This window comes from Pseudophryne corroboree, chromosome 4 (assembly GCF_028390025.1).
Source record: "Pseudophryne corroboree isolate aPseCor3 chromosome 4, aPseCor3.hap2, whole genome shotgun sequence".
Taxonomy (NCBI): Eukaryota; Metazoa; Chordata; class Amphibia; order Anura; family Myobatrachidae; genus Pseudophryne; species Pseudophryne corroboree.
The window spans coordinates 41,591,615-41,735,793 of NC_086447.1; the positions used below are offsets into that span (position 1 = coordinate 41,591,615).

The window sequence follows — 144,179 nt, forward strand, 5'->3', positions numbered from 1 at the left end:
CAGAGGCTGCACAGGTGGATACACAGTAATGTGTAGTGCAGGAGATGTAGCAGAGGCTGCACAGCGTGTTACACAGTAATGTGTAGTGCAGGAGATGTAGCAGAGGCTGCACATGGTGTTACACAGTAATGTGTAGTGCAGGAGATGTAGCAGAGGCTGCACAGGTGGATACATAGTGCAGGAGCTGTAGCAGAGGCTGCACAGGTGGATACACAGTAATGTGTAGTGCAGGAGATATAGCAGAGGCTGCACAGGTGGACACACAGTAATGTGTAGTGCAGGTGATGTAGCAGAGGCTGCACAGGTGGATACACAATATTGTGTAGTGCAGGAGATATAGCAGAAGCTGCACAGGTGGATACACAGTAATGTGTAGCGCAGGAGATGTAGCAGAGGCTGCACAGGTGGATACACAGTAATGTGTAGTGCAGGAGGTGTAGCAGAGGCTGCACAGGTGGATACACAATATTGTGTAGTGCAGGAGATATAGCAGAAGCTGCACAGGTGGATACACAGTAATGTGTAGCGCAGGAGATGTAGCAGAGGCTGCACAGGTGGATACACAGTAATGTGTAGTGCAGGAGGTGTAGCAGAGACTGCACAGGTGGATACACAGTAATGTGTAGTGCAGGAGATGTAGCAGAGGCTGCACAGGTGGATACACAGTAATGTGTGGTGCAGGAGATGTAGCAGAGGATGCACAGGTGGATACACAGTAATGTGTAGTGCAGGAGATATAGCAGAGGATGCGCAGGAGATGTAGTAGAGGCTGCACAGGTGGATACACACTAATGTGTAGTGCAGGAGATGTAGCAGAGGTTGCACAGGAGATGTAGCAGAGGGTGAACAGGGTGATACCCAGTAAAGTGTAGTGTAGGAGATATAGCAGAGGATGCACAGGTGGATACACAGTAATGTGTGGTGCAGGAGATGTAGCAGAGGTTGCACAGGTGGATACACAGTAATGTGTAGTGCAGGAGCTGTAGCAGAGGATGCACAGGTGGATACACAATAATGTGTAGTGCAGGAGATGTAGCAGAGGCTGCACAGGGTGATACACAGTAATGTGTAGTGCAGGAGATGTAGCAGAGGCTGCACAGGGTGATACACAGTAATATGTAGTGCAGGAGATGTAGCAGAGGCTGCACAGGAGATGTAGCAGAGGCTGAACAGGGTGATACCCAGTAAAGTGTAGTGTAGGAGATATAGCAGAGGCTGCACAGGTGGATACACAGTAATGTGTGGTGCAGGAGATGTAGCAGAGGCTGCACAGGAGGATACACAGTACTGTGTAGTGCAGGAGATATAGCAGAGGCTGTGCAGGAGGATACACAGTAATGTGTAGTGCAGGAGATATAGCAGAGGCTGCACAGGTGGATACACAGTAATGTGTGGTGCAGGAGATGTAGCAGAGGATGCACAGGTGGATACACAGTAATGTGTAGTGCAGGAGATATAGCAGAGGCTGCACAGGTGGATACACAGTAATGTGTGGTGCAGGAGATGTAGCAGAGGATGCACAGGTGGATACACAGTAATGTGTAGTGCAGGAGATATAGCAGAGGCTGCACAGGTGGATACACAGTAATGTGTAGTGCAGGAGGTGTAGCAGAGGATGCACAGGTGGATACACAGTAATGTGTAGTGCAGGAGGTGTAGCAGAGGCTGGACAGGTGGATACACAGTAATGTGTAGTGCAGGAGATATAGCAGAAGCTGCACAGGTGGATACACAGTAATGTGTAGTACAGGAGATATAGCAAAGGCTGCACAGGTGGCTGGCTACACAGTAAATTGTAGTGCAGGAGATGTAGCAGAGGATACACAGGAGATGTAGCAGAGGCTGCACAGGTGGATACACAGTACTGTGTAGTGCAGGAGATGTAGCAGAGGCTGCACAGGTGGATACACAGTAATGTGTAGTGCAGGAGATATAGCAGAGGCTGCACAGGTGGCTACACAGTAATGTGTAGTGCAGGAGATGTTGCAGAGGATGCACAGGTGGATACACAGTAATGTGTAGTGCAGGAGATATAGCAGAGGCTGCACAGGTGGATACACAGTAATGTGTAGTGCAGGAGATGTAGCAGAGGCTGCACAGGGTGATACACAGTAATGTGTAGTGCAGGAGATGTAGCAGAGGATGCACAGGTGGATACACAGTGATGTGTAGTGCAGGAGATGTAGCAGAGGATGCACAGGTGGATACACAGTAATGTGTAGTGTAGGAGATATAGCAGAGGCTGCACAGGTGGATACACAGTAATGTGTAGTGCAGGAGATATAGCAGAGGTTGGACAGGTGGATACACAGTAATGTGTAGTGCAGGAGATATGGCAGAGGCTGCACAGGTGGCTACACAGTAATGTGTAGTGCAGGAGATGTAGCAGAGGATGCACAGGTGGATACACAGTGATGTGTAGTGCAGGAGATGTAGCAGAGGATACACAGGTGGATACACAGTAATATGTAGTGCAGGAGATATAGCAGAGGCTGCACAGGTGGATACACAGTAATGTGTAGTGCAGGAGATATAGTAGAGGCTGGACAGGTGGATACACAGTAATGTGTAGTGCAGGAGATATAGCAGAGGCTGCACAGGTGGCTACACAGTAATGTGTAGTGCAGGAGATATAGCAGAGGCTGAACAGGTGGCTACACAGTAAATTTTAGTGCAGGAGATGTAGAAGAGGCTGCACAGGTGGATACACAGTACTGTGTAGTGCAGGAGATGTAGCAGAGGCTGTACAGGTGGATACACAGTAATGTGTAGTGCAGGAGATGTAGCAAAGGCTGCACTGGTGGATACACAGTAATGTGTAGTGCGGGAGATATAGCAGAGGCTGCACAGGTGGATACACAGAAATGTGTAGTACAGGAGATGTAGCAGAGGCTGCACAGGTGGATACACAGTAATGGGGGTCATTCCGAGTTGTTAGCTCGTTATTTTTTTCTCACAACGGAGCGATTAGTCGCTAATGCGCATGCGCAGTGTCCGCAGTGCGACTGCGCCAAGTAAATTGGCTATGCAGTTTGGTTTTTTACTCACGGCATTACGAGGATTTTTCTTCGTTCTGGTGATCGTAATGTAATTGACAGGAAGTGGGTGTTTCTGGGCGGAAACTGGCCGTTTTATGGGTGTGTGCGAAAAAACGCTACCGTTTCTGGGAAAAACGCGGGAGTGGCTGGAGAAACGGAGGAGTGTCTGGGCGAACGCTGGGTGTGTTTGTGACGTCAAACCAGGAACGACAAGCACTGAACTGATCGCACTGGAAGAGTAAGTCTCGAGCTACTCAGAAACTGCACAGAGAAGTCTTTTCGCAATATTGCGAATCTTTCGTTCGCAATTTTGATAAGCTAAGATTCACTCCCAGTAGGCGGCGGCTTAGCGTGTGCAAAGCTGCTAAAAGCAGCTTGCGAGCGAACAACTCGGAATGACCCCCAATGTGTAGTACAGGAGATGTAGCAGAGGCTGCACAGGTGGATATACAGTAATGTGTAGTGCAGGAGATATAGCAGAGGCTGCACAGGTGGATATACAGTAATGTGTAGTGCAGGAGATGTAGCAGAGGATGCACAGGTGGATACACAGTAATGAGTAGTGCAGGAGATATAGCAGAGGCTGCACAGGTGGATACACAGTAATGGCCCTCATTCTGAGTTGTTCGCAGCGGATCATCGCATCGCAAACGGCAAGAAAACCTCAAACTGCGCAAGTGCAAAAGCGGAAATACGCATGCGCAAAGATAGCGATACGACACTTGTGCAGAATTACTATAAGAAAAGCTGCTCGTAATACACAAACGAAAACGGGGAGTGACGGAGGCGTGGCAGAGGCACGGCTTCGCAATCCTACGAAATGGGCGTGAAAGTGGGCGGCTAGTGTGGGAGTATGCATCCAGCAGTAGGCGTGTTTTTGGCAAAAATGCGTATCCTATGTTAAAAGTACATAACAAATGTTCGCTATCTTGACGCAGCCGAAGAGTGAGTCTGCAGCTACTCAGCACTTGCGAAGTACTGTTACAAGTGTGTGTCTGCTCTAATTAGCAATTAATTAGCAACTGAATTCACCTGTTGAGCATTTACTCGCAAAACACTGCTCTTACAAAATAATACAAACAGCAATTATATGGCCACTTCATATTTGTATTGTTAGCACAAACAAATCTGACACACTCACAAATAATGCACTGTATTTTTTGTACAAATAAAAATTAACTGATGTTAAATGCATGTTTTAATTATTTGTTGAATAATCTCAAATGTGACTAAACAAACTTATAAACTACATCAGCTAAATCTTCTCGACAGACATATTCCTTTGTACATACCAAATAACATGAGCACCATAATGCAGCCTACATTTAATGTGACTTAATCTGTTTGTTTGTTTTTTGGGGGGGGGAATATGTGTCCATATCTAATACTATGGCATGTTGCCCCTAGTAACCCAAGTTTTTTTTTTTTTTTATATGGTAAATTAAGTGTTGTGCAAGGCATACAGATTTAAAATTACACTATGCAATGTTTGTCTTAATATTCTGATTGTTCCCTTGTTCCACAAATGTCAAAATGCCATGTTCAAGTTTACAGGGCACAGTTTTCATGAGTGCATAACCTTTAATAAAACACACAAACAATTGTAAAGTAATTTTTTTTTACTTCAAAAACAATTCAAAATCAACAACACAACATGGCTACAAATGAGCATCACATACAGAGATGGACATAGCAGCAAGCAGATGGCATTGGGCAAATACACATAGCAGAACCCAGTACTACGGTAACCCCTTCTTCTGACAAAATATGATGTTTTCAATTAAGTAAGTGAACCCCAGCCAGACTAAACTTTTAGGGGAACTGAGGTAGATTCCGGAAAAACACACAAACACAAACATACACAGCACGCTAGGAAGAGGAAGATGGCTCAGGTGTAGGCACAAATAACTCACAGGCTACAATTTAAAGAAAACCTTTCACTTTGAGGGAGTTCTACATTCTGGCCACGCAAGCCAAAATAAAAAAATACATCGAGGCAACATGTAAAACATGGGTGCTGCCCATCTGGAGAGACATCACTTTCTCTTTTTTTCCCCGCCTGATGATGTTCTTCTTGGCTTGGTCTGCGGAGCGACCTTCGAGTGCCCTGCCCAGTGGGATGTTCTTCCTGGGCAGGGTGAGGGGAGGGAGCCGATGTGGCTGGCTCTCTGCCACTGTGGGCAAGGGAGACAGCGATGTCCTGGAGCCCTTGCCGAATGGAATTGGCAAGTTCATGGAAGGAGGAGGCGAGTTGATCTTGTCCCTGCCTGATCTCTGCCAGACCTTGGAAGAGTTGAGCTACACCTTGCTCCACACTGGTTCTGTGCTCAGTGAGCCGGACAGGTATCTGGTTTACCTCCCGGAGCATCCTGTCCTGAAAATCATTCAGGCTCTCACCATACCTGGCTATTTCAGTCAGGATTTCCGGGATAGCAGAGGGTTGGGTGGGGGGCCAGTTGGAATCTGGATGGGTGGGATTTGTGGTCCCACACTGCCAGACACACTAGGTCCCTCAGCCTCAGCCACATAACCCTCCTGTGACTCTACCTGCTCACCCCCCTGTGCTGTGTTATGTGCAAAGCAAATAGAAGAACGAGTGGAAAAAGAGAAGATAAAAACAATATGAGACTTTTGTATCCAAAAAAATTTTTAATTAAAAAATATGTGTGTAAACTTACCTGGCAAGTCATGAGCATGGAGTATTTAAGGCAGGTCCGTGTCCATATAAGACACCCCAACCCCCTCCTCGTAGCTCACACAGTCCATCGCTATCTCCTCCAGATCTGTGTATTCCACAGTGGCAGCTGGTCCTCCCCCTGTTGCCCTCGAGGCATTCCACTCCGCAGACCTCTTGCCCTTCAGGCGGGATTTGAAGTCGGCCCAACTACATATGTGGGGAAAAATAGGGGCAAGGTAGTGTTAAATTTTGAAAACATGCTTTAATATATAGTACACATGCTATGCATTTGGTTACTATAGGCAACATCACATCTAAGTTACTTTTTAATAATACTTGGCACAGAAAATGGACTGGCAAGATACACTTACCGTCTTCGAACTTCCTGCGAGGTGCGGACTATTGAGCCGACTTCATTAATAGAATTAGTGATGTCCCTCCAAATTCTGTCTTTGGTTGCAGCACCCATGTTTTTGGGTCCTCGATGTATTTTTTGCATGGCCTGTGTGACCAAAATCCGTAACTCCCTCTTAGTGAAGGCGGGCTGTCTTTTCTTTTTTTGGCAGTAGCCTGTGAGCTATCATCCTGACCTTCATCACCATCTTCCTCTTCACTAGCTGCTTGTGTAGTTTGTGTTTGAGCTGCTAGTCCAGAATCACCCTCAGTTTCCCCACTAGCTATGTCTGGCAGGGGATTCACTCTTAACTCCTGGGTAGCAGAAGAAGGAGTTTGTATAGTACTGGGTCCTGATATTTCAGAGTCAGCATTGGCAAACTCAAGCATCTGCCTCCGCAGTGTTAAGCTTCTGTGTGCTAAAGCTGCCATCTGCTTCTGCACCTCGTCCATCTCTGCTGCCGTCTGCTCACGAGTAGCCATGTTGCTGGTAGCATGTGTGTATGCACGAGTGTTCAGCTATTTATAGCTGCTTGCGTTTTCTGGTGCGGAATTCCGCGCAGGTGTATATTCTGCTAATTGGTCCAGTAATTGCTGCACTGGCTATATGAACGCGCTGCATGCAGCCTGTGCGTGGGTGTATGCGGAAAATTACTGAAGCAAGGTGGACATTTCTGAGTGAGCACATTTCTGAGTGAGTTTTGAGAGTATTTTATATTGTTTCAGGACATTTTTATTATGTAATATTCTCCTTTTCATGTATGTTGTGTAAGATTGTTGTATCCAATGGTTATTTAAAAAAAAAATGTTTTTATTTTATATATATGTGAAGACTAATATGTTTATGATTTTAAGCCATATTGGAATGATATGTGTGTGTTTGTGTGTGTGTGTGTGTGTGTGTGTGTGTCCGCGGGTGCGAATCACCGCCCATGAGAACTAAACATACCGTCCTGCACATCAATGTACACATATCAATAAAGTTTATTACAGATGACACCATACATTTTCAACCAATCACATGCAACCACAAACTATAAATATAAGCCCATATATGGAAAACGCCATTGCCATGATGCGCGCAGCTGCATTCACGCGCTGCGAGCTGTGCGTCCTGGTGGCAGTGATGGACCGCCGCGTAGGCCGCACAGGGCCCTTTGTCCCAAAAAGGGTAAAGCGCGAGGCCTACGCGGAGGTACGCCACTTATTGAGGACCCGCGTCCGCAGCAGGCGGACCATCATACAGCTGGAGAGACGGTGGAGCGACCTCCGCAGGCGTACGCCGGACCTGTTGGCGGAGCTCCGCCAACAAATCCGTAAACTACGTAGGCGCAGTAAGTAAAATATTACAGCACATAACAGATTTTTGCCATAAACTTTGCCTACTTTCACTAAGTGAGAGTGTGAAAATTAGCACACTTACAATAAACTATTGTAGAATACACATGACAGTGTGTGTGGGTAGGGCAAGCAGTACTGACTGTGTATCAAGGTGCTTCTGCAAAAGTGAATGCTGTTGTGCATAATTGCTACACAGGCTGACAACTGAACCCAATAGCTTGCTCAGTGGGTTTATTCTTATAATGTGGGTGGTTTTTTGAACTGGTGATGTTGGCTATATCAAACAATCAGATTATATATATTATCTGATAGAAGCATCTTAATAAAGTTTACGTATAATCTGATTAATAGGAATATGCTGATGTTAAAAATGTATATGCTAAAACCTAAATATTACATATGTCATTCTAGGGCGAACACAACGGCAAGCTGCTGCTGCTGGGAGCCCACACCAGGCCCCTTCTCAGGCCCCCTCCCCTTCTCCAGCCCACTCCCCCTCTCCAGCCCACTCCCCCTCTCCAGCCCACACCCCCTCTCCAGCCCACACCCCCTCTCTAGCCACCTCTCCCTCTCCGGCCCACCCCCCTCTCCAGCCACCTCACCCTCTCCGGCCCACACCCCCTCTCCGCCCACCTCACCCTCTACGGCCCAATCCCACTCTCTTTCCCAATCCCCCTCTCCAGCCGAATCCCACTCTCTTTCCCAATCCCCCTCTCCAGTCCAATCCCACTCTCTCTCCCAATCCCCCTCTCCAGCCCAATCCCACTCTCCCGACCAATCCCCCTCTCCAGCCCAATCCCACTCTCCTGACCAATCCCCCTCTCCAGCCCAATCCCACTCTCCGGACCAATCACCCTCTCCATCCCAATCCCACTCTCTTTCCCAATTCCCCTCTCTGCCCCCTCCCCCTCTGTGTCCCAAAAAACCACTCCACCACCCTCACCCTATCATTCCCAAACCCCCTCTGTAAGGTCCTCCCCCTTCCATACTCTTACACAATTAGTCCCTCCTTCCCCCATCCTGCCTCCTTCCCCCATCCAGCCAACCTCACCCATCCAGCCACCTTTGCCACCATGTGAATGGGCAGCAGAAGCCCCAGAGCCACTTGAGGGAGGTGGGCAAGTGGCAGAGGAGAGTAAGTTCACACACATTCCTTAATTTTTTTTTTGTAAAAAAAACCACACATTCAAATAAATGCAGTGTTGTACTGTGGCCAATCTTTTGTCAAGGTTAAATGCTTGTCTTCTTCATCATGGTATGGATGATGCATTTACATTTGTGTAAGGAACATTATATGTACAGTGTCTACATCTGCAATGTTGAGGATGGCCACTCTGGGTCGCCAATCACTATGTCGACAGGTTTGGCTGCACAACAGGGTTTGTATGTGATACATTATATGCAAAACATTTATCCTTAAAACAGCCATGATGTAGTCACTTTGCCATTAAAGCGGGCCTGTCCAAACTGCGGCCCTCCAGCTGTTGAGAAACTACACATCCCAGCATGCCCTGACACAGCTTTTGCATTCTCTGATCCCAAAACTGTGTCAAGGCATGCTGGTATATGTAGTTTCACAACAGCTGGAGGCCCACAGTTTGGACATGGCTGCATTATAGTGTGCTTTGTGCCTTAATTGTATAATATGTAATGTGAGTAAGTTAGTAATGTTTTCTTTGCATCTTCATTTCAGATGTGGCAGTTGGAGATCCCAGCAGTTTGCCGGAGATTGTTTGCCGCCTTAAAGGCAATCTGAGGGCCGTCATAGCGGACATAGAACTTTTTGAATCATTTTTATAATTTTTTTTTATTTAAAAATATTTACATTAGTTTAAAAAATAACAAAAAAAATGTTTTTGAAGTTAAGCGGGTGTTGTGTTTATTAATGCTATTTTGGCAAAAAAGATTTGCATGCATAAATTGGTGAGCTAAAACACGTCACATATCTTATTTCTAAATATTTAATTAAAACATTTTTAAAAAAATTAGAAGCTTATTGTTTACAAAAACATGTTAACACATTTATTCACACTCTACACCTCTACAACAACAACAACAAAAAAACCAGGCACATTTACCACATCTATATTTTTTTTTACTTCTTTTAAATGTTGATGTCCAATTATGCCTACAAAGTGTTATTAAGGGATTCTTTGAAGACTTAATTGGTCATGACCATTATCATTCATTACACTAATTGGATTCGTAATTGAGGAAGGTTTGTGGAGTTTAAACTGAAATGTGTTATTTAACTTTAAAGGAAAAAAACCCATTGCTGTGCGTTTTTTAGCTAAAGCGTGTGCAATTTTAACAGGAATGTGTAAATCAACGATAAGTTAGGATTTTTACGATGAGGTTTGTGGTAATGCGATGGGTTCGCATTAGTGCGATGTCATTTGGCATACGCCTACTTTATGTAATACTGCTTATGAAACAGCAAAAACACGTTGAGGGCGGATATTCGCTATTTTGCAACATGTTCGCAATTTTGCTCATACCTTGTGCGAACGAAAAAAATAGCGAACAACTCGGAATGAGGGCCAATGTGTAGTGCAGAAGATATAGCAGAGGCTGCACAGGTGGATATACAGTAATGTGTAGTGCAGGAGATGTAGCAAAGGATGCACAGGTGGATACACAGTAATGTGTAGTGCAGGAGATGTAGCAGAGGCTGCACAAGTGGATACACAGTAATGTGTAGTGCAGGAGATATAGCAGAGGCTGCACAGGTGGATACACAGTAATGTGTAGTGCAGGAGATGTAGCAGAAGCTGCACAGGTGGATACACAGTAATGTGTAGTGCAGGAGAAATAGCAGAGGATGCACAGGGTGAGACACAGTAATATGTAGTGCAGGAGATATAGCAGAGGCTGCACAGGTGGATACACAGTAATGTGTAGTGCAGGAGATGTAACAGAGGCAGCACAGGTGGATACACATTAATGTGTAGTGCAGGAGATGTTGCAGAGGCTGCACAGGCGGATACACAGTAATGTGTTGTGTAGGAGATGTAGCAGAGGCTGCATAGGTGGATACACAGTGATGTGTAGTGCAGGAGATGTAGTAGGGGCTGCACAGGTGGATACACATTAATGTGTAGTGCAGGAGATGTTGCAGAGGCTGCACAGGTGGATACACAGTAATGTGTAGTACAGGAGATATAGCAGAGGCTGCACAGGTGGATACACAGTGATGTGTAGTGCAGGAGATGTAGCAGGGGCTGCACAGGGTGATACACAGTAATGTGTAGTGCAGGAGATGTAGCAGAGGCTGCACAGGGTGATACACAGTAATGTGTAGTGCAGGAGATATAGCAGAGGCTGCACAGGTGGATACACAGTAATGTGTAGTACAGGAGATGTAGCAGAGGCTGCACAGGTGGATACACAGTAATGTGTAGTACAGGAGATATAGTAGAGGCTGCACAGATGGATACACAGTAATGTGTAGTACAGGAGATGTAGCAGAGGCTGCACAGGTGGATACACATTAATGTGTAGTGCAGGAGATGTTGCAGAGGCTGCACAGGTGGATACACAGTAATGTGTAGTGTAGGAGATGTAGTAGAGGCTGCATAGGTGGATACATAGTAATGTGTAGTACAGGAGATATAGCAGAGGCTGCACAGGTGGATACACAGTGATGTGTAGTGCAGGAGATGTAGCAGGGGCTGCACAGGGTGATACACAGTAATGTGTAGTGCAGGAGATGTAGCAGAGGCTGCACAGGGTGATACACAGTAATGTGTAGTGCAGGAGATATAGCAGAGGCTGCACAGGTGGATACACAGTAATGTGTAGTGCAGGAGATGTAGCAGAGGATGCACAGGTGGATACACAGTATTGTGTAGTGCAGGAGATGTAGCAGAGGATGCACAGGTGGATACACAGTGATGTGTAGTGCAGGAGATGTAGCAGAGGATGCACAGGGTGATACACAGTAATGTGTAGTGCAGGAGATGTAGAAGAGGCTGCATAGGTTGATACACAGTAATGTGTAGTGCAGGAGATATAGCAGAGGCTGCACAGGTGGATACACAGTAATGTGTAGTGCAGGAGATATAGCAGAGGCTGCACAGGTGGATACTAGAGATGAGCGCCTGAAATTTTTCGGGTTTTGTGTTTTGGTTTTGGGTTCGGTTCCGCGGCCGTGTTTTGGGTTCGACCGCGTTTTGGCAAAACCTCACCGAATTTTTTTTGTCGGATTCGGGTGTGTTTTGGATTCGGGTGTTTTTTTTAAAAAACACTAAAAAACAGCTTAAATCATAGAATTTGGGGGTCATTTTGATCCCATATTATTATTAACCTCAAAAACCATAATTTCCACTCATTTTCAGTCTATTCTGAATACCTCACACCTCACAATATTATTTTTAGTCCTAAAATTTGCACTAAGGTCGCTGGATGACTAAGCTAAGCGACACTAGTGGCCGACACAAACACCTGGCCCATCTAGGAGTGGCACTGCAGTGTCACGCAGGATGTCCCTTCCAAAAAACCCTCCCCAATCAGCACATGACGCAAAGAAAAAAAGAGGCGCAATGAGGTAGCTGACTGTGTGAGTAAGATAAGCGACCCTAGTGGCCGACACAAACACCGGGCCCATTTAGGAGTGGCACTACAGTGTCACGCAGGATGTCCCTTCCAAAAAACCCTCCCCAATCAGCACATGACGCAAAGAAAAAAAGAGGCGCAATGAGGTAGCTGACTGTGTGAGTAAGATTAGCGACCCTAGTGGCCGACACAAACACCGGGCCCATTTAGGAGTGGCACTGCAGTGTCACGCAGGATGTCCCTTCCAAAAAACCCTCCCCAATCAGCACATGACGCAAAGAAAAAAAGAGGCGCAATGAGGTAGCTGACTGTGTGAGTAAGATTAGCGACCCTAGTGGCCGACACAAACACCGGGCCCATTTAGGAGTGGCACTGCAGTGTCACGCAGGATGTCCCTTCCAAAAAACCCTCCCCAATCAGCACATGACGCAAAGAAAAAAAGAGGCGCAATGAGGTAGCTGACTGTGTGAGTAAGATTAGCGACCCTAGTGGCCGACACAAACACCGGGCCCATTTAGGAGTGGCACTGCAGTGTCACGCAGGATGTCCCTTCCAAAAAACCCTCCCCAATCAGCACATGACGCAAAGAAAAAAAGAGGCGCAATGAGGTAGCTGACTGTGTGAGTAAGATTAGCGACCCTAGTGGCCGACACAAACACCGGGCCCATTTAGGAGTGGCACTGCAGTGTCACGCAGGATGTCCCTTCCAAAAAACCCTCCCCAATCAGCACATGACGCAAAGAAAAAAAGAGGCGCAATGAGGTAGCTGACTGTGTGAGTAAGATTAGCGACCCTAGTGGCCGACACAAACACCGGGCCCATTTAGGAGTGGCACTGCAGTGTCACGCAGGATGTCCCTTCCAAAAAACCCTCCCCAATCAGCACATGACGCAAAGAAAAAAAGAGGCGCAATGAGGTAGCTGACTGTGTGAGTAAGATTAGCGACCCTAGTGGCCGACACAAACACCGGGGCCCATTTAGGAGTGGCACTGCAGTGTCACGCAGGATGTCCCTTCCAAAAAACCCTCCCCAATCAGCACATGACGCAAAGAAAAAAAGAGGCGCAATGAGGTAGCTGACTGTGTGAGTAAGATTAGCGACCCTAGTGGCCGACACAAACACCGGGCCCATTTAGGAGTGGCACTGCAGTGTCACGAAGGATGTCCCTTCCAAAAAACCCTCCCCAATCAGCACATGACGCAAAGAAAAAAAGAGGCGCAATGAGGTAGCTGACTGTGTGAGTAAGATTAGCGACCCTAGTGGCCGACACAAACACCGGGCCCATTTAGGAGTGGCACTGCAGTGTCACGCAGGATGTCCCTTCCAAAAAACCCTCCCCAATCAGCACATGACGCAAAGAAAAAAAGAGGCGCAATGAGGTAGCTGACTGTGTGAGTAAGATTAGCGACCCTAGTGGCCGACACAAACACCGGGCCCATTTAGGAGTGGCACTGCAGTGTCACGCAGGATGTCCCTTCCAAAAAACCCTCCCCAATCAGCACATGACGCAAAGAAAAAAAGAGGCGCAATGAGGTAGCTGACTGTGTGAGTAAGATTAGCGACCCTAGTGGCCGACACAAACACCGGGCCCATTTAGGAGTGGCACTGCAGTGTCACGCAGGATGTCCCTTCCAAAAAACCCTCCCCAATCAGCACATGACGCAAAGAAAAAAAGAGGCGCAATGAGGTAGCTGACTGTGTGAGTAAGATTAGCGACCCTAGTGGCCGACACAAACACCGGGCCCATTTAGGAGTGGCACTGCAGTGTCACGCAGGATGTCCCTTCCAAAAAACCCTCCCCAAACAGCACATGACGCAAAGAAAAATAAAAGAAAAAAGAGGTGCAAGATGGAATTGTCCTTGGGCCCTCCCACCCACCCTTATGTTGTATAAACAAAACAGGACATGCACACTTTAACCAACCCATCATTTCAGTGACAGGGTCTGCCACACGACTGTGACTGATATGACGGGTTGGTTTGGACCCCCCCCAAAAAAGAAGCAATTAATCTCTCCTTGCACAAACTGGCTCTACAGAGGCAAGATGTCCACCTCATCATCACCCTCCGATATATCACCGTGTACATCCCCCTCCTCACAGATTATCAATTCGTCCCCACTGGAATCCACCATCTCAGCTCCCTGTGTACTTTGTGGAGGCAATTGCTGCTGGTCAATGTCTCCGCGGAGGAATTGATTATAATTCATTTTAATGAACATCATCTTCTCCACATTTTCTGGATGTAACCTCGTACGCCGATTGCTGACAAGGTGAGCGGCGGCACTAAACACTCTTTCGGAGTACACACTTGTGGGAGGGCAACTTAGGTAGAATAAAGCCAGTTTGTGCAATGGCCTCCAAATTGCCTCTTTTTCCTGCCAGTATAAGTATGGACTGTGTGACGTGCCTACTTGGATGCGGTCACTCATATAATCCTCCACCATTCTTTCAATGGTGAGAGAATCATATGCAGTGACAGTAGACGACATGTCCGTAATCGTTGTCAGGTCCTTCAGTCCGGACCAGATGTCAGCATCAGCAGTCGCTCCAGACTGCCCTGCATCACCGCCAGCGGGTGGGCTCGGAATTCTGAGCCTTTTCCTCGCACCCCCAGTTGCGGGAGAATGTGAAGGAGGAGATGTTGACAGGTCGCATTCCGCTTGACTTGACAATTTTCTCACCAGCAGGTCTTTCAACCCCAGCAGACTTGTGTCTGCCGGAAAGAGAGATCCAAGGTAGGCTTTAAATCTAGGATCGAGCCCGGTGGCCAAAATGTAGTGCTCTGATTTCAACAGATTGACCACCCGTGAATCCTTGTTAAGCGAATTAAGGGCTCCATCCACAAGTCCCACATGCCTAGCGGAATCGCTCCGTGTTAGCTCCTCCTTCAATGTCTCCAGCTTCTTCTGCAAAAGCCTGATGAGGGGAATGACCTGACTCAGGCTGGCAGTGTCTGAACTGACTTCACGTGTGGCAAGTTCAAAGGGCATCAGAACCTTGCACAACGTTGAAATCATTCTCCACTGCGCTTGAGACAGGTGCATTCCACCTCCTATATCGTGCTCAATTGTATAGGCTTGAATGGCCTTTTGCTGCTCCTCCAACCTCTGAAGCATATAGAGGGTTGAATTCCACCTCGTTACCACTTCTTGCTTCAGATGATGGCAGGGCAGGTTCAGTAGTTTTTGGTGGTGCTCCAGTCTTCTGTACGTGGTGCCTGTACGCCGAAAGTGTCCCGCAATTTTTCTGGCCACCGACAGCATCTCTTGCACGCCCCTGTCGTTTTTTAAATAATTCTGCACCACCAAATTCAAGGTATGTGCAAAACATGGGACGTGCTGGAATTTGCCCATATTTAATGCACACACAATATTGCTGGCGTTGTCCGATGCCACAAATCCACAGGAGAGTCCAATTGGGGTAAGCCATTCCGCGATGATCTTCCTCAGTTGCCGTAAGAGGTTTTCAGCTGTGTGCGTATTCTGGAAACCGGTGATACAAAGCGTAGCCTGCCTAGGAAAGAGTTGGCGTTTGCGAGATGCTGCTACTGGTGCCGCCGCTGCTGTTCTTGCGGCGGGAGTCCATACATCTACCCAGTGGGCTGTCACAGTCATATAGTCCTGACCCTGCCCTGCTCCACTTGTCCACATGTCCGTGGTTAAGTGGACATTGGGTACAACTGCATTTTTTAGGACACTGGTGAGTCTTTTTCTGACGTCCGTGTACATTCTCGGTATCGCCTGCCTAGAGAAGTGGAACCTAGATGGTATTTGGTAACGGGGGCACACTGCCTCAATAAATTGTCTAGTTCCCTGTGAACTAACGGCGGATACCGGACGCACGTCTAACACCAACATAGTTGTCAAGGCCTCAGTTATCCGCTTTGCAGCAGGATGACTGCTGTGATATTTCATCTTCCTCGCAAAGGACTGTTGAACAGTCAATTGCTTACTGGAAGTAGTACAAGTGGGCTTACGACTTCCCCTCTGGGATGACCATCGACTCCCAGCAGCAACAACAGCAGCGCCAGCAGCAGTAGGCGTTACACGCAAGGATGCATCGGAGGAATCCCAGGCAGGAGAGGACTCGTCAGAATTGCCAGTGACATTGCCTGCAGGACTATTGGCATTCCTGGGGAAGGAGGAAATTGACACTGAGGGAGTTGGTGGGGTGGTTTGCGTGAGCTTGGTTACAAGAGGAAGGGATTTACTGGTCAGTGGACTGCTTCCGCTGTCACCCAAAGTTTTTGAACTTGTCACTGACTTATTATGAATGCGCTGCAGGTGACGTATAAGGGAGGATGTTCCGAGGTGGTTAACGTCCTTACCCCTACTTATTACAGCTTGACAAAGGGAACACACGGCTTGACACCTGTTGTCCGCATTTCTGTTGAAATAGTTCCACACCGAAGAGCTGATTTTTTTGGTATTTTCACCAGGCATGTCAACGGCCATATTCCTCCCACGGACAACAGGTGTCTCCCCGGGTGCCTGACTTAAACAAACCACCTCACCATCAGAATCCTCCTGGTCAATTTCCTCCCCAGCGCCAGCAACACCCATATCCTCCTCATCCTGGTGTACTTCAACACTGACATCTTCAATCTGACTATCAGGAACTGGACTGCGGGTGCTCCTTCCAGCACTTGCAGGGGGCGTGCAAATGGTGGAAGGCGCATGCTCTTCACGTCCAGTGTTGGGAAGGTCAGGCATCGCAACCGACACAATTGGACTCTCCTTGTGGATTTGGGATTTCGAAGAACGCACAGTTCTTTGCGGTGCTACTGCTTTTGCCAGCTTGAGTCTTTTCATTTTTCTAGCGAGAGGCTGAGTGCCTCCATCCTCATGTGAAGCTGAACCACTAGCCATGAACATAGGCCAGGGCCTCAGCCGTTCCTTGCCACTCCGTGTGGTAAATGGCATATTGGCAAGTTTACGCTTCTCCTCCGACAATTTTATTTTAGGTTTTGGAGTCCTTTTTTTACTGATATTTGGTGTTTTGGATTTGACATGCTCTGTACTATGACATTGGGCATCGGCCTTGGCAGACGACGTTGCTGGCATTTCATCGTCTCGGCCATGACTAGTGGCAGCAGCTTCAGCACGAGGTGGAAGTGGATCTTGATCTTTCCCTAATTTTGGAACCTCAACATTTTTGTTCTCCATATTTTAATAGGCACAACTAAAAGGCACCTCAGGTAAACAATGGAGATGGATGGATACTAGTATACAATTATGGACGGACTGCCGAGTGCCGACACAGAGGTAGCTACAGCCGTGAACTACCGTACTGTGTCTGCTGCTAATATAGACTGGTTGATAAAGAGATGTCGTAGTATGTATGTATGAAGAAGAAAGAAAAAAAAACCACGGTTAGGTGGTATACAATTATGGACGGACTGCCGAGTGCCGACACAGAGGTAGCCACAGCCGTGAACTACCGTACTGTACTGTGTCTGCTGCTAATATAGACTGGTTGATAAAGAGATGTCGTAGTATGTATGTATGAAGAAGAAAGAAAAAAAAAACACGGGTAGGTGGTATACAATTATGGACGGACTGCCGAGTGCCGACACAGAGGTAGCCACAGCCGTGAACTACCGTACTGTACTGTGTCTGCTGCTAATATAGACTGGTTGATAAAGAGATGTCGTAGTATGTATGTATAAAGAAGAAAGAAAAAAAAAACACGGGTAGGTGGTATACAATTATGGACGGACTGCCGAGTGCCGACACAGAGGTAGCCACAGCCGTGAACTACCGTACTGTACTGTGTCTGCTGCTAATATAGACTGGTTGATAAAGAGATGTCGTAGTATGTATGTATGAAGAAGAAAGAAAAAAAAACCACGGTTAGGTGGTATACAATTATGGACGGACTGCCGAGTGCCGACACAGAGGTAGCCACAGCCGTGAACTACCGTACTGTACTGTGTCTGCTGCTAATATAGACTGGTTGATAAAGAGATGTCGTAGTATGTATGTATAAAGAAGAAAGAAAAAAAAACCACGGTTAGGTGGTATACAATTATGGACGGACTGCCGAGTGCCGACACAGAGGTAGCCACAGCCGTGAACTACCGTACTGTACTGTGTCTGCTGCTAATATAGACTGGTTGATAAAGAGATGTCGTAGTATGTATGTATGAAGAAGAAAGAAAAAAAAAACACGGTTAGGTGGTATACAATTATGGACGGACTGCCGAGTGCCGACACAGAGGTAGCCACAGCCGTGAACTACCGTACTGTACTGTGTCTGCTGCTAATATAGACTGGTTGATAAAGAGATGTCGTAGTATGTATGTATAAAGAAGAAAGAAAAAAAAAACCACGGTTAGGTGGTATACAATTATGGACGGACTGCCGAGTGCCGACACAGAGGTAGCCACAGCCGTGAACTACCGTACTGTACTGTGTCTGCTGCTAATATAGACTGGTTGATAAAGAGATGTAGTAGTATGTATGTATAAAGAAGAAAGAAAAAAAAACCACGGGTAGGTGGTATACAATTATGGATGGACTGCCGAGTGCCGACACAGAGGTAGCTACAGCCGTGAACTACCGTACTGTGTCTGCTGCGACTGGATGATAAATAATGATATAAAAAATATATATATATCACTACTGCAGCCGGACAGGTATATATATTATATAATGACGGACCTGCTGGACACTGTCAGCAGAATGAGTTTTTTATAGAATAAAAAAAAAAACACCACACAAGTGAAGTCACACGACGAGTGTTTAACTTTTTCAGGCAATCACAATATAGTATACTACTAACTATACTGGTGGTCAGGTCACTGGTCAGTCACACTGGCAGTGGCACTCCTGCAGCAAAAGTGTGCACTGTTTAATTTTAATATAATATGTACTCCTGGCTCCTGCTATAACCTATAACTGGCACTGCAGTGCTCCCCAGTCTCCCCCACAATTATAAGCTGTGTGAGCTGAGCACAGTCAGATATATAATATATACATAGATGATGCAGCACACTGGGCTGAGCAGTGCACACAGATATGGTATGTGACTGTCTTGTACTCCTGGCTCCTGCTATAACCTATAACTGGCACTGCAGTGCTCCCCAGTCTCCCCCACAATTATAAGCTGTGTGAGCTGAGCACAGTCAGATATATAATATATACATAGATGATGCAGCACACTGGGCTGAGCAGTGCACACAGATATGGTATGTGACTGTCTTGTACTCCTGGCTCCTGCTATAACCTATAACTGGCACTGCAGTGCTCCCCAGTCTCCCCCACAATTATAAGCTGTGTGAGCTGAGCACAGTCAGATATATAATATATACATAGATGATGCAGGCATGCAGCACACTGGGTTGAGCAGTGCACACAGATATGGTATGTGACTGAGTCACTGTGTGTACCGTTTTTTTCAGGCAGAGAACGGATATATTAAATAAAACAACTGCACTGCTGGTGGTCACTGTGGTCAGTCACTAAACTCTGCACTCTCTTCTACAGTGTCAGCCTCAGGTCAATCTCTCTCTCTCTCTCCTAATCTAAATGGAGAGGACGCCAGCCACGTCCTCTCCCTATCAATCTCAATGCACGTGTGAAAATGGCGGCGACGCGCGGCTCCTTATATAGAATCCGAGTCTCGCGAGAATCCGACAGCGTCATGATGACGTTCGGGCGCGCTCGGGTTAACCGAGCAAGGCGGGAAGATCCGAGTCGCTCGGACCCGTGAAAAAAAACATGAAGTTCGTGCGGGTTCGGATTCAGAGAAACCGAACCCGCTCATCTCTAGTGGATACACAGTAATGTGTAGTGCAGGAGATATAGCAGAGGATGCACAGGTGGATACACAGTAATGTGTAGTACAGGAGATATAGCAGAGGCTGCACAGGGTGATACACAGTGATGTGTAGTGCAGGAGATGTAGCAGAGGCTGCACAGGTGGATACACAGTAATGTGTAGTACAGGAGATGTAGCAAAGGCTGCACAGGGTGATACACAGTAATGTGTAGTGCAGGAGATGTAGAAGAGGCTGCATAGGGTGATACACAGTAATGTGTAGTGCAGGAGATATAGCAGAGGCTGCACAGGTGGATACACAGTAATGTGTAGTGCAGGAGATATAGCAGAGGCTGCACAGGTGGATACACAGTAATGTGTAGTGCAGGAGATATAGCAGAGGATGCACAGGTGGATACACAGTAATGTGTAGTACAGGAGATATAGCAGAGGCAGCACTGGTGGCTACACAGTAATGTATGGTGCAGGAGATATAGCAGAGGCTGTGCAGGAGATGTAGTAGAGGCAACACAGGTGGATACACAGTAATGTGTAGTGCAGGAGATGTTGCAGAGGCTGCACAGGGTGATACACAGTAATGTGTAGTGCAGGAGATGTAGAAGAGGCTGCATAGGGTGATACACAGTAATGTGTAGTGCAGGAGATATAGCAGAGGCTGCACAGGTGGATACACAGTAATGTGTAGTGCAGGAGATGTAGCAGAGGATGCACAGGGTGATACACAGTAATGTGTAGTGCAGGAGATGTAGAAGAGGCTGCATAGGGTGATACACAGTAATGTGTAGTGCAGGAGATATAGCAGAGGCTGCACAGGTGGATACACAGTAATGTGTAGTGCAGGAGATATAGCAGAGGCTGCACAGGTGGATACACAGTAATGTGTAGTGCAGGAGATATAGCAGAGGATGCACAGGTGGATACACAGTAATGTGTAGTACAGGAGATATAGCAGAGGCTGCACAGGGTGATACACAGTGATGTGTAGTGCAGGAGATGTAGCAGAGGCTGCACAGAGTGAGACACAGTAATGTGTAGTGCAGGAGATATAGCAGAGGCTGCACAGGTGGATACACAGTAATGTGTAGTACAGGAGATGTAGCAGAGGCTGCACAGAGTGAGACACAGTAATGTGTAGTGCAGGAGATATAGCAGAGGCTGCACAGGTGGATACACAGTAATGTGTAGTGCAGGAGATGTAGCAGGGACTGCACATGTGGATACACAGTAATGTGTAGTGCAGGAGAAATAGCAGAGGATGCACAGGGTGAGACACAGTAATATGTAGTGCAGGAGATATAGCAGAGGCTGCACAGGTGGATACACAGTAATGTGTAGTGCAGGAGATGTAACAGAGGCAGCACTGGTGGCTACACAGTAATGTGTAGTGCAGGAGATATAGCAGAAGCTGTGCAGGAGATGTAGCAGAGGTTGCACAGGTGGATACACAGTAATGTGTAGTGCAGGAGATGTAGCAGAGGCAACACAGGTGGATACACAGTAATGTGTAGTGCAGGAGATGTTGCAGAGGCTGCACAGGTGGATACACAGTAATGTGTAGTGTAGGAGATGTAGCAGAGGCTGCATAGGTGGATACACAGTAATGTGTAGCACAGGAGATATAGCAGAGGCTGCACAGGTGGATACACAGTGATGTGTAGTGCAGGAGATGTAGCAGGGGCTGCACAGGGTGACACACAGTAATTTGTAGTGCAGGAGATGTAGCAGAGGCTGCACAGGGTGATACACAGTAATGTGTAGTGCAGAAGATATAGCAGAGGCTGCACAGGTGGATACACAGTAATGTGTAGTGCAGGAGATATAGCAGAGGCTGCACAGGTGGATACACAGTGATGTGTAGTGCAGGAGATGTAGCAGGGGCTGCACAGGGTGATACACAGTAATGTGTAATGCAGGAGATGTAGCAGAGGCTGCACAGGGTGATACACAGTAATGTGTAGTGCAGGAGATATAGCAGAGGCTGCACAGGTGGATACACAGTAATGTGTAGTGCAGGAGATATAGCAGAGGCTGCACAGGGTGATACACAGTAATGTGTAGTGCAGGAGATGTAGCAGAGGCTGCACAGGTGGATACACAGTAATGTTTAGTGCAGGAGATATAGCAGAGGATGCACAGGTGGATACACAGTAATGTGTAGTACAGGAGATGTAGCAGAGGCTGCACAGGTGGATACACAGTAATGTGTAGTACAGGAGATGTAGCAGAGGCTGCACAGGGTGAGACACAGTAATGTGTAGTGCAGGAGATGTAGCAGAGGCTGCACAGGGTGATACACAGTAATGTGTAGTGCAGGAGATGTAGCAGAGGCTGCACAGGAGGATACACAGTAATGTGTAGTGCAGGAGATATAGCAACGCCTGCACAGAGTGAGACACAGTAATGTGTAGTGCAGGAGGTGTTGCAGAGTATGCACAGGGTGATATACAGTAATGTGTAGTGCAGGAGATGTAGCAGAGGCTGCACAGGAGGATACACAGTAATGTGTAGTGCAGGAAATATAGCAGAGCCTGCACAGAGTGAGACACAGTAATGTGTAGTGCATGAGGTGTTGCAGAGTATGCACAGGGTGATATACAGTAATGTGTAGTGCAGGAGATGTTGCAGAGGCTGCACAGAGTGATACACAGTAATGTGTAGTGCAGGAGATGTAGCAGAGGCTGCACAGGGTGATACACAGTAATGTGTAGTGCAGGAGATGTAGCAGAGGCTGCACAGGTGGATACACAGTAATGTGTAGTGTAGGAGATATAGCAGAGGATGCACAGGTGGATACACAGTAATGTGTAGTACAGGAGATATAGCAGAGGCTGCACAGGGTGATACACAGTGATGTGTAGTGCAGGAGATGTAGCAGAGGCTGCACAGGTGGATACACAGTAATGTATAGTACAGGACATGTAGCAGAGGCTGCACAGGGTGATACACAGTAATGTGTAGTGCAGGAGATGTAGAAGAGGCTGCATAGGGTGATACACAGTAATGTGTAGTGCAGGAGATATGGCAGAGGCTGCACAGGTGGATACACAGTAATGTGTAGTGCAGGAGATATAGCAGAGGCTGCACAGGTGGATACACAGTAATGTGTAGTGCAGGAGATATAGCAGAGGATGCACAGGTGGATACACAGTAATGTGTAGTACAGGAGATATAGCAGAGGCAGCACTGGTGGCTACACAGTAATGTATGGTGCAGGAGATATAGCAGAGGCTGTGCAGGAGATGTAGTAGAGGCAACACAGGTGGATACACAGTAATGTGTAGTGCAGGAGATGTTGCAGAGGCTGCACAGGGTGATACACAGTAATGTGTAGTGCAGGAGATGTAGAAGAGGCTGCATAGGGTGATACACAGTAATGTGTAGTGCAGGAGATATAGCAGAAGCTGCACAGGTGGATACACAGTAATGTGTAGTGCAGGAGATGTAGCAGAGGATGCACAGGGTGATACACAGTAATGTGTAGTGCAGGAGATGTAGAAGAGGCTGCATAGGGTGATACACAGTAATGTGTAGTGCAGGAGATATAGCAGAGGCTGCACAGGTGGATACACAGTAATGTGTAGTGCAGGAGATATAGCAGAGGATGCACAGGTGGATACACAGTAATGTGTAGTACAGGAGATATAGCAGAGGCTGCACAGGGTGATACACAGTGATGTGTAGTGCAGGAGATGTAGCAGAGGCTGCACAGGATGATACACAGTAATGTGTAGTACAGGAGATGTAGCAGAGGCTGCACAGAGTGAGACACAGTAATGTGTAGTGCAGGAGATATAGCAGAGGCTGCACAGGTGGATACACAGTAATGTGTAGTACAGGAGATGTAGCAGAGGCTGCACAGAGTGAGACACAGTAATGTGTAGTGCAGGAGATATAGCAGAGGCTGCACAGGTGGATACACAGTAATGTGTAGTGCAGGAGATGTAGCAGGGACTGCACATGTGGATACACAGTAATGTGTAGTGCAGGAGAAATAGCAGAGGATGCACAGGGTGAGACACAGTAATATGTAGTGCAGGAGATATAGCAGAGGCTGCACAGGTGGATACACAGTAATGTGTAGTGCAGGAGATGTAACAGAGGCAGCACTGGTGGCTACACAGTAATGTGTAGTGCAGGAGATATAGCAGAAGCTGTGCAGGAGATGTAGCAGAGGTTGCACAGGTGGATACACAGTAATGTGTAGTGCAGGAGATGTAGCAGAGGCAACACAGGTGGATACACAGTAATGTGTAGTGCAGGAGATGTTGCAGAGGCTGCACAGGTGGATACACAGTAATGTGTAGTGTAGGAGATGTAGCAGAGGCTGCATAGGTGGATACACAGTAATGTGTAGCACAGGAGATATAGCAGAGGCTGCACAGGTGGATACACAGTGATGTGTAGTGCAGGAGATGTAGCAGGGGCTGCACAGGGTGACACACAGTAATATGTAGTGCAGGAGATGTAACAGAGGCTGCACAGGGTGATACACAGTAATGTGTAGTGCAGAAGATATAGCAGAGGCTGCACAGGTGGATACACAGTAATGAGTAGTGCAGGAGATATAGCAGAGGCTGCACAGGTGGATACACAGTGATGTGTAGTGCAGGAGATGTAGCAGGGGCTGCACAGGGTGATACACAGTAATGTGTAATGCAGGAGATGTAGCAGAGGCTGCACAGGGTGATACACAGTAATGTGTAGTGCAGGAGATATAGCAGAGGCTGCACAGGTGGATACACAGTAATGTGTAGTGCAGGAGATATAGCAGAGGCTGCACAGGGTGATACACAGTAATGTGTAGTGCAGGAGATGTAGCAGAGGCTGCACAGGTGGATACACAGTAATGTTTAGTGCAGGAGATATAGCAGAGGATGCACAGGTGGATACACAGTAATGTGTAGTACAGGAGATGTAGCAGAGGCTGCACAGGTGGATACACAGTAATGTGTAGTACAGGAGATGTAGCAGAGGCTGCACAGGGTGAGACACAGTAATGTGTAGTGCAGGAGATGTAGCAGAGGCTGCACAGGGTGATACACAGTAATGTGTAGTGCAGGAGATGTAGCAGAGGCTGCACAGGAGGATACACAGTAATGTGTAGTGCAGGAGATATAGCAACGCCTGCACAGAGTGAGACACAGTAATGTGTAGTGCCGGAGGTGTTGCAGAGTATGCACAGGGTGATATACAGTAATGTGTAGTGCAGGAGATGTAGCAGAGGCTGCACAGGAGGATACACAGTAATGTGTAGTGCAGGAAATATAGCAGAGCCTGCACAGAGTGAGACACAGTAATGTGTAGTGCAGGAGGTGTTGCAGAGTATGCACAGGGTGATATACAGTAATGTGTAGTGCAGGAGATGTAGCAGAGGCTGCACAGAGTGATACACAGTAATGTGTAGTGCAGGAGATGTAGCAGAGGCTGCACAGGGTGATACACAGTAATGTGTAGTGCAGGAGATGTAGCAGAGGCTGCACAGGTGGATACACAGTAATGTGTAGTGTAGGAGATGTAGCAGAGGCTGCACAGGTGGATACACAGTAATGTGTAGTGTAGGAGATGTAGCAGAGGTTGCACAGGGCGATACACAGTAATGTGTAGTGCAGGAGATGTAGCAGAGGCTGCACAGGTGGATACACAGTAATGTGTAGTACAGGAGATGTAGCAGAGGCTGCACAGGTGGATACACAGTAATGTGTAGTGCAGGAGATGTAGCAGAGGCTGCACAGGGTGATACACAGTAATGTGTGGTGCAGAAGATGTAGCAGAGGCTGCACAGGTGGATACACAGTAATGTGTAGTGTAGGAAATGTAGCTGAGAATGCACAGGTGGATACACAGTAATGTGTAGTGTAGGAGATGTAGCAATGGCTGCACAGGTGGATACACAGTAAAGTGTAGTGCAGGAGATGTAGCAGAGGGTGCACAGGTGGATACACAGTAATGTGTAGTACAGGAGATGTAGCAGAGGCTGCACAGGTGGATACACAGTAATGTGTAGTGCAGGAGATATAGCAGAGGCTGCACAGGTGGATACACAGTAATGTGTAGTGCAGGAGATGTAACAGAGGCAGCACTGGTGGCTACACAGTAATGTGTGGTGCAGGAGATATAGCAGAGGCTGTGCAGGAGATGTAGTAGAGGCAACACAGGTGGATACACAGTAATGTGTAGTGCAGGAGATGTTGCAGAGGCTGCACAGGGTGATACACAGTAATGTGTAGTGTAGGAGATGTAGCAGAGGCTGCATAGGTGGATACACAGTAATGTGTAGTACAGGAGATATAGCAGAGGCTGCACAGGTGGATACACAGTAATGTGTAGTGCAGGAGATATAGCAGAGGCTGCACAGGTGGATACACAGTGATGTGTAGTGCAGGAGATGTAGCAGGGGCTGCACAGGGTGAGACACAGTAATGTGTAGTGCAGGAGATATAGCAGAGGCTGCACAGGTGGATACACAGTAATGTGTAGTGCAGGAGATATAGCAGAGGCTGCACAGGTGGATACACAGTGATGTGTAGTGCAGGAGATGTAGCAGGGGCTGCACAGGGTGATACACAGTAATGTGTAGTGCAGGAGATGTAGCAGAGGCTGCACAGGTGGATACACAGTAATGTGTAGTGCAGGAGATATAGCAGAGGCTGCACAGGTGGATACACAGTAATGTGTAGTGCAGGAGATATAGCAGAGGATGCACAGGTGGATACACAGTAATGTGTAGTACAGTAGATGTAGCAGAGGCTGCACAGGGTGAGACACAGTAATGTGTAGTGCAGGAGATATAGCAGAGCCTGCACAGAGTGAGACACAGTAATGTGTAGTGCAGGAGATATAGCAGAGGCTGCACAGGTGGATACACAGTAATGTGTAGTGCAGGAGAAATAGTAGAGGATGCACAGGGTGAGACACAGTAATATGTAGTGCAGGAGATATAGCAGAGGCTGCACAGGTGGATACACAGTAATATGTAGTGCAGGAGATATAGCAGAGGCTGCACGGGTGGATACACAGTAATGTGTAGTGCAGGAGATGTAACAGAGGCAGCACTGATGGCTACACAGTAATGTGTAGTGCAGGAGATATAGCAGAAGCTGTGCAGGAGATGTAGCAGAGGCAACACAGGTGGATACACAGTAATGTGTAGTGCAGGAGATGTAACAGAGGCAGCACTGGTGGCTACACAGTAATGTGTAGTGCAGGAGATATAGCAGAAGCTGTGCAGGAGATGTAGCAGAGGCAACACAGGTGGATACACAGTAATGTGTAGTGCAGGAGATGTTGCAGAGGATGCACAGGGTGATACACAGTACTGTAGTGTAACAGTGAGAGTGCTGTTGCTCTGTGACAGTGTTGTGGCTGTACAGGAGGTGTAGCAGAGGCTGCACAGGGTGATACACAGTAGTGTGTAGTGTGACAGTGAGAGTGCTGTTGCTCGGTGACATTGTTGTGTTGTGGCTGTGTGGCATACTGGAATGTTAGGAGACAAGAGATATTGGAAAGTTCCAAAAGCCACTTAAGTCTAATCAGTGAGTGGGGGAGTTTTATGGCCCCAAAACCAGTTCTGGCAGACCCTGCCACATCTAGGGGGTTAGGACAGGAAGTGCAGGGGGATTTTAGAAAAAGGAACAAAGCACAGGGCAGTGCAGTGTGAGCTGAGGACTGAGATGGAGGGCACAGGCTAGTGTCCAGAAGAAACGCAGTCTGGGGACTGTGGAACAAGCATCTATAACTCCACAGTCCCTGGCATTATGGAACAGCATGTAGGTGCTGCTAGGAAGAGCAAAAGATATCCAGATTTGCAGTGTGAGAGAAGTTACAGCATGAACAATCAGTGGAAGAAATAAAGGGGATCTTCACCTTCAGGGGTACCCCAAAAGCAGGATGGGAGGTGTGAGTCTGCGGGAGAGGACGAGCTGGGTGAGTGATAGGAAATCACGTGTGGCGGAAGGCCCCCAGTAACGTGTCCATGAGAGATCCCGTTTAGATAGAGCCCCTAGCGAATGGGGGAGAGCACACTGAAATGAATCTCAGTTTGCGGAAGCCGCACAACTGATTCCCAGAGACTGCGCTGGTATGTACTGTACTGTAATGCTGCCACATCACTGTTAATGCTGTTATTGCCAGTGAAGCAAATGAAAGGAGGTGTAACCTGATGTAACCCATATGAATATTGTGCTGGAGAGAAGAAAAAGAAGTTAAATGTTACTGTCGTGATAACCCTGTCTGAACTGTGAATAAACTGCTTGCTTATGTGATCAAACGGCCTGGTGTGCAATGCTTTTTAATATGACTGATGGACCGGCCGCTGCCCGGCTATCACAACTTGGCGTCACGAACAGGATCGGTACCGAAGATTTATTTGACAATTTGGGGAAAACTTTATTGGGAGGGGCCCATGAAAGCCACCTACCTCTTTTGACCCAGCGAACTGGGGAAGAAAGGGCCGGCATGGGCAGGTTCTAAGTGTTTGGCACAATTGCCAGAAGATGTTAGAACATTCATGATCATCTGTGACCCAGGACTGTAATTCAGAGGAAAAAGGCAGCAGTATATGTGATTTGTGTTTCATGTGATGTTTTGCATGCCATGTTTTTCTGCTCATGTAATTGTTATATTGTGTGTTTGCATGCCATGTTTTTCTGCTCATGTGATTGTTATACTGTGTGTGATATATACTGCAATTATGCTTTTTAATATGACTGATGGACCGGCTGCTGCCCGGCTATCACAGCTGTACAGGAGATGTAGCAGTGGCTGTACAGGAGGTGTAGCAGAGGCTGCACAGGGTGATACACAGTAGTGTGACAGTGAGAGTGCTGTTGCTCGGTGACAGTGTTGGATTGTGGCTGTACAGGAGATGTAGCAGAGGCTGTACAGGAGGTGTAGCAGAGGCTGCACAGGGTGATACACAGTAGTGTGTAGTGTGACAGTGAGAGTGCTGTAGCTCGGTGACGGTGTTGTGGCTGTACAGGAGGTGTAGCAGAGGCTGCACAGGGTGATACACAGTAGTGGGTAGTGTGACAGTGATAGTGCTGTTGCTCGGTGACGGTGTTGTGTTGTGGCTATACAGGATGTGTAGTAGAGGTTGCACAGGGTGATATACAGTAGTGTGACAGAGAGAGTGCTGTTGCTCGGTGACGGTGTTGTGGCTGTACAGGAGGTGTACCAGAGGCTGTACAGGAGGTGTGGCAGAGGATGCACTGGGTGAGACACAATAGTGTGTAGTGTGATAGTGTTGTTGCTCGTGACAGTGTTATGTTGTGGCTGTACAGGAGGTGTAGTAGAGGGTGTACAGGAGGTGTAGCAGAGGCTGCACAGGGTGATACACAATAGTGTAGGGTACAGTGAGAGTGCTGTTGCTCAGTGACAGTGTTGTGGCTGTACAGGAGGTGTAGCAGAGGCTGTACAGGAGGTGTACAGGAGATGTAGCAGAGGATGCACAGGGTGATACACAGTAGTGTGTAGTGTGACAGTGAGAGTGCTGTTGCTCGGTGACGGTGTTGTGGCTGTACAGGAGGTGTAGCAGAGACTGCACAGGGTGATACACAGTAGTGTGTAGTGTGACAGTGAGAGTGCTGTTGCTCGGTGACATTGTTGTGTTGTGGCTGTGTGGCATACTGGAATGTTAGGAGACAAGAGATATTGGAAAGTTCCAAAAGCCACTTAAGTCTAATCAGTGAGTGGGGGAGTTTTATGGCCCCAAAACCAGTTCTGGCAGACCCTGCCACATCTAGGGGGTTAGGACAGGAAGTGCAGGGGGATTTTAGAAAAAGGAACAAAGCACAGGGCAGTGCAGTGTGAGCTGAGGACTGAGATGGAGGGCACAGGCTAGTGTCCAGAAGAAACGCAGTCTGGGGACTGTGGAACAAGCATCTATAACTCCACAGTCCCTGGCATTATGGAACAGCATGTAGGTGCTGCTAGGAAGAGCAAAAGATATCCAGATTTGCAGTGTGAGAGAAGTTACAGCATGAACAATCAGTGGAAGAAATAAAGGGGATCTTCACCTTCAGGGGTACCCCAGAAGCAGGATGGGAGGTGTGAGTCTGCGGGAGAGGACGAGCTGGGTGAGTGATAGGAAATCACGTGTGGCGGAAGGCCCCCAGTAACGTGTCCATGAGAGATCCCGTTTAGATAGAGCCCCTAGCGAATGGGGGAGAGCACACTGAAATGAATCTCAGTTTGCGGAAGCCGCACAACTGATTCCCAGAGACTGCGCTGGTATGTACTGTACTGTAATGCTGCCACATCACTGTTAATGCTGTTATTGCCAGTGAAGCAAATGAAAGGAGATGTAACCTGATGTAACCCATATGAATATTGTGCTGGAGAGAAGAAAAAGAAGTTAAATGTTACTGTCGTGATAACCCTGTCTGAACTGTGAATAAACTGCTTGCTTATGTGATCAAACGGCCTGGTGTGCAATGCTTTTTAATATGACTGATGGACCGGCCGCTGCCCGGCTATCACAACTTGGCGTCACGAACAGGATCGGTACCGAAGATTTATTTGACAATTTGGGGAAAACTTTATTGGGAGGGGCCCATGAAAGCCACCTACCTCTTTTGACCCAGCGAACTGGGGAAGAAAGGGCCGGCATGGGCAGGTTCTAAGTGTTTGGCACAATTGCCAGAAGATGTTAGAACATTCATGATCATCTGTGACCCAGGACTGTAATTCAGAGGAAAAAGGCAGCAGTATATGTGATTTGTGTTTCATGTGATGTTTTGCATGCCATGTTTTTCTGCTCATGTAATTGTTATATTGTGTGTTTGCATGCCATGTTTTTCTGCTCATGTGATTGTTATACTGTGTGTGATATATACTGCAATTATGCTTTTTAATATGACTGATGGACCGGCTGCTGCCCGGCTATCACAGCTGTACAGGAGATGTAGCAGTGGCTGTACAGGAGGTGTAGCAGAGGCTGCACAGGGTGATACACAGTAGTGTGACAGTGAGAGTGCTGTTGCTCGGTGACAGTGTTGGATTGTGGCTGTACAGGAGATGTAGCAGAGGCTGTACAGGAGGTGTAGCAGAGGCTGCACAGGGTGATACACAGTAGTGTGTAGTGTGACAGTGAGAGTGCTGTAGCTCGGTGACGGTGTTGTGGCTGTACAGGAGGTGTAGCAGAGGCTGCACAGGGTGATACACAGTAGTGGGTAGTGTGACAGTGATAGTGCTGTTGCTCGGTGACGGTGTTGTGTTGTGGCTATACAGGATGTGTAGTAGAGGTTGCACAGGGTGATATACAGTAGTGTGACAGAGAGAGTGCTGTTGCTCGGTGACGGTGTTGTGGCTGTACAGGAGGTGTACCAGAGGCTGTACAGGAGGTGTGGCAGAGGATGCACTGGGTGAGACACAATAGTGTGTAGTGTGATAGTGTTGTTGCTCGTGACAGTGTTATGTTGTGGCTGTACAGGAGGTGTAGTAGAGGGTGTACAGGAGGTGTAGCAGAGGCTGCACAGGGTGATACACAATAGTATAGGGTACAGTGAGAGTGCTGTTGCTCAGTGACAGTGTTGTGGCTGTACAGGAGGTGTAGCAGAGGCTGTACAGGAGGTGTACAGGAGATGTAGCAGAGGATGCACAGGGTGATACACAGTAGTGTGTAGTGTGACAGTGAGAGTGCTGTTGCTCGGTGACGGTGTTGTGGCTGTACAGGAGGTGTAGCAGAGACTGCACAGGGTGATACACAGTAGTGTGTAGTGTGACAGTGAGAGTGCTGTTGCTCGGTGACGGTGTTGTGGCTGTACAGGAGGTGTAGTAGAGGTTGCACAGGGTGATATACAGTAGTGTGACAGAGAGAGTGCTGTAGCTCGGTGACAGTGTTGTGGCTGTACAGGAGGTGTAGCAGAGACTGCACAGGGTGATACACAGTAGTGTGTAGTGTGACAGTGAGAGTGCTGTTGCTCGGTGACGGTGTTGTGGCTGTACAGGAGGTGTAGCAGAGGCTGTACAGGAGGTGTAGCAGAGGCTGCACAGGGTGATACACAGTAGTGTGTAGTGTGACAGTGAGAGTGCTGTTGCTCGGTGACATTGTTGTGTTGTGGCTGTGTGGCATACTGGAATGTTAGGAGACAAGAGATATTGGAAAGTTCCAAAAGCCACTTAAGTCTAATCAGTGAGTGGGGGAGTTTTATGGCCCCAAAACCAGTTCTGGCAGACCCTGCCACATCTAGGGGGTTAGGACAGGAAGTGCAGGGGGATTTTAGAAAAAGGAACAAAGCACAGGGCAGTGCAGTGTGAGCTGAGGACTGAGATGGAGGGCACAGGCTAGTGTCCAGAAGAAACGCAGTCTGGGGACTGTGGAACAAGCATCTATAACTCCACAGTCCCTGGCATTATGGAACAGCATGTAGGTGCTGCTAGGAAGAGCAAGAGATATCCAGATTTGCAGTGTGAGAGAAGTTACAGCATGAACAATCAGTGGAAGAAATAAAGGGGATCTTCACCTTCAGGGGTACCCCAGAAGCAGGATGGGAGGTGTGAGTCTGTGGGAGAGGACGAGCTGGGTGAGTGATAGGAAATCACGTGTGGCGGAAGGCCCCCAGTAACGTGTCCATGAGAGATCCCGTTTAGATAGAGCCCCTAGCGAATGGGGGAGAGCACACTGAAATGAATCTCAGTTTGCGGAAGCCGCACAACTGATTCCCAGAGACTGCGCTGGTATGTACTGTACTGTAATGCTGCCACATCACTGTTAATGCTGTTATTGCCAGTGAAGCAAATGAAAGGAGATGTAACCTGATGTAACCCATATGAATATTGTGCTGGAGAGAAGAAAAAATAAGAATTTACTTACCGATAATTCTATTTCTCGTAGTCCGTAGTGGATGCTGGGGACTCCGTCAGGACCATGGGGAATAGCGGCTCCGCAGGAGACAGGGCACAAAAGTAAAAGCTTTAGGATCAGGTGGTGTGCACTGGCTCCTCCCCCTATGACCCTCCTCCAAGCCTCAGTTAGGATACTGTGCCCGGACGAGCGTACACAATAAGGAAGGATTTTGAATCCCGGGTAAGACTCATACCAGCCACACCAATCACACTGTACAACCTGTGATCTGAACCCAGTTAACAGCATGATAACAGCGGAGCCTCTGAAAAGATGGCTCACAACAATAATAACCCGATTTTTGTAACAATAACTATGGCCCTCATTCCGAGTTGTTCGCTCGGTATTTTTCATCGCATCGCAGTGAAAATCCGCTTAGTGCGCATGCGCAATGTTCGCACTGCGACTGCGCCAAGTAACTTTACTATGAAGAAAGTATTTTTACTCACGGCTTTTTCTTCGCTCCGGCGATCGTAATGTGATTGACAGGAAATGGGTGTTACTGGGCGGAAACACGGCGTTTCAGGGGCGTGTGGCTGTAAACGCTACCGTTTCCGGAAAAAACGCAGGAGTGGCCGGAGAAACGGTGGGAGTGCCTGGGCGAACGCTGGGTGTGTTTGTGACGTCAACCAGGAACGACAAGCACTGAAATGATCGCACAGGCAGAGTAAGTCTGGAGCTACTCTGAAACTGCTAAGTAGTTAGTAATCGCAATATTGCGAATACATCGGTCGCAATTTTAAGAAGCTAAGATTCACTCCCAGTAGGCGGCGGCTTAGCGTGTGTAACTCTGCTAAATTCGCCTTGCGACCGATCAACTCGGAATGAGGGCCTATGTACAAGTATTGCAGACAATCCGCACTTGGGATGGGCGCCCAGCATCCACTACGGACTACGAGAAATAGAATTATCGGTAAGTAAATTCTTATTTTCTCTGACGTCCTAAGTGGATGCTGGGGACTCCGTCAGGACCATGGGGATTATACCAAAGCTCCCAAACGGGCGGGAGAGTGCGGATGACTCTGCAGCACCGAGTGAGAGAACTCCAGGTCCTCCTCAGCCAGGGTGTGCCCCTGACCAAGTAGCAGCTCGGCAAAGTTGTAAAGCCGAGACCCCTCGGGCAGCCGCCCAAGATGAGCCCCCTTCCTTGTGGAATGGGCATTTACATATTTTGGCTGTGGCAGGCCTGCCACAGAATGTGCAAGCTGAATTGTACTACACATCCAACTAGCAATCGTCTGCTTAGAAGCAAGAGCACCCAGTTTGTTGGGTGCATACAGGATAACAGCAAGTCAGTTTTCCTGACTTCAGCCGTCCTGGAAACCTATATTTTCAGGGCCCTGACAACATCTAGCAACTTGGAGTCCTCCAAGTCCCTAGTAGCCGCAGGTACCACAATAAGCTGGTTCAGGTGAAACGCTGACACCACCTTAAGGAGAAACTGGGGACGAGTCCGCAGCTCTGCCCTGTCCGAATGGACAATCAGATATGGGCTTTTGTGAGACAAAGCCGCCAATTCTGACACTCGCCTGGCCGAGGCCAGGGCCAACATCATGGTCACTTTCCATGTGAGATATTTCAAATCCACAGATTTGAGCGGTTTAAACCAATGTGATTTGAGGAATCCCAGAACTACGTTGAGATCCCACAGTGCCACTGGAGGCACAAAAGGGGGTTGTATATGCAGCACTCCCTTGACAAACTTCTGGACTTCAGGAACTGAAGCCAATTCTTTCTGGAAGAAAATCGACAGGGCCGAAATTTGAACCTTAATGGACCCCAATTTTAGGCCCATAGACACTCCTGTTTGCAGGAAATGCAGGAATCGACCGAGTTGAAATTTCTTCGTGGGGCCTTCCTGGCCTCACACCACGCAACATATTTTCGCCACATGTGGTGATAATGTTGTGCGGTCACCTCCTTCCTGGCTTTGACCAGGGTAGGAATGACCTCTTCCGGAATGCCTTTTTCCCTTAGGATCCGGCGTTCAACCGCCATGCCGTCAAACGCAGCCGCGGTAAGTCTTGGAACAGACATGGTACTTGCTGAAGCAAGTCCCTTCTTAGCGGCAGAGGCCATGAGTCCTCTGTGAGCATCTCTTGAAGTTCCGGGTACCAAGTCCTTCTTGGCCAATCCGGAGCCACGAGTATAGTTCTTACTCCTCTACGTCTTATAATTCTCAGTACCTTAGGTATGAGAAGCAGAGGAGGGAACACATACACCGACTGGTACACCCACGGTGTTACCAGAACGTCCACAGCTATTGCCTGAGGGTCTCTTGACCTGGCGCAATACCTGTCCAGTTTTTGTTCAGGCGGGACGCCATCATGTCCACCTTTGGTCTTTCCCAACGGTTCACAATCATGTGGAAGACTTCCCGATGAAGTCCCCACTCTCCCGGGTGGAGGTCGTGCTGAGGAAGTCTGCTTCCCAGTTGTCCACTCCCGGAATGAACACTGCTGACAGTGCTATCACATGATTTTCCGCCCAGCGAAGAATCCTTGCAGTTTCTGCCATTGCCCTCCTGCTTCTTGTGCCGCCCTGTCTGTTTACGTGGGCGACTGCCGTGATGTTGTCCCACTGGATCAATACCGGCTGACCTTGAAGCAGAGGTCTTGCTAAGCTTAGAGCATTGTAAATTGCTCTTAGCTCCAGTATATTTATGTGGAGAGAAGTCTCCAGACTTGATCACACTCCCTGGAAATTTTTTCCTTGTGTGACTGCTCCCCAGCCTTTCAGGCTGGCATCCGTGGTCACCAGGACCCAGTCCTGAATGCCGAATCTGTGGCCCTTTAGTAGATGAGCACTCTGCAGCCACCACAGAAGAGACACCCTTGTCCTTGGAGACAGGGTTATCCGCTGATGCATCTGAAGATGCGATCCGGACCATTTTTCCAGCAGATCCCACTGAAAAGTTCTTGCGTGAAATCTGCCGAATGGAATCGCTTCGTAAGAAGCCACCATTTTTCCCAGGACCCTTGTGCAATGATGCACTGACACTTTTCCTGGTTTTAGGAGGTTCCTGACTAGCTCGGATAACTCCCTGGCTTTCTCCTCCGGGAGAAACACCTTTTTCTGGACTGTGTCCAGAATCATCCCTAGGAACAGGAGACGTGTCGTCGGAGACAGCTGCGATTTTGGAATATTTAGAATCCACCCGTGCTGTCGTAGAACTACTTGAGATAGTGCTACTCCGACCTCCAACTGTTCTCTGGACCTTGCCCTTATCAGGAGATCGTCCAAGTAAGGGATAATTAAGACGCCTTTTCTTTGAAGAAGAATCATCATTTCGGCCATTACCTTGGTAAAGACCCGGGGTGCCGTGGACAATCCAAACGGCAGCGTCTGAAACTGATAGTGACAGTTTTGTACCACGAACCTGAGGTACCCTTGGTGAGAAGGGCAAATTGGGACATGGAGGTAAGCATCCTTGATGTCCAGGGACACCATATAGTCCCCTTCTTCCTGGTTCGCTATCACTGCTCTGAGTGACTCCATCTTGATTTGAACCTTTGTATGTAAGTGTTCAAATATTTCAGATTTAGAATAGGTCTCACCGAGCCGTCTGGCTTCAGTACCACAATATAGTGTGGAATAATACCCCTTTCCTTGTTGTAGGAGGGGTACTTTGATTATCACCTGCTGGGCATACAGCTTGTGAATTGTTTCCAATACTGCCTCCCTGTCGGAGGGAGACGTTGGTAAAGCAGACTTCAGGAACCTGCGAGGGGGAGACGTCTCGAATTTCCAATCTGTACCCCTGGGATACTACTTGTAGGATCCAGGGGTCCACTTGCGAGTGAGCCCACTGCGCGCTGAAACTCTTGAGACGACCCCCCACCGCACCTGAGTCCGCTTGTACGGCCCCAGCGTCATGCTGAGGACTTGGCAAAAGCGGTGAAGGGCTTCTGTTCCTGGGAATGGGCTGCCTGCTGCAGTCTTCTTCCCTTTCCTCTATCCCTGGGCAAATATGACTGGCCTTTTGCCTGCTTGCCCTTATGGGGACGAAACGACTGAGGCTGAAAAGACGGTGTCTTTTTCTGCTGAGATGTGACTTGGGGTAAAAAAGGTGGATTTTCCAGCTGTTGCCGTGGCCACCAGGTCCGATGGACCGACCCCAAATAACTCCTCCCCTTTATACGGCAATATTTCCATGTGCCGTTTGGAATCTGCATCACCTGACCACTGTCGTGTCCATAAACATCTTCTGGCAGATATGGACATCGCACTTACTCTTGATGCCAGAGTGCAAATATCCCTCTGTGCATCTCGCATATATAGAAATGCATCCTTTAAATGCTCTATAGTCAATAAAATACTGTCCCTGTCAAGGGTATCAATATTTTCAGTCAGGGAATCCGACCAAGCCACCCCAGCGCTGCACATCCAGGCTGAGGCGATCGCTGGTCGCAGTATAACACCAGTATGTGTGTATATACTTTTTAGGATATTTTCCAGCCTCCTATCAGCTGGCTCCTTGAGGGCGGCCGTATCTGGAGACGGTAACGCCACTTGTTTTGCTAAGCGTGTGAGCGCCTTATCCACCCTAAGGGGTGTTTCCCAACGCGCCCTAACTTCTGGCGGGAAAGGGTATAACGCCAATAATTTTCTATCGGGGGAAACCCACGCATCATCACACACTTCATTTAATTTATCTGATTCAGGAAAAACTACAGGTAGTTTTTTCACACCCCACATAATACCCTCTTTTGTGGTACTTGTAGTATCAGAAATATGTAACACCTCCTTCATTGCCCTTAACATGTAACGTGTGGCCCAAATGGAAAATACGTTTGTTTCTTCACCGTCGACACTGGAGTCAGTGTCCGTGTCTGTGTCGACCGACTGAGGTAAATGGGCGTTTTAAAGCCCCTGACGGTGTTTGAGACGCCTGGACAGGTACTAATTGGTTTGCCGGCCGTCTCATGTCGTCAACCGACCTTGCAGCGTGTTGACATTATCACGTAATTCCCTAAATAAGCCATCCATTCCGATGTCGACTCCCTAGAGAGTGACATCACCATTACAGGCAATTGCTCCGCCTCCTCACCAACATCGTCCTCATACATGTCGACACACACGTACCGACACACAGCACACACACAGGGAATGCTCTGATAGAGGACAGGACCCCACTAGCCCTTTGGGGAGACAGAGGGAGAGTTTGCCAGCACACACCAAAACGCTATATTATACAGGGACAACCTTATATAAGTGTTTTCCCTTATAGCATCTTAATATATAATAATATCGCCAAATAAGTGCCCCCCCTCTCTGTTTTAACCCTGTTTCTGTAGTGCAGTGCAGGGGAGAGCCTGGGAGCCTGGGAGCCTTCCTACCGGCTTGGAGGAGGGTCATAGGGGGAGGAGCCAGTGCACACCACCTGATCCTAAAGCTTTTACTTTTGTGCCCTGTCTCCTGCGGAGCCGCTATTCCCCATGGTCCTGACGGAGTCCCCAGCATCCACTTAGGACGTCAGAGAAAGAAGTTAAATGTTACTGTCGTGATATCCCTGTCTGAACTGTGAATAAACTGCTTGCTTATGTGATCAAACGGCCTGGTGTGCAATGCTTTTTAAATAAGATTTTACTTACCGATAAATCTATTTCTCGTAGTCCGTAGTGGATGCTGGGGACTCCGTCAGGACCATGGGGGAATAGCGGCTCCGCAGGAGACAGGGCACAAAAGCAAGCTTTTAGGATCACATGGTGTGTACTGGCTCCTCCCCCTATGACCCTCCTCCAAGCCTCAGTTAGGTACTGTGCCCGGACGAGCGTACACAATAAGGAAGGATCTTGAATCCCGGGTAAGACCCAAACCAGCCACACCAATCACACCGTACAACTTGTGATCTGAACCCAGTTAACAGTATGATAACAATGAAGTAGCCTCTAAAAAAGATGGCTCACAACAATAATAACCCGATTTTTGTAACAATAACTATGTACAAGTAATGCAGACAATCCGCACTTGGGATGGGCGCCCAGCATCCACTACGGACTACGAGAAATAGATTTATCGGTAAGTAAAATCTTATTTTCTCTAACGTCCTAGTGGATGCTGGGGACTCCGTCAGGACCATGGGGATTATACCAAAGCTCCCAAACGGGCGGGAGAGTGCGGGTGACTCTGCAGCACCGAATGAGAGAACTCCAGGTCCTCCTCAGCCAGGGTATCAAATTTGTAGAATTTTACAAACATGTTCCCCCCTGACCACGTAGCTGCTCGGCAAAATTTTAAAGCCGAGACCCCCTCGGGCATCCGCCCAAGATGAGCCCACCTTCCTTGTGGAATGGGCATTGACAGATTTTGGCTGTGGCAGGCCTGCCACAGACTGTGCAAGCTGAATTGTACTACAAATCCAACGAGCAATAGTCTGCTTAGAAGCAGGAGCACCCATCTTTTGGGGTGCATACAATATAAACAGCAAGTCAGACTTTCTGACTCCAGCCGTCCTGGAAATATATATATATATATATATATATATATTTTTAGGGCCCCGACAACGTCTAGCAACTTGGAGTCCTCCAAGTCCCTAGTAGCCGCAGGCACCACAATATGTTGTTTCAGGCGAAACGCTGACACCACCTTAGGAAGAAACTGGGGACGAGTCCGCAGTTCTGCCCTGTCCGAATGGAAAAACAAATATGAGCTTTTTTTTTTTTAAGACAAAGCCCCCAATTCTGACAATCGCCTGGCCGAGGCCAGGGCCACAACATGGTCCCTTTCCATGTGAGATATTTCAAATCCACAGATTTGATCGGTTCAAACCAATATGATTTGAGGAATCCCAACACTACGTTGAGATCCCACGGTGCCACTGGAGGCACACAAGGGGCTGTATATGCAATACTCCCTTGACAAACGTCTGGGCTTCAGGAATTGAAGCCAATTTTTTCTGGAAGAAAATCTACAGGGCCGAAACTTGAACCTTAATGGACCCCAATTTGAGGCTCATAGACACTCCTGTTTTCAGGAAGTGCAGAAATCGACCTAGTCGAAATTTTTTCGTGGGGCCTTCCTGGCCTCACCCACGCAACATATTTTCACCACATGTGGTGATAACGTTGTGCGGTCACCTCCTTCCTGGCTTTGACCAGGGTAGGTATGACCTCTTCCGGAATGCCTTTTCCCTTAGGATCCGGTGTTCAACCGCCATGCCGTCAAACGCCGTCGCGGTAAGTCTTGGAACAGACAAGGTCCCTGCTGGAGCAGGTCCTTTCTTAGAGGCAGATGCCACGGTTCCTCTTGGAACAGACATGGTTCTTGCTGAAAGCAAATCCCATCTTAGCTCCCGAGGCCATTAGTCCTCTGTGAGCATCTCTTGAAGTTCCGGGTACCAAGTCCCTCTTGGCCAATCCGGAGCCACGAGTATAGTTCTTACTCTTCTACGTCTTATAATTCTCAATACCTTGGTTATGAGAAGCAGAAGAGGGAACACATACACCGACTGTTACACCCACGGTGTTACCAGGACGTCCACAGCTATCGCCTGAAGGTCTCGTGACCTGGCGCAATACCTGTCCCGTTTTTTGTTCGGGCGGGACGCCATCATTTCCACCTTTGGTCTTTCCCAACGGTTCACAATCACTTCCCGATGAAGTTCCCACTCTCCCGGGTGGAGGTCGTGCCTGCTGAGGAAGTCTGCTTCCCAGTCGTCCACTCCCGGAATGAACACTGCTGACAGTGCTATCACATGATTTTCCGTCTAGCGAAAAATCCTTGCAGTTTTGACCACTGCCCTCCTGCTTCTTGTGCCGCCCTATCTGTTTACGTGGGCGACTGCCGTGATGTTATCCCACTGGATCAATACCGGCTGACCTTGAAGCAGAGGCCTTGCTAAGCTTATAGCATTACAAATTTGCTCTTAGCTCCAGTATATTTATGTGGAGAGAATTCTCCAGACTTGATCACACTCCCTGGAAATTTTTTTTTTTTTTTTTTCCTTGTGTGACTGCTCCCCAGCCTCTCAGGCTGGCCTCCGTGGTTACCAGCATCCAATCCTGAATGCCGAATCTGCGGCCCTCTAGAAGATGAGCACTCTGTAATCACCACAGGAGAGACACCCTTGTCCTTGGATATAGGGTTATCCGCTGATGCATCTGAAGATGCGATCCGGACCATTTGTCCAGCAGATCCCACTGAAGAGTTCTTGCGTGAAATCTGCCGAATGGAAGCGCTTCGTAATAAGCCACCATTTTTTACCAGGACTCTTGTGCAATGATGCACTGACACTTTTCCTGGTTTTAGGAGGATCCCGATTAGCTCGGATAACTCCCTGGCTTTCTCCTCTGGGAGAAACACCCTTTTCCTGGACTGTGTCCAGAATCATCCCTAGGACCAGCAGACGTGTCGTCAGAACAACTGCGGTTTTGGAATATTTAGAATCCACCCGTGCTGTCGTAGAACTACTTGAGATAGTGCTACTCCGACCTCCAACTGTTCTCTGGACCTTGTTCTTATCAGGAGGTCGTCCATTTTCTTTGAAGACGAATCCTCATTTCGGTCATTACCTTGGTAAAGACCCGGGGTGCCTTGGACACTCCAACGGCATCGTCTGAAACTGATAGTGACAGTTCTGTACCACGAACCTGAGGTACCCTTGGTGAGAAAAGCAAATTTTGGGACATGGAGGTAAGCATCCCTGATGTCCCGGGACACCATATAGTCCCCTTGTTCCCAGTTCGCTATCACTGCTCTGAGTGACTCCATCTGGATTTGAACCCGTGTAAGTGTTCAAATTTTTCAGATTTAGAATCGGTCTCACCTAGCCTTCTGGCTTCAGTACCACCCTATAGTGTGGAACAATACCCCTTTCCTTGTTGTAGGAGGGGTAATTTTATTATCACCTGCTGGGAATACAGCTTGTGAATTGTTTTCAATACTGCCTCCCTGTCGGAGGGGGACATTGGTACAGCAGACTACAGGAACCTGCGAGGGGGGAAACGCCTCGACATTCCAATCTGTGCCCCTTTGATACTACTTGTAGGATCCAGGGGTCCTGTACGGTCCCAGCGTCATGCTGAGAACTTAGTAGAAGCGGTGGAGGGCTTCTGTTACTGGGAATGGACTGCCTGCTGCAGTCTTCTTCCCTTTCCTCTATCCCTGGGCAGATATCTTATAGGGACGAAAAGACTGAGGCTGAAAAGACGGTGTCTTTTTCTGCAGAGATGTGACTTAGGGTAAAAAACGGTGGATCTTCCAGCAGTTGCCGTGGCCACCAGGTCCCATGGACCGACCCCAAATAACTCCTCCCCTTTTATACGGCAATACATCTTTGTGCCGTTTGGAATCTGCATCCCCTGACCACTGTCGTGTCCATAAACATCTTCTTGCAGATATGGACATCGCATTTACTCTTGATGCCAGAGTGCAAATATCCCTCTGCGCATCTCGTATATATAGAAATGCATCCTTTAAATGCTCTATAGTCAATAAAATACTGTCCCTGTCAAGGGTATCAATATTTTTAGTCAGGGAATCCGACCCAGCCACCTCAGCTCTGCACATCCAGGCTGAGGCGATCGCTGGTCACAGTATAACACCAGCATGTGTGTGTATACTTTTTAGGATATTTTTCTGATAAGCATGTGAGCGCCTTATCCACCCTGAGGGGTGTTTCCCAATGCGCCTTAACTTCTGGCGGGAAAGGGTATACCGCCAATAATTTTCTATCGGGGGAAACCCACGCATCATCACACACTTCATTTAATTTATCTGATTCAGGAAAAACTACAGGTAGTTTTTTCACCTCACACATAATACCCTTCTTTGTGGTACTTGGAGTATCAGAAATATGTAACACCTCCTTCATTGCCCTTAACGTGTGGCCCTAAAGGAAAATACGTTTGTTTCTTCACCGTCGACACTGAAATCAGTGTCCGTGTCTGGGTCTATGTCGACCGACTGAGGTAAATGGGCGTTTTTACAAGCCCCTGACGGTGTCTGAGACGCCTGGACCGGTACTAATTTGTTCGCCGGCCGTCTCATGTCGTCAACCCACTTGCAGCGTGTTGACATTATCACGTAATTCCATAAGTAAGCCATCCATTCCGGTGTCGACTCCCTAGAGAGTGACATCACCATTACAGGCAATTTGCTCCGCCTCCTCACCAACATTTTCCTCATACATGTCGACACACACGTACCGACATACAGCACACACATAGGGAATGCTCTGATAGAGGACAGGACCCACTAGCCCTTTGGGGAGACAGAGGGAGAGTTTGCCAGCACACACCAAAATGCTATAATTATACAGGGACAACCCTTATATAAGTGTTCCTCCCATATAGCATTTAATATATATGTATATCGCCAAATCAGTGCCCCCCCTCTCTGTTTTAACCCTGTTTCTGTAGTGCAGTGCAGGGGAGAGCCTGGGAGCCTTCCCCTCAGCCTTTCTGTGAGGGAAAATGGCGCTGTGTGCTGAGGAGAATAGGCCCCGCCCCCTTTTCGGCGGGCTTCTTCTCCGGAGATTGTGAAGTCTGGCAGGGGTTAAATACATCCACATAGCCTCAAGGGCTATATGTGATGTATTTTTCGCCATACAGGTATTCTACATTGCTGCCAGGGCGCCCCCCCCCGCGCCCTGCACCCTCCGTGATCGCTGTGGGAAGTGTGCTGACAGACAATGGCGCACAGCTGCAGTGCTGTGCGCTACCTGAGGAAGACTGAAAAGTCTTCTGCCGCCTGGTTCCGGACCTCTTCAATCTTCAGCATCTGCAAGGGGGTCGGCGGCGCGGCTCCGGGACGAACCCCAGGGCGAGACCTGTGTTCCGACTCCCTCTGAAGCTAATGGTGTCCAGTAGCCTAAGAATCCAATCCATCCTGCACGCAGGTGAGTTGAAATTCTCTCCCCTAAGTCCCTCGATGCAGTGAGCCTGTTGCCAGCAGGACTCACTGAAAATAAAGAACCTAAAAACTTTTTCTAAGCAACTCTTTAAGAGAGCCACCTAGATTGCACCCTTCTCGGACGGGCACAAAAACCTAACTGAGGCTTGGAGGAGGGTCATAGGGGGAGGAGCCAGTACACACCATGTGATCCTAAAAGCTTGCTTTTGTGCCCTGTCTCCTGCGGAGCCGCTATTCCCCCATGGTCCTGATGGAGTCCCCAGCATCCACTAGGACGTTAGAGAAATATGACTGATGGACCGGCTGCTGCCCGGCTATCACAACTTGGCGTCACGAACAGGATCGGTACCGAAGATTTATTTGACAATTTGGGGAAAACTTTATTGGGAGGGGCCCATGAAAGCCACCTACCTCTTTTGACCCAGCGAACTGGGGAAGAAAGGGCCGGCATGGGCAGGTTCTAAGTGTTTGGCACAATTGCCAGAAGATGTTAGAACATTCATGATCATCTGTGACCCAGGACTGTAATTCAGAGGAAAAAGGCAGCAGTATATGTGATGTGTTTCATGTGATGTTTTGCATGCCATGTTTTTCTGCTCATGTGATTGTTATATTGTGTGTTTGCATGCCATGTTTTTCTGCTCATGTGATTGTTATACTGTGTGTGATATATACTGCAATTATGCTTTTTAATATGACTGATGGACCGGCTGCTGCCCGGCTATCACAGCTGTACAGGAGATGTAGCAGAGGCTGTACAGGAGGTGTAGCAGAGGCTGCACAGGGTGATACACAGTAGTGTGTAGTGTGACAGTGAGAGTGCTGTTGCTCGGTGACGGTGTTGTGGCTGTACAGGAGGTGTAGCAGAGGCTGTACAGGAGGTGTAGTAGAGGCTGCACAGGGTGATACACAGTAGTGTGACAGTGAGAGTGCTGTTGCTCGGTGACGGTGTTGTGGCTATACAGGTGGTGTAGCAGAGGCTGTACAGGAGGTGTAGTAGAGGTTGCACAGGGTGATACACAGTAGTGTGACAGAGAGAGTGCTGTTGCTCGGTGACGGTGTTGTGGCTGTACAGGAGGTGTACCAGAGGCTGTACAGGTGTAGCAGAGGATGCACTGGGTGAGACACAGTAGTGTGTAGTGTGATAGTGTTGTTGCTCGGTGACAGTGTTATGTTGTGGCTGTACAGGAGGTGTAGTAAAGGATGTACAGGAGGTGTAGCAGAGGATGCACAGGGTGATACACAGTAGTGTAGGGTACAGTGAGAGTGCTGTTGCTCGTGACAGTGTTGTGGCTGTACAGGAGGTGTAGCAGAGGCTGCACAGGGTGATACACAGTAGTGTGTAGTGTGACAGTGAGAGTGCTGTTGCTCGTGACAGTGTTGTGGCTGTACAGGAGGTGTAGCAGAGGCTGTACAGGAGGTGTAGCAGAGGCTGCACAGGGTGATACACAGTAGTGTGTAGTGTGACAGTGAGAGTGCTGTTGCTCGGTGACGGTGTTGTGGCTGTACAGGAGGTGTAGCAGAGGCTGTACAGGAGGTGTAGCAGAGGATGCACAGGGTGATACATAGTAGTGTGTAGTGTGTCTGGAGAGTGCTGTAGCTCGGTTGCAGTGTTGTGTTGTGGCTGTACAGGAGGTGTAGCAGAGGATGTACAGGAGGTGTAGTAGAGGTTGCACAGGGTGATACACAATAGTGTGTAGTGTGACAGTGAGAGTGCTGTTGCTCGGTGACAGTGTTGTGGCTGTACAGGAGGTGTAGCAGAGGCTGTACAGGAGGTGTAGCAGAGGATGCACTGGGTGAGACACAGTAGTGTGTAGTGTGATAGTGTTGTTGCTCGGTGACAGTGTTATGTTGTGGCTGTACAGGAGGTGTAGCAGAGTCTGTACAGGAGGTGTAGCAGAGGCTGTACAGGGTGATACACAGTAGTGTGTAGTGTGACAGTGAGAGTGCTGTAGCTCGGTGACGGTGTTGTGGCTGTACAGGAGGTGTACCAGAGGATGCACGGGGTGATACACAATAGTGTGTAGTGTGACAGTGAGAGTGCTGTTGCTCTGTGACAGTGTTGTGGCTGTACAGGAGGTGTAGCAGAGGATGCACGGGGTGATACACAATAGTGTGTAGTGTGACAGTGAGAGTGCTGTTGCTCGGTGACGGTGTTGTGGCTGTACAGGAGGTGTAGCAGAGGATGCACGGGGTGATACACAATAGTGTGTAGTGTGACAGTGAGAGTGCTGTTGCTCTGTGACAGTGTTGTGGCTGTACAGGAGGTGTAGCAGAGGATGCACGGGGTGATACACAATAGTGTGTAGTGTGACAGTGAGAGTGCTGTTGCTCGGTGACGGTGTTGTGGCTGTACAGGAGGTGTAGCAGAGGATGCACGGGGTGATACACAATAGTGTGTAGTGTGACAGTGAGAGTGCTGTTGCTCGGTGACGGTGTTGTGGCTGTACAGGAGGTGTAGCCAGAGCCGGCCATAGGCATAGGCAAACTAGGCAATTGCCTAGGGCATTTGATATGACTAGGGGCATCAGCAGCTTCTGCTGATTAAAATGATATGTGGCATGCCTGTATTCTGTGTGTAGCATTTCATATGCAGATACAGCCACAGTCTCACACAGTATATAGTCGTGCTGCATATCATTTTAATCATTAGAAGCTGCTTGTGCATCCTAGCCACATAGCAATGCAAATAAGAGGCATTTTCAAAAGGTGCCCGACGTTAACATTGAGGCAAGATTTATGAGGACACATCTGTATCCAAGCAGAGGCAGAGGTCACAGTGTTAGTGGCAGTGTGAGTGCTGTGTGCATGTGAGTGGGTTGGTTGTGCAGTAGTGTTCGGAATATGTGTAAGGAGCATTATGTGTGTCATGTAAAAATGCATTAACAATGTGCAACATATGTGTAAGGGGCACTATGTGTGTCATTATGTGTATAAGGGCATTAATAATGTGCGGCATATGTGTAACAGGGTACTACTGTATGTGTGTCATTATGTGTATAGGGGCACTAATAATGTGCAGCAAATGTGTAGGGGGCACTATGTGTGTCATTATGTGTATAAGGGCATTAATAATGTGTGGCATATATGTAAGGGACATTATGTGTAAAAGGGCATTAATAAAAGTTGTCATAATTTGTAAAGTGCATTATGTTTATAAGGACATTAATGTGTCTCATGTGTAAGGGGCATTACTGTGTGGAATTGTGTATAAATGCATTACTAATGTGTGGCATTATGTGTATAAGGTGCTCTACTATGTGGCGTTGCATATAGAAAGGGCACTACTGTGTCATCTAAAGTGAATAAAGAGCAATAAGGTGTGGTGTAATGTGAATAAGGAGCAATTCAGTGTGATGTAATGTGAATAAGGGGCTCTACTGTGAGGAGTAACGTTTATAAGGAAAAGTGATACTACTGTGGGATGTAATATGGATTATGGACACTATCGCATGATCAAATGTGAATAAAGTTGCAGTACTGTGTGGCGTAATTGGAATTGGGGTTACTATTGTGTGGTCATGCCCCTTGCCAGCAAAAACACACCCCTTTTTGGGCTGTGCGCCAAATGTGCGAACTGCTCCTATTTAAAATATAAGGGGTACAAACACCAAAATAAGGACTGCTATGGATGAGGGGTGATGGTGATGGGAAAGAGGTGCAAGATCAGAGGCGGAACCAGCGGTGGTGCTAGGGGGCACCAGCCAAAATCTTGCCTAGGGCATCATATTGGTTAGGGCCGGCTCTGGGTGTAGCAGAGGTTGCACAGGGTGATACACAGTAGTGTGACAGTGAGAGTGCTGTTGCTCGGTGACAGTGTTGTGGCTGTACAGGAGGTGTAGCAGAAGCTGCACAGGGTGATACACAGTAGTGTGTAGTGTGATAGTGCTGTTGCTCGGTGACAGTGTTGTGGCTGTACAGGAGGTGTAGCAGAGGCTGTACAGGAGGTGTAGCAGAAGCTGCACAGGGTGATACACAGTAGTGTTTAGTGTGAGATTGCTGTTGCTCGGTGACAGTGTTGTGTGTACAGGAGACAATAGAGGGACGGTTACTGTATGAGAAGGAGAAGGAGTGTCGGATATACAGCCTGCAGTTCGGGGTCTTGGATTTCCCTGTGAGTCACGTTACACCTGACAGATGGCATCTAGGAGTGCCGGCACCCTGGTCACTGAGAACAATGCCACCTACATCCCACCCGCCCTCATGCCGGGGTAAGCTGCTCGTACTGTATATTCTCTGACGGGACACCTCTGTATAGTATATAGAGTAACCCCTTATTCCCCAGACCTTTATAGTGTATGCTGTATAAGAGATCTATTATATGTCTACAGTACCGTGCGTCAGGCGGCCGCAGAGTATTTTCCTGCCTTATATTACCTATAGTGTCCTGTCCACCTGTGTTACCAGTACACATACTACGGGTGATCTGTTGGTATATACAGGTGTAAGATTATGGAGGGTATCCAATAGGCTGTGATAGCGTGACCGCGGGTAAAGTAATCGCACCTATCGCTTGAACAAACTGCTTATCCTGGGTATGCGCGCTCCCGTTTTCTGACCTATCGTATTAGAAGATGGCGAAAACGGTGACCTGCAATGTGTAATCCAGCGAAGAGCGCAGACAAAAATGGGGAAATCAGCCTGTACCCCCAAAATGTGACATAGGATAACAATATAGAAGTATATCAGAGGACACTATAAAAAGATTTGGGGGACATAAAATGTATTAAATGGCTGCAATATGTTTTTTTTTTTTAAAAACACTTGAAAAATTATAAAAAGCTTTTTGTGTAAAATAAGTGCTCTCATTACATTCGGGGTACATGAAATTGGGTATATTATAAGTGTATATTTGGGTCAATTAAAGGTACTTTGAAAAATCTTGTGAAAATGACCACTTACTCCCACCTGCAAGCCTAAAAACACCTGCCCCAGTCACAGAGCGCCCCCGTATACCCGTCCCGGCTTCTACCCCAATTTCCAGCACTCTGCACTTTCCACGCCAAAATATCTTATTATTGGCTAATTAAAAGTAATAAAAAATTCAAAAGTTCCTAATTAAGTCATTAAGGGGGTGGTCCAAGGGGTTCTTAACCAAGGGCCTAATTCACACCTGATCATTGATGTGTGAAAAAACACAAATCTACGATCAAACTCTCTGCCATACGGAGGGACACCCACCACAAAGCAAGTCCGCCACGCACGCCGGATCCAGCCCCCTCACAGAGACATGTGAAATCATCGTATGGCGGCGATGCTTACACATCTGACGAGTAGCCCTCTGCCTACTCAGCCTAGGTGCGAAGGCAGGCAGCTACCCGCCATGTTTAGGATTGCGGCGGCTGCGTGTGACGTAACACACAGCTGTCCGGGCCGCACCCCTAAAACACAGCCGCCACGCCCCGCGACAATCAGGCAGAGGCGATCGCACAAGTGATCGCTGCAGCAACTAGGTCTGAATTAGGCCCCATGTGCACTGCAGGTAGGGCAGATGTAACATGTGCAGAGAGAGTTAGATTTGGGTGTGGTGTGTTCAATCTGCAATCTAAATTGCAGTGTAAAAATAAAGCAGCCAGTATTTACCCTGCACAGAAACAAAATAACCCACCCAAATCTAACTCTCTCTGCACATGTTATATCTGCCTCCCCTGCAGTACACATGGTTTTGCCCATTAGAGAAAGAGTTTGCTTTTGCGATCTGGTCTGAATTAGGCCTCAAGTCCCAACATTTTTACCCAAATATAGAGATTTTCCCAACTTTTCACCTTCTCAGAGTAGGTGAAGAGAAAGTGGCCACAAACCCTATTGAGAATTACCGCATACGAGTAATTGGATAGCTGCAATATTATGGGCCACGTTTTTGCATTTTTTTGCCATGAAAACGGGTTATTATAACAGCTAATTGGATACCCCCCTAAATGGGGTGCGTTAATAGATAATAATTAGGCTTACCATACTATCCCTTTAAACCGGGACATTGGTTATTTACACAGGTTCTGTGGCTGTCTGACACCAAGCCTGCATGTCACCTGGTTTTATCAGCCACAGAACCTGTGTAATCTATGAGTGTCCCAGTATAAAGTGATAGTATGGTAAGTCTAATAATAAGTAATGATTGTATTTATATAGTGCTTATTTCCCTGTAGTGCAATAATAAAAGCATTGCTTCTATACACAGACCTGGTATACGCAGCACATAATAGGGGCTTGTTTTGCGCCGCCATTGCTTCTCTTCTCTTCCCCTATAATCCTTTTAGCTCCTGCTATAGCTCTAATGTCAGTATGTATAGAAGACAGCGTGATAATCTCTCCACAGAACAAGAACCTGTGGTGTGGCCTATGTGTGATGTCATTAGGGGTATGATGTCACTGACTGAGCTTCTTACAGCAGTATTGGAGGTTACAGTCCCTGCAATTTGCCTGTGTAAAATGTTGTAACTTTGGGGGTTATTCAGAGTTGTTGGCAAACCAAAAAAGTTAGCAATTGGGAAAAAAACCTGTTGCACTGTAGGTGGGGCAGATGTAACATGTGCAGAGAGAATTAGATTTGGGTGGGTTATATTGTTTCTGTGCAGGGTAAATACTGGCTGCTTTATTTTTACACTGCAATTTAGATTTCAGTTGGACCACACCCCACCCAAATCTACCTCTCTCTGCACATGTTATATCTGCCCCACCTGCAGTGCAGCAGTTTTTTCCGCCAATTTCTAACTTTTTTTGGTAAAGCCCTATTTTTGAAGCTGCACAGAGTGCATGGTGGATAGTACTCCTGGCAGGCAAATTCCTTAGGGGCCTATTTATTAACATTATTTTTACTAATTCCCAGCTGAGTGCTCACTCTACAGCCAGTAGAAATTAAATACATTTTCCATACTATGGCAATATGTAGTAACATTCGGCAGTGCTGGTGTTCCCTGTTATCCACCAACCAGAGTGCAGCATCCTCTACCTCCTGCCTCTCAGCCTTCAGGCAGACTGTGAGTGGCTGTCAGAATGCTGATTGGTAGATGGCTGGAGTTATCCACCAATCAGAGTCCAGCATCCTCTACCTCCTGCCTCTCAGCCTGCAGCCAGACTGTGAGTGGCTGTCAGCATGCTGAATGGTGGATGGCTGGAGTTATCCACCAATCAGAGTGCTTATAGCCAGTCACTGTTTGGAAGCCTGTGGAGAGACAGCGTTGAACTGCAGACGGGATATGTTATTATTTTCATATATTCCTGTGAATGCTTTGTCCATGGCCTAGAGTGCTGTGAATATGGCGCTGCCTGATTGAGGTGACACAGCTCCAGCTAGAGGGCCCTGAAGGTTGGGAGGTGTGACACGTGTAGCAGAGCGGCGGTGAGCGGTTGCTGGTGTGCATGGTATTCAAGTGGTGCTTATAGGGGCAGGGGGTGGTCCGGTGCGTTAGAAGCAGCACCTGTGATACTTGGAACATGTCACCTACCTAGTGATCTGCAGACTATTGCTCTGCTCCATCTACCCCCTGGCAGGCACATATTTACATAATGTGTAGCTAGTTATGTTACTGATCTGTAGATAATGACACCTTTCCCGTCATCCTCATTTAGTACAGGTAGAATCTGTACCTCAGACAACTGTTACTACAACAGACTGGTAACATACCTGTACACAACAATGGAACGGACGCAATGCATTGTTATATCACACACACGACGGTGTTTGTACAAGCAGCACGCAGGGTAATCCCGCCGGGTGCACGCACCAGGAATGGGAGGCATAGGAGACTGCCCTGTATGGATTCTGCATTACGGAAATGTCAGTGTTTAATCTGTCATTAGACTGTACAGAAGCCTCCCTGACAGCACATGCAAATCACCTCTGTTTTATCCGCTGGAAAATGAAGCACGAGGGTATAATGGAGCCGGGCGATAGATGGCGCGCAGGGGACGGCTGTGTACTCATCATTATTACTTGGGGACACCGAGACACACTTCTGGTTCATTATCCGGAAAATGCAACGACCACAGGACTGTATGGGGAGGAGTGATGGCGCAGAGCACAGGTGTAGCGACCGAATGCTGCCTGCAGTGGTAACCTGTAGACGTGCGCTCTGCAAGTGCGATACTGTATGTGTCCTCTCAGGGCTGTTTCACAATTATTTAGGGGGTATTTTAGGAGCATATTTATTAACATTATTTTTACTAGAAAAAAAAATGTGAAAAAGGAGGTTCTCTGTTTTCACCCCCTTATCACATTATTTTAGTATCACTTCAATGTATTAAAGGGCTTTTGTGAAAAACTGCTCCAACCCCACTTTTTTTTTTAAGTAATCAGATCACATTCCCCATACTTATAATGGGAAATGTGATCTGGGCAAATTTACTAAAGAACACTCGTAAAAAAAAAACCCTGCAATGAGCCCTGTGGTAATTACACCATCTTCAGCTGGCGTAATCACAGGGAGGCACTGCAATATGGAGCCTTCAGCACAGCTTTCCCCCTCCCCCATCACCCGGCAGAGAAAGCCGTGCGAGGACGGAGCTCCGATGATCAGCTCTGTGTGTCCGATGGATACACAAGCTAATCGCAGATTAAAAAAAAAAGTAAAAAAAAACCCCAAACCATACTCACCTGTCATAGGAGCCGGTCATCGGTGCTTCGATGTGGGCAGCTGGTCATCGGGTCCTCCTGTGCGCTGCTGTGACCCCTGGTGCAGTAAAGTGATGCTGCAAAACGGCAGCTCACTTTACAGCATACGGGGTCACATCAGCGCACAGGATCTGATGCTCGGAGCGGGTCACTGTGGAGAAGTTCCTGACTGCTCCAGCGCAACCCTTACTCCGTCTTTAGTATGGTGAGCGCGATCAGGACTGCCAAGAGAAATCCTGGGCCCCAGTACAGTAACTTCCCGGGGCCCCCCTTGCAGGAGGTGTGGCCACACCCTGTTAGTTGCATGGCTGCACCACTTTGTGGGCATGTCTAGCACACGAGAAGTACCCACTCACCATATATTCACTATTAGGATCGTGGGACAGTCACATAAAAGCTGCATTGGTTGCAGAGCGCATTCCCTGGAACACCATCATTTTTGTGAAAGAGGATCCTCCATTGTAATTTTGGGATAAAGGATGCGCTATAGCGTGTAAGTGCAATCACTGTATACACACACACACAAACATATAGTATATGCAGAAATGACACACAACTTTCAGGACTCACTATGATTAAAGCTGAATAAACTGAAATGTTGGCTCACACATTAGTGCTCATCACCAGGATATATTGTTACATTAGTAAGTCCCGAGACTGCCACAGCATACTTGCCTACTCTCCCGGAATGGGGGGAGGCTCCCGAAAATCGGGTGACCCTCCCGGCCCCCCGGAAGAGCAGGCAAGTCTCCCGATTTTTTTTAGGGGCCCCTCTGCCCGGCCGCCCACTTAGTGAGTAAAGTGGGCGGTCCGGCAGTTGATGACGCGATTCTTGCTGAATCGTGTCATCATAGCGACACCCCCTGCTGTATAATGCCGGTAATCGCAGCATTACAGAGCAGGGGGTGTGGCTTAAATTATGTGCTGCGATAACCCCACCCCTGTTCCGCCTCCGTCCACCCCAAATGCGTGTCATAACCCTGCCCCGCCCCCCTGCTGAGCCGGGAGAGGGCAGCCAGGATGTCGGCATGTATGTGCCACAGTATTTCTGCTTATACTACCTGTGTCATCCCACTAAGGGCACCCGGGATATTGCACAGTATTTTGGACAGAGTTCCAGCCATGACATATATAGATATACTGTAGACAATAAGATTTTACTTACCGGTAAATCTATTTCTCGTAGTCCGTAGTGGATGCTGGGGACTCCGTAAGGACCATGGGGAATAGACGGGCTCCGCAGGAGACAGGGCACTTTAAGAAAGAATTTGGATACTGGTGTGCTCTGGCACCTCCCTCTATGTCCCTCCTCCAGACCTCAGTTAGCGAAACTGTGCCCGGAAGAGCTGACAGTACCAGGAAAGGATTTTGGTAATCCAGGGTAAGACTCATACCAGCCACACCAATCACACCGTATAACTTGTGATAAACTTACCCAGTTAACAGTATGAACAACAACGGAGCATCAGATCAACCCTGATGCAACAATAACATAGCCCTTATTGCAGCAATAACTATATACAAGTATTGCAGAAGAAGTCCGAACTTGGGACGGGCGCCCAGCATCCACTACGGACTACGAGAAATAGATTTACCGGTAAGTAAAATCTTATTTTCTCTAACGTCCTAGTGGATGCTGGGGACTCCGTAAGGACCATGGGGATTATACCAAAGCTCCCAAAAGGGCGGGAGAGTACGGATGACTCTGCAGCACCGAATGGGCAAACACAAGGTCCTCCTCAGCCAGGGTATCAAACTTGTAAAACTTTGCAAAAGTGTTTGAACCTGACCAAGCAGCTGCTCGGCAGAGCTGTAATGCCGAGACCCCTCGGGCAGCCGCCCAAGAAGAGCCCACCTTCCTTGTGGAGTGGGCTTTTACTGATTTTGGAAGCTGCAATCCAGCCGCAGAATGAGCCTGCTGAATCGTGTTACAGATCCAGCGAGCAATAGTTTGCTTTGAAGCAGGAGCACCCAGCTTGTTGGATGCATACAGGATAAACAGCAACTCAGTTTTCCTGACTCTAGCCGTTCTGGCTACATAAACCTTCAAAGCCCTGACCACATGTAGTAACTCGGAATCCTCCAAGTCACGAGTAGCCACAGGCACCACAATAGGTTGGTTCATATGAAAAGATGACACCACTTTTGGCAGAAATTGTGGACGGGTCCGCAATTCTGCCCTGTCCATATGGAAAACCAGATAGGGGCTTTTATGTGACAAAGCCGCTAATTCTGACACACGCCTAGCTGAAGCCAAGGCTAATAGCATGACCACCTTCCACGTGAGAAATTTTAACTCCATGGTTTTGAGTGGCTCAAACCAGTGTGACTTCAGGAAACTCAACACCCCGTTAAGATCCCAAGGTGCCACTGGGGCTGAATATGTAGCACTCCCTTTACAAACGTCTGAACTCAGGTAGAGAAGCCAGTTCTTTTTGAAAGAAAATGGATAGGGCCGAAATCTGGACCTTAATGGAACCCAATTTCAGGCCCAAAGTCACTCCTGACTGTAGGAAGTGAAGGAAACGGCCCAGCTGGAATTCCTCCGTAGGGGCATTCCTGGCCTCACACCAAGCAACATATTTTCGCCATATACGGTGATAATGTTTAGCCATCACGTCCTTCCTAGCCTTTATCAGCGTAGGAATAACTTCAACCGGAATGCCTTTTTCTGCTAGGATCCGGCGTTCAATCGCCATGCCGTCAAATGCAGCCGCGGTAGGTCTTGGAACAGACAGGGCCCCTGTTGCAACAAGTCCTGTCTTAGGGGCAGAGGCCATGGGTCCTCTGTGAGCATTTCTTGCAGATCTGGATACCAAGTCCTTCTTGGCCAATCCGGAACAATGAGTATTGTTCTCACTCCTCTTTTTCTTATGATTCTCAGCACCTTGGGTATGAGAGGAAGAGGAGGAAATACATAAACCGACTGGAACACCCACGGTGTCACTAGTGCGTCTACAGCTATCGCCTGAGGGTCTCTTGACCTGGCGCAATACCTCTGTAGCTTTTTGTTGAGGCGGGATGCCATCATGTCCACCTGTGGCAGTTCCCACCGACTTGCAATCTGCATGAAGACTTCTTGATGAAGTCCCCACTCTCCCGGGTGGAGGTCGTGCCTGCTGAGGAAGTCTGCTTCCCAGTTGTCCACTCCCGGAATGAACACTGCTGACAGTGCTCTTACGTGATTCTCCGCCCAGCGAAGAATTCTGGTGGCTTCCGCCATCGCCACCCTGCTCCTTGTGCCGCCTTGGCAGTTTACATGAGCCACTGCGGTGATGTTGTCTGACTGAATCAGCACCGATTGGTCGCGAAGCAGGGTCTCCGCTTGACTTAGGGCGTTGTATATGGCCCTTAGTTCCAGGATATTGATGTGAAGGCAAGTCTCCTGACTTGACCACAGCCCTTGGAAATTTCTTCCCTTTGTGACTGCCCCCTACCCTCGGAGGCTTGCATCCGTGGTCACCAGGACCCAGTCCTGAATGCCGAATCTGCAGCACTCGAGAAGGTGAGCACTCTGCAGCCACCACAGGAGAGACACCCTGGCCCTGGGGGATAGGGTGATCAGCCGATGCATCTGTAGATGTGATCCGGACCACTTGTCCAACAGATCCCATTGAAAGGTCCTCGCATGGAACCTGCCGAAGGGAATGGCCTCGTATGATGCCACCATCTTTCCCAGGACTCGCGTGCAGTGATGCACCGACACCTGTTTTGGTTTTAATAGGTCTCTGACCAGTGTTATGAGCTCCTGAGCCTTCTCCATCGGGAGATAAACCCTCTTCTGGTCTGTGTCCAGAATCATGCCCAGGAAGGGCAGACGAGTCGTAGGAATCAACTGCGACTTTGGATTATTTAGAATCCAGCCGTGCTGTTGTAACACTTCCCGAGAGCGTGCTACGCTGATCAGCAACTGCTCTCTGGACCTCGCCTATATGAGGAGATCGTCCAAGTATGGGATAATTGTGACCCCTTGCTTTCGAAGGAGCACCATCATTTCCGCCATTACCTTGGTAAATATTCTCGGTGCCGTGGAGAGACCAAACGGCAACGTCTGGAATTGGTAATGACAATCCTGTACCACAAATCTGAGGTACGCCTGATGAGGTGGATAAATGGGGACATGAAGGTATGCATCCTTTATGTCCAGAGACACCATAAAATCCCCCCCTTCCAGGCTTGCTATGACCGCTCTGAGCGATTCCATCTTGAACTTGAACCTTTTCAGGTATATGTTCAGGGATTTTAAATTCAATATGGGTCTGACCGAACCGTCCGGTTTCGGTACCACAAACATGGTCGAATAATAACCCTTTCCCTGTTGAAGGAGGGGAACCTTGACCACCACCTGCTGAAGATACAATTTGTGAATTGCAGCTAACACTATTTCCCTCTCTAAGGGGGAAGCTGGCAGGGCCGATTTGAGGTATCGGTGAGGGGGCATCTCTTCGAATTCCAGCTTGTATCCCTGAGACACAATCTCTAGTGCCCAGGGATCCACCTGGGAGTGAACCCACTTGTGGCTGAAATTTCGGAGACGCGCCCCCACCGGGCCTAGCTCCGCCTGTGGAGCCCCAGCGTCATGCGGTGGATTTAGTGGAAGCCGGGGAGGACTTCTGTTCCTGGGAACTAGCTGTGTTGTGCAGCTTCTATCCTCTGCCCCTGCCTCTGGCAAGAAAGGACGCACCTAGGACTTTCTTGCCTTTTTGTGATCAAAAGGACTGCATTTGGTAATACGGTGCTTTCTTAGGTTGTGAGGGAACATATGGCAAAAAATGTGACTTTCCAGCAGTAGCTGTGGAGACCAGGTCCGAGAGACTCTCCCCAAACAACTCCTCACCCTTGTAAGGTAAAACCTCCATGTGCCTTTTTGAGTCGGCATCGCCTGTCCATTGCCGAGTCCACAGGACCCTTCTGGCAGAAATCGACATTGCATTTATTCTAGAGCCCAGAAGGCTAATGTCTCTTTGAGCATCTCTCATATATAGGACAGCGTCTTTTATATGCCCCAGGGTCATTAATATAGTATCCTTGTCCAAGGTATCAAGTTCCTCAGATAAGGTATCCGTCCATGCTGCTACAGCACTACACACCCAGGCCGACGCAATTGCCGGCCTTAGTAAGGTACCTGAATGTATATAAATGGACTTCAGGGTACCCTCTTGTTTCTATCCGCAGCATCTTTGAGGGTGGCCGTATCCTGTGACGGCAGGGCTACCCCCTTGGATAAGCGTGTGAGAGCTTTGTCCACCCTAGGGGAGGATTCCCAGCGTAACCTGTCCGTTGGCGGGAAAGGATACGCCATAAGCATCCGTTTGGAAATCTGCAGTTTTTTTATCTGGAGATTCCCAAGCCTTTTCACATAACTCATTTAGCTCATGTGAAGGGGGAAAGGTCACCACTTGCCTTTTTCCCCCATACATATAAACCCTCTTGTCAGGGACTGGGGTTTCCTCTGTGATGTGCAACACATCCTTCATTGCTATAATCATGTAACGGATGGCTTTAGCCAATTTAGGCTGTAACTTTGCATCATCGCCATCGACACTGGAGTCAGAATCCGTGTCGATATCTGTGTCAACAATTTGGGATAGTGGGCGCTTCTGAGACCCTGACGGCCTCTGCGACATAGGATCAGGCATGGGCTGAGATCCCGACTGTCCTAAGGTTTCAGCTTTATCCAACCTTTTATGCAAGGAATTAACATCATTTAAAACCTTCCACATATCCATCCAATCAGGTGTCGGCGCCGTCGGCAGCGACCCCACATTCATTTGCTCCCGCTCTGCTTCCACATAGCCTTCCTCGTCAAACATGTCGACACAAGCGTACCGACACACCACACACACAGGGGATGCTCTTTTTGAAGACAGTTCCCCCACAAGGCCTTTTGGAGAGACAGAGAGAGAGTATGCCAGCACACACCCCAGCGCTATATGTCCCAGGAATCACACAGTAACTTAGTGTTAACTCAGTAGCTGCTGTATATAATGTTTTTGCGCCTAATTTATGTGCCCCCCCTCTCTTTTTACCCTCTTCTACCGTGAATCTGCAGGGGAGAGCCTGGGGAGCTTCCTCTCAGCGGAGCTGTGGAGAGAAAATGGCGCTGGTGAGTGCTGAGGAAGAAGCCCCGCCCCCTCAGTGGCGGGCTTCTGTCCCGCGTTTCTGTGTAAAATTATGGCGGGGGCTCATGCATATATACAGTGCCCAACTGTATATATGCCCAACTTTTGCCAAGAGGTCCTAATTGCTGCCCAGGGCGCCCCCCCCCCCCCTGCGCCCTGCACCCTACAGTGACCGGAGTATGTGGGTGTAGTGTGGGAGCAATGGCGCACAGCTGCAGTGCTGTGCGCTACCTCAGTGAAGACTGGAGTCTTCTGCCGCCGATTTTGAAGTCTTCTTGCTTCTTTCACCCGGCTTCTGTCTTCCGGCTCAGCGAGCGGGACGGCGGCGCGGCTCCGGGATCGGACGACAAAGGGTGAGATCCTGTGTACGATCCCTCTGGAGCTAATGGTGTCCAGTAACCTAAGAAGCAGGACCTATCTTCAGAGAGTAGGGCTGCTTCTCTCCCCTCAGTCCCACGATGCAGGGAGTCTGTTGCCAGCAGATCTCTCTGAAAATAAAAAAACCTAACAAAATACTTTCTTATAGCAAGCTCAGGAGAGCTCACTCAGTAGCACCCAGCTCGTCCGGGCACACTGAGGTCTGGAGGAGGGACATAGAGGGAGGAGCCAGAGCACACCAGTATCCAAATTCTTTCTTAAAGTGCCCTGTCTCCTGCGGAGCCCGTCTAGTCCCCATGGTCCTTACGGAGTCCCCAGCATCCACTAGGACGTTAGAGAAAGACAGATACACTCACAAGTATATACTGTACAGTATACAGATATTACCAGGGTTGTACTGGCCCACAGGGGTACAGGGGAAACCACTGGTGGGCCCCACTGTCTGAGGGCCCCTTCCACTCTACTATGGATCAGGTTCCAGACTGTGCACTTGAATTGTACATTATACATTACCTTATACTGCACAGGACTATGGTGTATTACTCTGGTACAATATCATGCATGCATTAGCAATATTTACTATCTACATGTGTCAAGGGGCCCAGTCCGTGCACTCTCTCATTGTTAGGCAAACCAATGTGGCGGCTGGCCACACCCCTTCTGGAGACTGGCCACACCTCTAAACATGGGCCCTTACCACTGCATTCCCCAGGTGGCCCATATGCCCCAGTCCGACACTGGATATCACACACATACAGGGTAGTAGAGAGTCTAGCTGGGCCCAGTTACTTTTTTCAGGGGCCGTGGCCTAATCACAGGAGGTGTGGTCATGCACCCTTTGAAAAAATACAGAAAAAATAGTATTTTAAGTGCCACCATGGACACACTGCAGCCCAGCAGTCAGCAGCATGTGCTGGACTGAGGAGAAGAGCTGTAGCTGCTGCTGCCAGGTAAGGGGGAGAAAGCTGGGGGCCCCCACTAGTCCCTCACTGGGCCCCTCCATCAGACCTGGGCCCGGCTAATTTGTACCCTCCCCCCCCCTTCTCTCGAGACCACTGAGCGCGACTCATGAAAGCCCAGCTTTCTGCTTCTCCTGTGTGTTCAGATTTGCCATGTCAGGATGGCGCAGTTTGAACATACGTGCGGAAAGGAAACGGCAGGGAAGCTCAGTTCTTTCCTGCTGTCTGTTCGTCTATTCGCTTGTGTTTTGTGTTGTCCGGACCGCACACCGCCAATGGCGTTCTAACGCCGTTGGCATGCCCCCTCCCACCCCGCAACCGCCTCTGCCTGCAAATCAGGCAGAGGCGATCGCAGCCCTGAGATGCTGATAGCATCTCACCGGGTTCCCGGGGTGCGCACGCACACTCCAGCAAGGGCTTCAGACTGCGATTGCTGCCGCAATCCAGTCTGAATTAGGCCTTGGGTTCCCAAGGTTATTCTGCATATGGATTGATCTCTAGCTCAATGACTGCTGCCAGGGAAATAGCCACCACTAACGTTGGCAGTCTGGCACAGGGCTGATGTTCTGTACAACTAGTCTTATGTGTAATTGGCTGCACACTGGTGGCTGCATTGGACAAGATCCTCCTTTTCGGGTCACGGGCAATGCACCTGGCGCACTTCCGCTGTCACTGGTGCCCATCAGTGTAGTCAGAAGGTGACCTTACATGCAGGTCCATAGGCTCATCCTCCTTATCTGACAACATACAGTACCTGCTATTACTCCAAGCATTCCCATAGGATCATTACTGCGCTAGTTTTCAGTCTACAGAAATGCTGCAATATTTTGTAGATGTGTTTATGGGCGACTACAAACCCACTCCTACATATACTACGTACAGTACTATGGGGGTCATTCCGAGTTGTTCGCTCGGTAAATTTTTTCGCATTGCAGCGATTTTCCGCTTAGTGCGCATGCGCAATGTCCGCACTGCGACTGCGCCAAGTAAATTTACTATGCAGTTAGGTATTTTACTCACGGCATTAGAAGGTTTTTTCTTCGTTCTGGCGATCGTAATGTGATTGACAGGAAGTGGGTGTTTCTGGGCGGAAACTGGCCGTTTTATGGGAGTGTGTGAAAAAACGCTACCGTTTCTGGGAAAAACGCGGGAGTGGCTGGAGAAACGGGGGAGTGTCTGGGCGAACGCTGGGTGTGTTTGTGACGTCAAACCAGGAACGACAAGCACTGAACTGATCGCAGATGCCGAGTAAGTCTGGAGCTACTCAGAAACTGCTAAGAGGTGTGTGGTCGCAATTTTGATAATCTTTCGTTCGCAATTTTAAGAAGCTAAGATTCACTCCCAGTAGGCGGCGGCTTAGCGTGTGTAAAGCTGCGAAAAGCAGCTTGCGAGTGAACAACTCGGAATGAGAGCCTATATGTGTTTATGTTGACTTTTCCATATATATATATATATATATATATATATATATATATATATATATATATATATGTATATATTGTTGCCAGTCTGCACAAACCTGGTGACATCTCCGCATTCCAGGAATCCACGTCAGGGCTGGCAGAGCAATGTGCTGCAGACAATTAGTGCCAGAATTAAGCAAAACTTTATTGCTGCTTAATTAGTTTTAGTTAATTATTTATTTATTAGGTATCAATTATTTATTCCTGTGCCTCGTCGCTGTGGCTGTAAGGCGAGGCGCTTTATACGTGGCGAGAGAGCGCTTCTAGTAACAGCTTCTCATCCCTCATATCCACGCCCGGCGCTCTGCTTCATATTACACGGCAGATTTCTGAAAATAAGATTTTACTTACCGATAAATCTATTTCTCGTAGTCCGTAGTGGATGCTGGGACTCCGTCAGGACCATGGGGATTAGCGGCTCCGCAGGAGACAGGGCACAAAAATAAAGCTTTAGGATCAGGTGGTGTGCACTGGCTCCTCCCCCTATGACCCTCCTCCAAGCCTCAGTTAGGATACTGTGCCCGGACGAGCGTACACAATAAGGAAGGATTTTGAATCCCGGGTAAGACTCATACCAGCCACACCAATCACACCGTACAACTTGTGATCTGAACCCAGTTAACAGTATGACAAACGTAGGAGCCTCTGAACAGACGGCTCACAACAATAACAACCCGATTTTTTTGTAACAATAACTATGTACAAGTATTGCAGACAATCCGCACTTGGGATGGGCGCCCAGCATCCACTACGGACTACGAGAAATAGATTTATCGGTAAGTAAAATCTTATTTTCTCTGACGTCCTAGTGGATGCTGGGACTCCGTCAGGACCATGGGGATTATACCAAAGCTCCCAAACGGGCGGGAGAGTGCGGATGACTCTGCAGCACCGAATGAGAGAACTCCAGGTCCTCTTTAGCCAGGGTATCAAATTTGTAGAATTTTACAAACGTGTTCTCCCCCGACCACGTAGCTGCTCGGCAGAGTTGTAATGCCGAGACCCCTCGGGCAGCCGCCCAGGATGAGCCCACCTTCCTTGTGGAATGGGCCTTGACAGATTTAGGCTGTGGCAGGCCTGCCACAGAATGTGCAAGTTGAATTGTGCTACAAATCCAACGAGCAATCGTCTGCTTAGAAGCAGGAGCACCCAGCTTGTTGGGTGCATACAGTATAAACAGCGAGTCAGATTTTCTGACTCCAGCCGTCCTTGAAATATATATTTTCAATGCCCGGACAACGTCCAGCAACTTGGAATCCTCCAAATCGCTAGTAGCCGCAGGCACCACAATAGGCTGGTTCAGGTGAAACGCTGACACCACCTTAGGCAGAAACTGAGGACGCGTCCGCAGTTCTGCCCTGTCCGAATGGAAAATCAGATATGGGCTTTTATACGATAAAGCCGCCAATTCTGATACTCTCCTGGCTGAAGCCAGGGCCAGTAGCATGGTTACTTTCCACGTAAGATATTTCAAATCCACCGATTTGAGTGGCTCAAACCAATGGGATTTGAGAAAATCCAAAACTACATTAAGGTCCCACGGAGCCACTGGGGGCACAACCGGGGGCTGTATATGTAGTACTCCTTTTACAAAAGTCTGGACTTCAGGAACTGAAGCCAATTCTTTCTGGAAGAAAATCGACAGGGCCGAAATTTGAACCTTAATGGACCCCAATTTGAGGCCCATAGACAATCCTGTTTGCAGGAAATGTAGGAATCGACCCAGTTGAAATTCCTCCGTGGGGGCCTTCCTGGCCTCACACCACGCAACATATTTTCTCCAAATGCGGTGATAATGTTGTGCAGTCACCTCCTTCCTGGCTTTTACCAGTGTAGGAATGACCTCTTCCGGAATGCCTTTTTCCCTTAGAATTCGGCGTTCAACCGCCATGCCGTCAAACGCAGCCGCGGTAAGTCTTGGAATAGACACGGTCCCTGCTGAAGCAGGTCCCGTCTTAGAGGTAGAGGCCACGGATCTTCCGTGAGCATCTCCTGAAGTTCCGGGTACCAAGTTCTTCTTGGCCAATCCGGAGCCACGAGTATCGTTCTTACTCCCCTTTGCCGTATAATTCTCAGTACTTTTGGTATGAGAGGCAGAGGAGGAAACACATACACTGACTGGAACACCCACGGTGTTACCAGAGCGTCCACAGCTATTGCCTGAGGGTCTCTTAACCTGGCGCAATACCTGTCCAGTTTTTTGTTGAGGCGAGACGCCATCATATCCACCTTTGGTTTTTCCCAACGGTTCACAATCATGTGGAAGACTTCTGGATGAAGTCCCCACTCTCCCGGGTGTAGATCGTGTCTGCTGAGGAAGTCTGCTTCCCAGTTGTCCACTCCCGGAATGAACGCTGCTGACAGTGCTATCACATGATCTTCCGCCCAGCGAAGAATCCTTGCAGCTTCTGCCATTGCTCTCCTGCTTCTTGTGCCGCCCTGTCTGTTTACGTGGGCGACTGCCGTGATGTTGTCCGACTGGATCAACACCGGCTGACCCTGAAGCAGGGGTTTTGCCAGGCTTAGAGCATTGTAAATCGCTCTTAGCTTCAGTATATTTATGTGAAGAGACATCTCCAGGCTTGACCATACTCCCTGGAAGTTTCTTCCCTGTGTGACCGCTCCCCAGCCTCTCAGACTGGCATCCGTGGTCACCAGGACCCAGTCCTGTATGCCGAATCTGCGGCCCTCTAACAGATGAGCACTCTGCAACCACCACAGAAGAGACACCCTTGTCCGTGGCGATAAGGTTACCCGCTGATGCATCTGCAGATGCGATCCGGACCATTTGTCCAGCAGATCCCACTGAAAAGTTCGTGCGTGGAATCTGCCGAATGGAATCGCTTCGTAAGAAGCCACCATCTTTCCCAGGACTCTTGTGCATTGATGCACAGACACTTTTCCTGGTTTTAGGAGGTTCCTGACAAGTTCGGATAACTCCCTGGCTTTCTCCTCCGGAAGAAACACCTTTTTCTGAACCGTGTCCAGAATCATTCCCAGGAACAGCAGACGTGTCGTCGGGTTCAATTGAGATTTTGGAAAATTCAGAATCCACCCGTGCTGTTGCAGCACTACTTGGGTTAGTGCTACTACGTCTTCCAGCTGTTCTCTGGACCTTGCCCTTATCAGGAGATCGTCCAAGTAAGGGATAATTAATACGCCTTTTCTTCGCAGAAGAAACATCATCTCGGCCATTACCTTGGTAAAGACCCGAGGTGCCGTGGACAATCCAAACGGCAGCGTCTGAAACTGATAATGACAGTTTTGCACCACGAACCTGAGGTACCCTTGGTGTGAAGGGCAAATTGGGACATGCAGGTAAGCATCCTTGATGTCCAGGGACACCATAAAGTCCCCTTCTTCCAGATTCGCTATCACTGCTCTGAGTGACTCCATCTTGAACTTGAATTTTTGTATGTACAGGTTCAAAGATTTCAGATTTAGAATAGGTCTTACCGAGCCGTCCGGCTTCGGTACCACAAATAGCGTGGAGTAATACCCCTTTCCCTGTTGTAGGAGGGGTACCTTGACTATCACCTGCTGAGAAACCAGCTTGTGAATGGCTTCCAATACCGTCGCCCTGTCTGAGGGAGACGTTGGCAAAGCAGACTTTAGGAACCGGCGAGGGGGAGACTTCTCGAATTCCAACCTGTAACCCTGAGATACTACCTGCAGGATCCAGGGGTCCACCTGTGAGCAAGCCCACTGCGCGCTGAAATTCTTGAGTCGACCCCCCACCGCTCCTGAGTCCGCTTGTAAAGCCCCAGCGTCATGCTGAGGGCTTTGCAGAACCCGGGGAGGGCTTCTGTTCCTGGGAAGGAGCTGCTTGCTGCCTTCTCTTACCCTTTCCTCTGCCTCGGGGCAGATATGACTGTCCTTTTGCACGCTTGTTCTTATAGGACCGAAAGGACTGCGGCTGAAAAGACGGTGTCTTTTTCTGTTGGGAGGGGGTCTGAGGTAAAAAGGTGGATTTCCCGGCAGTTGCCGTGGCCACCAGATCCGATAGACCCACGCCAAATAATTCCTCCCCTTTATACGGCAATACTTCCATATGCCGTTTGGAATCCGCATCACCTGACCACTGTCGCGTCCATAAACTTCTTCTGGCAGATATGGACATCGCACTTACTCTCGATGCCAGAGTGCAAATATCCCTCTGAGCATCTCGCATATAAAGAAAAGCATCCTTTAATTGCTCTAAAGTCAATAAAATACTGTCCCTATCCAGGGTATCAATATTTTCAGTCAGGGAGTCCGACCAGACCACCCCAGCACTGCACATCCAGGCTGAGGCGATGGCTGGTCGCAGTATAACACCAGTATGTGTGTATATACTTTTTAGGGTAGTTTCCAGCCTCCTATCAGCTGGATCCTTGAGGGCGGCCGTATCAGGAGACGGTAACGCCACTTGTTTTGATAAGCGTGTGAGCGCCTTATCCACCCTAGGGGGTGTTTCCCAGCGCGCCCTAACCTCTGGCTGGAAAGGGTATAATGCCAAAAACTTTTTTGAAATTAGCACTTTTCTATCTGGGTTAACCCACGCTTCATCACATACATCATTCAATTCCTCTGATTCAGGAAAAACTACAGGTAGTTTTTTCACACCCCACATAATACCCCTTTTTGTGGTACTTGCAGTATCAGAGATATGTAAAGCCTCCTTCATTGCCGTGATCATATAACGTGTGGCCCTACTGGAAAATACGTTTGTTTCTTCACCGTCGACACTAGATTCAGTGTCCGTGTCTGGGTCTGTGTCGACCGACTGAGGTAAAGGGCGTTTTACAGCCCCTGACGGTGTCTGAGACGCCTGGGCAGGTACTAACTGGTTTGCCGGCCGTCTCATGTCGTCAACTGATTTTTGTAATGTGCTGACATTATCACGTAATTCCATAAACAAAGCCATCCATTCCGGTGTCGACTCCCTAGGGGGTGACATCACCATTACCGGCAATTGCTCTGCCTCCACACCAACATCGTCCTCATACATGTCGACACACACGTACCGACACACAGCAGACACACAGGGAATGCTCTATTGAAGACAGGACCCCACTAGCCCTTTGGGGAGACAGAGGGAGAGTTTGCCAGCACACACCCAAGCGCTATAATATATATGGGAACAACCCTATATAAGTGTTGTATCCTTATAGCAGCTTAAATATAGTAATATCGCCAAAAAAAGTGCCCCCCCTCTCTGTTTTACCCTGTTTCTGTAGTGCAGTGCAGGGGAGAGTCCTGGGAGCCTTCCTCACAGCGGAGCTGAGCAGGAAAATGGCGCTGTGTGCTGAGGAGAATAAGCCCCGCCCCCTATTTCGGCGGGCTCTTCTCCCGGAGTTTGTGAGATCTGGCAGGGGTTAAATACATCCATATAGCCTCAAGGGCTATATGTGATGTATTTTTAGCCATAAGAAAGGTATTATACATTGCTGCCCAGGGCGCCCCCCCCCAGCGCCCTGCACCCTCAGTGACCGCTGTGTGAAGTGTGCTGACAACAATGGCGCACAGCTGCAGTGCTGTGCGCTACCTCATGAAGACTGAAAAGTCTTCTGCCGCCTGTTTCTGGACCTCTTCAATCTTCGGCATCTGCAAGGGGGGTCGGCGGCGCGGCTCCGGGACCGGACTCCATGGCTGGGCCTGTGTTCGATCCCTCTGGAGCTAATGGTGTCCAGTAGCCTAAGAAGCCAATCCATCCTGCACGCAGGTGAGTTCACTTCTCTCCCCTAAGTCCCTCGATGCAGTGAGCCTGTTGCCAGCAGGACTCACTGAAAATAAAAAAACTCAAAACTTTTTCTAAGCAGCTCTTTAGGAGAGCCACCTAGATTGCACCCTGCTCGGACGGGCACAAAAACCTAACTGAGGTTTGGAGGAGGGTCATAGGGGGAGGAGCCAGTGCACACCACCTGATCCTAAAGCTTTATTTTTGTGCCCTGTCTCCTGCGGAGCCGCTAATCCCCATGGTCCTGACGGAGTCCCAGCATCCACTAGGACGTCAGAGAAATATGGTTTTCATTTTAAAATTAAAATCCTGGACTTGTGCTCATTCCTTAATACCCATTGGGCTGGATGTTTGGCCTTATTCAAGGTTGATTGCAAAACAAAATTTTCCGCTAATGGGCAAAGCCATGGCAGTGCAGGTGGGGCAGATGTAACATGTGCAGAGAGATTTTGGTGGGTTATATTGTTTCTGTGCAGGGTAAATACTGGCTGCTTTATTTCTACACTGCAATTTAGATTTCAGATTGAACACACCCCACCCAAATCTACCTCTCTCTGCACATGTTACATCTGCCCCCCTGCAGTGTACATGGTTTTGACCATTAGAGGAAAATGTTGTTTTGCACTCAACCTTGAATAAGGCCCCTGGGAGGTCATTCCGAGTTGTTCGCTCGCAAGCGGATTTTAGCAGATTTGCTCATGCTAAGCCGCCGCCTACTGGGAGTGAATCTTAGCATCTTAAAATTGCAAACGATGTATTCGCAATATTGCGATTACACACCTCGTAGCAGTTTCTGAGTAGCTTCAGACTTACTCGGCATCTGCGATCAGTTCAGTGCTTGTCGTTCCTGGTTTGACGTCACAAACACACCCAGCGTTCGCCCAGACACTCCTCCGTTTCTCCGGCCACTCCTGCGTTTTTTCCGGAAACGGTAGCGTTTTTTCCCACACGCCCATAAAACGTCCTGTTTCCGCCCAGTAACACCCATTTCCTGTCAATCACATTACGATCGCCAGAACGATGAAAAAGCCGTGAGTAAAATTACTAAGTGCATAGCAAATTTACTTGGCGCAGTCGCAGTGCGAACATTGCGCATGCGCATTAAGCGGAAAATCGCTGCGATGCGAAGATTTTTACCGAGCGAACAACTCGGAATGAGGGCCCTTGTACGCAGCATAGCCATTATTTGACAGTGTGCGTGTGTGCAAGAGCCGCACTGCGTGATTGATTGGCTCACGCAAAGGGGCTGTATTGGAAAAGTGAATGATAGGCATTTGGGGGAGGTCATGGGGGGTAATTAGACAAGTGCAGGCGCGTCGGGACCATTTACAGACCATTTTCTGGGTGTGCCAAATCTGCCTCTGCGAATTCGCTCACAGCCGAAGCGCCCTGGGTGTGCCAGGAGAGCTGCTCTGTCTGCAATGCCACAGACTCACGCAGGAGGCTGATGGATGAGCCTGTCAGCCCTTGCACAGTCAGACGCACACTAACACACCAGGGGAAGGGCTGACACTTGCATATACCCGCAGCCACGACTACACAACAGACACCAGCAAATGCAAGTTTTTTTTATATTTTTTTTGAGAGCAGATGAAGAGACAGCCAGCTCCGTAACGCATGGACAAAAGTAGATGAACCGTAAAGTACTTTCTGTCCTCCTGTGATTGGCTTGGCCGAAGTTTCTTCCGTGTCCGGAATTCTCAAAATGTTCCACTAAAAATCTCGCTGAGGCCACGTTTTGGTGTATTGTGTAATTAAGTGTTCAGTGTAATTGTGGAAACTGTAACCAATAAGCAGTTATCCTCCAGAATGTGCAGATGCAAATGTGACTACTGGCCAGATTCATAGGCAGGTGAAGGGGTGACTGGTGCAGGGATGATGGGTGCAGGGGTGATGGGTGCAGGGGTGACCAGAGGCAGAACTCTGGGAGGCAACGGAGTCAGCTGCCGCCGGGCTCCTGCTTTGAAGGGGGGCACCTCTCCTCCTGTTCTATGTGTTCAGCAACATTAATCAATTAAGTTAAATGAGAGCAACCGGTATCTCTTCCGTAGCCGATTTCCAAACTAGTCACTACACCTTACAAATCACGCCCTTTTTATTATAGATACACTGGAAGCAGACACCTTACTGATGAAGCTATTTGCTCCTATAAAGGAAGCATGAGAATTCTAACTATATAAAGTTATTTCTCTGACAATTACAAGTAACTTCATATAGTTAGAATTCTCACACTTCCTGTGCAAGAGCACATAGCTCTATCAGTAAGGCACCTGCTTCCAGTGTAATAGGTTGTGGGTTCTAATCCTAGATATGACACTTGCAAATTAATTGTCAGAGAAATAATCAGCATTGGGAGTGACTGAGCAGATCTATGTAGGGTGCGCTGGACCCCTACATAGATCTGCCTAGTTGCAACGGTTTTGTAGTAGCTTCATATAGTTAGAATCTGCAGGCTTGCTATGCTGGAGCAAATGTGTATATATATATTGTCAAAGTCAGAAAAATGTCCCAATGCACGTTGCCATATTTGCACCGCACACTGGTCCGCGCTGCGCGTGCGTACGCTCTCCCGTGGAAGCGCATACCCGCAATAGCGTGCACACGCAGGCGCGGTATGCGTATTTACGGTAGAGTTTATGTGGTCGTAGCGTGCGACTCATTCGTTACATATTTTCACAATTAATGTAGTTTATAGATCATGGTCCCTTTGATAGATTCTGAAAGTTTGGTTAAAATACAATGTCCCAGAGCTGAGGAATCCCTCTTTATATCGTACGAAGGGTCTAACAGGAATCATACAGCAGTGTTTGGTACCCATCGGAAGAGTATTTAATTAGCAATATTCCGGTGTTGGTTTGGAGCGTATTAATCGCTCGTGCGAATAGTTATGGACATAAGAAGTTTATGTCCATTTCTATTATTTACACATACTCAGGTATGCGGCGGGAAACCCAGTTTCCCACCCACCTGAGCTGTTGGAAATCGTCACAGCCCACCTGTATGAATCACCCTATGACCTTTTGTTATGATGCAGGGCCGAATTCCTTCGGCCAATGGACAATGGGATTGTAGGACCAGGAGATTGCATTGTGTGTGGGGCATAAATAGGCAGGCCGACCACATCCAGCTCTCACTCTCTCATCAACGGTTATCTGCTGATAGCCGGGAGCTGGATATCGAGGCGCAGGCGATCATACCCTTTGTGCGTAAGTTTCTCTCCGTAATCATTGTCTTTCTGTGAGCCAATTTCTCTCTCTCTCTCTATCTCTCTCTCTCCTCTTATCTCTTATATCTCTCATAGTATTATAGTATTGTACTGTATTGCATTTAGGTCAGTGTAGTATTGTCTTTTTGTATTTATTGTTTAGTTCTGTGGTTAGGAAGTCTCTGTTATATTGTAGTGTATCATTTGTACTGTTATCCCCTTTTACAAGTATATTAGATATAATACAGTTAATAGGCTTTGGAACCTAAACCAGTATCTGTGCATTTTCTATAGTGTTAAGTGTTCACTTGAGCGTCGGTGACGCTCAAGCAGCTTTGTAGTTAGTCAGGTTACACAAGGTTGCATTTACACCCTGTACTCACATTAAGGTATTCAGTGTATTTCATTGGTATAAGGTTTTAACATAAAGGTATAGTGTTGTGAGCGTCTGCATCGCTGGTGACCTCCTCGTGGTCTCGAGCGTATGCTACGCCATAGCGATTCATTCCCCTAGACATAACCAATAACGTGTTCTGTGATCACTGGGCCGTGAGCGAACGTGACGCTTGAGCGTCTCGCCTACGGCTGAGCGATCGCTACGCCAATAGCGTACCATTACGGTACTTCTTAAGTAAACAGCGTACAGTGTTCTTAGCTTCATAAAGGGTTGTTTATACGACAAAGAACTTAGCATTGTCAATTGGGGACTCGTCCTATACTTCTCACATCTGCACTAGGTAGATCAGCAGACATTATCCCCCAGCAAAGGGTGGGAGGTTGTCTCGCAGTTGCTGACGGGATAAGCGTCTGCTTCGCTTAGATAAAGAGTGCTGAAGGAACCCGGTAACCGGAAGTAAGAACAAAACGCTTGTGTCTTTTTAAAACTGTTTATTTTTCTTTTGTCTTGCGTACGCACGCATATATCTGCATTTCTGTTTCATTTTCGTATATCACTATTCCTGTTTGCCAATTTTATAGTTGATAGAAAGTGCTAAAAAGAGATTTGCTGTTATTTCATAGTAGAGGTAATAGTTAAAGTATAGAACAAACACACGGTTTGTCTGAGATACAAGGCAGTCAGTGTGGATTGCGGTAGATGATCAGGGATCATTTACATTGATAAAAATATATTGTGTTACGGTGGATCTTTGCATTGCGTACACGTGTCGCTAACAAAGACTAGCGTACGCAATCCAAAGGCAGACGCACGCAGCGTACATTACGCAACGTAGCGTCCGGTTACGCCCACGTAGCTCAAGTTGTGATAAAGTGAAGTAACGCAAAGGCGATAATTAACGCACAGCGGTAGATAACGCGACGCGGTAAATAACGCAAATCTATTTTTGGAAAAATCTGAAATTTAGTTTAACAGATCCTGCTCCTAATTGGTAACACTTTTGGCCTAAAGACAATTTCTGCGCAGAAATAGATATAGAAACAAAGTGTACATGTGTTGAGTGAGTGTGTTTTGTATACAAAAGTTTATATAACTTTAAGGTGGAACCAAAAGGAAAGCCGGGTACTCGTCAAGGGACATACGTGTAAGTGACATATACGGTGGCTAGGGAGGCATCCCTGGTTAAATAATATTTGAGCATTAGAGTATAGCGGACCATAAGGTAACAAGACCAGGAGGTCATAAGGGAACAAGACCAGGAGGTCATAAGGTAACAAGACCAGGAGGTCGTAAGGTAAAAGGTCCGCTATAAAAGTCCAGTGGCACAACGCCTGGGGTGTTGGTGCAGAACCCATATAGGCCATAAGCTCTTGCTGAAGGAATCGCGGCCGGAAACATCGATTCCATTGGTCTTTCAGTACATGACAAGTAGTGCTCGTGTACTGAACGATTGGACCGCACGTAATTGTGTGCAGTAGTTAGTAATCTGACCTAATACCATTAGAGTAAAGTGGTCACAAACGCTATTTGTACATTCTGACGTGATTTGTGTAATTTTTTATTTTTAAAGGGAAGTTCGCTGGTCACTCAGGAACTATCTAACAACCCCACCTTTACTGGAAAGAGTAAGTGTCCTGCGGGTAACCCTCATATATTCCAGTAAACTGAAGGTTCCATAGGGGCCCTGTATCGAGTATGCCAGCACCACGTCGGTGTGATCAGGTCGTATTGGTCGAGGTGGGCGAGTGAGTGGGGTACTCGGTAAACCGCCACCGCCGGCCTACTGTGGAGTAATTTGGTTGTCTGTAAAGGCTTGCTGAAAACCTTGATACAGAGATCCAAGGAGGACTAAGCAACACCTGCAGACTATGGGGGCCAGTTGCTCAGGTAGGGGGCGATCAACCCTGGTTCAGGTTGATTCTGTGAACCGACCAGTTGGGTCGGCACGATATGTAATGTGTGAAAAATACGGTAGTCACACAGAGGTTTTATGTGATGAATGGGAGAGAATGACAGTACAAGACAGGGACAAATTCCCAAGAATAGGTAGCTTCAGTCCAGAAGTGTTACAAAATTTAAGGAGGAGGATATGTCTCGTAAAATCAGCAAAGAGACGAATTCAGCATCATGATTGTTTACAGTTATGGCACCAGGAAGGTGAGATACAGAGAGGTTTGGCTCTGGCGGCAGGATCTGGGGCAGTCAGGAAGTTGATTGCCACAGCTCCTCCCCCACCATACATTGCAGGAGAGAAGTTGATTGCGGAGAGAAACGCACTGGGTTGTAAAACACAAACTCTTAGTAACACTGTAAATGTTAATGATGTTAACCAAATAACTCATGCAAGTATTAACCCGTGCAAGATGTACCCTGTTTTGAACCTTCCTCAGGAGTGTGATCAAGAAGACGATTCAGCAACAATTTCAGCTCTCTCTCTTGCAGCCACCATAGCAGAGACCACTGTAGGCACAGCGACACCCACGAGATTAGTGAAAGCCCCTAGCGGAGGGATAGGTGAGGTCGTGTCAACGGGTAAGTACGGCACCATGCACTACACTGAAACAATTGTACCACAACAAGCAGTAGAATCTACACAGGAAGAGGCTGTTAGAATTGCTCCTGTAAGGGTAATAGCAGTTCCCAATGGAAAAACAGATGTGTCTGGAGCCACTCCCATAAGGAACATTGCCATGTACACTCCATTTTCCAGAATGGAATTAAGAACAATAGTGTCCGAATTTCCTGACCCCAGGAAGGATTTAGTTGCTAGCCAAAAATACATCAGGGATTTAGGTAACACGGTAGAACCCAACAACAAGGATTGGCAGATACTGCTAAGAGCTTGTTTACCTTCCAATGTTGATGCAACTCAATTTTTAGCTGATTGTGCATTGGATAAAGATGTACCGCTTACAGACGTGTACAACAAGGATAATGTAAAAAGGATAAATTTACAGCTAAAAGAGTATTTCCCTGCCGTTGTTAAATGGAATAAAATATTTTCCATTAAGCAAAAGGAGTCCGAAACGGCAACAGAATATTTTCACCGGGCACTATTAGAAATGGCAAAGTACACTGGTATAGAAGACATTAAGACCAACCCAAACCATCGAGAAGTAGCAGTATCTGTACTGATGGATGGTTTGAAAGAAACATTAAAAGCTAGGGTACAGACCACGCAGCCATGTTGGCGAGGTCTGTCAGTGTCCACCTTGAGAGAGGCTGCTATTGATCACGACAGAAATATCACTAGGCACAGGGAGTCGCAAAGTGATAAGTTGATGTCCGTAAGTATACAGGCGCTGACCACAAGGCAGCCTGCGTATGTACCACCGAATCCTGTAGGTAAGGCAAGTGTAATAACATGTTTTTCTTGTAACAGACCGGGACACTTTGCACGAGAATGTAGAACAAAGAATGTACAAAGATCTTTTCAACCCCCTAGACAACAACACAACACACGACATTGGGAGCAGGGTCCACAGAGGCGGAGTTTTGAGCCACATACAGGGGAAACAAAAAGATATCCCCCGAACAGAGATTGGCATGCCTCTGGTAGTTCCCAGATAACTCCCCCACAAGTAGTTGCTGCCAATGGGATTCAGGGAGGTCAGCATACCCAATAGGGGTGTGGCCATACCTGTAATCTGCAGCCAGTTAAGTTGATTGCCAGTCTTGGAAGCGAACCAGAGATTGCAATCAATGTAGCTGGTAAAACTTTAAACTTTCTTGTAGACACAGGGGCGGCCAAGTCAGTGATAAATTCGACAGTGGGCATGAGAACCACTGGTAGGACAATTCCAGCCATGGGAGTAACAGGAGTAGTCCAGCACTACCCTGTTAGCAAACCAGCCGAGATTACAATAGGGCCTTTGCATACCAAGCATTCCTTTTTGCTGGCTGCATCTGCACCAACTAATCTCCTGGGAAGAGACTTACTATGTAAAATGGGTTGCGTCATTTATTGTACTCCTGAAGGTGTATTCTTGGACATCCCTGAGAATCACGCTCAGGAAGTACGAGACATGTTAGACTCCCCATCAAAATTAATGTCACATTCCATTATGACAAATAGGAATCCATCCCAAGTAGAAGAGATGACATCTCAGATACCAGAGTCACTTTGGACAAAAGATGGACAGGACACTGGATTAATGGCAAATGTAGCTCCAGTAGTTGTGCAAGTAAAAGATGGTAGGATAGCTCCAAAAATCCCACAGTATCCTCTGAAGCCAGAGGTGGAGTTAGGAGTTTTTCCCGTAATAGAGCGCTTGCTACAACAGGGCATTCTAGTAAGAACGTCCAGCACAGCAAATAGTCCCATCTTCCCTGTTAAAAAGAGTGGGGGGAGGGGTTACAGACTAGTGCAGGATCTAAGGGGGATTAACAAAATAGTTGAGAGTCAGTTCCCCGTAGTGCCTAATCCAGCTGTCATCCTAATGCAAATTCCTCCCACTGCCAAATTTTTCACTGTTATTGACCTCTGCTCCGCTTTCTTTTCGGTACCTCTGCACCCTGACAGCCAATATTTGTTTGCATTCACATACAGAGGAGTCCAATACACGTGGACTCGGTTACCCCAAGGTTTCATAGATAGTCCAAGTATATTTTCTCAGGCTTTGCATGATTGCTTACAGTCTTTCCAACCGGAAAGTGGATCAGTGTTGATACAGTACGTGGATGATCTACTACTGTGTTCTGATTCATTGGAGGCATCCCTGAAGGATACGAAACAGCTCCTGTTTCATCTTTCAGACACAGGTCACAAGGTCTCCAAAGACAAGTTGCAATTATGCCAAGCTAAGGTAAAATACTTGGGACACTGTCTAACACAAGGACTGAGACACCTGACCGCTGATAGAATCCAAGCCATTAGAGACATGACACTGCCACAAACCCAGCAACAGATCAGGACGTTTTTAGGAATGTGTGGGTATTGCCGTAATTGGATCCCAGGGTTTTCCATATTGGCGCTACCTTTGCAGGAAATGGTCTCTTCAAACAAACCTGATCGGATTTCGCATACAGACGAATCCGAAACAGCATTTGAGAGACTCAAACAGTGCCTAACGCAGGCACCAGCACTAGGTATGCCAGACTATGGGAAACCCTTTGAACTATACGGAACAGAAAGTGCTGGGCGCGCAGTAGGTGTACTAACACAAAAACACGGTGATGCCAGCAGGCCAGTCGCATACTACAGCGCTCAGCTAGACACGGTAGCGCGATCCCTCCCCACATGCTTGCGTAGCGTTGCGGCGATAGCATTGCTAGTGACAAAAAGCGAAGATGTCGTGCTAGGCCACAACCTCACAATCCATACACCGCATGCGGTATCTGCCTTATTGAATTCTGCCCAAACCAGACACGTCTCATCAGCAAGGTTTACAAGATGGGAATTGGCATTAATGGCCCCCGTAAACATCACCATAAGGAGATGCAGTGCATTAAACCCTGCAACATTTCTCCCAGGTGTGCCTGGTCAGACACAAAGGGTGGAAGGTGAGAGTGATGGGGAAGGAGGATTTAATGCAAAGGAAGATACACATGATTGTATGGAATATTTGACCCAAAATTTTACCGCAAGGCCTGACATCAGTGACAATCCACTAGAAGATGCAGAACTCACGTTCTACACGGACGGTAGTTGTCACAGACAGTCAGACTCGGGAGACTTGTGTACTGGATACGCAGTCGTAGATGACCAAGACACCATAGAAGCGGAACCGCTAGGCCCACCTCACTCAGCCCAGGTTGCTGAACTGGTCGCCCTAACCAGAGCATGTGAATTGGCTAAGGGCAAATCAGCCAATATCTACACCGATTCTAGATACGCCTTCGGGGTAGTCCATGATTTCGGAGCCCTATGGCGGCTCAGAAATTTCATGACGGCGGCTGGTACACCGATAGCGCATGCAGCTCACATAAAAAGGCTTCTAACAGCGATACAGGAACCCGACAGAGTGGCTGTTATCAAATGTAAAGCACATACATATAGTCAAGACCCAGTGTCACTTGGTAACAGCCGAGCAGACGAAGCCGCAAAGCTTGCAGCTGCTACCCCCACACGGACAGACACCACACAGTTGATGGTATTTAATACCATCAACACACAGAAGTTGTGTGAGATGCAGAATTTGTGTTCCACACAGGAAAGAGCAGTCTGGAAGGCAAAGGGATATGGCCAGGAGTCCTCAGGGCTCTGGACGGATGGACATGGTAAACCAGTGGCCCCCAGGGCGTACCTTCCATGTCTGGCTGAAGCAGCTCACGGGCTGACTCATCTAGGCAAGGAGGGGATGTGCAAATTGGTAAGAGCATACTGGTGCGCCCCAGGATTCTCCTCCCATGCGAGTAAGAGAGCAATGTCATGCCTCACCTGTCTGAGAAAGAATATTGGAAAGGCAATACCTACAGAACCATCCCATATCCCACCTGCCGGCGGCCCTTTCCAAGTAATACAAATTGACTTCATTCAATTACCCCCATGTAGAAATTTGAAATATGTACTTGTTTGTATAGATGTTTTCTCGAATTGGGTCGAAGCTTTTCCAGCAGCTACAAATACCGCTATGTTTACAGCTAAGAAAATTGTGCAGGAATTTGTATGTAGATATGGTATCCCTAGAATCATTGAAAGTGATAGGGGTACCCATTTTACAGGTGATGTCTTTCAAGGAATGTGTAAGTTGATGGGAATTGATAGCAAGCTGCACACTCCGTACCGTCCACAGGCGAGTGCGAAGGTCGAAAGAGTGAACAGCACTATTAAAAATAAATTGAGTAAAGTAATGGCAGAGACAGGATTGACGTGGCCAGAAGCTTTACCCATTGTTTTGTATAGCATCAGAACCACTCCCAGGTCCCCTCTTAATCTGTCTCCTTTTGAAATCTTGTTTGGTCGACAACCGCATGTCATGATTAACCCTCAGGATGATTTGAAATGTAACAATGAAGTAACTGTAAAGTACTTGATTAACATGAGTAAACAGTTGAGGAATCAAAATGATAATCTGAAGTTGGTGATTCCTGATTTACCAGATAGTAATTGTCATGACATTGAACCTGGGGATTATGTAATGATACGAAATTTTCTACGCTCAGGTTGTCTTATTGATAGATGGGAAGGACCATACCAGGTCTTATTGACTAGCACCACAGCATTGAAGGTTGCTGAGAGAGAGACTTGGGTCCATTCATCCCACTGCAAAAAGGTTGCTGATCCAGAGAAGTCCCGTGATAAGGAACAGACGGTAGAGGTTGTATCACTAGAGTGTCTGTTCCAGGAGGACTGAGGCGGCACCTGAGCCTTGAAGACCGAAAGCAGCTGTCGACTCCCCTCTCCCTTTTATTGTTTTCTCCACTTCCCATCCCCTCTCCCTTAAAATTTCTTTTTCCCCCTTCTCATTCTTCTCTATTTCCTCCTCAAAGATGGACTTGCCCCAAGAGACTGTGATCCGGATTTTGATGTTAACCATGATGTTGACCAGAGCAGTCTGTTCCGGCGAGAGTACCATAGAGGTCGAAAGAGGTTCTGGAATGGGTTCCGATTATGATGATGGAGGCGTAGTTTTCCAAGATCAACCAAACCAACAAGCAAAGGCGAGTATCAGAAAACGATCCGATAGAAGAAATTGTGATGGATTGTTAGCTGAAGAAAATTGTATCTGTAGGCTCTGTGATAATCTGGTTGAAGATGGATGCATAAAGAAATGCCAATCTAGTTTTAATATCCATATGGACCGGCATCCATTGAGTGACTATCACTCTCTAGTGGGTAACGTGTTAAACCAAACAGATTGTTGGGTATGCTCTCAAGTACCTCAGGGTCACAGTAAATCAGGGCTAGTACCATTTCCTTTAACGTTAGGGGAGGTACTTGAGCTAAGTGGTGGGAGACCGGTGGATCGGAGGTTTAACATCTCCAGCCCTCCTAGTTTGAAGCTCCACCAATACCATGTGGATAGGTCCCTCATATGTTTTAACATCTCCAATCCCAGAAAACCGGGAAATTGGGAAGTGTCATGGAGCAACCTTACCATGACCTTCTCACACAGAGCAGATAGAATGCCTACAGATACAGAGCTCGTACGCCACATAGCCAGTAGAGGAAAATCTTTCCGGTATCGATATACCTTAGGAAATAGGATTACTAGAGTTGGAGAGGTATCACCAGGATACTGTGCACATATCGTACAAACCGATACGTGCATTAGGCAGATGGAAGAATTAGGGTCAGAAGATTTCACCTGGAAGGTTTGTAACATGGTCATGTCCTTCTCCGTCCCATATGTTCTCCCCGATGATGCATATTTCATATGCGGGAGAAAGGCGTACAAGTGGCTTGCCCCAAACTCTGAAGGATTGTGTTATATTGGAAAAGTATTGCCTGAAGTGATGACTGTTACACATGACAAAATGAAGGACATACACCGTGGTGCCCAAGCTCCTTATACTCACACTCATTACGAGCACCGAGTTAAAAGACAACTGTCAGAAAGGTTAGAGCATCCGGCCTCTGATCTTATCCATGAATCCACCGGGATTCAGGTTCTGGTAGCGTTAGATTTCACTCGCACCGCTCGAGGTGTGATGAATTATAGATACATTTCCGCACTCGCCAATTTGTTAGATAATATCACTGAAATGTATGATGACACGTTTAGATACACTGGAAGAGAACTTCAAGCTTACAAAACAGAACTAGTTCAGCATAGGATGGTTCTTAATTATCTTACAGCAGTAACAGGCGGATATTGTGTTACATTGGCAACACAGTACGGCATAAAGTGTTGCACGTATATCACAAATAGCACCGAGGATCCGGTAGAGGTCATAGACCAAAAGATGGACGATATTCTGCAATTAAAGTGGGAATTTCGTCGAAAACACAATCTCACCCTTGCTGCTGTAGGTAATGAGCTGACTGGTTGGGTGTCATGGTTGAACCCGCGAAATTGGTTCTCCGGTTTAGGAGACTGGGCTCAAGGAGTCATAATGGATGTTGGAAAGTTTCTACTATGTATCTTGGGTGTCGTTATATCGATTGGATTGATATTTAGATGCGGGCAGGCTTTAATGAGGTGCAAACAAAGTACAAAAGTGATGAGCTTGAGGAGTGAGGAAACCGTAATTAACCTGGATTTGATTTATGACCCAATGATAGAAACCAGAATGTGATGAAAATGCGATTATGCGGTCCGTTTCTTTCACCTGTTTTTCTGCTTTTCTCCAAGATACAAAGACCCCCTTGGACGAGGAAGCTGACGAGACGAGATGTATACAGACAACGGATTGACCAAAGAAGAAGATTTGACAACTTTAAATATGGACACTTGATGAACTTTGCCATGGATCCCCAGTTTCCCTAGTACTTTTAAACTCACGCTAGCCCAACATTTTTTGTAAATCTGATGGCTCAGACAAAGCTATTTGCTCATGCCCAAGGAGCAATACAGCGCAAAGAAGACGACTCTCAACAGATACCGAAAACAACTTCGACGACAGATGTACATTTCCCTGACATAGAATATCATTGCATTTTTCGTAAGTGTTCTTTATCTTCATCTCTGCAACCCCCAGGTAACGACACACATAGACGATAGGGAATACAGGCACAGATAGCAGCAACCACATACCTCCCCCATTCATGTATCATCAACTAAAATGTGCATCCCCATTTTGTTACAACCACAGCCGAAATGAGCTCGGTAGAGTTTGACAGCCCATCCACAGACCTGTACCACAGGACAAGAAGGAATTCAAATGTATACTTCGCAATACCTCGAAGCTTGATTTACCACACGTACGGCACGATGATACATGACCATCCAAACATGGACTCATACACACATGCTTCTACTTTCTCACTAGGTCATACCCTCTTCACACCTACTCCACTCTTCTCCCCTACCCAACCATGGAAATCAATTAACCCCTGACTTACATTTTTCTCCTTAAATGTTTTGTGGCAGTTATTATTGACTGCCAAAGGGTGGACTGTCAAAGTCAGAAAAATGTCCCAATGCACGTTGCCATATTTGCACCGCACACTGGTCCGCGCTGCGCGTGCGTACGCTCTCCCGTGGAAGCGCATACCCGCAATAGCGTGCACACGCAGGCGCGGTATGCGTATTTACGGTAGAGTTTATGTGGTCGTAGCGTGCGACTCATTCGTTACATATTTTCACAATTAATGTAGTTTATAGATCATGGTCCCTTTGATAGATTCTGAAAGTTTGGTTAAAATACAATGTCCCAGAGCTGAGGAATCCCTCTTTATATCGTACGAAGGGTCTAACAGGAATCATACAGCAGTGTTTGGTACCCATCGGAAGAGTATTTAATTAGCAATATTCCGGTGTTGGTTTGGAGCGTATTAATCGCTCGTGCGAATAGTTATGGACATAAGAAGTTTATGTCCATTTCTATTATTTACACATACTCAGGTATGCGGCGGGAAACCCAGTTTCCCACCCACCTGAGCTGTTGGAAATCGTCACAGCCCACCTGTATGAATCACCCTATGACCTTTTGTTATGATGCAGGGCCGAATTCCTTCGGCCAATGGACAATGGGATTGTAGGACCAGGAGATTGCATTGTGTGTGGGGCATAAATAGGCAGGCCGACCACATCCAGCTCTCACTCTCTCATCAACGGTTATCTGCTGATAGCCGGGAGCTGGATATCGAGGCGCAGGCGATCATACCCTTTGTGCGTAAGTTTCTCTCCGTAATCATTGTCTTTCTGTGAGCCAATTTCTCTCTCTCTCTCTATCTCTCTCTCTCCTCTTTTCTCTTATATCTCTCATAGTATTATAGTATTGTACTGTATTGCATTTAGGTCAGTGTAGTATTGTCTTTTTGTATTTATTGTTTAGTTCTGTGGTTAGGAAGTCTCTGTTATATTGTAGTGTATCATTTGTACTGTTATCCCCTTTTACAAGTATATTAGATATAATACAGTTAATAGGCTTTGGAACCTAAACCAGTATCTGTGCATTTTCTATAGTGTTAAGTGTTCACTTGAGCGTCGGTGACGCTCAAGCAGCTTTGTAGTTAGTCAGGTTACACAAGGTTGCATTTACACCCTGTACTCACATTAAGGTATTCAGTGTATTTCATTGGTATAAGGTTTTAACATAAAGGTATAGTGTTGTGAGCGTCTGCATCGCTGGTGACCTCCTCGTGGTCTCGAGCGTATGCTACGCCATAGCGATTCATTCCCCTAGACATAACCAATAACGTGTTCTGTGATCACTGGGCCGTGAGCGAACGTGACGCTTGAGCGTCTCGCCTACGGCTGAGCGATCGCTACGCCAATAGCGTACCATTACGGTACTTCTTAAGTAAACAGCGTACAGTGTTCTTAGCTTCATAAAGGGTTGTTTATACGACAAAGAATTTAGCATTGTCAATATATATATACATATATACATACCTCCCAACTGTCCCGCTTTCAGCGGGACAGTCCCGCTATTTGGACCCTGTCCCGCTGTCCCACCCGCGGGCAGCAGTGTCCCGCGGGTGGGGGGGCAGATAGGGGAGGCTTTGTTCACCCGCTGCTCTGCTCTGCAAAGCAGCCGGTGATCACTGAATACATGCTGTGCGCACGCGCACGGCATGTATTCAGAGCTAGGAGGGGAGCGGAGGCTGCCCAGCTGCTGTGAGAGCGCTGGGCACGCCCCCAAAAGGAAAAAAACGGACCATTTGGCGAGGCCACGCCTACTCAAGCGAGGTCACGCCCATTACAGTCGAGGTCACGCCCCCTTTTCAGATCGGAGCGCGGCTTCGCCGCGCAAGAGTCCCGCTGTCGACAAGACAAAAGTTGGGAGGTATGATATATATATATATAGGGGCACCAATATTTTCCTTGCCTCCGGGCAACTGGGTCAAACTTACGCCACTGGGGGTGACGGGTGCAGTGGTGATTGGTGCAGGGCTGACTGGTGCGAGGGTGACAGGTGCAGGGGTGACGGGTGCAGGGGTGACTGGTGCAGGAGTGACTGGTGCAGGGCTGACTGGTGCAGGGGTGATCGGTGCAGGGGTGACTGGTGCAGGGGTGACGGGTGCAGGTGTGACTGGTGCAGGGGTGACGGGTGCAGGTGTGACTGGTGCAGGGCTGACGGGTGCAGAGCTGACTGGTGCAGTGGTGACTGGTGCAGTGGTGACGGGTGCAGGGGTGACGGGTGCAGGGGTGACTGGTGCAAGGGTGACGGGTGCAGGTGTGACTGGTGCAGGGCTGACGGGTGCAGAGCTGACTGGTGCAGTGGTGACTGGTGCAGTGGTGACGGGTGCAGGGGTGATGGGTGCAGGGGTGACGGGTGCGGGGGTGACTGGTGCGGGGGTGATTGGTGCAGCGTCTTAGGTAGCAGCAGATCTGAGAAGGTGTGTAAATGATGTAGGTGTCGTCTTTTGAACTGAAACACCCACCTGTGTCTTCTCAGATCTGCTGCATGCGACCGAAGGCGCACCATCAGATCACACAACCATCAGGGTTGCCAATGTGCATCTGATCAGCCGTGAGGCTTTACAAAATGCCCGCCACAACTACGCTGCCGAGCAGAGGTGCAGCTAGGCGCCATGGTGCCCGGAGCAAGGCTATGTTTTGGCAACCCCCCAATTCCTCAATGAAAATAAAAACCCAAATGTGACCCCCCCCCCCACAGAACGTATAACCCCCAAATGTCTGAATTAATATAATACGCCCAAACTGCCCGCCCTCCGATTTGATGGTCCCCAATAATAATAATACCCTAGAACTACCATCCCAGACCTGAATACCCCACTATGCTTCAATGAAAATAATGTCCCAGAACTTCCTCAGGCTGGTCTCCGAGTCAGAGTCAGTGAGCGCCTCATTTGCTTCTCCTCCTCCTGCTCTGTGGCTACTAGACTAGAACAGTGGCCCGTGGAAAGGGGGAGTGGTGGGTGGCAGCGCGCCCTCTAACTTTTTCGGTGCCTGGAGCTCGCGCTTCACCGGAGCCACCCTCGGTACACCCCTGCTGCCGAGGCCAGAGAATCTGCGTCCGACGACGCAGCCACCTCACAAATGAGCCGCCATGATCCCATTCTGTGAAGCGCTTCTTCTGCCTGCACCCAAACGGCTCCAGTGTGTCACATTGCTGCGAGCCGATTCACAGTGTGACTGGAGCCAAAACAGCATCGCTGCACCTGCGCACTACACAAAAAAAACACCCACAGGCCACTTACGTGCCACTATAGGGCTCCCTGTTATCACTTCTTTACCGAGGCAAAGCAGGAAGCACTAGCGACGGGATGTATGAACCCTTCTAGACACCCCCCACCCCCATCTACCCTGGCCGGCTCACTTGGCATGTGCAAGATTTCCCGTGCATCCTGGAGCCGCCAACCACTGCAGCCTGTGGTGATGGGGCAATGACACCTGCAGTTTTGAAAGCTACAATCGAATACCACAGTGTAAGATTATTAGTAGTGCCGTTGTCAGCCTTGGTTTGCGCTGGTGCACTTTGTTTTTTCCCAAGGTATAGGGCATTTTTTGACAATGTTAGCCGCATCCTAAAAAGCTTCATTAGTCCTTCTTATATACTGTAGGTGAGTCATTAGAAATGTGTAAAATGAAACCCCGCGTATAAAGAAGAAAGAATAAAAGCAGCATTTGGTGGCCGGTGGCACTGTTGCGTGCGTTAGGATCTGTCGCGGTCCGGGGTCTGCTGCTCCTGGAACAGAAAGTAAGAATTGTCAGGATGAATTATTCATCAATCCGGTTACATAATACTCAGCTCAGCTGGAGCAATATAATCTTACGGGCTCCATTTACACTGCAATGTAACATGAGTGTAGAGGAGAGCTAGAACGTGCGTGTAGAGAGCTAGAACGTGCGTGTAGAGGAGAGCTAGAACATGAGTGTAGAGGAGAGCTAGAACGTGCGTGTAGAGGAGAGCTAGAACGTGAGTGTAGAGGAGAGCTAGAACGTGAGTGTAGAGGAGAGCTAGACTATGAGTGTAGAGGAGAGCTAGAACATGAGTGCAGAAGAGAGCTAGAACATGAGTGTAGAGGAGAGCTAGAACATGAGTGTAGAGGAGAGCTAGAACATGAGTGTAGAGGAGAGCTAGAACATGAGTGCAGAGGAGAGCTAGAACATGAGTGTGGAGGAGAGCTAGAACATGAGTGTAGAGGAGAGCTAGAACGTGAGTGTAGAGGAGAGCTAGAACGTGAGTGTAGAGGAGAGCTAGAACGTGAGTGTAGAGGAGAGCTAGAACATGAGTGTAGAGGAGAGCTAGAACATGAGTGTAGAGGAGAGCTAGAACGTGAGTGCAGAGGAGAGCTAGAACGTGCGTGTAGAGGAGAGCTAGAACGTGCGTGTAGAGGAGGGCTAGAACATGAGTGTAGAGGAGAGCTAGAACATGAGTGTAGAGGAGAGCTAGAACATGAGTGTATAGGAGAGCTAGAACATGAGTGTAGAGGAGAGCTAGAACGTGAGTGTAGAGGAGAGCTAGAACATGAGTGTAGAGGAGAGCTAGAACATGAGTGTAGAGGAGAGCTAGAACGTGAGTGTAGAGGAGAGCTAGAACATGAGTGTAGAGGAGAGCTAGAACATGAGTGTAGAGGAGAGCTAGAACATGAGTGCAGAGGAGAGCTAGAACGTGCGTGTAGAGGAGAGCTAGAACGTGCGTGTAGAGGAGGGCTAGAACATGAGTGTAGAGGAGAGCTAGAACGTGAGTGTAGAGGAGAGCTAGAACGTGAGTGCAGAGGAGAACTAGAACGTGAGTGTAGAGGAGAGCTAGAACGTGAGTGTAGAGGAGAGCTAGAACGTGAGTGTAGAGGAGAGCTAGAACGTGAGTGTAGAGGAGAGCTAGAACGTGAGTGTATAGGAGAGCTAGAACGTGAGTGTATAGGAGAGCTAGAACATGAGTGTAGAGGAGAGCTAGAACGTGCGTGTAGAGGAGAGCTAGAACATGAGTGTAGAGGAGAGCTAGAACGTGCGTGTAGAGGAGAGCTAGAACATGAGTGTAGAGGAGAGCTAGAACGTGAGTGTAGAGGAGAGCTAGAACGTGAGTGTAGAGGAGAGCTAGAACATGAGTGCAGAGGAGAGCTAGAACATGAGTGCAGAGGAGAGCTAGAACGTGCGTGTAGAGGAGAGCTAGAACGTGCGTGTAGAGGAGGGCTAGAACATGAGTGTAGAGGAGAGCTAGAACGTGAGTGTAGAGGAGAGCTAGAACGTGAGTGCAGAGGAGAACTAGAACGTGAGTGTAGAGGAGAGCTAGAACGTGAGTGTAGAGGAGAGCTAGAACATGAGTGTAGAGGAGAGCTAGAACGTGAGTGTAGAGGAGAGCTAGAACGTGAGTGTAGAGGAGAGCTAGAACGTGAGTGTAGAGGAGAGCTAGAACGTGAGTGTAGAGGAGAGCTAGAACGTGAGTGTATAGGAGAGCTAGAACGTGAGTGTAGAGGAGAGCTAGAACGTGCGTGTAGAGGAGAGCTAGAACGTGAGTGTAGAGGAGAGCTAGAACGTGAGTGTAGAGGAGAGCTAGAACATGAGTGTAGAGGAGAGCTAGAATGTGAGTGTAGAGGAGAGCTAGAACATGAGTGTAGAGGAGAGCTAGAACATGAGTGTAGAGGAGAGCTAGACTATGAGTGTAGAGGAGAGCTAGTACGTGAGTGTATAGGAGAGCTAGAACGTGAGTGTAGAGGAGAGCTAGAACGTGCGTGTAGAGGAGAGCTAGAACGTGAGTGTAGAGGAGAGCTAGAACGTGAGTGTAGAGGAGAGCTAGAACATGAGTGTAGAGGAGAGCTAGAACGTGAGTGTAGAGGAGAGCTAGAACGTGCGTGTAGAGGAGAGCTAGAACGTGCGTGTAGAGGAGGGCTAGAACATGAGTGTAGAGGAGAGCTAGAACGTGAGTGTAGAGGAGAGCTAGAACGTGAGTGCAGAGGAGAACTAGAACATGAGTGTAGAGGAGAGCTAGAACGTGAGTGTAGAGGAGAGCTAGAACGTGAGTGTAGAGGAGAGCTAGAACGTGAGTGTAGAGGAGAGCTAGAACGTGAGTGTATAGGAGAGCTAGAACGTGAGTGTATAGGAGAGCTAGAACATGAGTGTAGAGGAGAGCTAGAACGTGAGTGTATAGGAGAGCTAGTACATGCGTGTAGAGGAGAGCTAGAACGTGAGTGTAGAGGAGAGCTAGAACGTGAGTGTAGAGGAGAGCTAGAACATGAGTGTAGAGGAGAGCTAGAACATGAGTGTAGAGGAGAGCTAGAACATGAGTGTAGAGGAGAGCTAGAACGTGCGTGTAGAGGAGAGCTAGAACATGAGTGTAGAGGAGAGCTAGAACGTGCGTGTAGAGGAGAGCTAGAACATGAGTGTAGAGGAGAGCTAGAACGTGAGTGTAGAGGAGAGCTAGAACATGAGTGTAGAGGAGAGCTAGAACGTGAGTGTAGAGGAGAGCTAGAACATGAGTGTAGAGGAGAGCTAGAACGTGCGTGTAGAGGAGAGCTAGAACATGAGTGTAGAGGAGAGCTAGAACATGAGTGTAGAGGAGAGCTAGAACATGAGTGTAGAGGAGAGCTAGAACGTGAGTGTAGAGGAGAGCTAGAACATGAGTGTAGAGGAGAGCTAGAACATGAGTGCAGAGGAGAGCTAGAACATGAGTGCAGAGGAGAGCTAGAACGTGAGTGTAGAGGAGAGCTAGAACATGAGTGTAGAGGAGAGCTAGAACGTGAGTGTAGAGGAGAGCTAGAACGTGAGTGTAGAGGAGAGCTAGAACGTGCGTGTAGAGGAGAGCTAGAACATGAGTGTAGAGGAGAGCTAGAACATGAGTGTAGAGGAGAGCTAGAACGTGAGTGTAGAGGAGAGCTAGAACATGAGTGTAGAGGAGAGCTAGAACATGAGTGTAGAGGAGAGCTAGAACGTGAGTGTAGAGGAGAGCTAGAACATGAGTGTAGAGGAGAGCTAGAACATGAGTGTAGAGGAGAACTAGAACGTGCGTGTAGAGAGCTAGAACGTGCGTGTAGAGGAGAGCTAGAACATGAGTGTAGAGGAGAGCTAGAACATGAGTGTAGAGGAGAGCTAGAACGTGAGTGTAGAGGAGAGCTAGAACGTGAGTGTAGAGGAGAGCTAGAACGTGAGTGTAGAGGAGAGCTAGAACATGAGTGTAGAGGAGAGCTAGAACATGAGTGTAGAGGAGAGCTAGAACGTGAGTGTAGAGGAGAGCTAGAACGTGAGTGTAGAGGAGAGCTAGAACATGAGTGTAGAGGAGAGCTAGAACATGAGTGTAGAGGAGAGCTAGAACGTGAGTGTAGAGGAGAGCTAGAACATGCCCTCATTCCGGAGATACCCACCTCTCCTCTGTAACCGCGACACAAGGTATTGGGAGAATCAGGCTGAAATAAGTGAAAATGTTCCTTTGTTATTCTCATGACCTCAGTACTGAATGCAGGGTCGTAGCGAGGGGTGCGCGGAGAGTGCATGATGGGCTGAAATGTAAGGGCCTGACTAAGAGATGGACGCAGGAGCGGGTATTGGCGGTCACCCATCTTTGCTCCGGCCAATCAGAATGTTAGTTATTAGGTGCTGTCCAGTGCCCGATAAGTAACATGATGAATATGCGCCTTGGCACATACATTGCTGTACTAAGAACAGGTGCCTAGGTTACACACATTGTCACACTATTACCAGATGTGTGTAGCTGTGTCCCCAGGATGTCCCCATCTTGCTATAACATTTTAGAAAGGTTCTGGAAGCTGAATTGATCAATTTTGTGTACAACTACACACACATAGTAACATGTCCCATGAATGGCGATTTTGTTACCGACTGTGAACGTAGGCATATTTATATAACTTACACAAGGCAGCACAACAGTTAGTTTGATAGTACTTTATATCGGGTCTATTGTGGGCAGTTGGGTTGGGTTCAGTATTGTTTCCCGGTGGACGGGATGCCGGCAGTCGGAATACCGACAGCGGCGTCCATCATAATCCAGCCTGCCCCCCCAGTAAGCCTCCGAACCCTCCTCTGCCCCCTACCCTAACCCTCTCTGCTTGGTGCCTAACCCTAACCCTCCCTTCCCTGCTGCCTAACCCTCCCTTCCCTGCTGCCTAAACCTAACCCTCCCTTCCCCGCTGCCTAACCCTAACCCTCCCCTGCTGCCTAATCCTAACCCTCCCTTCCCTGCTGCCTAACCCTCCCTTCCCCGCTGCCTAACCCTCCCTTCCCCACTGCCTAATCCTAACCCTCCCTTCCCTGCTGCCTAACCCTCCCTTCCCTGCTGCCTAATCCTCCCTTCCCCACTGCCTAACCCTAACCCTCCCTTCCCCGCTGCCTAAACCTAACCCTCCCTTCCCCACTGCCTAACCCTAACCCTCCCTTCCCAGCTGCCTAACCCTAACCTTCCCTTCCCCACTGCCTAAACCTAACCCACCCTTCTATGTGCCTAACCCTCCCTTCCCTGCTGCCTAAACCTAACCCTCCCTGCTGCCTAACCCTAACCCTCCCTTCCCCGCTGCCTAACCCTAACCCTCCCTTCCCTGCTGCCTAAACCTAACCCTCCCTTCCCTGCTGCCTAACCCTAACCCTCCCTTCCCTGCTGCCTAATCCTAACCCTCCCTTCCCTGCTGCCTAAACCTAACCCTCCTTTCTATGTGCCTAACCCTAACCCTCCCTTCCCTGCTGCCTAACCCTAACCCTACCCGCTGCCTAACCCTAACCCTCCCTTCCCCGCTGCCTAAACATAACCCTCCCTTCCCCGCTGCCTAACCCTAACCCTCCCTTCCCCACTGCCTAAACCTAACCCTCCCTTCCCCGCTACCTAAACCTAACCTTCCCTGCTTGGTGCCTTACCCTAACCTCCCCTTCTGTATGCATAACGCTAACCCTCCCGTAACCCTAACCTTCCCGGCCCTCCAACCTAACACTAAACCCCCTTCTCCTGCCTAAACCTACCCCCCGCTGTGGCAGGACACCAGCGCGTCCAGCTGTCAGAACGATCAGTATGCTGGCTGTCGGTATTGTGATGCCGGCATCCCAAGCAGCAGCGGTATCTAGATGCCGGCATCCTGAGCGGCGTCGGTATTTAGATGCTGGCATTGCATCCTCCTTCGGGATCCTGGCGTCAGTATATCGACTGCTGGGATCCCATCTGTCGGGAAGCTATCTTCTTCCCGTTGGGTTATTGTGATTGGCATACATTATTGGTGGCAGTTACAGTGCATCCGGAAAGTATTCACAGCGCTTCACTTTTTCCACATTTTGTTATTTTACAGCCTTTTTCCAAAATAGAATAAATTCATTTTTTCCCTCAAAATTCTACACACAATACCCCTATAATGACAACGTGAAAAAAGTTTTTTGGAGATTTTTGCACATTTATTCAAAATAAAAAACTAAGAAATCACATGTACATACGTATTCACAGCCTTTGCCATGAAGCTCAGAATTGAGCTCAAGTGCATCCTGTTTCCACTGATCATCCTTGAGATGTTTCTACAGCTTAATTGGATTCCACTGTTGTAAATTCAGTTGATTGGACATAATTTGGAAAGGCACACACCTGTCTATATAAGGTCCCACACTTGACAATGCATGTCTGAGCACAAACCAAGCATGAAGTCAAAGGAATTGTCTGTAGACCTCCGAGACAGGATTGTCTCGAGGCACAAATCTGGGGAAGGGTACAGAAAAATATCTGCTGCTTTAAAGATCCCAATGAGCACAGTGGCCTCCATCATCCGTAAATGGAAGAAGTTTGAAACCACCAGGACTCTTCCTAGAGCTGGCCGGCCGTCTAAACTGAGCGATCGGTGGAGAAGGGCCCTAGTCAGGGAGGTGGCCAAGAACCCGATGGTCACTCTGTCAGAGCTACAGCATTCCTCTGTGGAGAGAGAAGAACCTTCCAGAAGGACAACCATCTCTGCAGCAATCTACCAATCAGGCCTGTATGGTAGAGTGGCCAGACGGATGTCACTCCTTTGTAAAAAGCACATGGCAGCCCGCCTGCAGTTTGCCAAAATGCACCTAAAGGACTCCCAGACCATGAGAAACAAAATTATCTGGTCTAATGAGACAAAGATTGAACTCTCTGGCGTGAATGCCTGCCGTCATGTTTGGAGGAAACCAGGCACCACTCATCACCAGGCCAATACCATCCCTACAGTGAAGCATGGTGGTGGCAGCATCATGCTGTGGGGATGTTTTTCAGCAGCAGGGAGACTAGTCAGGATAGAGGGAAAGATGAATGGAGCAATGTACAGAGACATCCTGGATGAAAACCTGCTCCAGAGCGCTCTTGACCTCAGACTGGGGCGACGGTTCATCTTTCAGCAGGACAATGACCCTAAGCACACAGCCAAGATATCAAAGGAGTGGATTCAGGACAACTCTGTGAATGTCCTTGAGTGGCCCAGCCAGAGCTCAGACTTGAATCCGATTGAACATCTCTGGAGAGATCTGAAAATGACTGTCCACCGACGCTTCCCATCCAACCTGATGAAGCTTCAGAGGTGCTACAAAGAGGAATGGGCGAAACTGCCCAAAGATAGGTGTGCCAAGCTTGTGGCATCATATTCAAAAAGACTTGAGGCTGTAATTGCTGCCAAAGGTGCATCAACAAAGTATTGAACTGTGGGCTGTGAATACTTCTGTACATGTGATTTCTTAGTATTTTATTTTTAATAAATTTGCAAAAATCTCAAAAAAACTTTTTCACATTGTCATTATGGGTATTGTGTGTAGAATTTTGAGGAAAAAAATTAATTAATGTACGATTGCAGGACTTTCTTCGGGCTGCACCCACTCTGTGGAATGCCCTCCCGCGCACAATAAGACTCTCCCCTAGTCTATAAACCTTCAAACTTTCCCTGAAAACTCATCTCTTCAGGCAAGCTTATCACATTCCAGAACCTCTCACTCAACCTTCATAAGCTTTCCTATCCGGTTATGGCCCTCATTCCGAGTTGATTGCTAGCTGGCATTGTTCGCTGCGTAGCGATTATTTAAAAAAAAATGGCAAAACTACGCATGCGTATGGGCCGCAATGCATACGGGTACAAAGAGCATCGTTATTTTGCATTGCTTCTAGCGACGATTCCATTTGCACAGCCGATCGCAAGGAGAATGACAGGAAGTGGGAGTTTATGGGTGTCAACAGACCGTTTTCTGGGTGAGTTTGGAAAAACGCAGGCGTGGCCGGGCGTTTGCTGGGCGGGTATCTGACGTCAATTCCGGGACCTTCGTCGCAGCAATCATCGCACAGAATTAGTAACTACAGGGCTGGTCTTGTTTTGCACAAAATGTTTTTGAACCGCTCGGCTGCATAGGCGTTCACACTCTTGCAAAGCGAAAATACACTCCCCTGTGGGCGGCGACTATGCGTTTACGCGGCTGCTAAAATGAGGAATGAGGGACCATATCCCCACTGTACAGTCCGCACATATCCTCCACATATTTTCTCTTTCTTCACTTTCCCTTCTTTCTGAAAATGGTTCTTCATTGCTGTGATGTGATATCATGCAACCCACTTAGAACCTTTGCAATCCGGTGGACAAATATGCAATAGATAATGCCTTTCCTTGTGTATGAATGCCTATTTCCCTATAGATTGTAAGCTTGCGAGCAGGGCCCTCCTACCTCTATGACCGTTTGTTTATTACCTGGTTTTGTTATATCATTTTGTCCAGTTGTAAGGCGCAACGGAATCTGCTGCGCTATATAAGAAACTGTTAATAAATAAAACAAATAAATATATTTATTCCATTTTGGAATAAGGCTGCAACATAACAAAATGTGGAAAAAGTGAAGCGCTGTAAATACTTTCCAGATGCACTGTATATGACAAATAGAGTTTATCACTGTCTGTAAAAGGCTTTTTATTAAACCAGCACCGGCTGATAAATACTGTATGTAGTGTTTTCGGTCAGAAGTTTTTGTTTGGGTTTCCTAGTGGGATACAGCATGGAACACAGGAGACAGCCATTACACTAATGGGATCATTTGTATACGGGACTGGGTTTTCGTCACGAGAACAGTACACAGGATTGTGTAAGACAAGAACTTACACTGTGTTCAGCTGTTGTGTTTGTAGCTTCCATCACTGGTGTGTACAATGGCCCTCATTCCGAGTTGTTCGCTCGCTAGCTGCTTTTAGCAGCATTGCACACGCTAAGCCGCCTCCCTCTGGGAGTGTATCTTAGCTTAGCAGAAGTGCGACCGAAAGGATCGCAGCACGGCGGCAAAATTTTTTCATGCAGTTTCAGAGTAGCTCCAGACCTACTCTTACCTTGCGATCATTTCAGTCTGTTTAGTTTCTGTTTTGATGTCACAAACACGCCCTGCGTTCGGCCAGCCACTCCCCGTTTCCCCCGGCACGCCTGCGTTTGTATCTGACACGCCTGCGTTTTTCAGCACACTCCTGGAAAACGGTCAGTTACCACCCAGAAACACCCACTTCCTGTCAATCACTCTGCCGCCAGCAGTGCGACTGAAAAGCGTCGCTAGACCTTGTGTGAAACTGCATCAGCTTTTGTGAAAGTAATTTGCGCAAAATGACTGTAAATTATTTTTGCAGTGCCGGATTAACAGGGGGGCAGACACCCCGAGGCCCGCACACACTTGAGCCTCCCACACTGGATCAGTCTGACCCACCGGTTGCCAAGAGCGGATGACCAGCTCGCGGTCGGTTGCAAGATGCGGAGTACATTGTATTGTGCGTGCGGAGCAGATCCTGAGTCCCTTCAGCTTGACGTCGCATGCGCTACGCTTATGGTACTCAGTAGCCACTCTGTGGGGGTCATTCCGACCCGTTCACACGCAATGGTTCATCGCTGCGGTGCGAACGGGTTGGAACTGCGCATGCGCGGCTGCCGCATTGCGCACGTGTGTCATTGCCCGGTGACGGTTGTCACCGGGCAGCGGCCAGAATAAAGAAGAAAGTGATCGCTAGCGCGATCGCAAGAAGACAGACAGCTGGGAGGCGTTCCGGGGCGTCTACTCACTGTTTTCCGGGCGTGGAGATCCGAACGCAGGTGTATCAAGGCGTTTGGAGGGCGGATATCTGACGTCATGTCCGGGACCTTCATCGCTGGATCCATCGCACAGGGTAAGTAACTGCAGGGCTAGTCTACTTCTGCACAAAACTTTTTTAGCATAGCAGGGCTGCACAAGCGATCGCATCCTTGCTATGCTAAAAGACACTCCCCCACAGGCGGCGTCTAGTTGATCGCAACGAGCAGCAAAAAGTTGCTACGTGCGATCAACTCGGAATGAACCCCTGTATGCACTATGCATTTAGAAGCAGCAGCTGCTCTCCCTGGACGCATAGAAGTCATCAGGAACAAAACCTGCCAAAAAAGGTAAGTACTTTAGGTAGGGACTCGCTCTTGGCGGGATTTACTAATAGTGATAGCGGGCCATCGCCGGTAATCGCATATGTACTAACAATCATTGCCAGAGGCCCCCTGCGATCCCTGGTGGTCTGGCTCAGGGAGGTGACACCTGCAGTCAGTCCCGGGCTCCTCCTCCCTGCAGGGGGAAGTACTTCTGGCTGTGTTACTGGGGGAGGAGGAAGCTGGGGACTGCAGTCAGGTATGCGGGGATGGCGTGACCGGTGCTGGGCAGTAGAGGCAGCAGGGTGCAGCGAGATGCGGTAAGAAGTCCATAGGCTTCTATAGGGTATCACCATAAAAGCTGCCGATACCCTCCGCATTGAAAAGCAGTCGTCCTGGGGTTAGTACATTTGAAAATGCGATAAAAACTCAGAAAATAAGGTTTTTACCACATTTTTCTTTTAGTAAATCCCACCCTCTGTATGGTATACTGGGGGCATAGTATTAATACTAAAGACGACACTGTGGGGCATAACATTACTACTGGGGGGGGGTGCACTGGGGGGCCAAAGGGCACTGTGTGGCATAGCAGGTGCATTGTGGGGCATAATATTACTACTGGGAGGCACTGTGGGGCATAATAATACTTCCGGGAGGCACTGTGGGGCATAATATTACTACTGGGAGGCACTGTGGGGCATAATAATACTTCTGGGAGGCACTGTGGGGCATAATATTACTACTGGGAGGCACTGTGGGGCATAATAATACTTCTGGGAAGCACTGTGGGGCATAATAATACTTCTGGGAGGCACTGTGGGGCATAATAATACTTCTGGGAGGCACTGTGGGGCATAATAATACTTCTGGAAAGCACTGTGGGGCATAATATTACTACTGGGATGCACTGTGGGGCATAATAATACTTCTGGGAGGCACTGTGGGGCATAATAATACTTCTGGGATGCACTGTGGGGCATGATAATACTTCTGGGAGGCACTGTGGGGCATAATACTTCTGGGAGGCACTGTGGGGCATACTATTACTACTGGTAGGCACCGTGGGGCATAATATTAATACTGGGAGGCACTGGTGCATAATACAAATACTAGAGGCATTGTGTGGCAAAGTGGAGGCACTGTGGGGCATAATATTACTACTGGGAGGCACCGTGGGGCATAATATTACTACTGGGGGCACTGGTGCATAATACAAATACTAGAGGCATTGTGTGGCAAAGTGGAGGCACTGTGGGGCATAATATTACTACTGGGAGGCACCGTGGGGCATGATATTACTACTGGGGGCACTGGTGCATAATACAAATACTAGAGGCATTGTGTGGCAAAGTGGAGGCACTGTGGGGTGGAATATTATTACAGGATCATTGTGTGACATAATATTAATACTGAGTGCATTGTGTGGCATACTCTTTATACTGCGGCATAATGAGGGCACTATGTGGTGTGATGTCATTTTATTGGTAGGACCCCCCACAAATTAGTTGCACTGGGGCCTTAATCCACGGCACTCAACCTTCTGTGTTATCAATTAGCTCAGGCAACTGCAAGTGTCAGATAAACAGGAGGTTCAGGAGCCGAGGGCCAGCCGGGTCACGCCTGAGGGTCTCACGCACCTTAATGGAGTCACTGCTCGCCCACTATATAAACACACAGCGTTTATACAGAAATCTGCCATTGATCCTATGAGGAGCGCCTTACCTTACCGACGCACAAACTCACTATTTTCTTCTTCTTATGGAATTACATTTATTTCACAGAGAAAATAAGAATTTACTTACCGATAATTCTATTTCTCGGAGTCCGTAGTGGATGCTGGGGTTCCTGAAAGGACCATGGGGAATAGCGGCTCCGCAGGAGACAGGGCACAAAAAGTAAAGCTTTAGGATCAGGTGGTGTGCACTGGCTCCTCCCCCTATGACCCTCCTCCAAGCCTCAGTTAGGATACTGTGCCCGGACGAGCGTACACAATAAGGAAGGATTTATGAATCCCGGGTAAGACTCATACCAGCCACACCAATCACACTGTAAAACCTGTGATCTGAACCCAGTTAACAGTATGATAACAGCGGAGCCTCTGAAAGATGGCTCACAACAATAATAACCAGATTTTTGTAACTATGTACAAGTATTGCAGATAATCCGCACTTGGGATGGGCGCCCAGCATCCACTACGGACTCCGAGAAATAGAATTATCGGTAAGTAAATTCTTATTTTCTCTATCGTCCTAGTGGATGCTGGGGTTCCTGAAAGGACCATGGGGATTATACCAAAGCTCCCAAACGGGCGGGAGAGTGCGGATGACTCTGCAGCACCGAATGAGAGAACTCCAGGTCCTCCTTAGCCAGGTTATCAAATTTGTAGGATTTTACAAACGTGTTTGCCCCTGACTAAATAGCCGCTCGGCAAAGTTGTAAAGCCGAGACCCCTCGGGCAGCCGCCCAAGATGAGCCCACCTTCCTTGTGGAATGGGCATTTACATATTTTGGCTGTGGCAGGCCTGCCACAGAATGTGCAAGCTGAATTGTATTACACATCCAACTAGCAAAAGTCTGCTTAGAAGCAAGAGCACCCAGTTTGTTGGGTGCATACAGGATAACAGCAAGTCAGTTTTCCTGACTCCAGCCGTCCTGGAACCTATATTTTCAGGGCCCTGACCACATCTAGCAACTTGGAGTCCTCCAAGTCCCTAGTAGGCGCAAGACACCACAATAAGCTGGTTCAGGTGAAACACTGACACCACCTTAGGGAGAGAACTGGGGACGAGTCCGCAGCTCTGCCCTGTCCGAATGGACAAACAGATATGGGCTTTTTTGAGAAAAAAACCACCAATTTGACACTCGCCTGGTCCAGGCCAGGTCCAAGAGCATGTTCACTTTTCATGTGAGATGCTTCAAATCCACAGATTTGACTGGTTTTAAACCAATGTGTTTTGAGGAATCCCAGAACTACGTTGAGATCCCACAGTGCCACTGGAGGCACAAAAGGGGGTTGTATATGCAATACTCCCTTGACAAACTTCTGGACTTCAGGAACTGAAGCCAATTCTTTCTGGAAGAAAAATCGACAGGGCCGAAATTTGAACCTTAATGGACCCCAATTTGAGGCCCATAGACACTCCTGTTTGCAGGAAATGCAGGAATCGACCGAGTTGAAATTTCTTCGTGGGGCCTTCCTGGCCTCACACCACGCAACATATTTTCGCCACATGTGGTGATAATGTTGTGCGGTCACCTCCTTTCTGGCTTTGACCAGGGTAGGAATGACCTCTTCCTGAATGCCTTTTCCCTTAGGATCCGGCGTTCCACCGCCATGCCGTCAAACGCAGCTGCGGTAAGTCTTGGAACAGACATGGTACTTGCTGAAACAAGTCCCTTCTTAGCGGCAGAGGCCATAAGTCCTCTGTGAGCATCTCTTGAAGTTCCGGGTACCAAGTCCTTCTTGGCCAATCCGGAGCCATGAGTATAGTTCTTACTCCTCTACGTCTTATAATTCTCAGTACCTTAGGTATGAAAAGCAGAGGATGGAACACATACACCGACTGGTACACCCACGGTGTTACCAGGACGTCCACAGCTATTGCCTGAGGGTCTCTTAACCTGGCGCAATACCTGTCCCGTTTTTTGTTCAGACGGGACGCCATCATGTCCACCTTTGGTAATTCCCAACGGTTTACAATCATGTGGAAAACTTCCCCATGAAGTTCCCACTCTGCCGGGTGGAGGTCGTGCCTACTGAGGAAGTCTGCTTCCCAGTTTCCATTCCCGGAATGAAACACTGCTGACAGTGCTATCACATGATTTTCCGCCCAGCGAAAAGTCCTTGCAGTTTTTGCCACTGCCCTCCTGCTTCTTGTGCCGCCCTGTCTATTTACGTGGGCGACTGCCGTGATGTTTTATCCCACTGGATCAATACCGGCTGACCTTGAAGCAGAGGTCTTGCTAAGCTTAGAGCATTATAAATTTACCCTTAGCTATATTTATGTGGAGAAAAGTCTCCAGACTTGATCACACTCCCTGGAAATTTTTTCCTTGTGTGACTGCTCCCCAGCCTCTCGGGCTGGCCTCCGTGGTCACCAACATCCAAAACTGAATGCCGAATCTGCGGCCCTCTAGAAGATGAGCACTCTGTAACCACCACAGGAGAGACACCCTTGTCCTTGGATATAGGGTTATCCGCTGATGCATCTGAAGATGCGATCCGGACCATTTGTCCAGCAGATCCCACTGAAAAGTTCTTGCATGAAATCTGCCGACTGGAATTGCTTCGAAGGAAGTCACCATTTTTTTACCATGGCCCTTGTGCAATGATGCACTGATTTTAGGAGGTTCCTGACTAGCTCGGATAACTCCCTGGCTTTCTCTTCCGGGAGAAACACCTTTTTCTGGACTGTGTCCAGAATCATCCCTAAGCACAGGAGACTTGTTGTCGGGATCAGCTGCGATTTTGGAATATTCAGAATCCACCCCTGCTGTTGTAACAGTATCCGAGATAGTGCTACTCCGACCTCCAACTGTTCCCTGGACTTTGCCCTTATCAGGAGATCGTCCAAGTAAGGGATAATTAAGACGCCTTTTCTTCGAAGAAGAACCATCATTTCGGCCATTACCTTGGTAAAGACCCGGGGTGCCGTGGACAATCCAAACGGCAGCGTCTGAAACTGATAGTGACAGTTCTGTACCACGAACCTGAGGTACCCTTAGTGATAAGGGCAAATTTGGGACATGGAGGTAAGCATCCCTGATGTCTAGAGATACCATATAGTCCCCTTCTTCCCGGTTCGTTATCACTGCTCTGAGTGACTCCATCTTGATTTGAACCTTTGTAAGTGTTCAAATTTTTTTAGATTTAGAATAGGTCTCACCTAGCCTTCTGGCTTCAGTACCACAATATAGTGTGGAATAATACCCCTTTTCTTGTTGTAGGAGGGGTAATTTAATTATCACCTGCTGGGAATACAGCTTGTGAATTTTTTCCCATACTGCCTCCTTGTCGGAGGGAGACCTTGGTAAAGCAGACTTCAGGAGCCTGCGCAGGGGAAACGTCTCGACATTCCAATCTGTACCCCTGGGATACTACTTGTAGGATCCAGGGGTCCTGTACGGTCTCAGCGTCATGCTGAGAGCTTGTCAGAAGCGGTGGAACGCTTCTGTTCCTGGGAATGGGCTGCCTGCTGCAGTCTTCTTCCCTTTCCTCTATCCCTGGGCAGATATGACTCTTATAGGGACGAAAGGACTGAAGCTGAAAAGACGGTGTCTTTTTCTGCAGAGATGTGACTTAGGGTAAAAAACGGTGGATTTTCCAGCAGTTGCCGTGGCCACCAGGTCCGATGGACCGACCCCAAATAACTCCTCTTCCTTTATACGGCAATACACCTTTGTGCCGTTTGGAATCTGCATCACCTGACCACTGTCGTGTCCATAAACATCTTCTGGCAGATATGGACATCGCACTTACTCTTGATGCCAGAGTGCAAATATCCCTCTGTGCATCTCGCATATATAGAAATGCATCCTTTAAATGCTCTATAGTCAATAAAATACTGTCCCTGTCAAGGGTATCAATATTTTTAGTCAGGGAATCCGACCAAGCCACCCCAGCTCTGCACATCCAGGCTGAGGCGATCGCTGGTCGCAGTATAACACCAGTATGTGTGTATATACTTTTTATGATATTTTCCAGCCTCCTGTCAGCTGGCTCCTTGAGGACGGCCCTATCTATAGACGGTACCGCCACTTGTTCTGATAAGCGTGTGAGCGCCTTATCCACCCTAAGGGGTGTTTCCCAACGCGCCCTAACTTCTGGCGGGAAAGGGTATACCGCCCATATTTTCTATCGGGGGGAACCCACGCATCATCACACACTTCATTTAATTTATCTGATTCAGGAAAAACTACGGTAGTTTTTTCACATCCCACATAATACCCTCTTTTGTGGTACTTGTAGTATCAGAAATATGTAACACCTACTTCATTGCCCTTAACGTGTGGCCCTAATAAGGAATACGTTTGTTTATTCACCGTCGACACTGGATTCAGTGTCCCTGTCTGTGTCTGTGTCGACCGACTAAAGTAAACGGGCGTTTTAAAACCCCTGACGGTGTTTTTGAGACGTTTGGACCGGTACTAATTGTTTGTCGGCCGTCTCATGTCGTCAACCGACCTTGCTGCGTGTTGACATTATCACGTAATTCCCTAAATAAGCCATCCATTCCGGTGTCGACTCCCTAGAGAGTGACATCACCATTACAGGCAATTGCTCCGCCTCCTCACCAACATCGTCCTCATACATGTCGACACACACGTACCGACACACAGCACACACACAGGGAATGCTCTGATAGAGGACAGGACCTACTAGCCCTTTGGAGAGACAGAGGGAGAGTTTGCCAGCACACACCAAAAACGCTATAATTATATAGGGACAACCTTATATAAGTGTTTTCCCTTATAGCATCTTTTTTATATATTTCTAACGCCAAATTAGTGCCCCCCCTCTCTGTTTTAACCCTGTTTCTGTAGTGCAGTGCAGGGGAGAGCCTGGGAGCCTTCCCTCCAGCCTTTCTGTGAGGGAAAATGGCGCTGTGTGCTGAGGAGATAGGCCCCGCCCCTTTTTCGGCGGCCTCGTCTCCCGATCTTAACGGATTCTGGCAGGGGTTAAATATCTCCATATAGCCCCCGGAGGCTATATGTGAGGTATTTTTAGCCAAAAATAGGTTTTCATTGCCTCCCAGGGCGCCCCCCTTCCAGCGCCCTGCACCCTCAGTGACTGCCGTGTGAAGTGTGCTGAGAGGAAATGGCGCACAGCTGCAGTGCTGTGCGCTACCTTAAGAAGACTGAGGAGTCTTCATGCCGCCGATTCTGGACCTTCTTCTTGTTTCAGCATCTGCAAGGGGGCCGGCGGTGAGGCTCCGGTGACCATCCAGGCTGTACCTGTGATCGTCCCTCTGGAGCTAATGTCCAGTAGCCAAAGAAGCCAATCCATCCTGCACGCAGGTGAGTTCACTTCTTCTCCCCTAAGTCCCTCGTTGCAGTGATCCTGTTGCCAGCAGGACTCACTGTAAAATAAAAAACCTAAGCTAAACTTTTCTAAGCAGCTCTTTAGGAGAGCCACCTAGATTGCACCCTTCTCGGCCGGGCACAAAAATCTAACTGAGGCTTGGAGGAGGGTCATAGGGGGAGGAGCCAGTGCACACCACCTGATCCTAAAGCTTTACTTTTTGTGCCCTGTCTCCTGCGGAGCCGCTATTCCCCATGGTCCTTTCAGGAACCCCAGCATCCACTAGGACGATAGAGAAACACAGATTTAGAAATCAATTGTATACTAATTACAAAGTAATCTCCAGCTAATATCTCCTCTTGCCTGGCCTTTATTCTGAGTGCGGTGGAATCAGATTGGTTTTATTGGTAAAAAAAAACACACAATTATTGTTCATTTCAGAGAGAGATTAACTTGAGCCACGAGGTAACGATACAGTTGGTTTTCCTGTAATTAAATGCACTATCGTCACCTCCCAGACTCATTATCTGAGCCCCCCACCCTTAGGAGCGTAGAACAGTGAAAGAATATGACCAAAGGAAATGAGAATACTTGGATATTAAATATAAAGGGTTAATCTCAATGCAAGCACGTATTAGCATACAATTATGTGCAGGAACAGAGACCTTCTCTCTGTGCATGCTACAAGCAATGATTACTGTATGGATGATGGAGTTTGTTACATTTGCACTGGAAATATTGGGGGTAATTCTGAGTTGATCGCAGCAGGAAATTTTTCAGCAGTTGGGCAAAACCGTGTGCACTGCAGGGGGGCAGATATAACATGTGCAGAGAGAGGTATGGGCCCTACACACATGCCGATATCACTGCACGATATGAACGATCTCATTCATTAATGAATGAGATAACGTTCATATCGTGCAGTGTGGAGGCACCAGCGATGAACGATGCGCGGCCCTGCACTCGTTCATCGTTGGTGACATGTCGGCTGTGCATGCAGGCCAATATGGACGAGATCGTCCATATTTGCCTGCAAGTCTACGGAGCCGGATGACGGGGGGAGTGAAGAAACTTCATTCCCCCCGTCACTGCCCCCCCGCCGCCGGGTCACCCGTCGGCCGTATCGGCGGTCGGGCAGCTCGGCGGCACATCGCCGAGTGTGTAGGGCCTATTAGATTTGGGTGGGTTATTTTGTTTCTGTGCAGGGTAAATACTGGCTGCTTTATTTTTACACTGCAATTTAGATTTCAGTTTGACCACCCCCACCCAAATCTATCTCTCTCTGCACATGTTATATCTGCCCCACCTGCAGTGTACATTGGCCCTCATTCCAAGTTGTTCGCTCGCAAGCTGTTTTTAGCAGCTTTACACACGCTAAGCCGCCGCCTACTGGGAGTGAATCTTAGCTTCTTAAATTTGCGAACGAAAGATTCTCAAAATTGCGATTACACACTTCTTAGCAGTTTCAGAGTAGCTCCAGACTTACTCGGCATCTGCGATCAGTTCAGTGCTTGTCGTTCCTGGTTTGACGTCACAAACACTCCCAGCGTTCGCTCAGACACTCCCCCGTTTCTCCAGCCACACCCGCGTTTTTCCCAGAAACGGTAGCGTTTTTTCCCACACGCCCATAAAACGGCCTGTTTCCGCCCAGAAACACCCACTTCCTGTCAATCACATTACGATCACCAGAACGAAGAAAAAACCTTGTAATGCCGTGAGTAAAATACCTAACTGCATAGCAAATTTACTTGGCGCAGTCGCAGTGCGAACATTGCGCATGCGCACTAAGCGGAAAAACGCTGCGATGCGAAGAAATTTACCGAGTGAACAACTCGGAATGACCCCCATGGTTTTGCCCAACTGCTAACAGAATTCCTGCTGCGATCAACTCAGAATTACCCCCCTTGTTCCCATAGTTGCTCCAATGTGATAATTGTACAGTGTGCATTGCACCTAATGCCAGGGGTGGCGTGCTGGGATGTGTAGTCCCACAGCAGCTGCAGGGCCCGCCAATGATCTAATGACTGCAGAAATGTGTGCTTTGTTATGTATGCTAGCTACTGTATACATGTGTCATTTATAGCAGACAATGTATACATCTCTAAGGGGGAATAGAATTATATACGGCTGTGTACAATAATACATATTACAGCAAGGTATTGTCACCCAGTTTCCTGTGCACCTCCATGGGGTATGAGGGAGAATGAGTGAGATACTTGTTGGGGAGAGTCTTAGTTCAACAGTTCCAGAGACATTCCGAGCCCATCGCATAGGAAGGAATCACCCGATAACGCTTATTCACACGTGTTAGTGGTGATGTACGTTAGTGATGCTGTGATTTCAGTACCATCTACTTACACAGCTACTTCAGTGGAACTTATAAGGCCCCGATTTATCAAGCCTTGGAGAGTGATACACTTCACGGTGATAAAGTACCAGCCAATCAGCTCCTAACTGCCATGTTACAGGCTGTGTTTGAAAAATGACAGATTAGAGCTGATTGGTTGCTACTTTATCACCGTACAATTTATCACTCTCCAAGGCTTGATAAATCTGGGCATTAGGGTTGCATTTATCAAGAAGTGATAAAACCCATTGTGATGATTAAAATGTGTTGCGTATAATAAATGGTGCTCCAGCCAATCAGCTTACAACTGTGATGTGTTCAGCTCCTGTCATGTGTTTGAAGAATGACAGCTGGAAGCTGATTGGCTGGAGCACCATTTGTCATATGCAATGAGTTTAAACATTCACGACGCGTTTTATCACTCCTGATATGAGGAGTGATAAAGAGGAGTGATAATGAGCACCATAGTATCACCACGTTAGTAACTATGGGCTGTACCAGGTGCCTGGGGAGATGCAGATCTCTAAGGGACCTACAGTATGTGCACCCCCGAACTCAGGGCTTATATGCTGTTAGCCTTCCCAGTAAGTACTGAGCGCTATCTGTGAGAACAGGACAGGACACCAGGATATAACCGAGAGCTGGATTACTGGTCACAAGGCAATGGGGGTCATTCCGACCCGATCACACGCTGCAATTTTTCGCAGCGGTGCGATCGGGTCAGAACTGAGCATGCGGCGGTGCCGCAGTGCACCGGCGCATGCCAGACGGCCGTCGTTGCCTAGCAATCGCCTCTGCCTGATTGACAGGCGGAGGCTGTCGCTGGGCGTGAGGGGGCAGCGCAGCTTCGGGGCGCGGTCCGGCCAACGCAGGCGGCGACAAGTAACTCCCGGCCAGCCGCAGGAAGAAGTTACTCTTCAAGTACAAAAGCATCGTCGCTGGGCGATGCTTATGTACTTGTGCGGTGCGGCCGGGCCAGGCATGCGGGGCGGACTAGCCTTGTGCTGGGCGTCCCCCTGGATGTCTGTGTCAGTGATCGTAGCTGTTTAGTAGGTCAGTTTTCATGCCCAATTTCTGGAGATTTTTGCATCAATTCTTGAGACATAGGGCCTGATTCCTGGTCTTACTTAGCAGCATCTATTGGCGGCCACCTGTCTGCCAGCATATGCAAATGCAGCTACCATCGGCATCGCGTGAGGATTGCTTTTGACCCAGCATCAGGCTGATGCTGTATTTCTAGAATTGATTTAAAACGCTCGCATTAAAAACACAGTGTCGACATTCTGTGCATGCTGACGCAATGTGCTGAACTTCCACAGAGCAGGACTAGGACACTACACCTCTAGCAATAAGCCTTCATCAGTCTAATATGTGGTTTATTGCACAGGTACCGCGGCTACGTCCCATCGCAAGCCTTCACTTACGGCGACACCTATGGCAACACCACAGCGCGCTGCTTCCAGGATTTCCGCTCAGCCGCTCTGAACTCCAGCCGCAGCCCGTACTGTGCAGGAGGACAGTTCCCCACCAGCTACTCCAATGACCCTGCCTTGGTGTTGAGCAGCCGGTCCCGGGGTTGGGACAGGTTTCTGTACAGTCCTAACTGGTCCCGGTACAATGTGGATTACAGCCGGGCACAAGAGCTCAACCAGTTTAGAAAGGTTTGTGATTTGCATTTATATTTTCCGCACAATGCTGTTGGGGGCCCAATGAAAAGAGGAACTGAAAGAAGAGCGGCACAGTCCTCCCAATTCCTCCACTAGTGTTCCAGTAGTCGGGACTGGATGAGATTGTATTGGTGTTAAAGACAGTAACCAATACTAAGCAACCTCTTATATGACTTCACCAGCACTTCACAGTGATTGGCTTATGGAGCTCACTGCTGTTTGGCGTAAACACTGCTGTAATTTCTTCATGGGTTCAATTTGCAAAATTCTCTTTTTATGCACTATATTTTATATTTAAAAGTATTACAATATAATAGACTCTTTTCATGAAATGTACAGTAGTTGTTGGACGCGCAGAGGATATTATTGCATGAAAGTGTAACCTTTGTCTCGTCACGTTACTCTGACCGTATCGCTAATCCTGACTCCTGTTACAGAGCACTCAGCAACAGCGCGATCACTACCGGGACAAAACCGGAACCGTGCCCCAGGTGCCGCACTTCATCTTACCTGTGAGGAATGAGGACACGTACCCACTACCCCAGCAATGGTGAGGACATGGAACCTTGTCCGCATGGACTACTGTAACTATCGGGGCTATTTATGTAGCTGACATGCTATTTTCTTCCTGACTGTCCCAATATAATACCTATATAACCAATAATTGTCACCCTACTCCCTCCTGGTTCTGTATGAGATAAGAAAGGACAGGACACACACCAACTTAATGCCGGGGAATATAAGTTTCCACCTTCATGTCAGCTTGTATGTGTCCTCCTCATTCAGTAGTCTGGGGGTAATTCTGAGTTGATCGCAGCAGCAAGTTTGTTAGCAGTTGGGTAAAACCATGTGCACTGCAGGGGGGGCAGATGTAACATGTGCAGAGAGAGTTAGATTTGGGTGGGGTATATTGTTTCTGTGCAGGGTAAATACTGGCTGCTTTATTAATACATTGCAATTTAGATTTCAGTTTGAACACACCCCACCCAAATCTAACTCTCTCTTCACGTTACATCTGCCCCACCTGCAGTGCACATGGTGTTGCCCAATTGCTAACTTTTTTGGTTTACTAACAAACCTGAATAACCCCCTTTAGCTTTGTGATTACCCTTTGTGTTTGGCAGCCTTGGAACACTGTATGTTTTGTGAACTGATTCTCTAGCGTGCATGTGTGGCCCCTCTCTCCACACAGCCACCCTATCCTCATCCTCTCCAATATGAACCCTTTCTCCAGCAGGTCCAAAATGCTCTGCCCCTGGACTCTCCACCTACTTTATAATTGCAAACCTACCAAACTTGCCAGCAGGGCCGCCATCAGGGGGGTGCTGGGGGCACAGCTGTCCCGGGCCTAGCCTCTCTGACAGAGAGAGGAGGGCCCGGGATGCTCATACAGCCACCTGCCTGCCCACCGCCGTCCTGCGGTCGTCCGCGCTGTCCTCCGACCCTCCAGCAGCTCTGTATTGAAAACGTCTCTCCCAAAATGGCCGCCGCCACAGAGGAGACAGTTATTCAAGAAACTAGAGGAGCCCTCTAGTATCTTGAATAACTGTCTTCTCTGTGACGGCGGCCATTTTGGGAGGGACGTTTTCAAACCAGCTGCAGGAGGACGGATGAGAGCAGCAGAACAGCGGGGATAGAGGCGGTCAGGCAGAGGCATCAGCATCCCAGGCCCTACGGACAGCGCACATGTATGTATGCATGCATGTGTGTGTATATAATACACACACACACACACACGTGTTGACTGGTGCTATGCTACAGTGGGGGGGGGGGGGGGGAACCTGCCTATTTTGTCAGTCCCGGGCCCCGCAATTTCTGATGGCAGCCCTGTTTGCCAGAACAGTTCCACTTTTTAAGGTGTCTGGGGACAAGGTTGGGAGGTCTCCCTCCCACCTGCTTCTCTGCATAGCAGAGTAGTGGGGATTAATACCGTGCACATGTGTAGGTATAGGGACTGGGCCCACTGGGGGCAGCTCTGGAAACACTGGGTATGTTCCTAGAGCGACGCCCATAACTCAAAGCCACAAAAGCCAGACCCCCAGACTGCACACCCCCTTTTGTGCAGTCACCTGTGATGAAACAACCACCTTGTCAATGAATCAGTTCAACACAGGTGACTGCAATCGTACCTTAGAAACATAGAATGTGACGGCAGATAAGAACCACTTGGCCCATCTAGTCTGTCCTAAACACATTTACACGCACACACTAGGGTTTAATTTCTTTTTTTTGTAAAGAGCCAATTAACCTACCAGTATATTTTTGGATTGTGGGAGTAAACTTGTGTGGGAATCCAGTGGCAAAGTATTTTTTACCTGGTGGGAAAGGTCACGTGAGAGTTCTGTATCCTTGATGCATGTAACGTATGTACACAATGATGTCATGAGGTTTTTGTACATTTGCTTGGAACTATGACCTCACACCTCAATAGTGCCTACACCAGCATTGTCTGCGAGGAGCCTGTGGTTACCCTGGCGCTGAACTGCCTGACCACCATCTTCCCCAATCCTTGTCCTAATCCAGTGCTCTCTCCAATCCCAGACTTGGCTTCTGACCTCGATTGTATTGGCAGATGCCTACAAATTGGTAGGTGCATAGTGGTATGAGCAAGGAAGTCAGTGCACATGTTGTCTCCAAGCCAGAGTACTGTAGGTTTTATTGAAGATAACAGGATACAGGTAATATATGTTAGACAGCAGTCAATATGATAAGGTGTCAATCTCTCCTGGGCTAAGTACTGTACAGCACTGTGATGCTCCAATCAGTAGCGGATCTTGCCACGGCCAAGCAGGACTTTTGCCCGGGGCGCCGCCTTCCGGAGGGCGCCGGCGCCATCCGGAGGGCGCCGCACCATGGCAAGATCCGCTGCTGCTGTGGTGCCCCCCGCTGTCGCTGCCCGCTGTCCGCTGTGAAGGGAAAAAGAGGACCTTAACTGTAATGATGTGCGGTGCGCGTTGACGTCATCGCGCACCGCACATCAAAGGTCCTCTCCACGAAGGGAAACTAGATGCTACGCGTCTAGTTCCCTTCGTGGAGAGGACCTTTGCTGTGCGGTGCGCAATGACGTAATCGTGCACCGCACATCCTACTACAGTACAGGGGACGTAAATGACCACGCCCCCTGTATGAAGCTACGCCCCCTAATGCCGCCTGGGGCGCAAGAAGCCCCGGAACCGGCCCTGGCTCCAATAACAAAGTAACAGGTTTGGGTATATATGCAATCTCTTTTATAGGGCCAAGTAAACAACATGCACCTGCAGTCTAATCAGCCTGACCTTTAAGTCTGGTGACACAGACATGTGATGTTATTGTGGCTGATGAGTCATGCACAATAACACACAATTAAGAGACGGCTTGTAGCATTTAACCATTTAACTACATGTGAACAGATTGTGCCACCTTCTCAAGTCATCATCTTCAGCAAGTCTTGTGTTTCTGTTTTGCTGCCTGGATTTATTTCCTGGATCATCAGTTTGGATGCAATTTCCAGTCAGATTATATGTATTTATATAATCAAGCTGCATTGTTCAATTTCTTATTACCCTTGGATACGACACAGCTCTGCTCACAGCTCTGTACCATAACCTAGGACACAGGTTCTCAAACTCGGTCCTCAGGACCCCACACAGTGCATGTTTTGCAGGTCTCCTCACAGATCACAAGTGAAATAATTAGCTCCACCTGTGGATCTTTAAAAATGTGTCAGTGAGTAATTAATACACCTGTGCACTTGCTGGGTTACCTGCAAAACATGCACTGTGTGGGGTCCTGAGGACCGAGTTTGAGAACCACTGACCTAGGACAATGAAAATACACACTTCTGCCTTAATGGTATAAATCAGAGGTTCTCAAACTCGGTCCTCGGGGGCCCACACAGTGCATGTTTTGCAGGTAACCCAGCAGGTGCACAGGTGTATTAATTACTCACTGACACATTTTAAAAGGTCCACAGGTGGAGCTAATTATTTCACTTGCGATTCTGTGAGGAGACCTGCAAAACATGCACTGTGTGGGCCCCCGAGGACCGAGTTTGAGAACCTCTGGTATAAATGCATAGCTGAAAAGGTCAGAAAGCTAGACACAATTAAAATACTTCACAAAAGTTGGAGAGAGACATGTCCCAAGCAATCCCCCACATTTACATGACGGCAGAAGACCCCTTTTTGCGTTAAACATTTCGGGGACTCTTGTCTGCATTCTGCAGATTTGACCATGTTTCCATCTGTACAAATATAAATGAACTTTCTCAACTCTACTTACACTATTTCTACTTTCACCGTGTTATTAATTTAGATGTAAAATAACTAGCTGGACGGTGTGGGGACGGCTGACGGAGACTGGGACAGGAACAGCATCCGAGTCCAGAGCACAGCTGCTCATTTTAGGAGCATTAGTTGGTTATATTATTTAATGATCTCACGTTATCCTCTATCATCTCTGCTGTATCAACGACAGAGAAGAGTAATTTGCGAGGAGGCTTCTTTATATTTTGTCTCTGTAACGAGCCAACGCACAGAGCTACTGTAGTTCCAGCCGTGTATCTGACAGATCAGACCCATATGCGACCTCCAGGATTCCTCTTGTCGCTGAAATGAAACATGGCGAATCCTAACTATCACTACTAATGAGGGATTCTTCTGAAAGATTATTCCGATCAAATCTTCTATTAGTTCCGTGACTAGTGGCTAATCACCATGTAAACTGGTGCTTTATCAAACCTCTAAAATTAATCGCCATCCATCTCACAATCCCGGAAAACTCTGCATTGTGAAGTATAGAACCAGTATATGTATTAAACTGGGGTTTTCAAAATCACCATGCATCAAAAAAACATAACTTTACAGGTTTCACAGTGGAGATTGACTGAAAACCAGTGAGATGTTTGAGATTTCCCATTTATTTCAATGGACAATGCATTAGAATGAGAATATATTTTTTTTAGTGAAATAAATGGGAAAATGCTCCATTTAATAGATACATATTAAGTAAAATAAAGATGTCATACTGTTGTGGAGCTAAAAGTGCTAGCACTCCCTTTCAGCAGTGGCACACTGGAACACTTCCACAACAGTATTTAGTTGCTATGCCATTATTGTCAATGGAACTGGAGGACGGTAACTCTTCATCCAATCACAAGCAACAATCACATAAATACTGCTTGTGGTTGGCTTAGATTTGACCATTCATTTTAAATTGGTGCATTTTTATGAGTTTCTGAGCCAATGAAAATGCATTGCCAATTCACTTTAATGGGAAATTCTGCTATTTTGTCCAGCAGAGTAAAATATATGTAAGTCACTTGCTTTTATAAATAGTTTTTAATTAGATGTGACACTTTGGGGAAGTATACAATTTATTTATAACTTATTTTACATTTTGTACTAAATCACCATGTTGATTATTCCCCCTATATTCTTATTATATACTGTGGTAAAATACATTTGTCTTTTCTATGATAATGAGATTTTGTACAGTGGGGGCCATTCCGAGTTGTTCGCTCGCAAGCTGCTTTTAGCAGCTTTGCACACGCTAAGCCGCCGCCTACTGGGAGTGAATCTTAGCTTCTTAAAATTGCGAACGAAAGATTCGCAATATTGCGATAAGACATCTCTGTGCAGTTTCTGAGTAGCTCCAGACTTACTCGGCATCTGCGATCAGTTCAGTGCTTGTCGTTCCTGGTTTGACGTCACAAACACACCCAGCGTTCGCCCAGACACTCCTCCGTTTCTCCAGCCACTCCCGCGTTTTTTCACACACACCCATAAAACGGCCAGTTTCCGCCCAGAAACACCCACTTCCTGTCAATCACATTACGATCACCAGAACGAGGAAAAAAACGTGAGTAAAATTCCTAACTGCATAGCAAATTTACTTGGCGCAGTCGCAGTGCGGACATTGCGCATGCGCACTAAGCGGAAAATCGCTGCGATGCGAAGAAATTTACCGAGCGAACAACTCGGAATGACCCCCAGTATCCCTGTTTTTTGGAACTGACTGGATGGTACACGGAACAATAAGTTTGTTGATATATTAAGGGTCTTACTATTCTAGTATTTGTTTGACTTGTTTTTATTGTGTTTTGAATTGTAATTTGTGATATGGATAAATCCAAACATTAGTCATACTGTACTCCCAAACCATCTTGGTTTTGCCAGGACAGTCCTGCTTTTCAGTCACTGTCCCGTTGGCCCACCTGCAGGCTGCGGTATTCCGCGGGCGGGTGGGAGACACTCTGTCACTACTGCTCCGTAGGGCAGCGATAGCGCACATATAAAGGGCCTAATTCACACCTAATCGCTCGCTAGGGGTTTTTTGCACTGCTGCAATCAGATAGTCGCCGCCTATGGGGGAGTGTATTTTCGCTTTGCAAGTGTGCGAACGCTGTGCAGCCGAGCGGTACAAAAAAGTTTTGTGCAGTCTCTGAGTAGCTCAGAACTTACTCAGCCGCTGCGATCACTTCAGCCTGTTCTTGTCCGGAATTGACGTCAGACACCCGCTCTGCAAACGCTTGGACACGCCTGCGTTTTTCCAACCACTCCCAGAAAACGGTCAGTTGCCACCCACAAATGTCTTCTTCCTGTCACTCCCCATTGCGATCGGCTGTGCAAATGGATTCTTCATTAAATCCATCGCCCAGCAACAATCCGCTTTGTACCCGTGCGACGCGCCTGCGCATTGCGGTGCACACACATGCGCAGTTCTGGCCTGATCGCAGCGCTGCGAAAAAACCTAGCGTGCGATCAGGTTTGAATGACCCCAAAGTCCGACCTAGAATTTAATAATGTTGGGAGGTATTCATAAGCAGTGATCATCATAGTGCATTGTGGGACAGTTTTACAAATAAAGTAAATATGGGGTCTTTCCAAATCTACAGGTTTTATGCAGATAAATACCGGGTGTTTATAGGCTTTATTTCAGAAATACAATATATCTTGTAATACTAATAACACCCACATAATGAACAACTATTATACTTCTTAAATATACACGACGTCTGATTTAACCTGAAGATCTACAGCTGCCTTATGTATTGTGGCTTTTCAGGAATTGTGGAACTACAAGTTACAGCATGCCATGATGTCCTGTTTCTGTTGAACCCTTCACTTTCTGATCACCCCTCCCCCATTAGCATAATAGGGAAAGGATTCTCGCTACACATCTAGGTCAGTGATTTGGGTAATGGGACAGACTTTCACAGCAATATGGCACTATACAGTGAGCAACTCTGAATAGTTTCTTGTGTAAATAGCTGTACTGAGACTAATTTACTACTTCTAGCTTAGCAATTAGTTACTTACATGTACCCTCTTTCTATCTAGGCTTTGACCCTGTAACTACACGATCAACACTCAATGCATGGATGGGAGACAGTATGAGAGCAGCTCTGTGCATTGGAATTGCGGAGTCAATAACAATACTGAAATACTGTAGATACTGTGGAAAAGGACATCATCTACCAATTTAGGACTATTGTTCTTTGTGCCTATATACAGGGGCCATTCTGTGTCCCACACTCAGCCTGCGATTAAATATCTCACATGTATCCAGGAACCATTTCACCTTTATTCAGATTGACAAACAAATGTGTCAATTTCTAACTCCTAAGCTATGTGGAAGCCAAGCAATGTCCTTATGTTTATTATTTTCCAGAAAGGAGATATACACTGTATATACTCTGGAGAGTAGACTGGAGGGGGCTACATGGGGCTGGGAGCAGATTGCACTGTATACTGTGTATGTACAATATAGGCCATTGCTTAATAATGTAAGAAAACGTGTTAACATATATTAAAGAGATTTATTCAAATGTTGTTTACTATAATTAATATTTAATTATATTCAGTGAATCAGTCTACAATTGTCCTGGTTATATAACTGTAAGACACGGCAAAGTGTCCATTTTATGCCATCAGAATACTCCAGGTGCCCCTTATCGAGTATGTCATCAGAATACTCCAGGTGCCCCTTATACAGTATGCTATCAGAATCCTCCAGGTGCCCCTTATACAGTATGCTATCAGAATCCTCCTGGTGTCCCTTATACAGTATGCTATCACAATCCTCCTGGTGCCCCTTATCCAGTATGCCATCAGAATACTCTAGGTGCCCCTTATCCAGTATGTCATCAGAATACTCCAGGCGCCCCTTACACAGTATGCCATCAGAATCCTCCAGGTGTGCCTTATACAGTATGCCATCAGAATACTCCAGGTGCTCCTTATCCAGTATGCTATCAAAATACTCCAGGTGCCCCTTATACAGTATGCCATCAGAATACTCCAGGCGCCCATTATCCAGTATGCCATCAGAATACTCCAGGCGCCCCTTATACAGTATGCTATCAAAATACTCCAGGTGACCCTTATACAGTATGCCATCAGAATACTCCAGGTGCCCTTATCCAGTATGCCATCAGAATTCTCCAGGTGCCCCTTATACAGTATGCCGAATACTCCAGCTGCCCATTATCCAGTATGCCATCAGAATACTCCAGGCGCCCCTTATCCAGTATGCCATCAAAAAACCCAGATGTCCCTTATAGAGTATGCCATCAGAATACTCCAGGTGCCCCTTATCCAGTATGCCATCAGAATACTCCAGGTGCCCCTTATCCAGTATGCCATCAGTATACTCCAGGCGCCCCTTATCCAGTATGCCATCAAAAAACCCAGATGCCCCTTATACAGTATGCCATCAGAATGCTCCAGTGCCCCTTATCCAGTATGCCATCAGAATGCTCCAGGTGCCCCTTATCCAGTATGCCATCAGTATACTTCAGGTGCCCCTTATACAGTATGCCATCAGAATGCTCAAGTGCCCCTTATCCAGTATGCCATCAGAATACTTCAGGTGCCCCTTATACAGTATGCTATCAGAATCCTCCAGGTGCCCCTTATCCAGTATGCCATCAGAATACTCCAGGTGCCCCTTATACACTATACCATCAGAATGCTCCAGATGCCCCTTATACAGTATGCCATCAGAATACTCCAGGTGTCCCTTATCCAGTATGCCATCAGAATACTCCAGGTGCCCCTTATACACTATACCATCAGAATACTCCAGGTGCCCCTTATCCAGTATGCCATCAGAATACTCCAGGTGTCCCTTATATAGTATACCATCAAAATCCTCCAGGTGCCCCTTATACAGTATGCCATCAGAATACTCCAGGTGCCCCTTATACACTATACCATCAGAATACTCCAGGTGCCCCTTATACAGTATGCCATCAGAATCCTCCTGGTGTCCCTTTTCCAGTATGCCATCAGAATCCTCCAGGTGCCCCTTATACAGTATGCTATCAGAATCCTCCTGGTGTCCCTTATACAGTATGCTATCAGAATCCTCCTGGTGTCCCTAATACAGTATGCCATCAGAATACTCCAGGTGTCCCTTATACAGTATGCTTTCAGAATCCTCCAGGTGTCCCTTTTTATAGTATGCTATCAGAATCCTCCAGGTGTCCCTTATACAGTATGCCATCAGAATACTCCAGGTGCCCCTTATACAGTATGCCATCAGAATCCTCCTGGTGTCCCTTTTCCAGTAGGCCATCAGAATCCTCCAGGTGCCCTTATACAGTATGCCATCAGAATACTCCAGGTGCCCCTTATAAAGTATGCCATCAGAATCCTCCTGGTGTCCCTTATACAGTAGGCTATCAGAATACGCCAGGTGCCCCTTATCCAGTATGCCATCAGAATGCTCCAGGTGCCCCTTATACAGTATGCCATCAGAATACTCCAGGTGCCCCTTATACAGTATGCCATCAGAATACTCTAGGTGTCCCTTATCCAGTATGCCATCAGAATACTCCAGGTGTCCCTTATACAGTATGCTTTCAGAATCCTCCAGGTGTCCCTTTTTATAGTATGCTATCAGAATCCTCCAGGTGTCCCTTATACAGTATGCCATCAGAATACTCCAGGTGCCCCTTATACAGTATGCTATCAGAATCCTCCAGGTGTCCCTTATACAGTATGCTATCAGAATCCTATACAGTATGCCATCAGAATACTCCAGGTGCCCCATACACAGTATGCCATCAGAATACTCCAGGTGCCCCTTATCCAGTATGCCATCAGAATACTCCAGGTGCCCCTTATACTGTATGCCATCAGAATACTCCAGGTGTCCCTTATACAGTATGCCATCAGAATACTCCAGGTGCCCCTTATCCAGTATGCCATCAAAACCCCCCAGATGTCCCTTATAGAGTATGCCATCAGAATACTCCAGGTGCCCCTTATACAGTATGCCATCAAAATACCCCAGATGCCCCTTATACAGTATGCCATCAGAATATTCCAGGTGCCCATTATACTGTATGCAATCAGAATACTCCAGGTGCCCATTATACTGTATGCAATCAGAATACTCCAGGTGTGTCACAACTGAGGGCCTGAGCTGACGGGAGGCAGCCTCAGTTGTAGGGGCTGAGATGTACCGGAACCTGGGAGGTTGTATCAGACCCCTGGACATGTAAGTAACATGAATAATAACTGCCCGAAGGCGTGACCACGACAACTTGGATAAAAGTCAATGATGTTTATTATGACAACTCCGCAACACAGCAGCAGTAAAAGAAAACGTAAAAGTCAGCAAAGAATAAATACAGTTCCTGGGTACTACAGGATGGCAGGAGCCACAGGGCACTGGTAGTGTGAGATAGTTCTTATGATCTTCTAGATGGAAAGTCCTTACCAGGCCCGACTGTAGCAATGGAGATAACCCAGGATTGTGCCAGCTGGTGTTCCAGGGAAAGCTGGGTTGCTGAAGATAAAACAGCTGCTGTGGATACTGGCTGGAACCAGACTGTTGTTAGCACGGAGTGGATACTGGCTGGAACCAGTTAAATAATAAATGAACTTGGGAGCGATGAAATATGAACTGAAATGTAGAACTTGAGAGCGGAGAAATAATAATACCGGTGGAGAGTGGTAAAGTGTAGAAAGGACACCGGCCCTTTAAGGGAAGCTGTACTCTGCTGGAAGCTGAGCTGGAAGCAGGTAATGTTGTAGCTGGAAACAGATGAATCCACAATGGATTGGAGAGTCAGGCTACACCGCAGGTGGAATGCTGGTGCGGGTCTCTATGGTGGAAGTCTTGAGACAGGAGCTGGAACCTGGAAGACAATCACAGGAGAGAGACAAACAGGAACTAGGTTTGACAACCAAAGCACTGACGCCTTCCTTGCTCAGGCACAGTGTATTTATACCTGCAGCAAGGAAGGGATTGGCTAGGCAATTATGCAGATTAACAATACTGACAACAGATTGGAGGAAATGATCAGCTGACAGAATCCAAGATGGCTGCGCCCATGCAGACACTTGGAGGGAAGTTTGGTTTGTAATCCATGTGGTAATGAAAACAGTAATGGCGGCGCCGGCCACTGGAGATAGGAGACGCCAGGCTGACAAGTGCACATCCAACCACGCGGACACAGCGGAGGCCGCGGCTGACGTAATCGCCACTCTGACACTCTGCATGCAGAAGCTCAGGGACGGCGGCGGAGGCCGCGGGAGACGCCATGCCAGATGTAATAAGGCGTTACTGTGACAGCGTCTCAGAGAGACAGGAGAGGATGCAGGAATGTGAACATTAGGATAACAGATGGGATCCGGTCCTGGAGCGCTGAGCCAGCCTTAGGAGGCATCTGATGGGTAAGAAATGGCGTCCAGATACCCGGATCGTGACAAGGTGTCCCTTATCCAGTATGCCATCAGAATACTCCAGGTGTCCCTTATCCAGTATGCCATCAGAATACTCCAGGTGTCCCTTATACAGTATACCATCAGAATACTCCAGTGCTCCTTATACAGTATGCCATCAGAATGCTCCAGGTGCCCCTTATACAGTATGCCATCAGAATACTCCAGTGCTCCTTATACAGCATGCCATCAGAATACTCCAGGTGTCCCTTATACAGTATGCCATCAGAATACGCCAGTGCTCCTTATACAGTATGCCATCAGAATACTCCAGGTGTCCAATATATAGTATGCTCTCAGAATACTCCAGGTGTCCTTATATAGTATGCCATCAGAATACTCGAGGTGTCCCTTATCCAGTATGCCATCAGAATACTCCAGGTGCCCCTTATCCAGTATGCCATCAGAATGCTCCAGGTGCCCATTATACTGTATGCAATCAGAATACTCCAGGTGTCCCTTATCCAGTATGCCATCAGAATACTCCAGGTGTCCCTTATACATTATGCCATCAGAATACTCCAGGTGTCCCTTATACAGTATGCCATCAGAATACTCCAGTGCTCCTTATACAGTATGCCATCAGAATGCTCCAGGTGCCCCTTATACAGAATGCCATCAGAATGCTCCAGGTGCCCATTATACTGTATGCAATCAGAATACTCCAGGTGTCCCTTATCCAGTATGCCATCAGAATACTCCAGGTGTCCCTTATCCAGTATGCCATCAGAATACTCCAGGTGTCCCTTATACAGTATACCATCAGAATACTCCAGTGCTCCTTATACAGTATGCCATCAGAATACTCCAGGTGCCCCTTATACAGAATGCCATCAGAATGCTCCAGGTGCCCATTATACTGTATGTAATCAGAATACTCCAGGTGTCCCTTATCCAGTATGCCATCAGAATACTCCAGGTGTCCCTTATCCAGTATGCCATCAGAATACTCCAGGTGCCCCTTATCCAGTATGCCATCAGAATACTCCAGGTGTCCCTTATACAGTATGCTTTCAGAATCCTCCAGGTGTCCCTTTTTATAGTATGCTATCAGAATCCTCCAGGTGTCCCTTATACAGTATGCCATCAGAATACTCCAGGTGCCCCTTATACAGTATGCTATCAGAATCCTCCAGGTGTCCCTTATACAGTATGCTATCAGAATCCTATACAGTATGCCATCAGAATACTCCAGGTGCCCCATACACAGTATGCCATCAGAATACTCCAGGTGCCCCTTATCCAGTATGCCATCAGAATACTCCAGGTGCCCCTTATACTGTATGCCATCAGAATACTCCAGGTGTCCCTTATATAGTATACCATCAAAATCCTCCAGGTGCCCCTTATCCAGTATGCCATCAAAAACCCCCAGATGTCCCTTATAGAGTATGCTCTCAGAATACTCCAGGTGTCCTTATATAGTATGCCATCAGAATACTCGAGGTGTCCCTTATCCAGTATGCCATCAGAATACTCCAGGTGCCCCTTATCCAGTATGCCATCAGAATGCTCCAGGTGCCCATTATACTGTATGCAATCAGAATACTCCAGGTGTCCCTTATCCAGTATGCCATCAGAATACTCCAGGTGTCCCTTATACATTATGCCATCAGAATACTCCAGGTGTCCCTTATACAGTATGCCATCAGAATACTCCAGTGCTCCTTATACAGTATGCCATCAGAATGCTCCAGGTGCCCCTTATACAGAATGCCATCAGAATGCTCCAGGTGCCCATTATACTGTATGCAATCAGAATACTCCAGGTGTCCCTTATCCAGTATGCCATCAGAATACTCCAGGTGTCCCTTATCCAGTATGCCATCAGAATACTCCAGGTGTCCCTTATACAGTATACCATCAGAATACTCCAGTGCTCCTTATACAGTATGCCATCAGAATACTCCAGGTGCCCCTTATACAGAATGCCATCAGAATGCTCCAGGTGCCCATTATACTGTATGCAATCAGAATACTCCAGGTGTCCCTTATCCAGTATGCCATCAGAATACTCCAGGTGTCCCTTATCCAGTATGCCATCAGAATACTCCAGGTGCCCCTTATCCAGTATGCCATCAGAATACTCCAGGTGTCCCTTATACAGTATGCTTTCAGAATCCTCCAGGTGTCCCTTTTTATAGTATGCTATCAGAATCCTCCAGGTGTCCCTTATACAGTATGCCATCAGAATACTCCAGGTGCCCCTTATACAGTATGCTATCAGAATCCTCCAGGTGTCCCTTATACAGTATGCTATCAGAATCCTATACAGTATGCCATCAGAATACTCCAGGTGCCCCATACACAGTATGCCATCAGAATACTCCAGGTGCCCCTTATCCAGTATGCCATCAGAATACTCCAGGTGCCCCTTATACTGTATGCCATCAGAATACTCCAGGTGTCCCTTATATAGTATACCATCAAAATCCTCCAGGTGCCCCTTATCCAGTATGCCATCAAAAACCCCCAGATGTCCCTTATAGAGTATGCCATCAGAATACTCCAGGTGCCCCTTATACAGTATGCCATCAAAATACCCCAGATGCCCCTTATACAGTATGCCATCAGAATATTCCAGGTGCCCCTTATACAGTATGCCATCAGAATACTCCAGGGGCCCCTTATACAGTATGCCATCAGAATGCTCCAGTGCCCCTTATCCAGTATGCCATCAGAATGCTCCAGGTGCCCCTTATACAGTATGCCATCAGAATGATCAAGTGCTCCTTATACAGTATGCTATCAGAATCCTCCAGGTGCCCCTTATACATTATGCCATCAGAATACTCCAGGTGTCCAATATATAGTATGCTCTCAGAATACTCCAGGTGTCCCTTATATAGTATGCCATCAGAATACTCGAGGTGTCCCTTATCCAGTATGCCATCAGAATACTCCAGGTGCCCCTTATCCAGTATGCCATCAGAATGCTCCAGGTGCCCATTATATAGTATGCCATCAGAATACTCCAGGTGTCCCTTATACAGTATGCTTTCAGAATCCTCCAGGTGTCCCTTTTTATAGTATGCTATCAGAATCCTCCAGGTGTCCCTTATACAGTATGCCATCAGAATACTCCAGGTGCCCCTTATACAGTATGCTATCAGAATCCTCCAGGTGTCCCTTATACAGTATGCTATCAGAATCCTATACAGTATGCCATCAGAATACTCCAGGTGCCCCATACACAGTATGCCATCAGAATACTCCAGGTGCCCCTTATCCAGTATGCCATCAGAATACTCCAGGTGCCCCTTATACAGTATGCCATCAGAATACTCCAGGTGCCCCTTATCCAGTATGCCATCAAAAACCCCCAGATGTCCCTTATAGAGTATGCCATCAGAATACTCCAGGTGCCCCTTATACAGTATGCCATCAAAATACCCCAGATGCCCCTTATACAGTATGCCATCAGAATATTCCAGGTGCCCCTTATACAGTATGCCATCAGAATACTCCAGGGGCCCCTTATACAGTATGCCATCAGAATGCTCCAGTGCCCCTTATCCAGTATGCCATCAGAATGCTCCAGGTGCCCCTTATACAGTATGCCATCAGAATGATCAAGTGCTCCTTATACAGTATGCTATCAGAATCCTCCAGGTGCCCCTTATACAGTATGCCATCAGAATACTCCAGGTGTCCAATATATAGTATGCTCTCAGAATACTCCAGGTGTCCCTTATATAGTATGCCATCAGAATACTCGAGGTGTCCCTTATCCAGTATGCCATCAGAATACTCCAGGTGCCCCTTATCCAGTATGCCATCAGAATGCTCCAGGTGCCCATTATACTGTATGCAATCAGAATACTCCAGGTGTCCCTTATCCAGTATGCCATCAGAATACTCCAGGTGTCCCTTATACATTATGCCATCAGAATACTCCAGGTGTCCCTTATACAGTATGCCATCAGAATACTCCAGTGCGCCTTATACAGTATGCCATCAGAATGCTCCAGGTGCCCCTTATACAGAATGCCATCAGAATGCTCCAGGTGCCCATTATACTGTATGCAATCAGAATACTCCAGGTGCCCATTATACTGTATGCAATCAGAATACTCCAGGTGTCCCTTATCCAGTATGCCATCAGAATACTCCAGGTGTCCCTTATCCAGTATGCCATCAGAATACTCCAGGTGTCCCTTATACAGTATACCATCAGAATACTCCAGTGCTCCTTATACAGTATGCCATCAGAATGCTCCAGGTGCCCCTTATACAGTATGCCATCAGAATACTCCAGTGCTCCTTATACAGTATGCCATCAGAATACTCCAGGTGTCCCTTATACAGTATGCCATCAGAATACTCCAGTGCTCCTTATACAGTATGCCATCAGAATACTCCAGGTGTCCAATATATAGTATGCTCTCAGAATACTCCAGGTGTCCCTTATATAGTATGCCATCAGAATACTCGAGGTGTCCCTTATCCAGTATGCCATCAGAATACTCCAGGTGCCCCTTATCCAGTATGCCATCAGAATGCTCCAGGTGCCCATTATACTGTATGCAATCAGAATACTCCAGGTGTCCCTTATCCAGTATGCCATCAGAATACTCCAGGTGTCCCTTATACATTATGCCATCAGAATACTCCAGGTGTCCCTTATACAGTATGCCATCAGAATACTCCAGTGCTCCTTATACAGTATGCCATCAGAATGCTCCAGGTGCCCCTTATACAGAATGCCATCAGAATGCTCCAGGTGCCCATTATACTGTATGCAATCAGAATACTCCAGGTGCCCATTATACTGTATGCAATCAGAATACTCCAGGTGTCCCTTATCCAGTATGCCATCAGAATACTCCAGGTGTCCCTTATCCAGTATGCCATCAGAATACTCCAGGTGTCCCTTATACAGTATACCATCAGAATACTCCAGTGCTCCTTATACAGTATGCCATCAGAATACTCCAGTGCTCCTTATACAGTATGCCATCAGAATACTCCAGGTGCCCCTTATACAGAATGCCATCAGAATGCTCCAGGTGCCCATTATACTGTATGCAATCAGAATACTCCAGGTGTCCCTTATCCAGTATGCCATCAGAATACTCCAGGTGTCCCTTATCCAGTATGCCATCAGAATACTCCAGGTGCCCCTTATCCAGTATGCCATCAGAATACTCCAGGTGTCCCTTATACAGTATGCCATCAGAATACTCCAGGTGCCCCTTATCCAGTATGCCTTCAGAATACTCCAGGTGTCCCTTATACAGTATGCCATCAGAATGCTCCAGGTGCCCATTATACTGTATGCAATCAGAATGCTCCAGGTGCCCATTATACTGTATGCAATCAGAATACTCCAGGTGTCCCTTATACAGTATGCCATCAGAATACTCCAGGTGCCCCTTATCAAGTATGCCATCAGAATACTCCAGGTGTCCCTTATACAGTATGCCATCAGAATACTCCAGGTGCCCTTATCCAGTTTGCCATCAGAATACTCCAGGTGTCGCTTATCCAGTATGCCATCAGAATACTCCAGGTGCCCATTATACTGTATGCTATCAGAATCCTCCAGGTGCCCCTTATACAGTATGCCATCAGAATCCTCCAGGTGCCTCTTATCCAGTATGCCATCAGAATACTCCAGGTGTCCCTTATACAGTATGCCATCAGAATACTCCAGTGCTTCTTTTTTTCAAAACAATGTTTATTGAAGAAAGGTAGAGATAGATGTACAAAATTCCATGTCTGGATTCATAGTGGAGAGGTACAAATAACAGAAATACGAGGTAGGTCAGGGTCATACAATAAAGTCTCGGTATGTGGAAAATACATGCATAATTACATATAGTACATGTAAGAATTTGGTAATAAATGATATCTATAGGATATATTCCACTCCTATTGCCTAGGGTTACCATTTTGCTTAGTGAAATGTGAGATCTGGTATTAAAGAGACATGAAGGTATCTAGTGGAAGTAAAGACTTGTAATAAGCCTCAGTATCTGACCATATAGACCTTTAGCAGCTGAGAGACCACTACAGACAAGGAGAAAGAAAACAGAAAGTGAAGAGATAATAACCCTTCTTCAAATAATTTTCTATTTTATAAAGAAGATTGGTTAGGTAGAAAAATCGAATTCGTATAGATTGTAGAGGGAAGAGAAATGAGAGGAGAAAGAAAGAAAAAGAGGGGGTGGGAGATGGAAGGGAAGGGGGGGGGGGGGGTGGACAAGACATGAAGACAGGACAACATACAGCATCGTTCTCTAAAGGGAAAACTATACCATAAGGTTGTCAGGTTGTATATATGTCCTGTGGACTGCGATAAGTAGACACTATTTACCGGCTCAACACATTTCAAACTTAGCATAGTTAATAACATTAATCAATCTGTCTATACAAATACCAAGTGGTGGGTTCGAAAATTTTCTGGATTCTGAGCTGAGTGGCATTATCAAAGCTTTGTATAACAGTTTCCCATTTCCCATAGAATCTAGGGGCCCCTGACTCTATATCCGGTACTAGAGCCTGTCGCTCGTAAAATATGTTGTTTAGCAGAGAGGTTCTCATTTCTGTAATAGATGGAGGTTGTCTGTGTAACCAATGGGTGAGGATTAATTTTTTAGCGATAGTGAGGATAACTGTCAGGGCAGGTATAATCTTCTGTTTGTGTGGTCCCAGGTCCCAATCTGAAAAGCAGTAAAATAGACATGCGGTAGGGAGCTTGGTGATTCGAACTGAAAAGATATCATTAACATGGTTTATCAGTTTGTCCCAGAAAGTTCTCATTTTCCTGCAGTCCCAGAAGTTATGATAGTATGTGGCCTCAGCCATCCCACATTTAAAACATCGACCCGTAGAGGCCAGGGTGAAATAGGAATGCTGTTTCGGGGAGATGTAGGCTCTATTTAAGAATTTGAGGTGCGTTTCCTGCAAAGCTGCGGATTTTAAATATTTAAATGTGGGGGACAGTTTGGACATAAGTACCGACATAGCCGGGAAATCAGGTATGTCCCGCTGCCAGCGCGAGTGGAGAGCACTTTGCAAGGGTGTTTTCCCTGAGTCTATGAGAATAGAATATAAATTACGCAGCCTATATCCTATGGTCAGATTAAAACGCAAGAGAGGGGTAAGAGGGTCAATGGCCGTATCAAGGGCCATTCCAGGTGGTAACGACTGTGCAAAATGACGGGATTGGAGGTACATATAAAATTGGGAGATGGGTAGACCATATCTATCTGATAATGCAGAGAAAGAGTAGATCTTACCCCCAGGGTCAAAGATATCTCGAATGCACGAGATGCCCTTCTCTTTCCACGTCAAGTAAGCACGGCCGTCCAAACCAGGAGGAAATTGTGGGTTGCCCCAAAAGGTGGTATAAGGGGAGTTAGAGGAATTCCTGTGCAATCGTTTATTGATAGATTTCCAGGCTTTATAAGTGTCATGAAAGAGTATGTTGGATTTTATATGGGAAGGAATCAGTGAGGTAGGTGCATGAAGGAGAGCAGCTGGGGAGAAAGGATGGAAAAGGTGTTCCTCTATGTTGGGGAGAGTATATACGGAACCACCAGAAAACCAATCCACCATGTATCGATACATAGCTGCATTTGAAAAAGCAGAGATGTCTGGCATCCCAAAACCACCCTCCGGCCTCGGCAGTCGCAAAATATGGCGGGATACCCTAGATTTCTTTTTTGCCCAGATAAATCTTGTAAACAGGGAGTCAAATCGTTGGATATCTGACTTGGAAAGTTGCAAGGGAAGCATTTGGAGGACATAGGATAATTTGGGGAAAATAAAGCTTTTAATAACCACTACCCTACCAGACAATGATAGAGGTAAATCCATCCATCCGTTCAATAATTTCTCCGCTGAGGAGTATATCTGGTGGAAATTAGCAGAGTATAGGGCGTCCAGATTAGGGGGAATCATGATGCCTAAGTATTTAAGTGGAGAGCGGCAAATTGTGAATTGTGTCAGCGTGGGGGATAGAAGGTTTGTGGAGTGACCAGGGCCTAGAGGGAGGAGGCGTGACTTGTCATAGTTCACGCGAAATCCCGAGAAAGAGCTAAAATTATCTATAATGTGCTTTATAGCAGGGATGGAAAATTGGGGGTTAGAGATAAATAAAAGCATGTCATCGGCAAATAGACTGAGTTTCACTTCAGTCGACCCAACGACAATACCAGTATATTCTAGAGACATGCGCAGTGCAGTGGCTAGGGGTTCTATAGCTATAGCAAATAGAAGAGGTGAAAGGGGGCAACCTTGTCTGGTCCCTCTATGGAGGGGGATGGGAGAGGACATATAATTGTTAGAGAGGATTTGAGAGGAAGAGTCATGATAGAGAAGACGTACTGCATGGATGAAGGCCTCCGGGAATCCAAACCTGTGCATGGTGTCAAAAAGGTGATCCCATGTGACTAGGTCAAAAGCCTTCTCAGCATCAAGGTAGAGAAGGGCATAGGGGTTCTGGTCTCCCGAGGTCTCCAACCACTGCATGACAGTCAGTATCTTACGCACATTCACCGTAGAGTGGCGCCCCCAAATAAACCCTGTCTGGTCTTCCTGGACCAGAGAGGGCAAGAGAAGCTTTACCCGGTCTGCCAAGATCTTGGTATATATCTTGTAATCCGTATTCAATAAGGATATAGGTCTATATGAACTGGGAAGCAGGGGGTTTCTCCCTGGTTTATGGAGGATTTTTAGAATCGCAGCGTTGAAGTATAGTGGAGGAGGTGTTCCGGACAACAGCAAGTTGAATAGTTTACAAAGGGGTTTGACCAATTGAGGGGCCAGTATTTTATAGTATTCATTGGTTAGACCGTCAGGTCCAGGGGTTTTGTTTGGTTTCAAACAGTGAATTGCATGGAGCACCTCCTTCTCAGTAATGGGGTTCAGTAGGGGTTGGGATGAGGTAGAAGATAGAGAGGGAAGCGTAAGGGAAGACCAGAAAGAGTGTTGTTGTTGGTAATCAATAGAGGGTTCAGAATATAGTGAGGAATAAAAAGACTGCAGAACCTCAGACACCTGGTCACAATCATGTACCACAGTGCCGTCAGCCCTAGTTAGAGCATGGATAAGTGTTGGGGGATGTTGACCTTTCAGGAGATTTGAAAGCAATCGACTAGATCGATTGCCGAATTTATGAAATCTACATTGAGACATAAATGTTAATTTAGATTCGGTTTGGGTTAAGAGTTTGTCAAAAAGGGATTTCTGTTCATGGTAGAGTTTTCTGGTAATTGGGGTGGGGGACTGCGTGAACGCTTGGTAGGCGTCAGTAAGTTTAGATTGAGCATCAAGGTACAGAGCTTGTGTGTCTTTCTTATGTTTGGAGGTGAAGGAGATGATAGCACCTCTTAGTACTGTCTTAGACGTCTGCCAGAACAGGAGCGGTGATTCCTTCTCTGCAGTTATATTACAATGTGTGAAGTCAGCCGATGATGCCTCCAGCATATTTCTAAATTGAATGGAATTGGTCAGGTGGGATGGGAAGCGCCATTGTCTGACAGGGCCTCTATTGGGGAAGGTGGCGAGAGCCATCCAGCAGACCGCATGATCCGACAAGGACACCGGTTCAATTTCAGAAGTTTGCACCCTGGTAAACATAGAAGCCGAGATGAGCAGATAATCGATTCTCGACAGTGTACCATGAGCAGCCGATAAACAAGTGTATTCACGGTCGACTGGATGACAGGCTCGCCACACGTCCACCAAGTGCAGCTGTGACATTAGATATGGTAAACCATATTTGGGAGTATAACGGCTAGATCTGGATTTGGTGTTCCTATCAAGAGCATTGGATACAGTAGAGTTAAAGTCACCTGCGAGTATCACCTGTTTATGAGAGTGTGGGTGCAGTTTAGCGGCAATGGACAGAAAAAAGGGTTGGGGATCGATATTGGGGGCGTATACATTACACAGTAGAAAGCGTGAGTCATCTAGAGTGGCGTCTACAATGAGGTATCTGCCTTCAGTATCAGATTGGGAGGAGTGAAGGTCTACTTGGACGGAGCGTCTAATCAAAATGAGTACCCCACGGGCCTTGGCAGTAAATGGGGCGGACGCCAGCACTCTCCAGCCCAGGCAATTGAGCTTGTCAATCTCAGGGGGAAGGAGATGAGACTCCTGGAGGAATGCAACATCTACATGTAGTTTAGATAAGTAAAGTAGGATTTTCTTCCTCTTTATGGGGGAGTGGAAGCCACCTACATTATATGTGCAAATTTTTAAACTGGTCATCATTCTGCTGAAGAAAGGTATGGTTCATGGCAATAAATAAAGCCGATAATATCATATCCACAAAATACATTGCTATCATAGACATAGAAAACCAACAGGACAAGACACAGAGAGGAGAGAACAATGGGTAGAAAAAGTGGGGGAAAGTAAAGCAAAGGATCCAGAAAAGAATGGATCAAAGGATTAGCATCAAAAGTGCACTTCAGGTACAAAGATAATCTAAATTGACCTATAGTTCGCCAATTGGAGAACCAGATAAGAACTCCAGGCTTGCCCCAGCCCTGGTACTGAGAAATAATAAGCATAGCTTATATATGGCATAAACAAAACATAACTTAGAATAATATGTGGAAAACTTTAGGTGGAAGGCGCCTTAAAAGAAGGATCCCATTCAGAATGGGATTAATGATGAAATGGCACCCGCCATAGCATTTACGCCGGTAAGAGAGGCGTCTCCTCCCACCAATAATTTCAAGAACTTCTAGCGATTAACAGCTATAACATAAACAGATATATCAAAGTAAATAAGAATTTACTTACCGATAATTCTATTTCTCTGAGTCCGTAGTGGATGCTGGGGTTCCTGAAAGGACCATGGGGAATAGCGGCTCCGCAGGAGACAGGGCACAAAAAGTAAAGCTTTAGGATCAGGTGGTGTGCACTGGCTCCTCCCCCTATGACCCTCCTCCAAGCCTCAGTTAGGTACTGTGCCCGGACGAGCGTACACAATAAGGAAGGATTTATGAATCCCGGGTAAGACTCATACCAGCCACACCAATCACACTGTACAACCTGTGATCTGAACCCAGTTAACAGTATGATAACAGCGGAGCCTCTGAAAAGATGGCTCACAACAATAATAACCCGATTTTTGTAACTATGTACAAGTAATGCAGATAATCCGCACTTGGGATGGGCGCCCAGCATCCACTACGGACTCCGAGAAATAGAATTATCGGTAAGTAAATTCTTATTTTCTCTATCGTCCTAGTGGATGCTGGGGTTCCTGAAAGGACCATGGGGATTATACCAAAGCTCCCAAACGGGCGGGAGAGTGCGGATGACTCTGCAGCACCGAATGAGAGAACTCCAGGTCCTCCTTAGCCAGGGTATCAAATTTGTAGGATTTTACAAACGTGTTTGCCCCTGATTAAATAGCCGCTCGGCAAAGTTGTAAAGCCGAGACCCCTCGGGCAGCAAGCTGAATTGTATTACACATCCAACTAGCAAAGTCTGCTTAAAAGCAAGAGCACCCAGTTTGTTGGGTGCATACAGGATAACAGCAAGTCAGTTCTCCTGACTTCAGCCGTCCTGGAACCTATATTTTCAGGGCCCTGACCACATCTAGCAACTTGGAGTCCTCCAAGTCCCTAGTAGGCGCAAGACACCACAATAAGCTGGTTCAGGTTAAACACTGACACCACCTTAGGGAGAGAACTGGGGACGAGTCCGCAGCTCTGCCCTGTCCGAATGGACAAACAGATATGGGCTTTTTTGAGAAAAAAACCACCAATTTGACACTCGCCTGGTCCAGGCCAGGTCCAAGAGCATGTTCACTTTTCATGTGAGATGCTTCAAATCCACAGATTTGACTGGTTTTAAACCAATGTGTTTTGAGGAATCCCAGAACTACGTTGAGATCCCACAGTGCCACTGGAGGCACAAAAGGGGGTTGTATATGCAATACTCCCTTGACAAACTTCTGGACTTCAGGAACTGAAGCCAATTCTTTCTGGAAGAAAAATCGACAGGGCCGAAATTTGAACCTTAATGGACCCCAATTTGAGGCCCATAGACACTCCTGTTTGCAAGAAATGCAGGAATCGACCGAGTTGAGATTTCTTCGTGGAGCCTTCCTGGCCTCACACCACGCAACATATTTTCGCCACATGTGGTGATAATGTTGTGCGGTCACCTCCTTTCTGGCTTTGACCAGGGTAGGAATGACCTCTTCCTGAATGCCTTTTCCCTTAGGATCCGGCGTTCCACCGCCATGCCGTCAAACGCAGCTGCGGTAAGTCTTGGAACAGACAAGGTACTTGCTGAAACAAGTCCCTTCTTAGCGGCAGAGGCCATAAGTCCTCTGTGAGCATCTCTTGAAGTTCCGGGTACCAAGTCCTTCTTGGCCAATCCGGAGCCATGAGTATAGTTCTTACTCCTCTACGTCTTATAATTCTCAGTACCTTAGGTATGAAAAGCAGAGGATGGAACACATACACCGACTGGTACACCCACGGTGTTACCAGAAAAGTCCACAGCTATTGCCTGAGGGTCTCTTAACCTGGCGCAATACCTGTCCCGTTTTTTGTTCAGACGGGACGCCATCATGTCCACCTTTGGTAATTCCCAACGGTTTACAATTATGTGGAAAACTTCCCCATGAAGTTCCCACTCTGCCGGGTGGAGGACGTGCCTACTGAGGAAGTCTGCTTCCCAGTTTCCATTCCCGGAATGAAAAACTGCTGACAGTGCTATCACATGATTTTCCGCCCAGCGAAAAGTCCTTGCAGTTTTTGCCACTGCCCTCCTGCTTCTTGTGCCGCCCTGTCTATTTACGTGGGCGACTGCCGTGATGTTCTATCCCACTGGATCAATACCGGCTGACCTTGAAGCAGAGGTCTTGCTAAGCTTAGAGCATTATAAATTTACCCTTAGCTATATTTATGTGGAGAAAAATCTCCAGACTTGATCACACTCCCTGGAAATTTTTTCCTTGTGTGACTGCTCCCCAGCCTCTCGGGCTGGCCTCCGTGGTCACCAACATCCAAAACTGAATGCCGAATCTGCGGCCCTCTAGAAGATGAGCACTCTGTAACCACCACAGGAGAGACACCCTTGTCCTTGGATATAGGGTTATCCGCTGATGCATCTGAAGATGCGATCCGGACCATTTGTCCAGCAGATCCCACTGAAAAGTTCTTGCATGAAATCTGCCGACTGGAATTGCTTCGAAGGAAGTCACCATTTTTTTTACCATGGCCCTTGTGCAATGATGCACTGATTTTAGGAGGTTCCTGACTAGCTCGGATAACTCCCTGGCTTTCTCTTCCGGGAGAAACACCTTTTTCTGGACTGTGTCCAGAATCATCCCTAAGCACAGGAGACTTGTTGTCGGGATCAGCTGCGATTTTGGAATCTTTAGAATCCACCCCTGCTGTTGTAACAGTATCCGAGATAGTGCTACTCCGACCTCCAACTGTTCCCTGGACTTTGCCCTTATCAGGAGATCGTCCAAGTAAGGGATAATTAAGACGCCTTTTCTTCGAAGAAGAACCATCATTTCGGCCATTACCTTGGTAAAGACCCGGGGTGCCGTAGACAATCCAAACGGCAGCGTCTGAAACTGATAGTGACAGTTTTATACCACGAACCTGAGGTACCCTTAGTGATAAGGGCAAATTTGGGACATGGAGGTAAGCATCCCTGATGTCTTGGGACACCAGATAGTCCCCTTCTTCCCGGTTCGTTATCACTGCTCTGAGTGACTCCATCTTGATTTGAACCTTTGTAAGTGTTCAAAATTTTTTTTAGATTTAGAATAGGTCTCACCTAGCCTTCTGGCTTCAGTACCACAATATAGTGTGGAATAATACCCCTTTTCTTGTTGTAGGAGGGGTAATTTTAATTATCACCTGCTGGGAATACAGCTCGTGAATTTTTTCCCATACTGCCTCCTTGTCGGAGGGAGACCTTGGTAAAGCAGCCTTCAGGAGCCTGCGCAGGGGAAACGTCTCGACATTCCAAACTGTACCCCTGGAATACTACTTGTAGGATCCAGGGGTCCTATACGGTCTCAGCGTCATGCTGAGAGCTTGTCAGAAGCGGTGGAACGCTTCTGTTCCTGGGAATGGGCTGCCTGCTGCAGTCTTCTTCCCTTTCCTCTATCCCTGGGCAGATATGACTCTTATAGGGACGAAAGGACTGAAGCTGAAAAGACGGTGTCTTTTTCTGCAGATGTGACTTAGGGTAAAAACGGTGGATTTTCCAGCAGTTGCCGTGGCCACCAGGTCCGATGGACCGACCCCAAATAACTCCTCTTCCTTTATACGGCAATACACCTTTGTGCCGTTTGGAATCTGCATCACCTGACCACTGTCGTGTCCATAAACATCTTCTGGCAGATATGGACATCGCACTTACTCTTGATGCCAGAGTGCAAATATCCCTCTGTGCATCTCGCATATATAGAAATACATCCTTTAAATGCTCTATAGTCAATAAAATACTGTCCCTGTCAAGGGTATCAATATTTTTAGTCAGGGAATCCGACCAAGCCACCCCAGCTCTGCACATCCAGGCTGAGGCGATCGCTGGTCGCAGTATAACACCAGTATGTGTGTATATACTTTTTATGATATTTTTCCAGCCTCCTGTCAGCTGGCTCCTTGAGGACGGCCCTATCTATAGACGGTACCGCCACTTGTTCTGATAAGCGTGTGAGCGCCTTATCCACCCTAAGGGGTGTTTCCCAACGCGCCCTAACTTCTGGCGGGAAAGGGTATACCGCCCATATTTTCTATCGGGGGGAACCCACGCATCATCACACACTTCATTTAATTTATCTGATTCAGGAAAAACTACGGTAGTTTTTTCACATCCCACATAATACCCTCTTTTGTGGTACTTGTAGTATCAGAAATATGTAACACCTCCTTCATTGCCCTTAACGTGTGGCCCTAATAAGGAATACGTTTGTTTATTCACCGTCGACACTGGATTCAGTGTCCCTGTCTGTGTCTGTGTCGACCGACTAAAGTAAACGGGCGTTTTAAAACCCCTGACGGTGTTTTTGAGACGTCTGGACCGGTACTAATTGTTTGTCGGCCGTCTCATGTCGTCAACCGACCTTGGCTCGTGTTGACATTATCACGTAATTCCCTAAATAAGCCATCCATTCTGGTGTCGACTCCCTAGAGAGTGACATCACCATTACAGGCAATTGCTCCGCCTCCTCACCAACATCGTCCTCATACATGTCGACACACACGTACCGACACACAGCACACACACAGGGAATGCTCTGATAGAGGACAGGACCCACTAGCCCTTTGGAGAGACAGAGGGAGAGTTTGCCAGCACACACCAAAAACGCTATAATTATATAGGGACAACCTTATATAAGTGTTTTCCCTTATAGCATCTTTTTTATAGATTTCTAACGCCAAATTAGTGCCCCCCCTCTCTGTTTTAACCCTGTTTCTGTAGTGCAGTGCAGGGGAGAGCCTGGGCGCCTTCCCTCCAGCCTTTCTGTGAGGGAAAATGGCGCTGTGTGCTGAGGAGATAGGCCCCGCCCCTTTTTCGGCGGCCTCGTCTCCCGCTCTTAACGGATTCTGGCAGGGGTTAAATATCTCCATATAGCCCCCGGAGGCTATATGTGAGGTATTTTTAGCCAAAAAAGGTTTTCATTTGCCTCCCAGGGCGCCCCCCTCCCAGCGCCCTGCACCCTCAGTGACTGCCGTGTGAAGTGTGCTGAGAGGAAAATGGCGCACAGCTGCAGTGCTGTGCGCTACCTTAAGAAGACTGAGGAGTCTTCTGCCGCCGATTCTGGACCTCTTCTCGTTTCAGCATCTGCAAGGGGGCCGGCGGCGAGGCTCCGGTGACCATCCAGGCTGTACCTGTGATCGTCCCTCTGGAGCTAATGTCCAGTAGCCAAGAAGCCAATCCATCCTGCACGCAGGTGAGTTCACTTCTTCTCCCCTAAGTCCCTCGTTGCAGTGATCCTGTTGCCAGCAGGACTCACTGTAAAATAAAAAACCTAAGCTAAACTTTTCTAAGCAGCTCTTTAGGAGAGCCACCTAGATTGCACCCTTCTCGGCCGGGCACAAAAATCTAACTGAGGCTTGGAGGAGGGTCATAGGGGGAGGAGCCAGTGCACACCACCTGATCCTAAAGCTTTACTTTTTGTGCCCTGTCTCCTGCGGAGCCGCTATTCCCCATGGTCCTTTCAGGAACCCCAGCATCCACTAGGACGATAGAGAAATAGAGTAATCGCCAGTAAAGGAGGAGATAACCACGCTAAGGAATTTTATAGCCGTGGTTAGCAGTCAGGAGTCGAGTCCGTTGAGGGCTGGCGCAGTGAGGAACGGCCGTTCTCCTCTTCCAGTAGATATGCTTCCGCATCAGCCACGGTGGAGAAGTCTGTAAATGAAGATCCTTTGAACAGGCGTAATCGTGCTGGGTATATAAGAGCGAATTTTCTATTTGCTTTTGCTAGGCGGGAACAAAGTGGGGTGAATTCACGTCGTGCCCTGGCCACCTCTGCCGAATAATCTTGGAAGATAAAAATCTTCACATCGTTCCATTGTAAGTTCCGCTTACGGCGAGACGCAGACCAGATGGTGTCTTTGTGGATGTAATTTAGACAACGGAAAATAACAGCTCGGGGTCGGGAATCCTGCGTAGGCCTTGCAGGACCAATGCGATGGGCCCTCTCCACAATCATACCCGTGCAGGAATCTTGGATATCAAGCAGATCTGGCAGCGTGTCTTGTATGAAGGAAAGGAGTGCTGGCCCTTTAAGGGCTTCGGGTAGCCCAACAACCCTCAGATTATTTCGACGTGATCTATTCTCGAGATCGTCGACCTTATTAAGAGGCTGGTAATGGGATTTCTGAAGAAAGGCGCACTGTTCCTTTAAATCGGCAACGTCATGAAATGTCTCCCCAAGGTGCTGTTCATTAGCCTGCACCCGTTTGGAAAGCTGTTTAAACTGTGATTTGATGTCATGCACTGCCTGTGTGACTTTGGCAGCATGAGATTCCATAATAGGATTAATGGAGTCCTGAATTGCCTTTACCATGTCAGAGTATGTAATTGGGCCCTCAGCCTGCTCTGTAGTCTTATTAGACTTCTGTGTAGAGGGGGCAGCATGTACAGGGAGAGCTGTGTTCACAGAGGAGTCAGAGGAGGAATGTAACTCACGATCTGTGTGTATTTGCTCCTGCTGCGGATGTGTCTGCTGTCCGGCGGCCATCTTGGATTCCCCTTTCGTTTTTGCAGGACGTTGTTTGAGGGGCTTAGCCGCTTCTGGGGCGGCCAGGAAGCGCTCAATCAGGTGCCAGAGGTGTTCCCACAGGCAGGTGAGCGGTTCTGGAGCGGGCTGTAACGCTATGTGCAGCGTACAAGCTAGCGCGGGCTGGGGCGGCACACGGAGCTCACACTGCTGCTGCTGCACGCATCGGCGCCGTACCCGGAAGTCACTCCAGTGCTTCTTATACAGTATGCCATCAGAATGCTCCAGGTGCCCCTTATACAGTATGCCATCAGAATACTCCAGTGCTCCTTATACAGTATGCCATCAGAATACCCCAGGTGTCCCTTATACAGTATGCCATCAGAATACTACAGTGCTCCTTATACAGTATGCCATCAGAATACTCCAGGTGTCCCTTATCCAGTATGCCATCAGAATACTCCAGGTGTCCCTTATCCAGTATGCTTTCAGAATCCTCCAGGTGTCCCTTATATAGTATGCTATCAGAATCCTCCAGGTGTCCCTTATACAGTATGCCATCAGAATACTCCAGGTGTCCCTTATACAGTATGCTATCAGAATCCTATACAGTATGCCATCAGAATACTCCAGGTGCCCCTTACACAGTATGCCATCAGAATACTCCAGGTGCCCCTTATCCAGTATGCCATCAGAATACTCCAGGTGCCCCTTATACTGTATGCCATCAGAATACTCCAGGTGTCCCTTATACAGTATGCCATCAGAATACTCCAGGTGCCCCTTATCCAGTATGCCATCAAAAACCCCCAGATGTCCCTTATAGAGTATGCCATCAGAATACTCCAGGTGCCCCTTATACAGTATGCCATCAAAATACCCCAGATGCCCCTTATACAGTATGCCATCAGAATATTCCAGGTGCCCCTTATACAGTATGCCATCAGAATACTCCAGGTGCCCCTTATACAGTATGCCATCAGAATGCTCCAGTGCCCCTTATCCAGTATGCCATCAGAATGCTCCAGGTGCCCCTTATACAGTATGCCACGAGAATGATCAAGTGCCCCTTATACAGTATGCCATCAGAATGCTCCAGGTGCCCCTTATACAGTATGCCATCAGAATACTCCAGTGCTCCTTATACAGTATGCCATCAGAATACTCCAGGTGTCCCTTATACAGTATGCCATCAGAATACTCCAGTGCTCCTTATCCAGTATGCCATCAGAATACCCCAGGTGTCCCTTATACAGTATGCCATCAGAATACTACAGTGCTCCTTATACAGTATGCCATCAGAATACCCCAGGTGTCCCTTATACAGTATGCCATCAGAATACTCCAGTGCTCCTTATACAGTATGCCATCAGAATACTCCAGGTGTCCCTTATCCAGTATGCCATCAGAATACTCCAGGTGTCCCTTATCCAGTATGCCATCAGAATACTCCAGGTGTCCCTTATCCAGTATGCCATCAGAATCCTCCAGGTGCCCATTATACTGTATGCTATCAGAATACTCCAGGTGTCCCTTATCCAGTATGCCATCAGAATACTCCAGGTGTCCCTTATACATTATGCCATCAGAATACTCCAGGTGTCCCTTATCCAGTATGCCATCAGAATACTCCAGGTGTCCCTTATATAGTATGCCATCAGAATACTCCAGTGCTCCTTATACAGTATGCCATCAGAATGCTCCAGGTGCCCTTTATACAGAATGCCATCAGAATGCTCCAGGTGCCCATTATACTGTATGCAATCAGAATACTCCAGGTGCCCATTATACTGTATGCAATCAGAATACTCCAGGTGCCCATTATACAGTATGCCATCAGAATCCTCCAGGTGCCTCTTATCCAGTTTGCCATCAGAATACTCCAGGTGTCCCTTATACAGTATGCCATCAGAATACTCCAGTGCTTCTTATACAGTATGCCATCAGAATGCTCCAGGTGCCCCTTATACAGTATGCCATCAGAATACTCCAGTGCTCCTTATACAGTATGCCATCAGAATACGCCAGGTGTCCCTTATACAGTATGCCATCAGAATACTACAGTGCTCCTTATACAGTATGCCATCAGAAAACTCCAGTGCTCCTTATACAGTATGCCATCAGAATACTCCAGGTGTCCCTTATCCAGTATGCCATCAGAATACTCCAGGTGTCCCTTATCCAGTATGCTTTCAGAATCCTCCAGGTGTCCCTTATATAGTATGCTATCAGAATCCTCCAGGTGTCCCTTATACAGTATGCCATCAGAATACTCCAGATGTCCCTTATACAGTATGCTATCAGAATCCTATACAGTATGCCATCAGAATACTCCAGGTGCCCCTTACACAGTATGCCATCAGAATACTCCAGGTGCCCCTTATCCAGTATGCCATCAGAATACTCCAGGTGCCCCTTATACTGTATGCCATCAGAATACTCCAGGTGTCCCTTATACAGTATGCCATCAGAATACTCCAGGTGCCCCTTATCCAGTATGCCATCAAAAAACCCCAGATGTCCCTTATAGAGTATGCCATCAGAATACTCCAGGTGCCCCTTATACAGTATGCCATCAAAATACCCCAGATGCCCCTTATACAGTATGCCATCAGAATATTCCAGGTGCCCCTTATACAGTATGCCATCAGAATACTCCAGGTGCCCCTTATACAGTATGCCATCAGAATGCTCCAGTGCCCCTTATCCAGTATGCCATCAGAATGCTCCAGGTGCCCCTTATACAGTATGCCACGAGAATGATCAAGTGCCCCTTATACAGTATGCCATCAGAATGCTCCAGGTGCCCCTTATACAGTATGCCATCAGAATACTCCAGTGCTCCTTATACAGTATGCCATCAGAATACTCCAGGTGTCCCTTATACAGTATGCCATCAGAATACTCCAGTGCTCCTTATCCAGTATGCCATCAGAATACCCCAGGTGTCCCTTATACAGTATGCCATCAGAATACTACAGTGCTCCTTATACAGTATGCCATCAGAATACCCCAGGTGTCCCTTATACAGTATGCCATCAGAATACTCCAGTGCTCCTTATACAGTATGCCATCAGAATACTCCAGGTGTCCCTTATCCAGTATGCCATCAGAATACTCCAGGTGTCCCTTATCCAGTATGCCATCAGAATACTCCAGGTGTCCCTTATCCAGTATGCCATCAGAATCCTCCAGGTGCCCATTATACTGTATGCTATCAGAATACTCCAGGTGTCCCTTATCCAGTATGCCATCAGAATACTCCAGGTGTCCCTTATACATTATGCCATCAGAATACTCCAGGTGTCCCTTATCCAGTATGCCATCAGAATACTCCAGGTGTCCCTTATATAGTATGCCATCAGAATACTCCAGTGCTCCTTATACAGTATGCCATCAGAATGCTCCAGGTGCCCTTTATACAGAATGCCATCAGAATGCTCCAGGTGCCCATTATACTGTATGCAATCAGAATACTCCAGGTGCCCATTATACTGTATGCAATCAGAATACTCCAGGTGCCCATTATACAGTATGCCATCAGAATCCTCCAGGTGCCTCTTATCCAGTTTGCCATCAGAATACTCCAGGTGTCCCTTATACAGTATGCCATCAGAATACTCCAGTGCTTCTTATACAGTATGCCATCAGAATGCTCCAGGTGCCCCTTATACAGTATGCCATCAGAATACTCCAGTGCTCCTTATACAGTATGCCATCAGAATACGCCAGGTGTCCCTTATACAGTATGCCATCAGAATACTACAGTGCTCCTTATACAGTATGCCATCAGAAAACTCCAGTGCTCCTTATACAGTATGCCATCAGAATACTCCAGGTGTCCCTTATCCAGTATGCCATCAGAATACTCCAGGTGTCCCTTATCCAGTATGCTTTCAGAATCCTCCAGGTGTCCCTTATATAGTATGCTATCAGAATCCTCCAGGTGTCCCTTATACAGTATGCCATCAGAATACTCCAGATGTCCCTTATACAGTATGCTATCAGAATCCTATACAGTATGCCATCAGAATACTCCAGGTGCCCCTTACACAGTATGCCATCAGAATACTCCAGGTGCCCCTTATACTGTATGCCATCAGAATACTCCAGGTGTCCCTTATACAGTATGCCATCAGAATACTCCAGGTGCCCCTTATCCAGTATGCCATCAAAAACCCCCAGATGTCCCTTATAGAGTATGCCATCAGAATACTCCAGGTGCCCCTTATACAGTATGCCATCAAAATACCCCAGATGCCCCTTATACAGTATGCCATCAGAATATTCCAGGTGCCCCTTATACAGTATGCCATCAGAATACTCCAGGTGCCCCTTATACAGTATGCCATCAGAATGCTCCAGTGCCCCTTATCCAGTATGCCATCAGAATGCTCCAGGTGCCCCTTATACAGTATGCCACCAGAATGATCAAGTGCCCCTTATACAGTATGCCATCAGAATGCTCCAGGTGCCCCTTATACAGTATGCCATCAGAATACTCCAGTGCTCCTTATACAGTATGCCATCAGAATACTCCAGGTGTCCCTTATACAGTATGCCATCAGAATACTCCAGTGCTCCTTATCCAGTATGCCATCAGAATACCCCAGGTGTCCCTTATACAGTATGCCATCAGAATACTACAGTGCTCCTTATACAGTATGCCATCAGAATACCCCAGGTGTCCCTTATACAGTATGCCATCAGAATACTCCAGTGCTCCTTATACAGTATGCCATCAGAATACTCCAGGTGTCCCTTATCCAGTATGCCATCAGAATACTCCAGGTGTCCCTTATCCAGTATGCCATCAGAATACTCCAGGTGTCCCTTATCCAGTATGCCATCAGAATCCTCCAGGTGCCCATTATACTGTATGCTATCAGAATACTCCAGGTGTCCCTTATCCAGTATGCCATCAGAATACTCCAGGTGTCCCTTATACATTATGCCATCAGAATACTCCAGGTGTCCCTTATCCAGTATGCCATTAGAATACTCCAGGTGTCCCTTATATAGTATGCCATCAGAATACTCCAGTGCTCCTTATACAGTATACCATCAGAATGCTCCAGGTGCCCTTTATACAGAATGCCATCAGAATGCTCCAGGTGCCCATTATACTGTATGCAATCAGAATACTCCAGGTGCCCATTATACTGTATGCAATCAGAATACTCCAGGTGCCCATTATGCAGTATGCCATCAGAATCCTCCAGGTGCCTCTTATCCAGTATGCCATCAGAATACTCCAGGTGTCCCTTATACAGTATGCCATCAGAATACTCCAGTGCTTCTTATACAGTATGCCATCAGAATGCTCCAGGTGCCCCTTATACAGTATGCCATCAGAATACTCCAGTGCTCCTTATACAGTATGCCATCAGAATACCCCAGGTGTCCCTTATACAGTATGCCATCAGAATACTACAGTGCTCCTTATACAGTATGCCATCAGAATACTCCAGGTGTCCCTTATCCAGTATGCCATCAGAATACTCCAGGTGTCCCTTATCCAGTATGCTTTCAGAATCCTCCAGGTGTCCCTTATATAGTATGCTATCAGAATCCTTCAGGTGTCCCTTATACAGTATGCCATCAGAATACTCCAGGTGTCCCTTATACAGTATGCTATCAGAATCCTATACAGTATGCCATCAGAATACTCCAGGTGCCCCTTACACAGTATGCCATCAGAATACTCCAGGTGCCCCTTATCCAGTATGCCATCAGAATACTCCAGGTGCCCCTTATACTGTATGCCATCAGAATACTCCAGGTGTCCCTTATACAGTATGCCATCAGAATACTCCAGGTGCCCCTTATCCAGTATGCCATCAAAAACCCCCAGATGTCCCTTATAGAGTATGCCATCAGAATACTCCAGGTGCCCCTTATACAGTATGCCATCAAAATACCCCAGATGCCCCTTATACAGTATGCCATCAGAATATTCCAGGTGCTCCTTATACAGTATGCCATCAGAATACTCCAGGTGCCCCTTATACAGTATGCCATCAGAATGCTCCAGTGCCCCTTATCCAGTATGCCATCAGAATGCTCCAGGTGCCCCTTATACAGTATGCCACCAGAATGATCAAGTGCCCCTTATACAGTATGCCATCAGAATGCTCCAGGTGCCCCTTACACAGTATGCCATCAGAATACTCCAGTGCTCCTTATACAGTATGCCATCAGCATACTCCAGGTGTCCCTTATACAGTATGCCATCAGAATACTCCAGTGCTCCTTATCCAGTATGCCATCAGAATACCCCAGGTGTCCCTTATACAGTATGCCATCAGAATACTACAGTGCTCCTTATACAGTATGCCATCAGAATACCCCAGGTGTCCCTTATACAGTATGCCATCAGAATACTCCAGTGCTCCTTATACAGTATGCCATCAGAATACTCCAGGTGTCCCTTATCCAGTATGCCATCAGAATACTCCAGGTGTCCCTTATCCAGTATGCCATCAGAATACTCCAGGTGTCCCTTATCCAGTATGCCATCAGAATCCTCCAGGTGCCCATTATACTGTATGCAATCAGAATACTCCAGGTGTCCCTTATCCAGTATGCCATCAGAATACTCCAGGTGTCCCTTATACATTATGCCATCAGAATACTCCAGGTGTCCCTTATCCAGTATGCCATCAGAATACTCCAGGTGTCCCTTATACAGTATGCCATCAGAATACTCCAGTGCTCCTTATACAGTATGCCATCAGAATGCTCCAGGTGCCCTTTATACAGAATGCCATCAGAATGCTCCAGGTGCCCATTATACTGTATGCAATCAGAATACTCCAGGTGCCCATTATACTGTATGCAATCAGAATACTCCAGGTGTCCCTTATCCAGTATGCCATCAGAATACTCCAGGTGTCCCTTATACAGTATGCCATCAGAATACTCCAGTGCTTCTTATACAGTATGCCATCAGAATGCTCCAGGTGCCCCTTATACAGTATGCCATCAGAATACTCCAGTGCTCCTTATACAGTATGCCATCAGAATACCCCAGGTGTCCCTTATACAGTATGCCATCAGAATACCCCAGGTGTCCCTTATACAGTATGCCATCAGAATACTCCAGTGCTCCTTATACAGTATGCCATCAGAATACTCCAGGTGTCCCTTATCCAGTATGCCATCAGAATACTCCAGGTGTCCCTTATCCAGTATGCCATCAGAATACTCCAGGTGTCCCTTATCCAGTATGCCATCAGAATACTCCAGGTGTCCCTTATCCAGTATGCCATCAGAATCCTCCAAGTGCCCATTATACTGTATGCAATCAGAATACTCCAGGTGTCCCTTATCCAGTATGCCATCAGAATACTCCAGGTGTCCCTTATCCAGTATGCCATCAGAATACTCCAGGTGTCCCTTATCCAGTATTCCATCAGAATACTCCAGGTGTCCCTTATCCAGTATGCCATTAGAATACTCCAGGTGTCCCTTATACAGTATGCCATCAGAATACTTCAGTGCTCCTTATACAGTATGCCATCAGAATACTCCAGGTGCCCCTTATACAGAATGCCATCAGAATGCTCCAGGTGCCCATTATACTGTATGCAATCAGAATACTCCAGGTGTCCCTTATCCAGTATGCCATCAGAATACTCCAGGTGTCCCTTATCCAGTATGCCATCAGAATACTCCAGGTGCCCCTTATCCAGTATGCCATCAGAATACTCCAGGTGTCCCTTATACAGTATGCCATCAGAATGCTCTAGGTGCCCATTATACTGTATGCAATCAGAATACTCCAGGTGCCCTTATCCAGTATGCCATCAGAATACTCCAGGTGTCGCTTATCCAGTATGCCATCAGAATACTCCAGGTGCCCCTTATACTGTATGCTATCAGAATCCTCCAGGTGCCCCTTATACAGTATGCCATCAGAATACTCCAGGTGCCTCTTATCCAGTATGCCATCAGAATACTCCAGGTGTCCCTTATACAGTATGCCATCAGAATACTCCAGTGCTTCTTATACAGTATGCCATCAGAATGCTCCAGGTGCCCCTTATACAGTATGCCATCAGAATACTCCAGTGCTCCTTATACAGTATGCCATCAGAATACCCCAGGTGTCCCTTATACAGTATGCCATCAGAATACTACAGTGCTCCTTATACAGTATGCCATCAGAAAACTCCAGTGCTCCTTATACAGTATGCCATCAGAATACTCCAGGTGTCCCTTATCCAGTATGCCATCAGAATACTCCAGGTGTCCCTTATCCAGTATGCTTTCAGAATCCTCCAGGTGTCCCTTATATAGTATGCTATCAGAATCCTCCAGGTGTCCCTTATACAGTATGCCATCAGAATACTCCAGGTGCCCCTTATACAGTATGCTATCAGAATCCTATACAGTATGCCATCAGAATACACCAGGTGCCCCATACACAGTATGCCATCAGAATACTCCAGGTGCCCCTTATCCAGTATGCCATCAGAATACTCCAGGTGCCCCTTATACTGTATGCCATCAGAATACTCCAGGTGTCCCTTATACAGTATGCCATCAGAATACTCCAGTGCTTCTTATACAGTATGCCATCAGAATACTCCAGGTGCCCCTTATCCAGTATGCCATCAAAAAACCCCAGATGTCCCTTATAGAGTATGCCATCAGAATACTCCAGGTGCCCCTTATACAGTATGCCATCAAAATACCCCAGATGCCCCTTATACAGTATGCCATCAGAATATTCCAGGTGCCCCTTATACAGTATGCCATCAGAATACTCCAGGTGCCCCTTATACAGTATGCCATCAGAATGCTCCAGTGCCCCTTATCCAGTATGCCATCAGAATGCTCCAGCTGCCCCTTATACAGTATGCCATCAGAATGATCAAGTGCCCCTTATACAGTATGCTATCAGAATACTCCAGGTGCCCCTTATACAGAATGCCATCAGAATGCTCCAAGTGCCCATTATACTGTATGCAATCAGAATACTCCAGGTGTCCCTTATATAGTATGCCATCAGAATATTCGAGGTGTCCCTTATCCAGTATGCCATCAGAATACTCCAGGTGCCCCTTATCCAGTATGCCATCAGAATGCTCCAGGTGCCCATTATACTGTATGCAATCAGAATACTCCAGGTGTCCCTTATCCAGTATGCCATCAGAATACTCCAGGTGTCCCTTATACATTATGCCATCAGAATACTCCAGGTGTCCCTTATACAGTATGCCATCAGAATACTCCAGTGCTCCTTATACAGTATGCCATCAGAATGCTCCAGGTGCCCCTTATACAGAATGCCATCAGAATGCTCCAGGTGCCCCTTATACAGTATGCCATCAGAATGATCAAGTGCCCCTTATACAGTATGCTATCAGAATCCTCCAGGTGCCCCTTATACAGTATGCCATCAGAATACTCCAGGTGTCCAATATATAGTATGCTATCAGAATACTCCAGGTGTCCCTTATATAGTATGCCATAAGAATATTCGAGGTGTCCCTTATCCAGTATGCCATCAGAATACTCCAGGTGCCCCTTATCCAGTATGCCATCAGAATGCTCCAGGTGCCCATTATACTGTATGCAATCAGAATACTCCAGGTGTCCCTTATCCAGTATGCCATCAGAATACTCCAGGTGTCCCTTATACATTATGCCATCAGAATACTCCAGGTGTCCCTTATACAGTATGCCATCAGAATGCTCCAGGTGCCCCTTATCCAGTATGCCATCAGAATGCTCCAGGTGCCCATTATACTGTATGCAATCAGAATGCTCCAGGTGCCCATTATACTGTATGTAATCAGAATACTCCAGGTGTCCGTTACACAGTATGCCATCAGAATTCTCCAGGTGCCCCTTATACAGTATGCCATCAGAATACTCCAGTGCTCCTTATACAGTATGCCATCAGAATTCTCCAGTTGCCCCTTATACAGTATGCCATCAGAATGCTCCAGGTGCCCCTTATACAGAATGCCATCAGAATGCTCCAGGTGCTCATTATACTGTATGCAATCAGAATCCTCCAGGTGCCCCTTATACAGAATGCCATCAGAATGCTCCAGGTGCCCATTACACTGTATGCAATCAGAATGCTCCAGGTGCCCATTATACTGTATGCAATCAGAATACTCCAGGTGCCCCTTATACAGTATGCCATCAGAATGCTCCAGATGCCCCTTATACAGAATGCCATTAGAATGCTCCAGGTGCCCATTATACTGTATGCAATCAGAATGCTCCAGGTGCCCCTTATACTGAATGCCATCAGAATACTCCAGGTGTCCCTTATACAGTATGCCATCAGAATACTCCAGGTGCCCCTTATACAGAATGCCATCAGAATGCTCCAGGTGCCCATTATACTGTATGCAATCAGAATGCTCCAGGTGCCCCTTATACTGAATGCCATCAGAATGCTCCAGGTGCCCATTATACTGTATGCAATCAGAATGCTCCAGGTGCCCATTATACTGTATGCAATCAGAATACTCCAGGTGTCCCTTATACAGTATGCCATCAGAATACTCCAGGTGCCCCTTATACAGTATGCCATCAGAATGCTCCAGGTGCCCCTTATACAGTATGCCATCAGAATGCTCCAGGTGCCCCTTAAACAGTATGCCA

General features: G+C 47.5%; 1 protein-coding gene across 1 annotated transcript; it reads left to right on the forward strand.

The window, feature by feature from the left end:
* The first annotated feature begins 47,404 nt into the window (after positions 1-47,404).
* Positions 47,405-112,470, forward strand: CIMIP2C (ciliary microtubule inner protein 2C). Its single transcript, XM_063915005.1, has 4 exons — positions 47,405-47,692; positions 104,384-104,657; positions 105,101-105,213; positions 111,983-112,470. The coding sequence occupies exons 1-4, from the start codon at positions 47,619-47,621 to the stop codon at positions 111,987-111,989; spliced, it is 468 nt and encodes a 155-aa protein (XP_063771075.1). The 5' UTR covers positions 47,405-47,618; the 3' UTR covers positions 111,990-112,470.
* Positions 112,471-144,179: the final 31,709 nt, after the last annotated feature.

Bases quoted from the DNA above. Each gene is read 5' to 3' on its own strand.
- CIMIP2C (XM_063915005.1), top strand. From the start codon at position 47,619: ATGGCATCTAGGAGTGCCGGCACCCTGGTCACTGAGAACAATGCCACC. The intron at 47,693-104,383 runs GTAAGCTGCTCG...TTTATTGCACAG, and splicing joins CCACCCGCCCTCATGCCGGG to GTACCGCGGCTACGTCCCAT. The intron at 104,658-105,100 runs GTTTGTGATTTG...CTCCTGTTACAG, and splicing joins AGCTCAACCAGTTTAGAAAG to AGCACTCAGCAACAGCGCGA.